Below are 143,059 nucleotides of genomic sequence, written 5' to 3' on the forward strand. Positions count from 1 at the left end.
TTTATAATTTTCTGCATACAAGTCTTATAAGTTTCTTTGTCAGATTTATTCCTGGGTTTTTCACAGTTTTTTGCTATTGTAAATGCTGTTTTTTTTTTCCTTTTTAAAATTATGTTTCCTAAGCTATTTGTTGCTGATGTATAGAAATGCATTTTATATAGACTTTGTAGCCAGCCAAACTTATTTCCACTTATTATCTGTAGATTCTTTTGAGCTTTTATGTAGACAACCATATCTGTGAGTCATGACAGTCTTCTTTATTCCTTTCCAAATCTTGTGCCGTTACTTTCTTGTTATATTGTACTTGCTGGAAACTCCAGTACAGTGTTGAACAGAACAGTAACAGAGGGCCTTTTTTGTCTTGTTCCTGATTTTAAAGGAAATGCTTTTCAAGTTTCCCCATTAAGAATACCTGGTGTAGAACTTTTGTAGATGTTTTTCATCAGGCTAAGGAAGTTCCAATTCTATTTCTAGTTTGCTTGAGTTTTTATCATGAATAGGTGTTGAATTTTGTCAAATGCTTCTTTCTCCATCTTTTCTAATGATAACGTGCTTTTCTCCCTTGAATCTATTAATGTGATTAACAACATTTATAAATTTTCTAGTGCTAAATCACTCTTGACCTGAATAAACCCAACTTGGACACAGACTATTATGTAATTTTTTTATGTATTGGAATGATATATTCCTTGAAAGTTTAGTAGAATTCACCTGTTAAACCATGTGGCTCTGGCATTTTATTTAAAAAATATCTTAAACTAATGCTTCGATTTCTCCATCACAGGAGATGTAGGCTTATACTTCTTCTTGAGCCCCGTCTAGTGGATTCTATATTTTTAGGCATTTGTTTCCAGTTCATCTAAGTCTTCAAATGTATTGATATGAATTGTTCATAGTATTATTTCATCTTTACCTCTGCTGCTCTGGATTTATGCCGTGTTTTACATTCCTAATATTGTTGGTGCCTTCTTTCTTTTTTGCTTGGTTCATCTCATCAGTTTTTATCTATTTTAATAGTCTTTTCAAAGAGCCAACCTGAGCTTTGCTGGCCCTCACTATTGTGTCTTTGTTTGCTATTTCATTGATGTTTATTCTTTATTTTCTCCTTCCTTCTACTTTTCATGCATTTATTGTTCTTTTTCTAACTTCTTAAGTTAGATAGTTGCTTAATTTTCAGCCCTTCTTTTCTTCCAATATAAGTATTTAAAGTTATATTTTTCCCTCTCAATACTCCTAATGTAATGTGTAGTATTTACATTACTGTTCAATTGTTATGCAGGACTTTTACTATCATTTAGTCATAAGAAGTTTTTGGATCCCATTATGACTTCCAAATGTATGGGGTTTTTAAAAAAGTATTTCTTAAATATATATTGATAATTGATTTTTAGTGCGCTTGACAACAATAAAAGACTTGTTTAAATCTTTCCGCATGATGGTAGATTTGTCTGTTTCTCCTTATGTTCTATTATTTTTCACTTTGCATTTTTTGTGTGTGTGTGAGGAAGATTAGCCCTGAGCTAACATCTGATGCCAATCCTCCTCTTTTTTCTGAGGAAGCTTGGCCCTGAGCTAAAATCCGTGCCCATCCTCCTCCACTTTATATGGGACGCCGCCACAGCATGGCTCGACAAGCAGTGCATCGTGCGCGCCCGGGATCCGAGCTGGCGAACCCTGGGCTGCCGCAGCGGAGCGCGAGCACTTAACCACTTGAGCCACGCGGCCAGCCCCACTTTGAATTTTTTAAAACTATTATATTAGGTGTATAAAAGAAAAAAAATCATTAACCAGGAAACACAAAAAAGACTAAGTGAATGATTTTTATCCTAAACACTCTTTTGTTTGATATTATGACAGATTTGGGGGAGTTGATATTTCTCTGGTACATTTTTTTTATCCTTTTATTTTTCAATCTTTCCATGTCAATTTGCTTCCAGTATATTTCTTGTAAACAGGATATAACTGGGTTTTTTAAAATCGAATCTGGCAAACTTTTGACTGGTGAGTTTACTCCACTGACATTTATTGTAATTATTGATATATTGCACTTGATTCTACCATTTTACTTTGTACTTTCTATTTTTCCTGTCCCCCAACTCCATGCTTTTTCTTTCTTTTTCTCTCTCCTGCTGCCACAGGGTGTGAGTTTATTTTTTGTTATTGATCATATTTTTCCTTATTCTAATTGTTTTCCCTTTATAAATTTGGAAATTATTCACTATTTCTATTCTCTTAATGGTTACCCTGGAAATTTTGCCATACCTATTTGATTTAGTAAGACCTAGTGTTAAACGGTATATTAACCTTTTAGTGAAAAATTCTAACACTAATTTCAATGAACTCCCTGACTTATGTGCTATTATATACCCAGTATTTTAGTCCTGTGTTTTTATAATCCCCCAAAACTAAATATAATTATAGCTTTCTATACAAATAATTTTGTTTGGATTTACATACACGTTTGCTGTTTTATCCTTGCCATTCCTTCTTGCATCTCAGACTGTCCTTCTAGGATCATTTTCCTTCAGAAGTCCTTTATTGCAGTTCTCTTGATGTTTTCTTTTTTATCTATAAATATCTTTATTTTATCCTCTTTCTTCAAAGACAGTTTTACTGGGTAAACAATTCTTGTTTAATTTTCTCTCAACAATTTGAAGATATTATTCACGTCTTTTGACTGCTATTGCTGCTTTTAGAAGTTTGTTGTCCTTGTCCCTTTAAAGGTGCTGTTTTTCTCAGCTTGCTTTCAAAGTTGACTTCGGTGTTCATGAGTTTCCCTTTAATATCTCTAGGATAGGTTTTTTTGTTTATCCTGAGGATTCATGTCTTTTGTCACTTCTGAAAAATTTCAGCCATTATCTCTTTAAACGCTGCCTCTCTTCCATTCTCTCTATTCTTTCCTCCAGGGGAATGTAATTAAGACAAATGTCAGACCTGCTCATTTTGTCCTCCAAATCTCCTATCGTCTTTCTTATTTTCCATTCTATTGTCTCTCTTTGCTGCATTCTAGGTAATTTCTTCAGAACTATCTTCCAGTTTGCTAATTTTCTTTCCAGCTGTAGTTAGTCTTCCACTGAGAGGTTTTTTGTTTTCACTTCAACAATTATGTTTTTTCATTTCTAGAATTTCCCTTTGTTTTTTGTTCTTCAAATATGCTTGTTCATTCAAATAATTATTGCTTGCTCTTCTTTGTGAATGATTCTTTTACTTATTTAAACATTTCATGCATAACTGTTCTATACTCCACACCCGACAATTCCAGTATTTGCAGGCCTTGTGCGGGGAGGGGGGGGGGCTAATTCTGTTAACTTGCTGATTTTGCTCTCAGTCAGAATGTTTCACCTGTTCCTAAGCTTCATATGCTTAATGAGCTTACTGCTTGATCTTAATCTGTGGGAATCTTGGGGGACTAAACTGGGCAAACAAACCTTAAAGGAGGATTGCCATTTGTTTCTGACAGTGTCTAGGGGGTGTCACCAACCTGGTATTATTTCAGATCACTGAGAGGTAGAAGTCTCCACCTTGCTGCTGGTCCTCGGCTCAGACAAATGATAGGAGTGCTGCTATCTGCAGTAAGTCTAGTCCCCATCTCCTATCCCCAGGCCCTCCATACCCAACTTCTCAACTTCCTTAGAATTCCTTCAGTCTATCAGCAGGGGGTCAAGCTGAGGCAGACATATTTAGAGTGATCACCCTTCCCTCAACAGAGGACTAGCATGAACCAGTGTACTGGGTCTAGGAGCACACCTCCCACAGCTCTTTACCCCCATGGTCATGAATAAAGAGTCACAGAAACTCATTCATCTCGATCTACTAACAATCATAGCCTTAGCATCACTATCTGCTTTGAATCCACCAGGACCAACTTTCTCATGCCCTTTATCTCTATTTATGTCAGTTACAACAAGAACCACAGGTTCCTAGGTCAACTCTCACACTCTGATCTCCCTAAGGTTCTGTGCATCTCTTAATTCTGCCCCTTCTACCACTCTTCTTCAATTCCTGAACCCTTACACCATGCCCTTAAAATTCATTTGCCCCTTAAAGTTCGGCAAAACTGCTTTAATTTCAACCTTTTTTCTGAATGCTCCCTTTACCTCCTTGCTATAACTGAAATCTGAATCTCTCCTGAAAGCACTGTTTCCCCTGCAGCCTTCTCAAAGGCCAGCTATTTTTCTCTCTCATACCCTCATTACCAGTGGGCTAGAAGTGGGGTAGTCTCCTTGTTCCTCATGCCGCTTTCAGACTTCTCCTCCTTCTCCCTAAAACCTCCAGCTTTGACTTTCATGTCATCAGATTATATCAGCTACTACCTCCCGTTTTGATGTCATCCACTAGCCCCTAGGTTAAAGACCCCATGCCATTTCACAACAATGTTGGCTCCTGGCTCACTACCACTCTCTCCGACACTTCCCATGTCTTAATTACTGGCAACTTCAATACACGGAGGAGATTCTCCCAACACCTTGCTCTCAGTTCCTTGAACTCCTCTCCTCCAGTGATCTCGTTCTCCGCCTCCCTCATCAACTCACTCCCATGGCCACATCTAGATTCTGTCATTATTAGTAACTATAATCCTTCTATAATCTCAATTTCATAAATTCCACTCTCTAATCACCCCTTTCTGTTTTTCCTGCTCACTCCTTCTGGTACCACAAAAACCTATCTGTTCTTCAATCCTACCTCCAAGCCATTGATCTAATCACCGTGATATTTCATTTATTTTCCCACCCAGCCTAAATTTCATAAAAAATCTTTATAACTGTTCCCTTGCATAAACATTTGACTCCTACCCCTTATCTTTCTAATGTATTTCTCAGCAAAACCATAATCTTGGAGAATCCAGCTCTCCCCCAACTCTGCACCTACATAACTTTACATGGCTGAGGAAAAACGCACAACCACGTTGGTTGGTCTCACTTTAAATTCTTTTTTTTTTTTAAAGATTTTATTTATTTATTTTTTCCCCCAAAGCCCCAGCAGATAGTTGTATGTCATAGCTGCACATCCCTCTAGTTGCTGTATGTGGGATGCGGCCTCAGCATGGCCGGAGAAGCGGTGCGTCGGTGCATGCCCAGGATCCGAACCAGGGCCGCCAGCAGCGGAGCGCGTGCACTTAACCGCTAAGCCACCGGGCCGGCCCATCACTTTAAATTCTTGACCACAAATCCTAAGTATGCCCTTAATGCTGCCAGGCAATCACACTAAACGTGTCCAATCCATTCACTCTCCCACTCTCCTAAACCATGACTTCATACCTTTTTCTCAGTTCTCAACCCTTGAACACCTCCTTCCTCATCTGCAATCTCAGGTACATCTTGCCAACAATTGCCTCTCTCTCATAATATCAATATTTCTCTCTAAGGATCATTTCCAACAGTATAAAATCATAACCGACTTCCCTTGCCAGTTACTGCCCCATTTTTCTGTTTCTCTAAGAAGTTGTTTATACTCTGTGGTCAGCAAACATACTCTAATCAGGCTTTTACCCCCATCATGCCACAGACACTGTCCTTGTCAAGATCATGAAAAACTTCCACATTGGTCAGTTCTTACTCCTCATCTTATTTGACCCAACAGCAGAATCTGATGCAAATGATCAGCCTCTCCTCTTGGTACACTTTCACTTAATTTCTAGGACAGCACATTTAGTTCATGCTTATGTGTAACTCAAATAAATGACAGCAATGATATATAATATATATATGATACATCATGCTGACACTAATCAAAAGAAATTGAGAATAGGTGTATTAATTTCAGACAGCAGATTTCAAAGCAAGGAAAGTTATCAAGGATAAAGGGGGGTATTATATGAGGATAAAGGAGTCAGTACTACAAGAATACATAATAATCCTTAATGTATATGCACCTAACAACAAAGTATCAAAATACATCAGGCACAAACTGATAAAAATGCAAAGAGAAATAAGTGAATCCACTATTAAAGTTGGTGACTTTAATCAGCACCCCTCTATCACAAATGGACAATCTAACAAACAGAAAATCAGTAAGTACATAGTTGAACTCAATAACACCATCAATCAACTGAATATAATGGACATCTACAGACTACTTCATCTAACAATAGCAGAATACGCATTCTTCTCAAGTTCACATGGAACACTCACTAAGACAGACCACATTCTCGGCCATAAAACACATCTTAACAAACTTAAAAGGTTAGAACTCATATGATCTCTGCTCTCATATCACAATGGATTAAACCAGAAATCTATAACAAAATGATAGCTAGAAAATACCAAAAATATTTGGAGATTAAACAACACACACAAATAACACATGGGTCCTAGAAGAATTCTCAAGAGAAAATTTTAAATATTTTGAACCAAATGAAAATAAAAATACAACATCAAAATTTGTGGGATGCAGCAGAAGCAGTGCTTAGAGGGAAATTTATAGCATTGAATGCATATATTAAAAAAGAAGATCTAAAATGAACAATCTAAGCTTCCACCTTAGGAAACTAGCAAAAGAAGAACAAGTTAAATCCAAATTAAGCAGAAAAAAAGAAATAATAAAACTAGAGCAGGAATCAATGAAACTGAAAACAGGAAATCAATAGAGAAAATCAACACCACCAAAAGCTAGTTCTTTGAAAAATATCAATAAAATTGATAAACCTCTAGCCAGACTAAGCAAAAAAAAGAGGAGACACAAACTACTAATATCAGAAATGAAAGAAGGGACATCAGTTCAGATGCAACAGACATTAAAAGAATAATAAAGGAATATTATGAACAACTCTATGCCCACAAATTTGATAACCTAGATGAAATGGACCAATTAGTTGAAAGACACAATCTGCCAATTCACACAAGAGGAAACAGACAATCTGAATAGGTGTATATCTGTTAAAGAAATTGAAACATAATTAATAGCCTTCCAAAAGAGAAAGCACCAGGCCCAGACGGGTTCACTGGAGAATTTTAACAAACACTTAAGAAACTGTACCAATTCTCTATAATCACTTCCAGAAAACAGAATCAGAGGGAATATTTCTTAACTCATTCTTTGAAGCCAGCATTAGCCCAATACCAAAACCAGACAAAGACATTACAAGAAAAGAAAACCACAAAGCAGTCTCTCTTATGGACATAGATGCAAACATCCACAAAATATTAGCAAAGGAAACCCAATATTGTATAAAAAGAACTATATACCACAACCAAGTGGGATTTATCCCAGGTATGCAAGGTTGGTTCAATATTCAAAAATCAACTAATGTAATCTATCATATCAACAGGCTAATGAAGAAAAATCACATGATCATATCAATAGATACAGAAAAAGCATTTGACAAAATCCAATATCCATTCATGATTTAAAAAAAAAAAAACCTCTCAGCAAACTAGGACTAGAGCAGAACTTCCTTAACTTAATAAAGAATATCTACTAAAAACCCTAAAGCTAACATCATACTTAATGGTGAGAAACTTGAAGCTTTCCTGCTAAGATCAAGAACAAGGCAAGGATGTCTCCTCTCTCACCACTGCTTTTCAATGTCATACTAGAAGTCCTAGCTAATGCGGTAAGATATGAAAAGGAAATAAAAGGTACACAGATTGGGAAAGAATAAACAAACCTGTCTTTGTTCAATGATGACATAATCATCTATGTAGAAAATCCAAAAGAACTGGCAAAAAAACCTCATGAACTAATAAGTGATTATAACAAGGTTGCAGGATACAAGGTTAATATACAAAGGTCAATTATTTTCCTATACCATCAATGAACAAGTGGAATTTGAAATTAAAAACATATTACCATCAGAGCACAGAGAATTTTTAGGGTAGTGAAAATACTCTGTACCATACTATAATAATAGATACATGTCATTATACATTTGTCCAAACCCACACAATATACACCAAGAGTGAACCCTAAGGTAAACTATAGACTTCGGGCAATTATGATGTGTCAATGTAGGTTTGTTAATTGTAATAAATGTACCACTCTGGTGGAGGATGTTGATAATGGAAGGGGCTATGCATGTGTGAAGCCAGAGGGTATATGGGAAATCTCTGTAGCTTCCTCTAAATTTTGCCGTGAATCTAAAACTCCTCTAAAAGATAGTCTTTAAATTTTTTTTTTTTTGTGAGGAAGACCGGCTCTGAGCTAACATCTATTGCCAATCCTCCTTCCCCCCCGACAAAGCCCCAGTAGATAGTTGTATGTCATGGTTGCACATCCTTCTAGTTGCTGTATGTGGGACTCGGCCTCAGCATGGCCGGAGAAGCAGTGCGTCGGTGCAGGCCGGGGATCCGAACCCGGGCTGCCAGTAGCAGAGCGTGCGCACTTAACCGCTAAGCCACGGGGCCGGCCCCGAGTCTTTAAATATTTAAAAAACACATTATTATTTCCATTAGCACCCCCTAAAAATGAAATACCTAGATATAAGTCTAATAAAACATGTATAAGATCTATATGAGGAAAACTATAAACCTCTGATGAAAGATATCAAAGAAGAACTAAATTAATGGGAAGATATTCTATGTTCCTGGATAGGAAGACTCAATACCTTAAGATGTTAGTTCTTCCCAACTTGATCTATAGATTCAAAGCAATCTCAATCAAAATCCCAGAAAATTATTTTGTGTATATCAACAAACTGATTTTCAAATATACATGGGAGAGGCAAAAGACCCAGAAAAGCCAACTCAATATTGAAGGAGAACAAAGTCCGAAGACTGACACTACCTGACTTCAACACTTACTATAAAGCTACAGTAATCAAGACAGTGTGGTATTGAAAGGACAGACCAGTGGGACAGAATAGAGTCTCAAAAATAGACCCACATAAATATAGTCAACCGATCTTCAACAAAGGAGCAAAGGCAACACAATGGAGAAAAGTTGGTCTTTTTGACAAATGCTGCTGGAACAACAGAACACCCACAAGCAAAAAAAAAATGAATCTAGTCACAGACCTTACATTCTTTATAAAGATGAACTCAAGATGGACCATAGACCTAAATGTAAAGCACAAAACTGTAAAACTCATAGAAGATAACAAATGAGAAAACCTAGATGACCTTGGGTATGGCGATGACTTTTTAAATACAACACTAAAAGCACAAACCATGAAAGAAATAATTGATGTTGGACCTCATTAAAATTAAAAATTCTACTCTGTGGAAGACAATATCAAGAGAATGAGAAGCCACAGAGAGAGAGAAAATATTTGCAAAAGACACATCTGATAAAGGACTGTTAATCAAATTGTACAAAGAACTCTTAAAACTCAACAATAAGAAAATTAATAACCCAATTAAAAAATGGGCAAAAGACCTTAACAGACCTCTCACCCATTTTTAAATGGGTTGTCTTTTTATTCTTATCAGAGTTCTTTATATATTCTGGATACTAGACCCTTATCAAATAAATGATTTGCAAATATTTTCTTGCATTTTGTGGGTTGTCTTTTCACTTTCTTCATACTGTCTTTAATGCACAAGGACACTTTTTCTGGACTTAACTTTGAGGAAGTCTAATTTATTTTTTTTGTTATTTGTGCTTTTGGTGTCCTATTAAGAAACCACTGCTTCATCCAAGGTCATGAAGATTTACACTTCTATTTTATTCTAAGAGTTGTGTAGTTTTAGCTCTTACATTTAGGTCTTTCATCCATTTTGAGTTATTTTTTGTGAATGATGTAAGGGCCAAATTCATTCTTTTGAAGGTGGATATCTCCAGTCATCCCAGCACCATCTGTCAAAAATACTATTCTTTCCACCATTGGTCTAGGCATCCTTGTCAAAAATCAGTTAACCACAGATATGAGTTTATTTCTAGATTCTCAATTCTATTCCATCAATGTGTCTCAGTACTTTTAATAATGCATTATTATTTGCATGCAACTGTGAGCTCCTTGAGGGCAGGGGGTCACATCTTTATTCATTTTCTGTGTGTGTGTGAGATTAGCCCTGAGCTAACATCTGTTGCCAATCCTCCTCTTTTTGCTGAAGAAGATTGGCCCTGGGCCAACATCTGTGCCCATCTTCCTCTACTTTACACGTGGGACACCGCCACAGCATGGCTTGATAAGCAGTACGTAGGTCCGCACCCCAGATCTGAACCTGTGAACGCCGGGCCACCAAAGCAGAGCATGCGAACTTAACCACTAAACCACTACGCCACCGGGCTGGCCCCTAACCCAACATTCAGCAGACCCTCGAAACATGTTCACTGAATAAATGAAATTAATCCTTTAGTTTTGAGGAAAGGAATGGGAATGGAGCCCACAAGAAAGGTGGGCTCCTTTCCTCATGGAGTGCTTGATCATTGGAGGTGGATTTGAAATTCTGGCATCCCTTCATTACTCACAACGGCAATTATTCATCTTAACACTTACTCAACAGCTTCTCATACAGAAATATGGGCACCTCAAAGTTTTCAATTAAGGAAGGAAGATGTATCATGAGCTCAAACAGCAGCAATTAAAAGTCCTAAGTGTTGTCAGAAAACAAACAAAATGCTACTGGAGTAGAGGGAGCAGAAATCACCTTCAACCAGGATACCTATGAGTATCCCAATCACCTACCAAGTCTTCTGGAAGGGTAATTAATACTTTGAATTCACTGCCAAAAGCATTTTTAAAAAAGAGGAGACAGAACTTTGAATTTTACTAATAATACAGTTTGGGGGTTTGATTATCTCTGAAGGGAAAGAGCAGCTATTCTCCTAAAATAAGTTCATAGTGAATTTATTTTAGGGGCTTATTGAATTATTTTAGTTTACTTGACATATAATCCTCAAAAATATAATACAACCCATAAAATTTTTAAAATATAAGCTGAATGATTAACACAGGATTAATTTCAGATGGTACAGAATAGGATTTAGGCACCTGAAACCACGGATCTGAATTATAATTTTAGGCCTTCCTTCCACTTCTCCAGCCAACCCAATTACCTTCATGTTAACTTTGAAGAAAGATAAAATGATTTCAAAGCTTGGATATAAAATTTTTTAAAAAATCTGCTCAGGGGCCGGCCTGGTGGCATAGTGGTTAAGTTCACATGCTCCACTTCGGTGGCCGGGGGATCGTGGGTTTGGATCCCAGGCGTGGACCTACACACTGTTCATCAAGCCATGCTGTGGTGGCGTCCCACATACTAAATAGAGGAAGATGGGCACAGATAGTAGCTCAGGGACAATCTTCCTCAAGCAAAAAGAGGAAGACTGGCAACAGATGTTAGCTCAGGGCCAATCTTACTAAAAAAAAAAAAAATCTGCTAGTAGAAAATACAATATATAAACTTAGATTCTATGAATTATTTCTTGTTCAAAGATCTAATATCAAAAATAGATGAAAAGGAGGTGGAAGACATTGTGGTGTATGAGAAATATGGTCTTTGGAGTCAGACAGACCTGCTTAACAGTTCCTCCACTTAGCAACCACATGTCCCGGGTCTCTGAGTCTTCTTTTTGTGTGTATGCTTGTAAAACGGAGGTATCTCCTTCCTCAGAGTGCTTATAAGGATTTCACAAGATGAAATATACGCCCACAAAGTAGGTAACTCAATAGTTAGTAAAGGAGAATATGGGTATTAAGAAAAATCAGAGTCTCAATATAGACATCGAGTGATTCTCTATAATCAGAAGGACCAGGGTTCTAGGTCAAACAGATCAAAATTAAAATGGTGTCTCTGCCACTGCATGTGTGGTCTTGGCTCTGGTTCCCAGTAAAAAGGGCTACTATATTTCTTTTCCTACTCCAGGGTTATAAAATAGCCCAAGTAGAGAACATGAGGCAGTTTAAGTCAGTCACAAACAGGGCAAATACTTGACTCAATATGACATCTGCTCGGTCTGTGCGCAGAGCTTTGTGGTCAAATGAACCCGGAATTTGGCCACTATCTAGCCAAATCTCCATGTGATTTGGAGAAAATTACATAATCTTTCTCATTCTGGGTTTTCATCCTTCAAATGACTTCTTTTGCCAAAGTCAGCATATTTCAGACTTTTAAGTAGCAAAACTTTATTTTTGTAAAAGGCTAATTTTCTTAGATATTTGTAAAGAAAATAGCCTGCAGATCTCAAGGGTAAGATTCCATATTTCATAATGGGAAGAAATAGATTAACAGTATTTTAAAAACTTTCATAACAGATATTCAATACTTTTATTGTGGAGGAAAAGATTATTAAAATATAACATTCCCAAAAAGCACAACTCTGTAAATGTCAGTTTTGTTCTTATAGGACTCAAAACTTTAATGGCATTCCCATCATATAGTCAGGAAGTAGAAGAAGCCCTCAAGAAAAAAGCAAAAATGCCAAGATATTTTCCAACCACAATTATTTTTAATCTATGAAACAGAATTTCCTTGCAAATTAAGCAGTTTTTACAGCAGTGACATTTATCATTGATGTGATCTGTTTAATATGACTGTAGTCAGAAGGGAAGTTGGGCCCATTATATTTTCAGAATTGAAAAAAGTATCACCATTAAGATAAAGAAGAGAAAGATCTGTATCCATCTTTTTGGGACACATCAGGTGAGAGTGCAGTCTCACAGCTGGAGAATCCATGGATATTGCTGGAGGAATTGGAGATGCTCTCTAGGAAGCGGGTAATCCCTCTTCCCCGAACACTGCTGTTTTGGCCAGAAATTTTCACCCCACATGGATAATCACCTAGGATATTGAAAATACAAGAAAATAAATGTAGCAATTTTATAGTTTTATAATAAAGAGATCCCTCAACTGTCTCTTATCCTCCTGTAGGCATCTCACTAGGCCACAATTAACTGGATCAAGAATAGCAGATTCTCAGAGTAAAAGGCAAATAGGTTCTCAGAGTAAAGGCAAAAAAAAAGGCTGAACAAGAGTATTTCTTTTTTGTTTTTGGCCCTGGAAACCTTAACAGAAGTTCTTCAGGAACCAAATGAAATTGCATGTCACTAGATTTTAAACTTTCCCATCTTCCTAAAGACATCATCACATCAAAACTATAAAACTACAGCTACTAAAAGGATAATAGATTTTACTTTAAATGCCCTAAACAAAAGTCTGAAGAATAAGTTAAACTGTATCAAGGTGACAGAAAAATGTACATATCCAAATTGTTTAAGGTGCTAATGCCAAATAAAACTCCCAATTCAATAAGATCCCTATATCCTAAAGCTAATTTAGAGCATCTGTTTAAGTACCATACCCTGGGACCTTAAGCTTTAAGGCCCTAAACTCTTGGTGCATTCTTATTAAATATAAGATGCTTACCAGTGGGCGTGTTTGATCTTTGTTTCTGATTAGAAGAGTTGAAATGAGAGAATCCTGGACTCTCAACCCTTAGCTTCTATAAGTAACAGACAGAAAAATACCGGGAAAAATGTTTATTTCTTATTATTGGATCATCTACTTCAATGTCAAACTACTCTTTAAAAAATACAAACACCCACTTTTCCAATGTCTGATCAACTTCTGAAGAGTACTACTGTAAAGGGGAGCAGAGGGTAGTCTTTGGAGGGAAATTATAGTCAAGAAAGGGTTTTTATTTTTAAAGATGAGATTATAGCATGTTTGCTGATAAGAATGGTTCAGAACAGAGAGAAAGCCTGATGATGTGGGGGAAAGAGGAGGAAATTATTGAAGCCATGTCCTTGAGTAGGTAAGAGAAGGGGATCTAATATATAAATAGAACTGGTCTTGTATAGGAACACAGACAATTCATTCATGAAAACAGGAGTAAAAGCAGAGTAGACGGTAGATGCAAGCAAATGCAGTGGCAGGAATATGTGGAAAGTCTCTTCTGATTGCTCCTGTTTTCTCACAGACGGAGGAGGCAAGGGCATCAGCTAGAACAAGGGTAAGGGAAGCGGTGATGGAAGTTTAAAGTGAACCAAGGTAAGAACTGTCTAGGCGAGTGGGAGATGAATCAGACTAGAGAAATGGACAATGGCCAGGCAACTCTAAGGGCTCACTCGAAGTTGGTGTCGATAAATATTTAATAAGACCAGTCAGTATGGTAGTTTCTTTTCAGCCTCATTTAGCTTCACAAATCTAGGAAGAGTAGGTGAAGAGTTATATTTAATTAGGGTTAGTGTTTGTCAACCAAGTATGAAGAAGAAAGGAAGGCCATTGGAGTTGACAGTATGGGTGAGTAGAAATGACAGACCAAGGAATCAAGGCTGAGAAGGAAGGAGGTGAAGGCTGGGGGGTGGGGGGTTGAGAAGGAGACACAGGCTGCAGCACTGCATGTGTGTGAATGGTACCCCTGGAATTGTGCGCTGCAGTTGGCCCTGTAGAGGAGTGCGAAACAGTGGAGGCATACATGAATCGTAGGTCCCAGTAGAGATCAAAGAATTGTTGGCACTGAGGTAAGATAGTGGTGGCCAGAGAGCAGGATGCTTGAAATTGAGATTATGGAGGAGGTGCTCCTGGGGTCTAGGATATGACCATGGGAGCGGGTACCTGATGTATGGTGGGAGACAGGATCACTGGAGAAGGGGAAGTCAAGGAACTGAGAAGTCAGGCATGTGGAAGAATTATCCATGCTGAAACTGAAATCAAGCATTCTGACAGGAATATTGTTTGATCTCCCGGCTCAGTGTTGCTCTACGAATGAGGATGATCAACTCAGGGGCCTATTGACTCCAAGAAGCGGTTATGAGGTACTACAGCCTGAATGGCATGAGATTCAAAGCCCAGAGATTTTAGGGAGAAGGCAGGAAGAAGTCTGGAAGCTGCAACATTAAACAAGGAGAACCACCTCAAATCTAGGCCCATGATAAATGAGGAAGAAAAAGATGTCACCATTTGAAAGGGCTAGCAGGGAAGTGGTGTCCTTAGAGGACAGCCAAGTTTTAGTTAGAACCAAGAAGGTAAACTTTTAGACCTTCCCAAGAAGAGGTTAAAAATATTAGAGATTCTGCTGATAACTGAGGTTGAAAAGACCCACAGGAAAGTTTTTCAGGAGTTGAGGAGGGTTGGGAAACAGGACCAGCCAAACAAGACGAGTCTGGGAGACGAGAGAGGATCCAGGCATCCTGAGCTTCCATAGTGACTGACGTAAACAATGAAGAGAGGAATAAGATTAATTCAGGGGGTCTCAACACAGTCGGGGATGATGCAGCTAAGGCAAGGTTTCTCAACCTGGGCATTACTGACATTTCAGGCTGGATAATACTTTGTTGTGGAGACTGTCCTGTGCATTGTAGGATGTTTAGCAGGATCCCTGGCCTCTACCCACTAGATGCCAGTAGTGCCCCCTCCCCTACTCTGACAACGAGAAATGTCTGCAAATAATGCCAAATGCTTCCTGGATGACACAAAATAGGCCCTAGTTGAGAACAGTTGACAATGGGTTAATAGAAACGAAAGAGAAGAGTCTTGCCCAGGGAATATGGAGAGCTCTAGGGTACTTTCTTTTCTATTTTTTAAATTATCATACAGTACAATGGACTTTTTTTGGGTGTACACTTCTACGAGTTTTAACACATGAAAAGATTTGTGAGACCACCACCGCAATGAGGATACAGAGCCGTTCTATCACCTGGAAAACCTCCCTCATGCTATCCCTTTACAGTCACACCCTCCCCTAACCCCTAACCCCTGGAACCACTGATCTGTTTTTCATCATTATCTTTTCAAGAATGTCATGTAAATGGAATCATATAGTATAGAACCTTTGAGACTGCTTCTTTTGCTCAATATAATTAATATCTTTGAGATTTATCCCAATTGTTGTTTGTATCAATAGTTCATTCCATTTTTTGGGTTTCCTTTTCATTGTTTTATAAACTATTTTTAAATAGTAACATTTATTTATTATCTACTGTGTTCCAAGGCAGAGTTCTTGGCACTTTCATATACTGCTGCATTTAATGCTACCACTACTTAATCCCTAATATTGTTCTTGTTTCACAGAAAAGGAATCAGCACAGAAAGTTCAAGTAACGTGCATAAAGTCACAGCCTGTATGTAGCAGAGCCTGAAATGAAACTCAGGAATTCTAACCCTAGAGCCCATCCTCTTAACTGCTCCTCTCTTAGTCGTGAGAGGCCTATTAGTAATAGCAAGGAGGGGAGGAAGGTAGTAGGGGAATTAGATAGCTCTTAATCAAATCCTGAATCAGGTCTTATACATTTTTTGAAGTAGATGTTTTAAATATTTATATTATCTACATTCAGATATTTAATTTTTAGAATAAATGTTTGGATGTGCTTTGTATAAAGATTGCCAATTTTAATTTTCTTAAAACTTTGTTAAATATAGTGGGACAATATACTAGGGAGGAAAAGCATTTTATGCAAGATCCAACTGGATTAGGAACTGTTTATATTCCATGAAGGATTAAAAAAAAATGTTTAAGGAGAGCAAGAGAACCCAAGAAAAGCCTGATCTTTAGCTGTTGTTGGCCAGGACCACGTTGAGTAGGACATAAGAAGAGACCAGCAGCTCCCAGAAGTCAGCTCCTTACCTGGTAACGCCCTGCATCCAAGACAACCATTTTGGGTGTTACCCTATTGCTGGCCTCATAATCCTGGAGTGGCACATGGGCCTCTGTGAGCTGGATTCCAAAGAGAGTGGCCAGAGAGTTACTGATGCAGTACCTTTACAAGAGGAAATAAGAAAAAGCTCATTATCAGAATCTCATCTAATTCATTCTAAAAGCATTCATATTTTAAAGATTTCTAACATAAAGAAAAAGCATGTGAGAAGTACTGTTCTCAATTGGGGGGAAAAAAGGAAATTTAGAGATTGAGAGAAGAAATGGAACAGGTAGCAGTACGTATCATAAAACTGGTCATTACTGGTAATCAATACTCTGACTACCAGATAAACTTTGAGGGTCATTGTAAGGGAATGGGAATGAGGGTCAAGATCACCAGAATTCTCAAATGTTTAAGGCAGGGAGAGGGCAGCACCAGAAATAAGACTACAACTTTAAAAGCATTTATCTAATCTCAGAACCAACTATCACCAGCTGTGTAAAGGGACCACCAGGGCACCCAGAGATTGGAGCCTCCAGGTGCTTTCACTACAAAATGAGAAGAAAAGGGTCTATATTCTTTGAGCACCTTCACAAGGAAGTACTGTCCTTAACGGCAGTAGGGGATTTCACTGTCCTAAGGAGTTGCAGAAGGAAAATCTTCACAAGTGCTTCCAAGGGGGTCACCCAAATGGCTCAGGTGATAACTATACTAGACAAGTAGTGACATCGGCAGAATAATAAAAGTAACATTAAGGAAAAAAAAAAAATTTTTAAAAGAGAATTGTGGAAATAGAGGTGAACAGTGATTCACTCCAACTGCAAGGCAACCGCGAGCAAAATGGCAAAGAATTCAATGCAGAATGCAGCATTGTGAAGAAACTCCTTTCTCCAACTTACGCGATTTTCTTGCAAACAGCTAACGCACAGAAGAGAATATCATTTTCTTCATGCCACTTGCACCTGTACAAAAAAAAAAATCTTTGAATACCCTGATCTAACTGAAGGAGCACTGCTTAAGGGTTTTTATATGCCAGATTTCTAACTTACCTAGTTGAAATCATTCAAGAAAAACTGACACTATTACTCAAAAGTTAAAGTTTCTAATTTAACAAACACAAAATAGATTTTCTTTTTTTTTTGTGAGGAGATCAGCCCTGTGCTAACATGTGCCAATCCTCCTCTTTTTTTGCTGAGGAAGACTGGCCCTGGGCTAACATCCGTGCCCATCGTCCTCCACTTTATATGGGATGCCGCCACAGCATGGCTTGCCAAGCAGTGAGTCAGTGCGCGCCCGGGATCTGAACCGGCAAACCCTGGCCCACTGCAGCAGAGCGCGCACACTTAACCACTTGCGCCACCGGGCTGGCCCCCAAAATAGATTTTTTAAACAGATTTCTTATGTTACTTCCTCCGATGCAACTTCATGATGCTATGCAAACCATACATAACCATACCTTGAAATAAAATGAGTGTTCTGAAGGCACGTTAGTGACTATGGTTAACATGCACTCACTCAACAAACATTTACTGAGTGCATACTATTTACCAAGCATCGTTCTAGGCACCAGGGACGCAGTATTGAATGAAACAGATAGAAACTCTTGTCCACACAAAATTTACTTTCTAGTAGTAAAGACAGATCAAAAAAAGATATGTAGGCATAATACATAGTAAGTTAGATAAGTTCTAAGGAGGAAAAAGAACAAAGAAAAAGATGATATGAAATGTTGGAGAGGGGTGACATTTTAGATAAGGTAGCCAGAAGATGCATCACTGAGAAAATGGTGTTTGAGTGGAGACCAACAAACGTGCTTTCATGACGAGAACCACTATAAACCTGTGAGTATCTTTCCACTGAGGGCTGAGTCCACTGAGACTCAGAACAGCACTACCTGTGTACTACAAAGCTTACCTGAACTCAGCAAGAATTTTCATTTAAAAATTACAAGGGGCCGGCCCCATGACTTAGCAGTTAAGTGCGCACACTCCACTACTGGCAGCCCGGGTTCGGATCCTGGGCGCGCACCGACATACCACTTGTCAGGCCATGCTGAGGCGGCATCCCACATACAGCAACTAGAAGGATGTGCAACTATGACATGTAACTATCTATTGGGGCTTTGGGGAGAAAAAGGAGGACTGGCAATAGATGTTAGCTCAGAGCCGGTCTTCCTCAGCGAAAAGAACACTGGCATGGATGTTAGCTCAGGGCTGATCTTCCTCACACACACACACAAAAATTACAAACATGCTAAACAGTAAGTGTAAAAAGTCAGTTTATCTGCACTGAATATAAGTTAATTTAACTGAATGGAAGACTAAAAATAAGATTAACAACTTCCCACTGCTTTTCCAAAGAGTAATCCAATAAATGATTCATAAAACTCTAACTCTAAAATGAAGCCTTAGGTTAAAACTAAACCTAAGTTCTTACATACACAGAATCCAGTAATTTTTAGTTTCTACGTTTTGCTCCTTGTCCAGAACTTAAACCCCAGGAGTACCTACAGCATATCCACATTTACCACTGTAGATCAGATCTGAAATGACAGCAATTGAAAAACTAACAATATATTTCAGGATTAAAACAAACACACACAAATAACAACAAAACCCTACAAAAATCTGATCCCAGGGAAAAATGCCTCCAAATCTACAGTTAAAATTGTGAAGTGACATTGTTTGATCTGTTTTCACTTATACTTCTTGATCTTGTTCCTCCAAATCATCCCAATTTCTCTAAAAAAAAATGAGGGTATTTTCTAGTAAAGCAAGATTCATTCTAAAAATCTGTCAAAAATCAGAACTGTTATGCACACTTTAAGCTATTAATATTCACTTTGCAGCCTCAAATCTAGCTCCAACTTTAATGTACCTCAAATGTGCTTCTTCTATGAAATGCCACTCAAGTCATAACATTAGGCCACAAATAAGTTGTCTTCTGAGTTCACAACTTACTCCTCAAGTTCCAACACTATCTCACTCACTCAAATGTGTCGCATAAAGGCCTGTATGCTCCTCTTTTCCTCTTTATCTCAAAGATCTCAATCATCTCCTTTCCTCCTATTTCAGGGTTAAGATTCTCTCTTCTCTTCAAGAATAGCCCTGCCTGTATTTGCCTTAGGAACCACCGTCATGTGCCAGCTACATATGCACTATGCTCAGTCAAACTGACTCACTGGTGTTTCTTCAACAGTCTCCATGCTTTCATTCCTCTGAGTCACTGTCCAGGCCATGTTCTCTTGGAGAAGTCCTCCCTTCAACCCAAATCTCTACTCATAGAAATTCTATCCATCTTTCCAGAAGAACCAAATAAAAAATTTATTCCATCAAGTATTTCATTTTAAATCCTTACACTGAAGTGATTTCTCCCTCATCCGATCACAATCTTTTGAAACCCTTTTAAGAGTTATCAGAAATTATCATATATAACTCTAGTGTCTCTACATGCTTTATTGCTCTTATTAGACAGGAGACTCTGAGGGCAAGGATGATCATGTCAGTCTTTCCCATATTTCCCACAGAACCTAGTCTCACGCCTGATGTACAAGAGCTACTCAAATATTTGTTAAATATCAAAAACTCAATAAATTGGACTAAGGCAAGACTACTCTCAAATGACATCAAAATACAAAACTGCATCTGTCAGAATTACCATTGCTGAGACTTCTGATTCAAGACGCATAAATTTACTTCCACTTGTTCCCAAGACCCTGTAACAATGATAGTTAACAAAGAAAACCAGTAGATATCTACAATAAAGGAGAAAAGAGGAAGAGGCCTCCATAAAAGAGAGTTTAACAAATCTGTGGGATACAGAAAGTAAATGAAAAAGTGGTAACTGATGAAGCTAGACAAAGGCAGGCACAGCCTTCAGTACTCACAGAACAGACTGCACAGAGACGGAGAATATCTATCCGAACTCTGGAGAGGCTCTCAACTCGTGGACACATCCCTGGCCAGCGAGCAGAGGTAAGATGCGAGGCTGACTCTGTACAAAGTCAACTTCTCTGACCCGGTGTGAAGAAATAAACTGTTCTTGAAGAACCAGGCATCAAGAACGGAGACTGGTACCCTAAAGCAAAGCCCTCAGTATTCTAGCATTCAGGATTCTGCCTTCAGCTTAACACCTAGCTCCCTTGTCTGCTTTCCCTAAAGTAGAGCATCATTAGTTAACAACCCCCACTGAGCAATACAGAGCACTTACTCAGCTTTGCAGCCTCATTTCTAAATACGAACATAACCAAGGACAATCAGACATTCAAGGAAAGCTTGCAACATGAAAAAGATCAAGACAGGAAGACCACAACTCACAACCCAAAAGAATGTGATAATCCAGGGAACAAAAGCATACTAACACCCCACCAAGTACCCCACTGAGATCTGCGAAACTATCGCATCCTATGATCCTAGTTTTTCTCATGTCCTCACCCCTGACCAACACTGATGATGGCTATGGTGATTTGTGTAACATGATAGCAACTGCAGGCTGAGAGGGACTAAGACGTCAAAAAGTCAGCCTCTGCCCCGTCAAAATGTCAGAGCTCCTCAGGACTCTGTCCTGGATCCTCTTTTTTCGTCCTCTCTCTAGGTGACCTCATCTATATGCTGTAAGATCCATTAGGGCAGAGGACTTCTCTCTCTTCATTCTACCTTCAGTGCCCAGAACAGTGCCTGGCACAAAACGAAATGACTGCTGGCATGAACCAAACCTCTCCACTGAGTTCCAGGCCAGGACGACGAGCTGCTTGCTTACTTCTTCTAGATCTTGCCTCACCAGAGCCTCAACACATCCTAAACTTGCCCCTCTCTCTCTTTCCCATCTACCCTAAGGTATACATCAGAAATCTGAGCATTGTCTTTGTTTTTGTTTTCATTCTCTCTCCCTGTATCCAGGCCATCAGCAAGGTCCACTGATTTTTACCAATCTGAAATCTACTATTCCTCTCTCTCTACTGTCACCACCCTAAGTCCAAGCTGTTTCTTGCCTGGACCAGAGAAATGATCTAATAATTACAGACTCTGTACCTCCTTTCTTTGCCCTCTTCCAATACATCCACAAAAAAACTCAGAAATCAGGGCCGGCCTGGTAGCATAGCAGTTAAGTTCACGCGTCCCGCTTCAGCAGTCCGGGGTTCACCAGTTTGGATCCTGGGCATGGACCTACTCAATGCTCATCAAGCCATGCTGAGACAGCGTCTAGAAGGACCTGCAACTAAGATATACAACTACATACTGGGGCTATGGGGAGGGAAAAGAAAAAAAAGGAAGATTGGCAACAGATGTTAGCTCAGGACCAATCTTCCTCAAAAAAAAAAAAGAAGAAAGAAAACTCAGAAATCTTTTAGCAATCAAATCTAGTTCTGTCAGTTCCCTACTTGATCAAACACCCTTCCCTGTGTTCACGGTCCCTGCCTATTTCCTCAGACTCACCTGTGCATCCTCCTCTTTGCTCACCACTCTCCAGTCACACTGATTGTCTAACAATTTCCAGCAAACACTCACCTTTCCCCTCAAGGTTTCAGCATATCTCAACCCAGGATACTCTTCCTTCCAATTTTTGCATGGTTGTGTCTTTCTCCTGCTTCAGATCTCAGCTTTGATGTCACATTCTCGAAAAAGTCTTCTTGACCATTCTAGAAAGCAGTCTACCTTTCTATACACTCTTCTCTATTAGAGTATCCTGTTGATTCCCTTCTTAGCACTGATCACAAGCTAAAATTATGGTTTTCTTTATTATTTTTCTCTTTCTCGTTCCCACTTACATGTTAGCTTCATGAAGGCAAGGACCACATTAATCTTGTTTACCATTGTACCTTCAGTCTGGTGTCTGGGACAGAGGAGATGCTCAATAAATATTTGCTGATTAAATAAAAGCTGCCTTGTCTTGGTCAGCAGGTCACAGTGAATAAATTCAAGGACAATTATGACAAGCAGCAGTGAGGAGAAAGGGAGATCTATAAACATTCTAAATATTCTAGCCTTCAAAATAACATGATAGTCATTAACAACCTGCTTACATAAGACTCTAATTTAGTTTGTCTAACTCTACTCAATTTCACCAATTTAAAATCTACTTATTTCTTCTAGAGACAACTTTATCAAAAGTTTATTACAAACTTGGAGGTCTTTTACGTAGAAGTTTAAGAGTAGTGTTTGAAGTGAGTCCTATCCGCTTATATTAACTAACAGATTCTAACAATAGTTTCTACTGGCCACTACAACCCAGACTCCCCTGTAAAATACTATATATTGGAATCTTACTACATCATGAAGCTCAGTAAAAGGTAGATACATCCTGTCCAAAGCAGCTGATTATTAAAGTGCTTAAAGTCCTAGGTAACATTTTCATCTTTAACAAATTCTCACAGCACAGGCCTCAAAGAATGTCTTACACCAATGCTACTCTACTCTTGCTGCAGCCTGTACTCACTCTACTGAGCTCAACACTGTATTTCTTCAATTCTAAAACATGCTTTTTTCACACGTTAACTGAAGTTGGAATGCATCTTACAACTGAATGTATTCTACAATTGCTATTGGTCAGTCTAGAAATAGTGGCCACTGCCTGAACATGTACAAACTTGATTACTCTTGATAACCAAATAACTGCAATCCTTTCACATTATAATTAATAAACCACTTAAAGATTATTTGAGAAATTATTTGTTTGTCTCTGAGAACTTTCCACTGACATCACCTGATAAGGTCAAGAAAGAACCAGCATAAAAACTCACAAAGAGAGTGTCTATCAGCGGCTTGGACGAAAATCCCAGAGACAACAGTGCAGTTCTTTTTGAAGAAATGCTGCATCTCCAACACTCCGGATGGCACAGAAGACAATAATGTATAAAAATACAGAAACTGAATACCTCTGAATGTCAAAGTTTTAGAAATACTTCAGCCAATAGTTGAGGTTAAGAGGACATAAATCCAAATATCCTAACACATCACCCATAAACTTTACAGATTAACAAGAACAAACAAAATAAAACATAAAAATCTGTACCGGGGGCCAGCCCTGTGGCTTAGCAGTTAAGTGTGCGCGCTCCACTACCGGCGGCCCAGGTTCGGATACCGGGTGCGCACCGACGCACCGCTTGTCCAGCCATGCTGAGGCAGCGTCCCATATATAACAACTAGAAGGATGTGCAACTATGACATACAGCTATCTCCTGGGGCTTTGGGGAGAAAAAGGGGAAAAAAAAGAGGAGGATTGGCAATAGATGTTAGCTCAGAGCCGGTCTTCCTCAGCAAAAAGAGGAGGATTGGCATGGATGTCAGCTCAGGGCTGATCTTCCCCACACACACAAAAAAATCTGTACCTGCAGCATAACTAAGAACACCACAAAATTCAACCTACAAATAGGAAAAACACACCAACCCTTAATTTCCAATGGAGTCACGTCTCAAGTTCACACTCCAAGCCTCTATATGGCTCTATATGGAGAGTGAAGTCCAGAAAACACTGTGGGGAAGAGAGAGAAGGGAAATGGAGTGCCTTAGATTAAATTACAATCATTCCCAGAAAGAAAAGGCCCATCAACATTCAGTCTTGCCAGATCAGAGTGCGGACTACAGGAGAGGGACTGAGACCCGAGGAAGCAGTCTGGGGCAATGTTTCTGAGCAGCAGAGGGTAAGAGGAAGGAAAAGAGCCCCAGAGAAACTGTGTGGAGGAAAAAAAAAGCCAAAAGGGGGAAATTTAGGATTCTGCAGAACAAAAGAAAACGAAAAAAAAAAAAAAAAGGAAGACCCACAACTACAACCTTTCCACCCTGAAACCATTCAGAGAAACTGTACTTCGCTACACTGACAAAAGAGGGAGCACTTGAACTAAGAATTTCAAACCTCCCCAAAGCAGCAGCCCTGTCCGGGAAACACAATGAACAAACAGCATCTTCATCTACAGAAAGCTACTCCAAGAAAAAAACAGAAAATAAGAATCAAAACACACCAGCAGATAACTCCTCCACCCATCTGCACCCCCAGAAACCATGAAGGAGAAGAAAACTATAACACAACATTACACATTGAATTAAATATCCTCAAACAAGAATTTGAGCGTATGAAAACATGCCCTGAATAAAAAAGTTCAAAATTAAGAACAGAAATAAGAGTTGACAAAACTAAGAAATAAAAATCATATTGGAAAAGAATTAAATTACAAACTGCCCAAGGAAGAACAGATTCAAATGAAAAGTTGACAGGGAAACTATAGAAAACAGAAAACTATCTAAAAGATTAAAGAAAGAAGTAACAAAGGTCAGAGAAAGTGATCAAAATGAAAGAGAGGCAAAAAGACCAAACATACATATACTGGACTCCCTTAAGAAGAAAAATTAGACAATGGAACAGAACATTAAACTACAACCTAAGAAAAATCTCCAGAGATAAGACCTGATTCTGCATACTGAAAGAGCTCACCAAGCAGCTGAGAAAACTGACCTGCAGTAATAAACTCAAAGAAATACCCTAGTAAAGCTACTAGACTTTAAAGATGAAAAAATATTAAGGTCTCCAGGCAAAAAGACCAAGTAACTTAAAAGGCCAAGAGAATTGATCCATCAAACTTCTCAAAAGCAACAGAGAAAGCAATACAACAATGGAGCTGTATTTTCTAGAAACTCAAGGAAATAAAGAGTAAACCGATAGAAAAAGTTTTAAACATGCAAGAACACAGGGACTACTGTTCCCAAGAGCCCCAGATGAATCTACTACATCAAGATTCAGCAAACTTTTTCTGTAAAGGCACCAAATAACACAGCAACCAGCTTGAAACTACAAGAGATGCAATGAGACAGACAGAAACATGGCAGTAACGGATGACTTTAATACACCACTCAGTACGAGACAGACCAAGTAGACAAGACATAAATGAAGAGATAAGACAATTGAAACAACATAATCAATGTAGATCTTACGGATATATATCAAACACTACACCCTGATGATAAACAATACATCCTCTTCTCACATGCCCACAGAACTTTCACAAAAACTGATCATATTTTAAGTTAGCAAAAAATGGAAGAAAACACCAGTAACTCCCATGAAGTAGAAATATTATAGACACTGATCATAATGCAAAGGCACTAGCATTTATAGCATAAACAAAAAAACAGAAAGGCCCTTCCATCTGGACATTTAAAAGCCTTATATTACCTTCTGGGAAAAAGAGAGTTGAAACTACAGGATTTTTAAAAAATGACAAAATACTGTATGCCAATCTGTGTGATGCATTGAAAACAATATTTAGAAGAAAATTTACTCTACTAAACACTTATCAATAAAAAAAAACCAAAAAATTAATTAAATTCTGAACTCTCAAAACTAGAAAAAGAACCACAAAGTACAAAAAAAATAAGATTGGGGCCGGCCCGGTGGCGCAAGCCGTTAAGTGCGCGCGCTCCACTGCGGCGGCCCGGGGTTCGCCGGTTCGGATCCCGGGCAAGCACTGACGCACCACTTGTCAAACCATGCTGTTGCGGCGTCCCATATAAAGTGCAGGAAGATGGGCATGGATGTTAGCCCAGGGCCAGTCTTCCTCAGCAAAAAAAAGAGGAGCATGGGCAGATGTTAGCTCAGGGCTGATCTTCCTCACAAAAAAAAAAACAAAAAAAAATAAGATTAAAGAAATAAATGAGGTAGAGAACAGAAAAATAGCAGCTCTAATAAATTAAAATCCTGCTGTTTTGAAAAAAATTAACAAAATAGACTACCCTCTAACTGGTTTGATTTAGGGGGAAAAAAGGAGAAGCACGAATATACAAGAAATGATGAGATAAATAACCACTGAAATGGAAGAAATTTTAAAAACTATAAGACTACCTACTTTGCAGACTTCTAAACAAATAAATCTGAAAACCTATATAAAAAGTATAACTTCCTAGGGAAGTAGAGATTACCAAAACTGATCCCATCAGAGTTAGAAAGCCTAACCAAATCAACTTCCATAGAAGAAACAGAGAAAGTTATCAAGAAACTGCGCCACAAAAATTCACCAGTTCCAGATACGCACAACCTGTGTGAGAAAAATTTTAAAAAAGACTTGAAAGACCACAGAAATAAATGTGAATAATGGAAAGACACTGCTTGTCTTTGGAGAGAATTCAACATTACAAAGATTTCAGTTCTCCCCAATTTATAAATTTAATGCAATCCAATCACCTTTTTTATGGAGCTAGATTGAAGTGAGTGATACTTCTGAATATACTTTTTTATTCAAATCATGTTAATGTATCACACATTCAAAGGATAATAAAATCAAGGATGAGAAAAAAACAGAAATGGAATACGAACAAGAAAACAGACTTTATATTTCAAATGAGTAATTTAACCACACTGAACTGGTAAATAAAAAGAACCCAAATAACATTTGAACAAAAAGTTTTGACTATACAGCCTCCAACTAAAAAACAACTGAAAACAAATTCTGAACTGCTGCTAACACGTGTCTTTTTTTTTTTAAGAGGCATCACTTAACAACTCTAAAACTACTTTCAATGTATTCTAGGACTGAACAAGAAAAATATTGAACACCAAGGTTTTTCAGAGAAGGAAAATACGAAAATAGAAAAGCAGAAAACTAGAGAAATCTATGGTGTTGCATTGGAATTGCAGGTTCAGTATGAACTCATGGTGAGATAAAGTCAGAAAGAGAGAGAGAGACACACACACACACAGCTAGAGAAACATGAGTATGGAGGGTGTGTATACACACATACATATATTTCCGAGCTCTCTCCACCCAGGGGAACTAGAATCAATGACGTCCTAGTAGGAATGAGCATACCTCGCACCCAGATTCTATCTCCTAAATACTCTCCTTATTTAATGGAACCAGGGCTCCTTGGAGAAACGGCTAATAGAAGGCCGGAGCAGAAAAGTACAAGACGAGCCTGGAACATACAGTGCCAGAAAGCAAAGGAGCACTGAAAGAATGACGAGGCAATGTCAAAAGGACAAAGATACCACTGCTTTGAAGGGACTCCCACTGTCCATAAATGGAACAATCTGAGCATAAAACAAGTTGATAGTAACCGACTATAACCTACTGAATAAAATAGGAATCCATGAGGCCATATTTACATAAATAAATGAAAAAATAAATGAGCTAAGAGGAAAAGCTCTTCCTTAGAATTAGTAGAATGCCAACTAATAAATATAGAAGGAACAATCAGATTAGAAAATCACCATTTCACAATATAATAATAATTGATTCAGGCAAAAATCATTAATGGATGCTAAACTAATAGATTAAAGTTTGAGGAATAGAATATCTACCAAACCTCAAAGTATCTCCCCACAAAATATTAACGATAAGGTGAAAACCAGAAACTTCCCAATGGAGAAATCTGGCACTCTCTTCAGCAATTGATCACAGTTATTGTCATCAGTGAGGGACAAGCTGACATCATATGCCTCCATACATGACACTGAGAAGGCACATCGTTTTTGTGGTATTCCTGCCAAAAACACATAACTTCAACCTCATCATGAGGAAATACAAGCAAACTCAAACTGAGAAACATTCTACATAGTAACTGGACTATACTCTTCAAAAATGTCAAGATCACAATAGTGAAAGACAGACTGAGAACTGTTCCAGATTAAAGGGGCCTAAAGAGACATATTCACTAAATGCAACATGTGACCCTGGGTCGGCCCCTAGACTCGATTTTCTTTTTTTGCTATAAAAGACATTATTGGAACAACTAGTAAAATATGAATATGGCCTTTAGATTACAGTATTGTATCAATGGCAATATCCTGACTTTGATAACTGTCTTGTGGTAATATAAATGTTCTTGTTCTTAGGAGAAACACACTGATTATTTCAGGGTGAAAAGGCATCATGACAGCAACTTACTCTCAAGTGGTTCAGAAAAAGAAACTGTATACATATTTAGAGAGAAAGTTATAAAGAAAATGTATTAAATGTTAACTGGAATCTAAGAGAATGGTATATAGGACGTCTCTGTACTATTCTTACAACTTTTCTGTAAGCCTAAAATTATTTTAAATAAAAAATAATTTTGCCAATTTATTTCACTTATATATTCCTTATATGTAAGTACAAAAATTGTATGTACTAAAACATCTTCCTAAATAAATATAAAACCTTCTTTCACCAGTACAGAAATTCTAAATGATAAAGCACTGTCAGTTCATTTAGCAGTTTTTTTTGGTTTTGTTTTTAGTGGTAGACAAAGTAACAATGTATCTTACAATCAATGGAATCTCATATTCAAGGAAATACGATTCCAAGGTTTCATAGGAAAATTCTGCATAAAGAGGCAAAAACAAATCCTAACATATTTTCTCAGTTCAGAAGTCAAAAGCACTCTATCACAAAATCACTATACATACCTTGTGTTGCTAGAATAATCCCACATGGCCACATCTAGGAGGCTCCGAACCCAGGTCTTAGAGGGCTCCTTGAGAAATTTTTGGTGGTAGATCCCCACCACAAGATCCTCTACAGTGAGAAGTTCTAGATGTTGCCTGATTTCTTCCATTAGTAAACAGAAAAACATAGGCAATTAGTGAATTAGGTACATAAAACATGTATGTCAAAATGGAAACAAACATATTATAATGCACTTGAGCAGTGACCCAGTTTTACTTACCTGATGCCTTCGCCATATGCTTCAAACACCAGTTGACTTTGGCTCTATCATCAGACTGGAGAAGAGAAAAAAAATTTATTTTCTCCTACTTTGAGTTACTTGTAATTAATGCTGTCCTTGCAAACTTGTGGGGGATAGGAGGAGCAGGGGTGGCGGGAAGGGAGAAAATGAAGAGTTTGTGACAACTAAATGAAAACTATAAAAGAGAACAACACATATTAGAAAAGACTAGTGCTATGAATAACCAGTTATATTTATATAGCAATGTTAACATACTTTATGAAAAGCCAGTGAAACTTAGGGTAGGCAAATGAAGAAACCAATGTTCAAAAAAGATTAGGTAATCTGTTCATGGTTACACTGAAAAATACTAAGGTTAAAAACCAATGCTTTGACTCCTAGACTAGAAGAATTTAGATAAAATAAAGAACAAATATAGTCTCTCTGAAGATTTCAAAAAGAAGGTCAAGGGATTGCTTAAAAGACAGTTTTGAATAAAAGGTAATCTTGCTTAGAAGGACAGGTGTACAGACTACAACATCCATTCTTCAGGGTAAAAAGGTACTGAAGATATTTCAAAAGGAGGAACTCAAAAACCATGAGATTACCAAAGTAGAAATACGTTCAGCTTTTTCAGTCTTCAAAAGAAATTTAGAAGAAAAGGCATTATACCTAACCACAGTCAAAACAATTCAAAATGAACATGATTTAACACACACAGCTAATATACAGGCACAAGTTAACTTTCTGTGGGTACCTTTCATGGATCTTTTGGTATCTAAACGGATGTCTTAAAATAAGTTCTTACATTGAAATTACCTTGCAGTAGACAGGTGGCCAGTTCCCTGGGCTTGGATGGATAAATCTATAAAGATTTTGTAACACAATTGCTTGATCACGCCCAGATTCAAAGTTTGAAATAGGAATCTTATGACTAGAATCACCTGAAGGAAATAAAAAAGGGGTAGAAGTTGAAAATCTGACCAAGACAAATATTATGGAGTAGGTGTGGAAGTAGGGGTACAGGAAGAGGGTAGTCAGTAATTTATATTTAAGCACTTGTACTAAGCCTGGTTCTGGTTAGGCACTTTTCATATTTTATCCCACAGTCTTATGAAGTAGCTGATATACACATATTAGAGAAGAGACAATGAGAATCACAGGAGTTAACAGTAACTTAACAGTTGACCAACAGTGGAGTCAGGACTCAAACTCAGGTTTGTAAAGTGACTAAACCTACAGTGTTTTCACCACTCTCATGTTGCCTTTCATGAGTCTGTTTTATTAATAGGCTGAAGAACTTAATAGTAATGCCTGCTTTTTAAAAGACTGTATGATGAAGATTTCCACTTCCACTAAAAATGTTAACTCAGACCAACACTCCCACAAAAATTTAAAATGCTTGAGAATATCAAGAGCACATACAGCAGCAGGGACTTATTAGATCAAGATGCGAGAGAACACAGGGATCCAGAAAGGTGAGCCTAGCTTTGGGGACAGTTTTCCCCTGGAGTCGTTTGCCAATTCCCGAAGAGGAAGCTGAATGGCTGAGAAGTATGCTTTTGACAGCTTTCAGGGCCTGGGTTGCTGGGCTCCCACGTGTCTAGAAAAAGCAGACATAAATCCCTTCTGGAGCAATAAACATCATTATAAGCCTCAAATTACTCAAAATCTTTTTTTGAACACTATATGAATAAGCCGGTAGACAAAGGAGCAACAACGAGAACCAAAACAAAGTTGACACAAAGAGATCCAAAGGTATTCCAGATACTGAAGTTATTGGACACAGATTTTAAATAATCATGCTTATATCTGAGGAGATCAAATTACGAATTTCAGCATAAACTATAAAAAAGGATGCAGGAAGAGTTCAAGTTCTGATCATGACAGATGAAGGAAAGGCTGAACAAATGAACACCTGCTGGACAGCACGGCAGAGCTAAAAGCACAGTGAAGAGAGCCGTGGGCCCAAAATCCTGGAAAGGAAGCAATTCCAGAGAGCTGAACCGAGCAGGCGGGTTCACTGGTCATTTGAGCATTTACCAATTCCGGAAGAGATTTAGAGGCTGAGAAACTAAGCAGTTTTCACCAGACCCAGAGCAAGTAAGAATTAAAAATATTACTCCAGTATTACTTGTGTATATAAAAAACTTGTATTTAAAAAAAATATTCAATTGTTTTCTGGTGTCCATTGTTTATGCTGTGAAATGAATTGTAAATTTTACTGATGATCCTTTGGCAGTAATCTGTCCACCTTCTCCCCTTTTTTAGTCAAGAAGAGTTCAAGTTCTGATCATGACAGATGAAGGAAAGGCTGAACAAATGAACACCTGCTGGACAGCACGGCAGAGCTAAAAGCACAGTGAAGAGAGCCGTGGGCCCAAAATCCTGGAAAGGAAGCAATTCCAGAGAGCTGAACCGAGCAGGCGGGTTCACTGGTCATTTGAGCATTTACCAATTCCGGAAGAGATTTAGAGGCTGAGAAACTAAGCAGTTTTCACCAGACCCAGAGCAAGTAAGAATTAAAAATATTACTCCAGTATTACTTGTGTATATAAAAAACTTGTATTTAAAAAAAATATTCAATTGTTTTCTGGTTTCCATTGTTTATGCTGTGAAATGAATTGTAAATTTTACTGATGATCCTTTGGCAGTAATCTGTCCACCTTCTCCCCTTTTTTAGTCAAGATTAACTAGAAACAGACCTAGTTAACTTCAAACTTCTCATAAGGTTTGAAGCCCAGTTTTACATTATCTCAATCCCTGAAATTGGATTAAGGCAATCCAAGAGGGTTCGTGACTCCCTTTCTGCCAAAAGCAATCATAAATCTTCCTGGGAGAGGAATAACAAGTTTTCATATGTACTGTTCAGCACTCAATTAAAAATTACCAGACACATGAAGAGATCTGATAACCTGACTGAGCATCAAAATAACTAAAATAAACCCCAAAAGAAGATCTCTATAATAGGGTTATCAGACATAAGCCTTTAAAATAATGAGATTTATGTTCAGAGAAATAAAAAATATTGATAATTTCAGCAGAACCATAAAAAAGAACCAAACGTAAACTCAAAAACTGAAAACACATTCCTCTACCTGTTTTAGGATGGCAAAATAACCTTGATAACAAAATTAGATAAGGTTAATCCCAGTCTTGAACATGAATGCACAAATCCTAAAACAAAATATTAGCAAACCAAATTCAGCAATTTATTTAAGAGCTATACAGTGACCACACTGGGCTTGCTTCTGGAATGTAAGGTTGGTTTAACATTTGTAAATCACCATATGAACAAAAGACACAAATCATGTGAGATACAGAGAGAGTATTCATTAAGATGCGCAATTAATATCTCTAGCCAAACTGGGGATAGAAGGAAACTTCGTTTATCTTGATACAGAGTACATATCAAAAACAAGGGAAAAAAAGAAAGAAAACTACAGCAGTCAGCATACTCATTGGTGAAACATTAGAAACTAGACGTCCTAGCCAGCACACTAAGATAAGACACATTTTTACATTTTATTTATTTATTTATTTTGTGAGGAAGATCAGCCCTGAGCTAACATCTGCCAATCCTCCTCTTTCTGCTGAGGAAGACTGGCCCTGGGCTGACATCCGTGCCCATCTTCCTCCACTTTATATGGGACGCTGCCACAGCATGGCCTGACAAGCGATGCGTCAGTGCGCACCCGGGATCTGAACCTGTGAACCCTGGGCCGCCGCAGTGGAGCGTGCACACTTAACCGCTTGCACCGAGCCGGCCCCACATTTTTACGTTTTAAAATAAAAGATACAGGACCGGCCCCGTGGCTTAACGGTTAAGTGCGTGCGCTCGGCTGCCGGCGGCCCGGGTTCGGATCCCGGGTGTGAACCGACGCACCGCTCCTCCAGCCATGCTGAGGCCGCGTCCCACATACAGCAACTAGAAGGATGTGCAGCTATGACAGACAACTATCTACTGGGGCTTTGGGGGAAAAATAAATAAATAAAATCTTTAAAAAAAAAAAAAGATACATAGACTAGAAAGAAAGTCATTTCACAGATATGACTACATATCACATATAATTGCAACAAAAATGATAAGCTATAAATTTAACAAGGTATGAAGATTGTAGAGAAAATTTTAAGACTTTATTGTAAGAGACTGCATATCTAAAACATAAAAGAGTGACCATACATTTACAGAGAGAATCAACAATAGAAGCTGTCAGTTTTCTTCAAAATGATCTAAAGATTTAAAGGTGATTCCAATCTATATCTCAACATGGCTTTTTGTGAAGCATGATCAACTGTTTCTAAATTGTGTATGGGAGAGCAAAGGGTCAAGAATAGCCATGATATTCCAAAAGAACAAAGTCAAAGGAGTTGTCTAATTAAGTAAACATTATCAAAATATTGTGTTTAACAATATGATATGGACACGAAAAACAAAGGAGACCAATAGAACAGAATAAAGACATCAAAAAGACCCATGCATCAACATAAATGTGCTATGATACAGGTGGCACTACATACTGGGGAACAAGTTGATTATTCAATAAATGATGCTGAGACAACTGATTATCCACGTGGGAAAAAAAAGAAACTGAGTCTCCACTTCACACTACACACAAGTCAATTCCAGTGAGATAAGAACTTGGATACGAAAAACAAAACTTTATAATTTTTAGAAGAAAATAAAGACTATCTTCATGGTAGAGGAGAATTCTTAAATAAGACACAAACCTACAAATCATGAGGGAAAAGATTGATGTATTTACTAAGTTAATAAAAATTTCTGTTCATTTAAAGATACCATAATGAGAGTAAAAAGTACACGGCACAAACAAAAAATAGATATCCACACACAGTTAAGAGTCAACAGATATAAAATAAATTTCTACAAACCAATAAAAAAGACAATCCAATAAAAAAGAAGAAAAGACATTGTTGAGTTAAAAAAATACAGATACAGAAATACACACACAATATGTTAATTAAAAGTTCAAAGAAGCAAAATTAAATACATCATTTAAATAAATATGTATGTATTCACAGTAAAACTATTCAAAAATAAAGGAAATGATTAACACAACATCCAGAATAGTGGTTCTCTTATAAAGAGGGAGGGGACGCAATCAGGGAGAGATCCTAGGGCCTTCAGTGATAACGGCAATGTGCTATTTCTTCAGCTGACTGGTGGGTGTGCTGCTGTTCATTAGTATTCTTTATACCTTAAGTGAATGTTACATTCTTTTTTTGTGTATGAAGCTTCATTTAAAAAGCTGATAGACCTTTCATATAGGAGGCTCAAGCAGTTTTTAAGTTTTGCTTGTTTTAAAGCAGAAATTCTCTCAAGAAAATCAATAACCAGTAAACCAGATAGAAGCAGAGCTACTCCGGGTTCAGTGGAGGAGAGTGAGAAGGGGCAAGAGCTTCTACCCCTCCACACTCAAACAGAACCTGAAGCACCTCTTCAGGGGAACACATGGCGGGGGCGGGAGAAATTAATGGACTCCATATTAAAATCTCTTCCAACTTTGAAATTCTTTGATTCTAAGCTGCTAAACCCATGTCCTTGAAGCATTCACTGGATTTCACCTACATATACTTCATAAAAGGCCAGACAGCACAGGAGCATTTGAAAGATCTACACGCACATTCCTTAGCCACTTCTCAAACTGATGAAGTCCACATGTAAATGTGCTTCAGGCTGTTACTGTATGAAACATGGTCTTTCCCTAAGCATCAAGCTGGATTACACCAGCACAGGCATTTTTAGTCACTACGTCGACATCGGTCACTCTAACACAGTCATTTATCTTATTTAACTGGCACATTTCCCAGGGTTATCAAATTAGCAATTTGAGACATGCTTAAATTGGTCAGCTCCAAAGGTCTTGTTTCCTGAATGAAAAACACTGTGTTCAGTTTTAATTAGTTTGAATAATAAATTAAGAAAACATTCCTAGACTCTTGAATGGGTTTTAGAATCACACTTTCTGTTAAACTGGTTAATTTGAAAAGCTTGTAAAAATAAGCCTTTAAAAAATATTTTTTAAAAAAATTATCAGAACTAAAATAACAAGCCAGTGGCACTCTCACAAATAAGCATCTGGCACATAGTAGGATATACATAGTCATGTCCTTTGGTTGCAAAATACATTAAAATAAAAACCTGTTTTCCTCATCTAAAAAATTACTTCAGAGCTGTTTGACACTATCATTCTATTATTTTTGAAGCATCAACTTTTCTTAATTTTGAATGGACATCCCTGTAAATGGCCCTAAACCTAGATAATCTGATACCTCTAAAAGACTTACCTAAGTAACTGGCCAGTAAAAGCAGCTGATCTTGAGGCCAAAGGATATATGCAGAAAATAAAATCCCACTTCTCATAAAGGAAAAGAGATATTATGCTACAAGTCTATACAAGTTTAAAGTTTTTAAGGATCACATACACCATCTACCACTTCTATGAAGATTCTCCAACAATAACTTAAGGTGATTCTTACCCCAACTTATGTTTTATGTGTCTGTTTAAAGCAGTAAGTCTTAACCAGGTACAGGTACACACACAGTCAATGCCTATATTATACCCCATTCCTTAATACTTACTTGCAGTCTGACAATGAAACCGAAATCCTCGTGGAATTTCACCTATAACACAAAATAAATTATTTTGTTGAGAGAAGCAGAAATCTGGAAGCTCTCTGGCTGTGCTATAGTAATATTTAATAAGATGGCCAAGTCATAACATAGTTAGGTAGGTAATTGTCATGGCCATGTGAAAATATAAAAGATTCAACTTTCATAGTGGTTTTTAATTTTAAACCAAAGGTATGATGACAATCAAAGAATTTTGGTATATTGTCTAAGCCACTTTAAAAAGCTATTCCTGGGGCCAGCCCGGTGGCATAGTGGTTAAGTTGGCATGCTCTGCTTCGGTGGCCTGGGGTTTGCAGGTTCAGATCCTAGGCACAGACCTACACACTGCTCATCAAGCCATGCTGTGGCAGCGTCCCACATACAAAATAGAGGAAGACGGGCATGGATGTTAGCTCAGGGACATCTTCCTCACCAAAATAAAAAAGTTATTCCTTACAGAGAAAGAAGTACTAGGTAAAGAAAACTTGGGCTAAAGGAGTCTTAGGGCTCCATGAATGGGCCCCACTGGTTCATGAGGCCCTTGATACAGCAAGATATGTATATATTCTTCAGAGGGAAAAAAAGTCTCCAAATTCTGTGTTTTTAATGTTTTACAACCACACAAAAAACTAGTTATTTGACTTGTCCTAAGCAGCAATTCACAACTGTGAGAAGAATGATTTGTTTTTCTGTCACCTAAAAATAAGGAAAAGGGCTGGTTTGTCCTACTGAATTTTAAAGCAACAGACCAAACTGAAGATGAAGTTCTCCTTTCCCCAACCTCTTCTCCCTTACTTTTCTCCCTATATATTTCTCCTGCTTGCCTTTAAAGGTATAGTGTTCCCTTAACTACTATCTATCCTTTTGGGAACTAAACTGAATCCTACATCTTTATAACTAATTCCTTTTGATGGGGTGGAATGCTGGCAGAAGAGATATTGAGAACATCTGAGAGCCTAATAAGTATTAAGTTATTTCCATATCTTCTCATGTATTCCTTAGAGCAGCCCTCCAGTAGGCATTATCCCCACTTTACAGACCAGCTAATAGGTTCAGAAAGGTTAAGCACAGTTGGCCCTCTGTATCCGGAGATTTCGCATCCATGGATTCAATGATGTATTGAAATTCCACAGATACGGAGGGCTGACTGTATTTACTGTACTACGCCATTTTATATAAGAGACTTGACCATCCTCAAATTTTGGTTTCTGGGGGAGGGGGGCCTAGAACCAATCTCTTGCAGATACCAAGGGACAACTGTATTTTGCTCAAGGTTACAAAGCAACAGCAGGTTAAAAACTAGTGACTGCTGAGGTGAAGGGTGGGATACAGAAAGAAAAGAGCAAAGATATAAAACGCTTTTAGAAAATTCCAAGATGTAAGGCTGCAGGTAAGCAAATAGCAGGCTACCCATTTTTCAGGCAATCTATTCACCCAACTCTAATGCTTGAGGTTAAAAGCCAAAAATCTTGTGTCAACACCTAATTCTTAACAGTTTTTCAACTAATTATTATGAAGTCTTGTTATAAGAACTCAGCTGTGTATCATCTTTTAAGAAAACAGATACTATTATCTAATAAAGTCAACATAAAAAACATACTTTTAAATAAAAATCTAGCATCTACTCTCTCTGGCTACTTACCAGGATTTATAAAACTGTGGAAATCTGCCATAATACCTTCTTGGAGAGAATATTTAACACAGCCTATTTCACAAGGGAGAAAGCGCTGTTCACAATGAGGAGGTAGCTCGCCATGGCTAAAAATGTTCAAAAAATAAAAAATGCCTCCAAGGAGAGCTAAAAAAAAAAAAAAATCAAAAGACAAAACGAACAGATGAGTGTCTCAAAATTTACCCCTTCTACAAAACAAAAGTTTTAGAACAATTTTCCTTGTGTTCTATATTCCTAAATGGGCTGGAAAAGAGAAAACTAATCAGGTGTACCAGATAAACAAATCAAAATTTTGATAATTATACTTATGAAGGATTAAAGTACAGTAGTAAACCACTCTTTGCATGAAGCCACAAAATCATTCAAACTTACAGCCAGCTCTACATAATTGAGCTATTCATAAGCCTTGAATCTCAGGAATGACTTAAAAAAAGCTGTAACCCATATTCAACAAATATAAAGGTTTGAGAAATAAGCCAGGCGGAATCAGTGTAGAAAAACTCTGATATAAACTATGGACAATTTAATTCCCTCTTTGCTTACTTTTTACTAATATACACAAGACCACCTATAATTTCTCTAAAGGAAGAAAGAAATGTGAGACTGTGAAAAGGGTCCATGTATGAGGACCGGCCACATTTAAGACTGTTAAAAATTTATTAATCTTAAACAAAGTCAGAACCCAATTAATAAAAACGGTCATAAGGAATAACAAGGACTCTTATTAGGTATGTTCTTTTCTAGGCTAGTTCAGTAATTCATCTTTAGCTTTATAACTTAAATGTATTTAAGTGTCTTGCTATAAACACTTACATCTAAAAAGTATATTTAAAAACATATGAAGTGGTAGAAATTGAGACCAGATCTTTGTAAAATAACTCTCCAGTGTTATTTCAATAAATGTAAACTACCTGATCTTTTACAACTTTAGCACCATCATATTTGAACACTTGTAGTCAATTACTTTGAAATGCAGGATCAAAAAAAACACATATTCACTCATCAATATATCATTGTGTTTTGAGCACCCAAATTTACCTAAATAAAACATTTCAGGATTACTCTACCTTGGTCACTCTTTAGAGACAAACTTGACATATCTGGGGGTGAAACATTCTGGTTTGGTACAAGCATGTCTGGCCTCCTCAGTGGGGTGGAAACAGGTTTCTAAAGAGGAAGAGAATGATTGACCACATACTTAAACTCTTGCTGGGCACTGTATACCAGATACTATACTTAAATTAGCAAAATAACTGCAAAACAGCCCACAGATTATTACCTAGCCAACGAATCCAACGAGTAGAGAGACATATTTGCCAATGACACCAACACCACAAGGCAGACAATAGCAAAATCTATAAATACTCTGAATCAAAAGGTGAGTGGTAAATAACCAATTCAACTATTGCTGACTCCAAATCTCAATGAAGTATATATACAACATGGCTTACATTTTGAAGACAAATGTCTTATAAGAAATTGTAGTAAGAAAAAAAAAAATCAAGGCTCACAAGTACAAGTACAAATTCAGCTGATTAGAGCTTCTCCTCAAACATAAATCCACAAAATAAAAATCTCCCAAATCTAAAGCAAGCAAAGCTCTCTCGAATTTCAATCTCATGTGGCCAGTTTAAGATGAGAATGGAATTTTACTATAGGAGAATGATAGAACACAGAAGGAAGGGAAAACCTCCACTTACGCTGCGTTTTCTTGATACAAGTCAGCAAGAAAACAAATTTTATTCAGTACTTTAACATTCTATTTACACAGAAATTTACCCCAATAAACTTTACCCAATAAACTTTATCCAACTCTTACCTGTAAAGCATATAACATTCACCAACATCTGCAAGTCTTGTTATTCCAATATTTTAAACATAGCAGCTAGCTTGGTTCCAGGTATCATTTAAAAAGACCGAACGGGCCAAACTAACGTTGAATATCCGAAAAAAGGGTTTTTTAATCATAAAGGAGTTGAGAAGGACCCTTAGAGGTCATCTGATACCCTGAACACCAATGCCCCCACTGCTAATCATGGTTTATTGACTGCAGGTTTTCTAATAGGGACTTCCCTGGCCTTTCACCAACAAGCGATACCAATGGGTCCCCTAGTTATGGAGCCTGCTGATTTTTTAACAGGTGTTCTGACGCCAGGCAGAAAATGAACAACTTCTTTTGCACTAACCCAAATCACCCAGGAGTCCCCCCTCAACACTCCCCACTCACTCATCCAGCATTTGCCAAACATGCCCACGTGCGAGGGGGGGTGCTGCTCCTCTCTGGCTAACTTTACCTGCTTCTCAGGCCTAGAGTCCTTTCCCTGGGCGGCCCTCCATTCTCGCGCCATTTCTGCGTATTTCTCCTTTTCTTCCTCCCTCAGGAGCTAGGAGAGCCGAAAGGGGGAGACAAGAGAAGCAGCAGCAGTGAGGACGGAGCGCCCTGGCCCCGGAGGTAGACGCCTGGACACTCCAGGACGGCAGCTGGGGAGGCGGTTTGCGCCGGGCCGGCCACAAGGGCTTCCCTCTCCCTCAAGCAGGGGCCAAGGGGTCACCGGCCGCCTGGTGGCTTCGTTCGCTCCCGCCTCGCCCTCCCACTTGCCCAACTGCCCAGCCCCTCACCCACCCCCTCCAGCCTACCGCCCAATCAGCAGAGCAGTAGGGAATGGCATCGGCCACGCGAGCCACGGGCAGGCCTCGGCCCCGGAGTTCGGGGATCTTCTCCTGCACGAAGAAATAGTAGGCATTACGGCTAGCCTTGCGGTTCGGCATGGCAAGCGTGCTCAGACGTCGACGCAGGCCCGGCACTGCACCACCCGCCGGCGCCCTCGCCGGGCTCCCGCCCTTAGTAACAGAAGCCGCGCCTGCGCGCGCGCGGGCCCACAGCTCTCAGCCAATCAGGGCGCAGCGCGCAGCTGCATTGGCCCCGCTAGGAGACAGCCCGAGAGCGGAAGATTCCGCTGGTGCGGCAGTGGGCGCGGGGTGGAGGGGAGCGCCTTCGCAGGTGCGAAGCATTGTGATTGGCTGGGATGAGGGGTGTTGTCACGTGGAAGGCTTGGAGCAATTTCGGTACATTATTGCGTAGTATGCGTCAAAGTAGGTAGAAAGAGGATCAGTGAGTGCTTCAAGTTCTTCCATGTTTTACTACTGTAAGGGGCGTACTGTGTGCCAAGCACTGTGAAAGGCATTGGGTGGGAACCCAGTGAGGAACACAACAAGATCTTTTCCCTCAAGAAGTTTACAATCTGGTAGGGGAGAAGATGACAAAAATAAGTGAATCAACCCAGAGGGTTTTGTTTTGTTTTTCTCCATTTTTAAGTAACATTAATTATTGTTGAAAAGAATATGGTTTTTAAAAATGCAGCTTTTAATAAGTGTTAGGAAGGAAACACATACAGTCAGAGGCTGAGATTTAAAATAATGTCCCTGAATAAAGTTTTATAAATTTCCGTATTAAGGTCTGGTTCATTTTTTGTTAGTTGTATTCTTAGACTATATTTGGAACTATTAGGAAAACTTTCTTTTTTCCTTTATATTTTTTAATTGATTACTCCTGGTGTGTATTGATTTAATGTTAATCTTGTGTATTTAGTCACCCTGCTGAACTCTTAAATTGGTTCAAATAGTGACAGTTGATTCTCTTGGATTTTCTAGTTATACATGCTTCCCAGAGAAATTCCCTTCTGTGTTCAGTTTATTAAGTATGTATATAAATGTTATATACATATGTTTTAAAATCAAGAGAGAGATAAAAAATTAAATGCTTTTTGTGTATCTTTTCACATGACCATATGGTTTTTGTTTTTGTTTTTTGTGAGGAAGATTAGCCCTGAGCTAACATCCATGCTAATCCTCTTTTTGCTGAGGAAGACCGGCTCTGAGCTAACATCTATTGCCAATTCTCCTCCTTTTTTTCCCCAAAGCCCCAGTAGATAGTTGTATGTCATAGTTGCACATCCTTCTAGTTGCTGTATGTGGGACGCAGCCTCAGCATGGCCGGAGAAGCGGTGCGGTGGTGTGTGCCCTGGATCCGAACCCGGGCCACCAGTAGCGGAGAGCGCGCACTTAACCACTAAGACGTGGGGCAGGACCCTGGCCATATGGTTTTATCCTTTAATTTGTTAATAAATGATATTGTTAGATCTTTCTAATGTTGAAGGATTGTACCATTCCTAGTATAACCTCTTCTTGATCATGAGCCATTGCTTATTTTTTTAAGCATTTTTAATATAGAATTTTTGCTTCCTTGATTGGAGAGATATTGAATTATGGATATTTTTGTGATATCCTTATAAAATGTTGGTATCAGTGTTGTGATAGCCTCATAAAAATGAATTGCCATCTTTTTCTCTGTTCACATTGAACAATAAGTGGGAATTATCTGTTCCTTGATAGTTTGGTAGAACTTACTAGTAAAACTTTTTGCTCCTAGTATTATCTGTGGAGAAGAGGGAGGACCTTTTGTCACCGACTAGGTGCCTCGAGAAACTCAAAGGTAGGTTTGGAAGCAATCAACTGTTTTTCCAAGTTGTTTCTTTTCCTTTTGTATGTTAAGGAGATATAACCACCAGATATCCTGAAACTGACCAAGCCTCACCACAAGAGCTATGCCCATGACCTTTGCCTTATTTTTAACGCAAAGATCTCTCCAGGAGGAGCTTAGGCCTCATTATGTGGAAGCATGTTTTCCAACTGAGCCTGTGCAAGGGAATACTCGCCTCTTCCTTTTGAATATTCATTCCCCAACCAAAATAAAAGTTCTTGCTTCCCTTTGTTCTCAGATGCCATAACTCTGGAAATGATTCCTCATGGCCTCCTATTTGCTGCAAATACACTTTATTTTGTAAGACAACTTCCACTTGTGTAGAGTCTTATTTAACTCACCAGGAGGTGAGCCCACTTGGTTCGATAACACTTTGATTACCATTTCAATATTTTGTATGGTTATTAGTCTTTTCAGCTTTCCCAGTTTTCCTTCAGCCAATTTTGGTAATTTATATCTTTTTAGAAAATTGTCTATTTAATTTAGGTTTTCAAATATATTGGTATAAAATGTTGGTGAGGATGTGAAGCAACTAGAACTTTCATACATTATTGGTGGGACAATTGCATGACGGTTTCTTATAAAGTTAAATGTGTGCTTACCATAGGAGCTAGAAATTCCACTCATTTAGGAGAAATGAAAATATATATCCACACAAAGACTTGTATATGGATTTTCATAGGAGCTCTACTTAGAAGAAGCCAACCCAGACAACCCAAATGTTCATGAACTGAAGAACGGATAAACAAATTGTGGTATATTCATAGTAGACTGCTACTGAAGAATGAAATGGAATGAACTATTGATATTCAACACGGATGAATTTCAAGACAATTTTTTTAGTTGGAAAAAGGCATACATAAAAGAGTGTGTACTATATGATTCAATTTATACAGAACCTGAGAAAAGGCAAAACTATAGTTATGGAAATCAGATCAGCATTTACCCGGGGCCAAGAGGTAGGAGGAGGAGATTGACTGAGAACTGACACAGGGAACTTTCTGAATTGGCAGAAATATTCTATACCTTGATTGTAGCGGTAGTTACAAGTGGTATATAGTTGTCAAAACTCCTCAAATTATAAACTTAAAATGTGTGCATTGGGGCCGGCCCAGTGGCGCAAGCGGTTAAGTGCATGAGCTCCACGGCGGCGGCCCGGGGTTCACCAGTTCGGATCCTGGGCGCGCACCGACACACCGCTTGTCGAGCCATGCTGTGGCAGCATCCCATATAAAGTGGAGGAAGATGGGCACGGACCTTAGCTCAGGGCCAGTCTTCCTCAGAAAAAAAGAGGAGGATTGGCATCAGATGTTAGCTCGGGGCTGATCTTCCTCTCACAAACACACACACACAAAAAAGTGTGCATTTTATTGTGTGTAAATTATACCTCAATAAAGGTGATTTAAAAAACAAAAATTTATTGGCATAAAAATAATTATAATATTTGCTTGTAATTTAAAAAATATATTCTAATATTGTCTCCTCTTTTTGTTCCAATGTTATTTATACCTCCTGTCTTTTTTTCCCCTTAATACTTGCCAAAGTTCATTTTACTGATCTTTTAAAAAAAAAACAGATTTTGGCTTATTGATGAACTTGACAGTTTTCCTTTTCCTTTCTGCTTTAAGTTTATGAATTCCCTCTTTCTACTTACTTCAGGCTATTTTGTGGTTCATTTTCTAGTTTCTTGAATAAAAAGCTTCATTCAATTATTTTCAATTTCTGTTTACTATCTTATTTTTCCTTTTTCTGCTTTAGTTGGACTGATCAGTTTTTTTTGCTCTATTTTCTCTTCTGCTAGTTTCAAGTTATATATTCTACTTTGCTTCATTCAGTGGCTACCTATAAATTTTTAAGATATGTTTTAAAACATATTTATATAACAATTTATACATTAATCAGTATTTATACTCACTCTTGCCAAATAGAAGAAGCTTAAAAAATTATTGCTTCCCCCTTCTTAGTCTCCCAATCCATTCCTCCACCATCCCGCTTCCATTTTCCATGGTGATATCATTTAGGATTTTAGTTCCAGACTGCTTTTTTATAACAATGTTGAGACATGATTGAAGTACAATAAATTGAATATATCTAAAGCATACAATTTGATGAGCTGTAACATGTGTACTACAGCTGTGAAACCATCACCACCATCAAGATAATGAACATATCCACTCCCAAAAGTTTCCTCACCACCCCCTCAGGCTGCCTGAAGTTATCCACAGTTCACTGATGCTCTGCTCATTTTCTCCTTTGGCCTTTTTATTGTTTTTTATTTTTTTCCCCCAAAAGCCCCAGTAGATAGTTGTATGTCATAGCTGCACATCCTTCTAGTTGCTGCATGTGGGACGCAGCCTCAGCATGGCCGGACAAGCGGTGCATCGGTGCGCACCTGGGATCCGAACCCGGGCCGCCAGCAGCGGAGTGCGTGCACCTAACCGCTAAGCCACGGGCTGGCCCACTCCTTTGGCCTTTTTAAACTGTGTTTCATTTTGCAGTTTCTATTTCTATTTCTTCATGTTTCCTACTCCTTTCTTCCAAATGTCTAATCTGCTATTAATCCCATCCAGTGTATTTTTTGTATCAGATCATTTAGTTTTTATCTCTAGAATTTGATTTGAATCTTTTTAATATCTTCCATAGTTCTACTTAACATGATCTATCTTTCCTCTACCTTCTTTAACATGGAATGTGGTTATAATAGGAATATAGTTATAATAATATTAAATGTCCTTGTCTACTTATTCCATCATCTATGTCATTTCTGGGTCTGTTTCTACTGATTGATTTTTCTCCTTATTATGGGTTGTATTGTCCTACTTCTTTGCAAGCCTGGTAATATTTCATTGGATTACAGTCATAAGTTTTATCCTGTTGAATGCACCATATTTTTACATTCTTACAAATATTCTTGTACTTTGTTCTGGGACAGAGTTATGTTGCTTGGAAACAGTCTGAGTCTAGTTTCTTCTCCTTTTGAGGCTTGCTTTTATGCTTTGTTATTTGGAATCAGAGCAACCTTTAGGACTAATTTTCTCCTCTGCTGATATAAGACCCTTCTGAGTACCCTGCCTGACAACCCACAAATTTGGAGGTTTTTCCACTTTGGCTGGTGAAGACACAACTATATTTAGCCCTGTGTAAATTTCAGGGGTTGTTCCTTCTAATCCTTTCAGGTTGTTCTCTCCCTGGTGCTGTGTAGTTTCCTCCCACACAGCACTGATCAGTATTCTGTCGGAGCTTCAGTGGAGATCCTCAGCACATTTCCAGAGCTCTTTCCTTGTGCTTCTCTCTCTTTTCTGGTACTCTGCCCTGCGAACTTAGCCACCATGGCCTACCTAGACCCCCAACTGCATCTCCTCAACCCAGGGAGACCACGGGGCTCTGCCTAGGTTACCCCTCTTGATGCTGCCTTCTGCGTACTCTCTCCAGGCAGCAACCTGCAGCAATCACAGGCCTTGCCTTGTTTGTTTCTGTTGTTTCAGGGATTTCACCTCGCTCTCTGATGTCCAGTGTCTAAACACATTGTTTCATATATTTTGACTAGTTTTTAGTTGTTTGAGGCTGCTGGATAAATTCATTCCCTGTAACTCCATTTTGGCCAAGATTGCTTTATCTTATTTTAACATTTTAAAACAGTATTTAGATTTAACTGCTAAATTTTTAGATAGGTGATCAGGGCAAACCTTTCCAAGAAGGTGCCATTTAAAATGAGAAAGGATAGCAAAGGAAAGGAGCTAGTCATGTGAAGAATTGAAAGAGGAGCATTCCAGACAGAGTGAACAGCATACGTAGAGGCCTCAGATGATCAAGAGCTTGGCGTAGCCTCAGTACAGAGGGAAGACTGGTTGTAGTGTATCCAGTCAGGTGGAGAATGGTACATGCTGAAAGTGGAGTGAGCAGCAGCGATTTGGACACAGCCAGTGTCAGGGGTTCAAGTACTACTGTAAGTATGTGGGTGGTCATTTAAGGGTTTTCAAAAACATGTTATGATATGGTTTACAGTTTAAGAAGATCAGTCTTGATGCTCTTTGGAGAATAGGTTCAAAGCAGCAAGAATGGGCCTGGGGAGGTGAGTTAGGAGGCCCATTCAGGAGTTTCTGTGAGAGATGATGATGACATAGAACACAGAAGCAGCAGCAGACATTGAAAAGAGAGGATGGCTTCAAGTTGTACTTTGTGGAAAGACAGAACTAGCTCATGGATTGGATGTAGAAGTGAGAGAAAGGGAGGAATCCTAGGGTTTTGATTTGAGTAACCCAGTGGCAAGTGGAGTCTTTTTCTAAAATAAAAAGGACGGGAGGGAGGATAATACTAGTGCCAAAGAGAGCCCAACACTCCCCATAATTTCTATTACCTGCTCCTCACATAAGTAGAACAGTTTTTCCCTCTTTCCCACCAGATTTATCTTCCTATTCAGAAATTCTAGAGGGTGGCAGGTTTTGGTTGGGGTGTGCATGGCACGGGGACCAAGAATTCAGTTATGGATTGCTAATTTGAAATGCCTATTATACATTCAGGTGGAGATGTCAATTAGACAATTGGCCGTCTAAGTCTGGAGTTCTGGGCTAGAGATGAAATTTGGAAGTAAGCCGCGTAAAGATGGTATTTAAATTCATAGAAATGGATGAGATCACCTAGGGTGAGAGTGAAGAGAGAAAGAAGGATGAAGGATGGAGTCTTGAGGAACACCAGCATTCAGAAGTCAGTTAGAAAAGGGAAACCCAGTGAAGGTGACGTAGAAGGAATGTCAGCAGAAGCACGGAGAAAACCAGGGGAACCAGAGGAAACCAGAGAAGTGTTTCCAAGAGGAAGTGCTTCATTCATTCAACAAATATTTATTAAGAATCCACCAAGTACCAGGCTCTACTTTAGGCACAATAATAAGTTCAACAGAACAAAACTTATAGTGAGGAAGGTAGGCAGTAAAGAAATAAATAATTATATATATCATAAGATGTCTGAAAAACTTATTGGACAATAAAACCAATGAAGAAAAATAATGCAGGATAAGGGCATAGGGAGTGATGTAGGGGGCAATTTTAGGGTGGTCAGAAAAGGCCCTATACGAGGAAATGAAATTTAAGCAAACACTGGAAGTGAGGCAGAGAATCAAGATGTCAGGCAAAGAGCATTCCAGACACAGGGGATGGCAAGTGCAAAGACTCCAAGGTAGGCACTTGATGGGCATGTTTGAGGAACAGCAGAGCAAGTCTGGCTGCAGCGAAGTGAGCGAGGGGGAAAGTAGAGAGGGTATTGGAGAGGGAGCTAGGGCCAAAGCATATGAGGCTTACAAGGCCACCATAAGGACTTTGAATTTCATTCTAAATGGGTGAGAAGCCTTTGGAGATTTGGATGACTTCTTTTTTTTTTTTACATGAAGTATGAGGTGTGATTTTCAGCTGAGTGAGTGTTATGAAAACCACCCAAGAAGACACAGCATTTTAGGTAAATGTTTTCCTAATGCTAGTTTTTCCCTGATGCTGGTTTAAGTTAAGGCCCTGATATTGTTCAGAGTGCATCCTCCAACCTGTGCTAATAATAATAGTAATAATAGCCAGCATTCTAAAAGCTACTCTGTCAGCCTCTCTGCTAAACACTGCACAACAGTTGTCTCATCTCTTCTGTTCACAACAACCCTGTAAAATAGATTCTATGATCATCCTCATTTTGCAGAATGGGAAATTGAGGCTTCGAGTGGTAAAGCGACTTCCCTAGGCCACACAGCCCATGAGGGCTATGACCTCTATGAGATCCATGCTTCTTTAACACTCTTATTCCAAACTGTCCATTATAGATGCTTAAGAATGTTTATTACATGATGTTTTGCCAAACCAAAAAGGAGGATTTCCAAGTTCCCCATCATCTCTAGATATTGCCTGAATGCACAACCACATTCTTGAGTAACTTAACCTGAAGTCTGGTTGATTCCTCCTGCTTGCTCAGTCTATACACATGCAACCTCTTGTCAGGTCATGGGGATTCCACCCCTTGTGTCTCCCTGCGGTGTCTCTCTTACTTGTTGTTTGCTTCCCATTCCTGCTGCCCTATAGCCTAGTTTTGGTGCTTGTTCCTTCTTGGGCTCTGGTAATGAGCTCTCACATGGAAGAGGCCTCTGCTTGTTGCCTCTCTTCCCACCAATTCCCATCCTACACCCTGTGACCAGAACAACTTGGCTGAAACACAGGTCCGATCTTGTTCTTATGCTTAGAAATCCTTATGGGTGGTCCATTGCCTGTGGAATTAAGTTTAGACCTGGTAGCCTGGTTCCCCTTGCGGAAACCTCTGCCTACCTTTCCAGCCTTATTGCTGACTCTGCCCTTTGTGAAGCTGTCCTCCAGGCAGCAGGCCCCTCTCTCACCTCTCCCTGCTGCTTGTGCATCTGCACTACCTCCTGCTCCATCTCTGCTTTTAGAAATTCTGCCCAGATCATGTTTGAGACTTAGCTCAGGGGTCACCTTTTCATGAAGAGATGTCTGATCAGCACTCCTGATGGGTAGTTCACTCCTCTCCCTTTGTTCCCCCCATACCTGTTACATGTCCTAACATAGGCCTGTCACACTGTCACATGTAAAGACCAGACATCTGTCTCTCCCCCACCCCAATACACACACATAGCTACACCTCAGCTGTAAGCTCTGTGACACGAGGGCTGTGACTGATTTATCTTTGAATTCCTATTGATTTGGAGTTTCTCGACAGCATAGTGTCTAGAGTACGGTAGGTGCTCACTAAATGCAAGTAGAATAAATGAATGAATTCAGGGAAGAGAGAAGAAGACAAGATGAGGAAAAGGGAAGGATACCCTGGAACAGTTTGTAATTAATTAGACAAATACATATTGATCATCTCTATGTGGAAGGCACCACTCAGAATTGGGGCAGAGGTACAGAATGAACACGTCTATGAGAGAGCCTCACCCCGCAACTCCGACACAAAGGTCAAGGCTGCTGCTGTTCTTGAACACTGGCTTTCAAGAGCCCACGAAGGACCTTCTCTCGTTTGAGCAGCTTCCTTTCCTGATGCTCAGTGTTCTGCCTTCTTCCAGCTCCCTTCCCTGCCCATTTTCTGGGTGAGGTCAGCGATGACATACTTGTTCTGGCTCACTTCCCTCCCTTAGGTGCCATCTTTGACCTCTGCCAGAGGAGAAGGCCTCAAGGAGAAGGGTTGGGGCTGAGAAGCAATCTTCTGGCTTAATCACAAAGACCTAGTGCCTAAGGCCATGATAAAATACAAGAAGCCAGGCCCCTTTCATCTTTCCCCCTTTGGGCTGAAGGATGCTGCTTTACTACTGGAATCTGCTCTGCAGCTCGTTTTGGGGGCTGCCAATGCGGTTCTGGTCTCCAAAGGATGCTAACACTGAAACGAAAACAGAAACAAAAGCAAAAACCAGCGACAGGACTGCCAAAAGGGAAGCAGCCTTACTCCATCTCTGGCTCTGTAACTCACAAAGAAATTATAGGTTGAACTATCAGTCAGTAAGGGCTCCCAGGGCTTCAACTGCTCAGAATTAAGTTGATTAACTGCTCACGATTGAGACAGAATGAGAGCAAGTGTACATTTGGGGGCTTCATATCTGGCTAAAAATACAGGCCTGACAAAACACCTGTCACCCCTTCTTTGTGCCTCTCTCCTTCCTCCAGGGATGTCCCAGAGACTGAGTAAACTGTGGCACAGCTGCAGCTTTTGTCCAGCAACTTTTCCTACTTTGTAGAAATATTGGAACATATAGAAAATTATAAAGAAGAAAATATAAATAAATGACAAGCCTACCCAGAGACAACCATTGTTACTCTTTTGTTGTTTCCATTGTCTCTTTTAAATGCATTTTCTATATTTGAGACCATGTTCTAAATATAATTTTATGCTCTTCTATAATTTTCTTCTCTTTTTTCTGCACGTTATCTTTGGATGGACCTCTGCGGGGAAAGCATTATTATAGAGGTAGCTCAGGTAGAGGCCGCCTACTGGTGGCGGGGTCTGGCCTCAGGATGAGGCAGGCAGACGGGCACCTAACTCAGCCACCTGCACCCCCGCAGTTTGATCTGAAGCCTGAGACAGCAGGCTCTTGGGTTAAATCTGCTTCAAGCCCATGGAATTTTCAGCACATTCTGCCAATCTTTTACTTGTTATATACTTACCACTGTTCTTGGCAGTACAGCTTTTTTTATTTTTTGGCATCATGCACTTTACATTTGCATTTTCTTTCTTTAAAGCATTTTCTTAATGAAACAATTTATTCCTCAATATGAAAGAGCTTCCAGATTGAAAATGTTTCCAGTTTCCAGTATAGGGTGCCTAGAGTCTCCAGTATTTTTTTTTTTCTTTTTTAGTTTCTTGCTTTAATTTAGCTTTTTAAACGTAATTCATCGAAGGTGATTTTGAAGATATGGGGGATGGAGAAGATAAACCTAAAAGGTAGCACAAGGGAAGGAAAGATGAACAAAACTTAGATAAGAACCACAGTATCTACTTTAAAGACACACCTCATAGATTCCTCCTGGAAGTCAAGATCAGAGAGGAGAAGAATTGTGATGTTGTCTGTGTGCTGTAAAAAGACCTGTTAAGCAAGATTCATGTGCATGCATGCCTGTGTGCCCGTGATGAAATCATGTTTTAAAGAGGATTCAGCTGCATTACATTTATAACCATGGGGTTGCTACCAGCTACCAGCATGTCTCCTTGTGGGCTTCACTTCTCTTTTCTCCATGTCCTAATTCTGTTCTAAAGCGTGCAGCTTCAACACAGCAGCCTGTTAGTCTGCACCCTGGCCCCATCGCACACAATTCCAGCTGTGGCTCCCTGGGAATCCTGCTCTGGTCCCTCACAGGCCTATGTTCTGACACGTTTGTCTCCGGCTGCAGCAGAGAGTTTGAAGTGTTGAGGATCAAGACCCTGCCTTGGCTGTGAAGAATGAATCTCTCCATGGGGGTCCTGTCCTATTTGGCCAGAATAAATGGACAACTGGAGCTTAACTGGATCTGAATGTGAGGCTCATTCGCCAACACCAACTCACCAGTTTCCCAGGATAACAAACAAGTGATTAGGTAGTGCTTCTTAAACATTAGTGTACTTCAGAAACACTTGAGAAAGGCAGTTAAAATGCAGATTTCCATGCCCCACCCAGAGTTTCTGACCTCATAGTTTTTAGTAGAGCTTGGGAATCTGCATTTTAGTCAAACACTTTAATGTGATTCTGATACTGGAGGTTCAAAAACCACACTTTGAAGAGCACCAGGATTCTGGTGTCCTACCCTGCTACTACCCTCAATGCAGCAAAACAATACATTGTTCCGCCCTCCTTCTACCTCCATCCCTTAGGCTGCCTGTGTTGAATCATTAGGTGTAGCCTTAAAGTTCCTTTTAACCCTCCATCATCTTGCTAATAACAGGCACACTGAGGAGGGGCACACACTGTGATTTAGTCCAGTTTAGCATCTCCTTAGGGATGGCCCGGGGCCCCACCCACTCAGGAAGATGTAGGCTGGACCAACCATACCTCTCTAACTAGAAGACAGACATGCAGGGTGCTATACAGAAAACAAATTCCCAGGATGGTGGACAAGACCCCTGCGTCCTATGATTCACTCTGGCATAAGCTCTTCCCCAAGTGCCCTGACTCCTTGTTGACATACACACAGGCACATACTCTGAGCACACATTTGAAGCTCACTTCTGTGGACATTCACTTTCAAGTCCCCATGTACATCTGGGTTCCCTTCCCTCAGTCCATCTCCCATTTCCAATTTCTCAGCTCTTATGTTCAAGTTTTGCATAAAATACCATTGTTATGTATGTCTAGATAGTCAAACTCTTTTGTGCACTGTATGCCCATGCCCGTGTGTGCGTGCGTGCGCACACACACACGCACACATACAGGGTAAATGGCAGAGCAAAATACATCATCATATCAACTCTCTGGTCTAGATGCCCCTTTTATGGTGTAAAGGACATAGGCCTTGGAGTCAAAAGACCTCAGTTCAAATCCTACCTCTGCCACTTACTAGCTACCTGATCTTAGAGAAGTTAATTAAATTGTCTGGGCCTGAGTTTCCTCATTAGGATTAAATAAGACAGCTTATAAAACATCTAGGACTGTGCCTAGAACCTAATAGGAAACCCACAAATGTTAGGTACCTCCTTTATTTTTATTTTATTTCTTCGTATATGAAAGGAAATAGTCCTCCAAATTTCTCTCACACAGCGAGTGTATTAGTCAGGGTTCTTAAATGCAAGCATCAGAAATCATCTCTGGCCAAAATAAGCAAAGAGGGAATTTATGAGAGGATATTGGGTGGCTCACAGAATCCCCAGGGCAGGAAGGCTGAAGAGCCAGATACAGAAAATGGGCTGGAACCCAGGCGGCTACGCAACCCCAGCCATGGCCAAAATCACACCTCAGGGCAGGGTGCCTGACCTTGGCCACTGCTGCCCCCGAACACTGGATGCCGCTGCCCCTTGGTGGCAAGATGGATTCTCCACCATCTCTGCTTCTTGCCTCAATTGCTCCAGATTCAAAAAGCTCTGAGTGAGAGACCTGGGCCTGTAGTCCAGCTGTGGTGGTCAAGGAGGCGGCTCTACACTATTTGGCTTCCATAGTTGGAATCCCTCAAAAATAAGAAAGGAACTCAGATGTCAGGCAGCCATAAAAGACCACTCACTGTCCAGAGCCTATTCTTGCCATATCTGATGTTTGCGTCTCACTCCCGTTTCACAGTACATCCATTCCTAAGCGTGTGGAGTCCTTGTCTCCGGGAACTCTCCTCAACCTCAAAACCACGGTTTTCAGAGGCAATTGGATACCTTTCTGCCTTGTCTCCTTTCTTTCCTCTGCCCAGAATTCCCCCTGCCCTGTCCCCTTTCCACCACCAATCCCAGAACAGCCCAAATCTAGCCCATTCTGCAAATGCCTATTGAGATGTTACCTCTTCTTTATTGGGGGGCTGCCCCCCACTAAATCGCTCCTTCCTGTATGTTCCGAGGGCACCTTCTCTATGTCTCCATTACTGAATTCGCCTCGTTTTACCACGGATGTGTGTTCTGTGTTTAATGGTCTGATCTTCCTCCCTCTCCTGGACCCAAGATGAGGCTCCTTAAGGGCAGGAAGTCTGTCTTATTCATCTTTGTAGCCTTGGTTCTTCGCACCTAGTAGATGCTTACTATACGTTTGTTAAACAAAGCATACGTTTCTCAGTTGTCTCTCAACACACATTTAGACTCCTTTCCTACACACAGGAGACAGATCTGTTTAAAAAATGTAAATAATCCATGTGAACGTGCCCTGCAAACTGTAAAGTGCTGGAGAAACACACTTGATCTTGGCCAAAAGGCCGAGAAGCGATGTGTCGGACAAATGTAAGCCGTTATAATGCTTATTTCATTCTAGTTTTACACATTTTCTATTAAAGAACTGTATGCCCTTATTCTACCTCATAACGTTTTAACAGGACAAAGTTAGGACGCGGGATTCCCGCCTACCTTTTCCAATGCTGCGGCGCCTCTCGGCTCCTTGCACTGTCAGCAAGGGGCCAGACGGAGGGGCGGGGGTACAGCAAAGCAAACACCCTTGCCTAGAGGACTTGCTCAGAAGTTGTGCCGAGTCCCCGCAGGTGCCCACTCTCCGCGCTCCGTCCCTCCCTCCCAGCTCGGGTTGGCTGTAGGCACAGGCATACGTCAACTCCCCCCCCTCCGTCCCCAGCCCCCGGTCTGGCTCGGGTTCCCGAACGCCGGCTTCCCAGGGAGCAGCCCCGCTGACCGCTCCGGGCTCCGCGCCCCCTCTCCGGGGTGCACTTTGTCAGTCGGGCTGACCTCCGGCCGCAGGCGCCCGCACGTGACCCAGAAACTTTGGCGGCGGCGGGGCGGGAGGCGGCGGCCGAGCTCCCCCGCGCGGCGGGCTCTGCAGCGGGAGGCGCTCGCCCCGCACCGCGCTGCCTGGGCGTGCGGGGCGCCGGGGCGGCGGGGAAGGCGCCCGGGGACGCTGGGTGTCCGTTCACGCCCGCGGCCGCAGCGCCGCCGCCTCTGCACTGGGTTACATAGACGCTTCCGTTTCTGCCATTCCCCACTTTGCTCACTCCTTCATCTGGATGGGAAGTTGGGGAAAATGGACAGGGTCGTGCTGGCGTGGATTGCTTTTTTCTGGCTAACAGGTAAGAGTCATTTTCTACGGAGACGAATAACTTTATATATATTCCGGTAGTGGTAGTTCTCACCCCACCCCACCCCCACCCCCACCCCCACCCCCACCCCCATTTCCCCCTGGTTGTATTTAAAGCCGCTTTAGCAGGCTGGTGGGAAGTGGGGGAGGGGGCAGTGTGTGTGTGTGTGTGTGTGTGAATGATGGGGGAGGCGGGGGAGAAGCCCGATTACAAGTGAGACGGATCAAAATGCAGGTGTTTGACTCACTCGAGATATTAGGTTGTTCTTCCGAATGTGCGTTCCCCCTTCCATACAACGGTTCTTCCTCGGTCTTATCCTGAGTTTGTAATGCTGTGAGTCCTGGGAAAAACCTAGCTAGAAAAAATGAAAGCTCCGAGGAGACTGATTAAGAGAATAGTTTTCTGGAGGTGGGGGGTGGAGGAGTGTCTCCTCAATTCCTTCCCTAGAGAAGCTGAGAGACCCAGGGACGTTCTCTTTGTGGCTCCCGTTCAGGGCAGCTCAGGGCAGCGGGGATGAGGAAGGAGATGGGGATGGAGGCTTAACTGGTTGTGGAGTTTAGGGCCCTGCTCTCGCTCATTTGGTTCCATTTGGGGAGTGGTCCCATAGTGAGAAAAGAAAAGCCTGCCTCCCCCTAATAATCAGGTTTCCCTCCCTCCAATAAAGAGAATTTGCAGAGATATTAAGAAGGTAGGGCTTCTCCCCAGCATTAGAGTCACCTCCTCTAGCTGGGTCCTCCGTATTTCGCCTCTCTTTTTGTGAACTTTCTCCCTACTCTCCTGGGGTCTGGAAAGGCTCTGGTTCCTAACACATTGTCCCACAAGATGCTACTGCATGGTTGAGGGACAGATGGCCAGGCAGGGTGGCCAGTCCTGAGAGGTTCACAAAGTAGCCATGCTTGGGGGTGGGGGGTGTCAGTTAGGAAGGTTTGGGTAGCTGGGACTGTGTCTGAGGCAATGATTCTAAGCAAGGTGGAGTCAGGTGGAGACAGAGTGATGGAAGAAAGGAACAAGGGATCTGAAAGGTTGTGAGGGCAGGATGCGGGCAGTGAAGCGCAGGAGAGAAAACAGAAAATAGCACCAAAAAATGAAGTTTTGTCCCCTGTGGGGACCAACCAGAAGATTTGGAAAAATCAAATCAGTAGAAAAAGAGGAGCAAGTTTAAAATATCTAAGGCAAGTCATTGAAAGAGAATAAAATACATTTAAGAAGAAGAGCAAAAACCCTATTTCCCTTAGCTTCAGAATAAGATTATTGATTGCCTCAGTTTTTTTCCTCTTCCAAATGCAGGGCCCCAACACTGGCTCTTGCCTTCTGCTGGTTTAGGTTTGGGGGGCCACCCTCAGCAGAGCTGGCCACTTTTCTTGGCTGCTCTGAGTTCATCCCTCCCACATTATTCAAATATGAATCATCTAATTTCAGGGTTTGGCTGATCTATGCCTCCCCACTCCCTGGCCTCCCAGTGCCTTCCACTGCCACCCTCACTGATTCTGAACGTCCTTAATTTGCCTCTTCTTTTCAGTTATCATATTCGAGGGGAGCTTAGGCCTTGAGCCTGTATCACCACCTCCCTGAAGTCAGCCAGGCATCTGGGCAGGGGTCCCTGAGTCAGAGGTGCCCTTCCAGCACCCTGGTCTGTGTCCAAGAAAAGCGCTCTGGGGATTTGCAGGGAGTGGAGCAGAAGGGGAAGAGATAGCCCTTGCTCTATATGGCTAACAGCCATGTGAAATGGAATCATATCACTGGAAAGGGACCACAGGCCATCTCATTCAGCCCTCTCAGTTTGCAGAAATGGAGACCCAGAGAGGCGATATGCACACAGCAAATCTGTGATGGAGCAGGGACTAGAACCCAGTTCTCCCAAACCCCAGGCCAGTCCTGTTGGCACTCTCCTAAGCTGCTCCTCTAGGTTTTTTGTTGTAGGGGTGTTTGTTTTGAGGGGAGGTGCTGCTTTGTCTCTGCCTTCTTCCATCTGTACCTGGAGTGGCTGCCCCTGCCTGGGAGCAGGCAACAGGTCCGTTATCAGGGACATCTCAGCTGCCGGAGGGCTGGGGCTTCTGTGCTCTGCAAGTGAGGCTGGCTCGAGATCCCAGTGATCACCCATTGGCTCCCCTGACCCCAGCTTCTGCTTCCCCCTCATCCCATCAAGGCTGGCAGTTGTGCCGCTGGACAAGCTGCCTCTCAGCCTCAGCAAAGTAGAGGAGCTAACAATGGCGGCTGGGGAGGGGACAGGAGGAGAGAGGAGCAGTCAAGGATGAGATGGAGTCAGACTCGTCGTTCACAGAGAAACATGAGAGGAAAGGTAAGAAATTTTAGTCCAGCCCAATCAATGAATTCTCTCTCTTGAGGGGGTGGCAGAAAGGGAGGGAGGAAGGAAAGGACAGATTCAAAATGAGTCAGAGAGCCAGGAAAAAACACATTCATTCTCCCCCTCCCTCCCTTTCTCTCCTCTCCCTCTCTTTTTCTCTTTCTCCCCTCCCATCCCTCCTCCCCGCGTTTCTCTCTTTTAATGCAAGCTGAGCAATGTCTAATCAACACTTCCGCTTTTTTCCTCAGGCTCTAGCAGCTCCTTCTTTGTCTTTCATGGCTAAAATTCTGTATTTCTTTCTGCTATATATTTAGCCTCATGATTTCTTATTGTCATTGTGATGCTGCTTCCTGTAATAGATTGTTTTTGTTGTTGTTGTTATGAACAAAACAAAATGCTCACCAGCTGCTATTTTAGCAACAGGTGCCATCTAGCAATAAGACTTGAAGGAGGGTTCACTCTGCCTTTGTTCCTGAATATGGATGGCGTTTCATCCTTTCCTGGCAGCAGAGGCTGTGGGAAACGCTGGAGCTGTGTTGACACTTGGGGAACACACTCTGGGAGCAGGTGATGTGTTTTCCCGGAGACTCTTTTGGGTCTCTCTGTGATGAGGATCGCTTGCTCTGTTAGCATTTCTTTTGGCACTCTTTTGGTATTATTCGTTCATTTAGTCATCCATTCTACAAGTATGTATTAAATTCCTGTGGTTTCTAAGTATTATGATAGGTGCTGAGAATAAAGAGACAGAAGACATAGTCCTTGCCCTCAGAGAGTTGTCAGTCTAGTCAGTGACTCAAATGAGTCTTTAGGTAATTTTGATATGGAGGTGAAAGGTCCTGTGAGGAGAGCCGTGAGAGCCGCATGGGTGCTGGGAGAGCATGGAGGAGGCATACCCAACCCCAGCCCGCAGTGGGGTGGAGCAGCTCTGAAACGAACTCCCAGCATTGGTAACGGCTGAGCGAAGACATTTATTCATGCGTGGTCAGTAGCTGAGTTACTGCCGTGTCCAGGCATTGTGCTGGGGCTAATAGGATGAATAAGACATAGCCCCTGCCTTCAAGGAGCTAACAGTCTGGTGGCGGAGACTGATGGAACTGTGAGCACACAGTTATAGAGTAGCCTGTGCAAAAGCAGTAATGGAGCTCTGCACTAAGTGTTGTGGGGTGCCTCAAAGCGACTCCTAACCCAGCCTGCAGCAGGAAGGGAGGTATCCAGGAATGGGTGTTACCTAGTCTGGTTTGCATTCAGGTAGATGCCTGCTGACTGTGTGAAGATAGGCTTGGGTATGGAGAGTTAAAGTGTTATTAGCCCTGATGAAGGAAGACTTGCTTTTGGAGATTGCTGACATCTCAACTTCCATCATCTTCTTTCCTGTCCTGCGTACCTTTCAACTTCTCTCCCTCCTCTGTTCTGCTTTCCTCCCTGGAAGAGACCTTATTCATCCCAGAGCATCCTCTTTCAACATTTTGTCACAGTTCTCCCCACACCCCACCATTCACCAGCCTGCATGCTTCTCTCGGACTAGGAGAGGGGGATTGATTGAGTATCCCCCTCACTCTTTAGATTTTAGACTCACATGATTCTGCTGGTTGACTAGTTTATACAGACTTTGGTATTAGTACTAGTAGTCTTAATGCAGTACTATGCTAGTACTATGCTAGTAGTCTTAGTGCAAGTACTTAGTGCTTAGTACAATGTTAGTAGTATTCGTATCAGGACTTGGTTAGTGGAAGGAACCTGAACTGGGAGTTGAGGATTGGGTTCTAGTCTCATCTGCTCCACAAATTAACTGTATAACCATGGGATCTTGGCCTTATAATCTGTTGAATGAGATGACTTCTATGGTCGCTTTCATGTCTTAAGAGTCTATGCTTCTGAACTTTTCTCCATTTAATTTTGATGAGTTGGAAATCAACTAAAAAACTAAAAAGTGACGTTCTTTCTTTTATAATTCATTCAGTGAAGAGCCGTCAGGGACCCCCAGTTTTCTTCAACATTTCCCTGACCATTAATAATCGGAATGAAAAACACCAGCTGGGAAGGGAGAGCTCTTGTTAAGATTTTCAGAGGAACAAACACCAATGCTTGGTGGACAGGGCGGGGTCCACTCTGAACGATTAAGTGTGGTCATACTGAGGATTGGTAAAGCAAGGTTAGCACTTTTGACCAGGTGGATGAATCCTACTCCAGCCAATGTGGCCCTAGAGTGGCCCTTCCAGTCTCAACTTTTTGTTCCAGGACCCACTCATCTCTTCACTCCTTCCAAACATTTTAGCTTTTATGCCTCCTTTTCCCCAATCAGGAATGTAAAGAAAGGTGTGATGTGGTTGTTTTTCCTACTTATTTACATGCTCTAATGCTTTTCTGTGTATTAAATGGCTTTTATATACATTATCCCTTTTAATCCTTCTAAGTAAGTACGGCTGATATTACCTACCTCTACTCAAGAAGACTAAGGCTCAGAGGGAATAAGTGACTTGTCCAAGTCCAGGTATCTCATTGATTAAAAGAATAAGAAATAGTGTCACTGACTTAATATGACTTGGTTGTTTCAAGTACCTGAATCCAAGAGAAAAACATTCTTTTCTGGTTAAGGTGGGTCAAACTAGAACTCCTGATTTAAGTGAACATACATGGTGTCTATTATGGGGCATTGGGTACTGAGGCTCAGAGTTCGTACAACTCAGGGAAATATTGCAGGGGAAAGTAAGAAAGAATAGCATTTAGTATTTTAATTAAATCCTCAGATCTACAGGAAAGGAGTGAATGAGGAGTGCTCCTGCGAGGCACAGGAGAGCAGAGGACATGATCCAGTGACAGCAGATACTGCTGGCATGTCAGAGCCCATCTGGGACTAGGGACTGGTGCTGTGCACCCAAGAGCTGCACAGGATGTAGCTGTGGCATATGTATGCTTAAAATCTTGGTCTTCAAGACAGATTTTGACTCTCTGAAAATGAAAGAACACATTTTGGATGACTAGAGTTCTTTATAGGCCAAGAAACAAGGAAGAACTCAGAAGAACATGCTGCTTCCCCTGTTCTCCTGCAGCACCTGGAGCCCTGCAGGAAGTGGCGCTCTGAATTAGGAGTAAAACCCTCATATTTAGCAGGGATCGTGCATCATCACTCTTCCCATGCCCTTGGCTCATTGGGAGGCAGACTCAGAGGCAGTAGGGGGAGAGGGATTGGGCTCAAACTGACCTAGATTTGAATACTAGCTTAATATTTTGCCTTATTTTCTTTGGCTTTAAAATGGGAAGCTAACGTACCTTATAGAGTTGTTGTAATAATTTAAATTAAATTATATAAAACTCCTAGCACAATGTGTGGCACATAGTAGGCCCTCAATACTTATTCTGAACCCCCAAATAGGTATATTAGTCAGCATCTTGATGCAGCAACAAGTAACCCCGAAATCTCAGTAGCTCACAATAGCTAACATTTAGTTTTTGCTCATATTACATGAGAGCTGCAGTTAGCTGTGGTTCACCTGTGAATTGGCTCCAATTGGTGGACTTGGCTAGGTTCCAAATGTCTTCTTGTTCTAAGACCCAGGGTGAAGGAGCAGCATGCTGTTTCTATGGTGGAGGCCTCAAGGGGGGTTGGGGTAGGGTGCAGAGCCAAAACACACAAATGCCTTTTAAGCTTCTGCTCAGACAAGTCTTATGGCACATGTGTTCACATTCCATTGGCCAAAGCAAGTCACCTGGCCAAGTTCATGGTCTATGGAATGGTTGGTGTACTCTGCCTATAGGGAACAATGCAAGAGTGGGGAGGGAAAGATGACTGGAACAGATAATGCAATCTATCAACTGGGTTAAATCACTCAACAAATGGGTCAACTACCTACTACGTAGCAGAGTCTTTAAAAGCCTGAGGGGCAGAGCTTGTTATTAGTAGTGGAGAAAGATGACTAAACAGGAAATTCTCAGGCAATGTGATGTGATTATCTGGGGTACTATGACTGCAGTAAGAGCAAGAAGAAGCTTCTAGAGGAAGTGATAGCTGAGTAAGTCCAGAAGCATAAGTAGGAGTTACTGGAAGAAGAGTGGGATGGAGGAAGGGAAATTTACAAGCATGTGCAAAAGCTGAGAATCAAGGGAGGACATGATGTTTTCTGAAACTTACAAATATTTTAGTATGGTTGGAGAATTTAGTGCTGCAGGAGGAATGGAAGAGCCCTGTACTTCTGAAGTGGCTAGAGATTCTTTAAAAGGGTTAGGGCAAGGGAGTGTCACGATTAGATGTGCATTTTAGAAATATCATTTGGACTTCAGTGTGGAGAGTGGATTAGATGTGGGCAAACTTGCAGCAGAAACCAACTAGGAGACTTTGCAGACAGAGAGGCAAGACATGGTGAGATCCTGAACTCATATGGTGCAGTGGGGAGGAGAGAAGTGAACGGTGACCAAAGGTGGAGGAAGTAGTATGTCTCGGCTGGATGTGGAGGTTGAAGAGGAAGGAGTGTCAAAGATGCCTCCAGGTTTCTGGCTTGGGATTGCTGGGGATGCCATTTGTGGACATGAACTAATATAGCAGGAGAAAACGATAGGCGATAACGGTTCAGTTTTTTGCATTGTATTAGTTAACATATAGTCTAAGCTACTATAACAAAGAGACCCTAAAATATAGTAACTCACACAAAATTTCTTTCCCTTTCCTGTAACAGTCCAGATCTAGTGGGGGTGAGTCTACCATTCCCAACATGTGGCTCGCAAGACAGCTCCAGTGATAGGCATTTCTCAGCCAGTAGGAGCAAGAAAAGCAGAAGGCTAGGGAAACAGCTTGTCTGTAGAGCGGTGACCCAGAAACTGCACACATTGCTTCTTCTCACATACCTTTGTCCTGAGTCTAGTCCTGTGAACACAATTAGCTGCAAAAGAGGCTAGGAAATGTAGTACGTGGCTGATTTGGCTGGCCAGATTAAAATTTAGGAAGTTCTATTACTGAATGAAGAGGACAGTTAGCATCTCTGTCTACAGAATGATGAGTTTGAGGTGCTTGTGTAACATCCAGATGGAGAATGGAGTTGTATATCGTGTCTGGAGCTCGGGTGAGAGATCTAGACTGGAAATACAGATAAGTTGATAAAGGTTGATGAGAGCGTTCTTACAGGAGTTTTCTCTGTCCAAATGGCTGGTCCATCCTAGAAGTCTGACCCACCTGAATGAATCAGGACAGTATCCAAAGTACCTCTGCTCAGCAGGGTAGAGAATGACCTCTTTTGGTACTGCTTTGGTCCTACCGGAACAGCATGTAAGCCAGCTAGACCTTACCCATGATCTCATTTCAGATCTCTGGAAGATGAAGCAAACCAGACAGAAAGGAGATATGTTTTTGGCTTTTATCTGCACAGTGGTGGCAGGGTATAGGAAAGCATGGCTCAGTTGGACACACAGAACATATGCTTAACGAATGGCAAGCTCTGTGTGCACAAGTACCAGAGTTATTGGCAGCAAATAATAACTAGGCCATGAGCAAAGCCCTCCTGGGCAAGGGCAGCACTGGCATTTACCATGGTCCCATGGAAAGGGGGGAGATATTGCTGCCTTTGGAACTCTTGGGGAGAAAACATGCAAGAATGTGATGGGGACTCAATGGGAAAGCTGGAGAACCAGGCTCAGAAAATACGCAAACACCAAGGGAATGTCTACTGTTCTTGATAAAGTCTTTTTATTTTATTTTTTAACCCAAGTGTATGAGGAAGATGAATGGTTTCTATTTCTGGGGGAAAAAAAAGATTCAAGCTGTATTTTATTTTTCTTTAAACGTTGAGCCCATAGATCAACATTTCCCAAAATGCTTTGCTCCCATCCTGACTATGCTACTAAGGGATGGACAAGCTTTCTTTCCTCGTCTGGACTATGAACCAAACCTAGAGGAGGTGCTTGGACACTCCTTATTCACTCCTACACTTAGAAAACCTGCTCATCAATGGTCCCTAAAACTACCTCTTAGGAAATTGGGACAACATATTAAAAATGTGAAGACAAAAGATGAATTTCTTTTGTGTGTGTGTGAGGAAGATCAGCCCTGAGCTAACATCTGATGCCAATCCTCCTCCTTTTTTTGCTGAGGAAGATTGGCTCTGAGCTAACATCCGTGCCCATCTTCCTCTACTTTGTATGGGATGCTGCCACAGCATGGCTTAACAAGTAGTGCATCAGTGCACGTCGGGGATCCGAACATGCAGACCCTCGTGCCGTGGAAGCTGAGCCCGCACACTTAACCGCTGCGCCACTGGGCCGGCTCCAAAAGATGAATTTCTTAAGGAAGATCTAACTTGAAGGCAGGAAAAGGAAGATTTGTCGTACTGAATGAAGGAAAACCTTGGGAGTCTGAAAGCCAGGATATGCTGGTGAATGGGCAATTCTGAGGTCACTTCCCGCTTCTGGGACTTCAAGAGTTAAGGGATGGGCGAGCTTTATACAAAATTTCTAAAGATGCCTGTCTCTAGCAATGATCATTTTCCATGACCTTTAGCAGCAATCTTTGTTTCTCTAAAATGGGGCTGTGCTTATAAATCTGCCTCTCAAAGATGCTGGCAGGAATAGCTTACAACTAGTGGAGAAAAGGAACTTGCTTTGAAAAAAACGCAAGTGCTAAAATAAGAACAGCATCGCTATAGATACTGTCTTGTTATTCTTGCAAGAACACTGCTCGTCATGCCTAGAATCCTTTTCTTTACATGAGATTTGGGGCAGGACCTTATCTTGCCACATGCAGGGAAGCATTGTCTGCACTTGGAGCTGATTGTCCCTGATCTAGGGACTAGGTAACCCTGGTGACTAGCTGAGATGAGGCTGCAGCTCTGAGCTGTCACTCATCACTCTGCTTTTAGGCAGCTTTCCTAGTTATTGGCCAGAATCCATTCTCTGCACTGGGGACCACCTGTTAAGAAAGGCCCTTCAGACTCCTTCATTTGTTCATTCATTCATTGATTCATTCCACATTTTGTGAGCTTCAGCTATGTTCTATGGCTTGGCTGTATACTGGGGATACAAAGTCAAGCAAATCCTGGTCCTTGCCCTCTAACCCTAGAGTTAGAAACCAAGTTTCTAGTGAATTTCTCAAGATCAGGAAAGTGTTTTAACATAATGTTTTAAAATATATTTTTGATTGACTCTGAATTATATAGTTAAGGGCAGTTTTCCTGTGGATCAAGGGCACAATAAAAACTGAAAGAATGGTCTGATGGTCTAAGAAGGGTGACTTTCTCCTCTGCAAATGCAGAAAACCATCTGTAATCTTCAATATGCCATCCAGTGCTTATTTCAGTCAGGAATCCTAATTTTACACATGTGTTCTATACAGGATGACCCCTCACCTTGTTGCACTTCTTTTCTGTCTTCTGCTGTCCTCCCTAAGCTCTCTCGCCAGTTTTCTGGAATACTTGCTTTAGTTTGTAGGATGAAACACAGATTCTTTCTAAACCTCTGTGAATGTCTTTATAAGAGCTTCCAAATGGTGTCACCATTGTCTGGACTCAGAGTCCCAGCCTTCCCATTGTGCCAGCATGTGCTTGCTCATGTGTGTGCACGATCCACACTCAGTGCTCCTCTCTGTCTGGCTCCCAGAAACTCCTTCGGTTACATGCCCTGATGTTTCCCCAGGTGGAGGGAACAACATATTTGTAACCAAAGAATGGAAAATATTTTAGTATGTCTGGAGCCTGCTTGGGGCTAAATCATGGAGAAGGCCTGATATGCCATCTCAAGACATTTGGGTTTTATCCTGGAAGAATGGGGAATCATTGGCGGCCTTAAAGCAGGGGACAGACATGAATGTATATGTCTTTTAAAAAAGAATACTCTAGATAGAAAAAGTGTGGAGAGTGTGTTGGGCTAGAAGTAGGGAGACCCCTGAGGAGGCTATTACAAAACTGAGAAGGTAATGAAGACCTGTGTAGAGTGATAATAAGAGCTTTGCAGCCAGTCAGCTTGGGTTCAAACCTAACTGTCACTTGCTAACCCTGAGATGTTAGGCAAGATACATATATTCTCTGAGAATCAGTTTCTTCATCTATAAAATGGGTGTAATAATAATACATACTTTATAGGATTTTTTGAGAGAATTGATTAAGATACTACATGAACACAATTTCTTAACACAATTTCTGATGCATAGTAAGCATTTCATAACTATTACCTAATAGGAGGAATAGAAACCTAATTTAAAGTAGAGACAGTGGGAATAGAGAAGGGTCAAATTTGAGAGACTTAGTGACCAACCGAATGTGTCAGGGACAGAGAGGAAATCACCAAAGCTGTGATTTCTGTGTGAGGCAATAGGATAGGGGTATACTGACAAAAGAGCCAGGGAGAAAGAAAGGACTGGTTTATAAACAAGAGCTGAGGTGGGAAAAGAGGAGATGACGAATGAGGCTTAGACAGGTTTAATTTGAAGTACCTGGTAAACATGCAGATGAAGCTTAAGGGAGTTGAGGGTCTGAGACATTACTGGTAGTTGGAACCATGGGAGTGAAAAGATTTCTTAGATGGAATGCACAGATGAACACTACAAAGAGGCTGAAAAATTTTAATTTATTTACTTGGCATTCAAAGTTATTCTTATTAGACTGTATAGACTCCAGCATAAGAAGTACTAGGTTTTTGAAATCTGACAAGTGAAATAGGAAAAAAAAAAAAGCCTGTAAGAGGTTAGGACCCAGGCTCAGGACACTAACCTAGCCCCAGGGCAGATCTCTTGGGAATGGGAGACAAAGGAGGGTGTTCCCAGGCCAGATCTCACTGTCCACGGTCCCGCCAATCTTAATTAATCCTTGCCCCAATTAGCTGTCTCAGAGGGGCCTGTTATGGGGGGAGGAGTGGGGGTCCCATGAGAGGTATTTTTCCAAGTTGGGTGGGTAGCAGCATCAGTTTCAAATTTGGATCAGTCACATGTGAGGGGTCCAGGAGACAATACAAATTCTCAGGAGAAGGGGCTGGTATTGGTGCCCAGACAAGCAGGCTGGAGCTCAGAGCAAGGCTGCAGTCCTAGTGGGGCAAACGGATTTCACATCAGGTGGAAACACTAAGTATAAGATAAACGTAAGTTAAGGGAAAGAGATGCTGCTCTGTGGGCGTAGGGAACCCAAGCCCTCACCTGGAATCCAGGGTTAGGGCCAGAGAGCATTCTAGACCCCACCCTCCAGTAGGATTGGGGTTCCTAATAAGCTTGGCCAGTGTAGGCTCAGAGTTGGGTGGCATTCATCCTACGGTTTGAAGCTTATAGAGCGAAAGCAGGGATTGGCATTTTCAGCTTTCTGACTCTTCACTCTTGTCATCCTCCAAGATCCAACTAACTGACGTTTCCTTGGAATTCCTAGTCCCGTCCTCTCCAGCTGTCCAGATCTCTCCTTAGCTTAGAGTCCCAGGGTTTCCATTATACCTGCACAGGTACGAATACGTATGCGTGTGCGCGCACACACGGGGTTACCCTCTGTTTCTGACTTCCAGGAGGTACATATGTGGTTGTGCAGTGCTGAGGACACGGAGGCGCTGTCACTGTGGAACTCCTAATTACTTCTAGCATTCCTGTGCAGTTTCTGTCCATTCTGTCCTAGACACTCAGTGTCTCACACCTCGATATCTGTGCTCACCTAGCTTTAGGTTCATAGTTTCACAGAAGTCAATGGACTGTTCTTGACAGCAGCAGCAACAACTGCATTTATTGAGTGCTTACTATATACCACTTTATCCTAAGTGCTTAGGATAAAATCTCATTTAACCCTCAAACAACTCCATAAGGTAGTTACTATTACTATTCTGGTTTTATCAGTGAGGAAACGAAAACTCATAAGAGTTGAGTAATTTGTCTTGGGTCATGCAGCTAGGAAGTGGTAGAGCTTGGATTCTAGTTTAGGACTTACTCCAAAATCCATGCCTTTAACTATCATGCTATAAAAAAGGCAGATGTCTCTGAGAATGTGTTCTTTATTCTTTGGTGCATGAGTTTCTGTGTACGTCATAGAAGAAGCTGAGAACTGACTAACTTCTATTAATAATTAAGGGAGTCCAATGGCTTGGTCAAGTGGCTAATCTCGTTAACAGAGAACGGAGCTGGGAAGGAGGTTATTCTTAGTAATCATCTAATGAACAAAACCCCAGACTTAACTCTCTCAAAAAACAAGACAAAACCTTCTATAACATTTTTGTGTAGCACCTGCTTCCTTTGCTGGTTTTATATATCCTGGAAAGGCTAGGAAATGTGATTTCTCAAGTGGAGCCTGAATATGTAGCAGAGAAGAGAGGTGGTGTGGTCAAGAACACGGCCTTGTACTGAGAACAGTGCCTGTGGTTGGTTATCCAGCCTCAATCACTGCTAACTGAAGTCACTTCACCTCTCTGTCCCATTTTTGTTACCTGGAAAATTGGGATGTGAATGAGGATTCAAAGAAGAATTACGAGGTTAAAAAATAATGCAATAGAATTTAAGGAGAAACTGTAAAGAAATTTCTTCTCCTAATCCAGCTGTGGGAGTCAGGGAGCACGGAATGCGCCACATCAACATATGGGGGTAGTAAAGGGATGCAGTGGAGCGTGGGAACTGAGGCGCTTCAGTGAGCTTCCAGATGGGAATTATTTGCCCCTCAGTCGGGCTATCTACATAATCTAGCTGTAATCAAACCTATTGGTGGTGGATGGTCATCAAGATTAAGGAGCCTCAAAATGGGAAGTGAGGGAAAAGGCGGGAAAGGTGAGAGCGGGTTAGTATTTGAGATCTACCCTCTACGGGTCACAGTCACAGTGCTCTGCTCTGGAGTCCACGCTCTGCAGATGATGAAGGAGATAACGTTTGTTAACAACCCTGTGAGCAAGGATGATAAGGCTCACTTTACAGGTGAGGATTGCTTAAGAGGCTTCATTAAGGCCTCACCATTAGTATATGGCCAAATGAGAATCAAAGCCCTATCTATTTGATGCCAATACTTTTTTATTATGCCATGCTATCTATGACACATTTAACTACTTTTCTCTGCAAAGTCCTAGAAATTCCATATTGCTAGTCATTCATTTGCTCATCCATTCCTTCATTTATTCCATAGGTAGCTGTTGAGTGCTTGGTAGGTTCAAAACACTTTAAGATTTCTAAATCTCAAATAATCTGTTGCATTCATGTCCCAATTCCACAGAATGCAGAAACCTTTTTCTCCATACAGGAATTAGAACCTACTTTTTCATAGTGCTTTCACTGAAGAGAGGCACTGGTCTGGAAATCAGAAGACATGAGTACAAATATGGTATCTTGCCCTTGTCAAGGGTGCTTCTACCAAGAAACATTCATGAATAAGTGTATGTTCGAGTCATAGAGTGAGTGTGCTTTGCAGGATATCATTGTGAACATCAGCAGTAATAAAGAACAGGAGGCACCCCATGGCAACTAGTCTTTGCCTGCATGTCTCAAGTCCACCCTGTAATTCTGGGTGAAACTCTCTGCCTCAAGCTACCTAAAGCTGACTTGGCAGGCTCTCGAGGGATTCAATTCAGAACCTCTTTATTGTGTCTTTCTATTCATATTCCTTTTTCTGCCTCTCATCATAATTCTATTTCCACTTCTAACCTCAGATCAAGCTAGAAACTCTTGACTCTCCCATTCAACTGAGGCAGTTATGTTCTCTTTGCTTGGAATTTCGAGATCTTACCATTGAGTTCATAGAGGCCATTTGCCTCTCAAACACTCCCCTGGTCTTTCATTCACTGAAATTTCCCTCTCTTTCTCAGACACCACACCTCAGGTTGGACTTTTTCACCACTTAAAACTTCTCATCTGCTTTCTAGCCCTTTTTTTTTTTTATTTTTTTATTACCCTTCAAAGCGTTTGAACTTAGTCTACTTCTTTTGATCTGAAATTCTCCATTTCTCTCAAAGGCGTCTTTCCCCCTTCATCTCTGTCCCCTTTGCTTGGTCACTAGCTGGAAGGGAAGTCACTTCCTGCTGCAGTCATACTTCCTGGCTTCATTGTCCTTATTTATCAAATATTTATTGAGTAACTATGGGCTTCACAAGCCAGGACAGCAAGATAAGACACATTCCATACATGAGAAGTCTGATGGAGGTGACAGGCATGAAAAAAAATATTTGCAAAATTATTATAATAAACGTCTAGAGGAGAATGCTGGGGATACTGATGGCACAAAGGAGGAAGTGACGGATGGATTGATTGGTCAGAGAAGGCTTTACAAGAAACCTTTGAACTGGGTTTTGAAAGATGGAAAAGAGTTTCCAGGGGAAAGAAATGAGGAAAAAGCATTCCAAAAACAAAGGACATCATGCGCCAAGATGTAGAGGTGTGAACTAGCGTGTCCCAATTGGGGAAACTGTTAGTTGCTTGGTATTCTTGGAGGTTGGTGCTCAAATAGAGGTTCTGCAAGAAGTGAGGCTGAGGAGGTAAGAGGAAATGGATGATGGAGCGCCTTAAATACCTTGCCAAGAACTTTGGGTTTTATCCTGAAGGCCGTGGAGGATGAGTGAAGGGCTTTAAGAAAGAGAGCCATAACAGTTAGATTTGGAAAGATCACCTGAGCAAGGAGAATGTAGTACATGTGGGCAACTGCAGGCAGGGAGACCAGACAAGAGATGACTGTAATATTATGTGCAAGAAATGAAGAGGGCAGAAACAAAAGCCATGGTAGTGGGGTTAGAGGGGAGGGAAGAAATATTAAAGATGTTAAGAGATCAGGTTGACATGACTTAGTGACTAGTTGGATATTGGGAGTGAGGGCAGGTTTCTGGACAAGGTAACCAGATGCCATTAATTGTGGTAGAGAAGAGGAGGAACAGGTTAGGGAGATGAGGCAGAAAGGCATGACTGCATGGTGTGAAGTGAGGTCCGGGATCGGGTACCATTTGGACATGTTCATTCTGTTTTGCAGCTGTGGCTGAAGGCCTTCAGGTCACAGTGCCCGACAAGAAGAAGGTGGCCATGCTCTTCCAGCCCGCTGTGCTTCGCTGCCACTTCTCCACGTCCTCCCATCAGCCTGCAGTCGTGCAGTGGAAGTTCAAGTCCTACTGCCAGGATCGCATGGGAGAATCCTTGGGCATGTCCTCTCCCCGGGCACAGTCTCTCAGCAAAAGAAACCTGGAATGGGATCCCTACTTGGATTGTTTAGACAGCAGGAGGACTGTTCGAGTGGTAGCTTCAAAACAGGGCTCAACCGTCAACCTGGGAGATTTCTACAGGGGCAGGGAGATCACGATTGTTCATGGTAATAATGCCTCTGTTTTGAATCTAGGGAATGGGAGGGAGGTTAGTTCTCTTCCTCCCAGACACAAGGGGATGCCAGCCTCTCACTCTTTCAACCGCACAGGACTTTGATTTTATGGGAGATGGGAACATCAAGAAACCTAGCAAATTGCTTTAATGGAATGGTGAGGGAAGGAAGGGTGAAGGGAGTAATATCTAGAGAAGACACAGAGATGAGCTTTGGAAATAGTCTTTTCTGAGTCTGACCTCAAGTCTTGGGAGCTTATTATCAGAACTGAATTGAAATGGGTTCTAGTGAAAGAACTTTTTCAGTCAAACACCCTATACCTTGACATGAGCCTTTACGGCCCTTTCTCCAACTCAGAGAGCAGACTTCCCTCAGAAGTTCCTCTGCTGGGACAAGGGTTATGTGCACACAAGTTACAAAGCCAGTGGATGCCACATGGTTTTGCGTCATTTCCACCCTTTCTCTGGCTCCCTAAAGCTGTGGACAAGAAAAGGTCCTACGAGTCTGATATGACCTATTTGATTATTTGAATTTTGAAGAACTCCTGTGAAGTCAGCCCATTTCCAGGAGTCCAGAGTAATTCTGGAATATACCTGGCTCTCAGGGGCCTCTGCAGGCCTGGCTGAAGGCAGCTTTCTGTTCCTGAAAGTGGACTGGTGCTAGACCAGTTTCTGGCGGTGCTCTAATTCTCTCGCCTTAGGGATGCTAGTTTTTGTTATTGTTTTGTTGGAGTTTTTTTGTTGTTGCTTATTTGTTTGTTATAAATAAAACAAACATCTTGTCAGCCACCATCCAAGTAAAGAAACAGAACACACTGCAGACACACCAGAAGGGCCCCCCCACCACATTGTTCAGTGTTTTCCTTTCGAGACAGAGCTTTAGGACTGGCTCCTTCTTTTCTTGATAACAGATGCAGATCTTCAAATTGGGAAACTCATGTGGGGAGACAGCGGACTCTACTACTGTATTGTCACTACCCCTGATGACCTGGAGGGCAAAAACGAGGACTCGGTGGAACTGCTGGTGCTGGGTAAGTGAAAAACCCTGTTTCACCTGAGACCACCGGCAGTGTTGTCTCTTCTCCCTGCTGCATGTATCGGCAGTTGCACACACAGTCATTATCTTTTGCGCACACACGGGTTTTAGAATATGCTCTTTATAAGCAGTAGTTGTATTTATTATATCTTGTTTCTGGGAGGCTATGGCCCCCTTTTTAGCATTGTCCTGAATGTTTCTTCTGCTTTCTAAGGGTTTTTTTTTTTTTTTTTTTTTTTGTGAGGCGATCAGCCTTGAGCTAACATCCGCCAATCCTCCTCTTTTTTTTGCTGAGGAAGACGGCCCTGGGCTAACATCGGTGCCCATCTTCCTCCACTTTATATGGGACGCCGCCACAGCATGGCTTACCAAGCAGTGCGTCGGTGCGCGCCCGGGATCCGAACCAGCGAACCCCGGGCCGCCGCAGTGGAGCGCGCGCACTTAACCGCTTGCGCCACCGGGCCGGCCCCTCTAAGGGTTTTTTTTTAACTGCCTTCCATTTGCATCTTTAATCCTGATGTCTCTCTGCTCTTATTCTTTACTTATCTTGTTATAGTCACGTGTCACTTAACGATGGGTGTATGTTCAAGAAATGCATCGTTAGGCGATTTTGTTGTTCTGTGATCATCATAAAGTGTACTTACACAAACCTAGATAGAATAGCCTACTACACACCTAGGCTGTTTGGTACTAATCTTATGGGACCACTGTTGTATATGTCAAATGTAGTTATGCAGTGCATGACTGTATATGCTAATTGTTGAAGAAAATGCCAGAGGCCTTTGAAGCAGAGTAAAGACTGCTAAGAGATAAGAATTCACTGGTGTGCCAGGATCTCCTACGACATCAGGAATCTTTCCCCAGTCAAGTACCTCCACTTAGGACAATCATAGGGAAAGATGGCTGTGAACTGGAGAGTTTAATAATAAAAGGTGCCCAATGAAAAGAGCTGTTGGGGAGGTGTGCTTGTGTTTAATTGGAAGGCAAATTTCTTGAAGCCCAGAAGCGTCTGAGTTATTCTCAAAGCAAATGTATCTAATCCTTATTAATACTAATTTCTTCATAAATGAAAACTCATTATTTTTGTCTACTTTTGCTCTTTTGTGGCTTGGAGGAATGTCAGTGGGAGATGACCTCCTTGTATGAAACTGAAAATTGAACACTCATTTCATGCTCTATAAATGTTGGTTGAACAAAAAAATTAGAATAAAACATACATAAATTAAGAAAAGAAACTTTATTAATTGTAGGAGGAAAGGTAAATACTTGAAGCCATTTTTCAAAAGAAATGACATTTTTTGTAGCTTTTAATAAACCAGATGATAACAATTTGGGGGAATATTTAAAGGTGTTTTCTTTTAAAGGCAAATGAGGTTGAAGGTTAATTTTTACCCTATGTGGGAAACTCAGTGCCCAGAGAGAAAGTGGAATTTGCTATTTGGGATTTTTAGTTTTACTTTATCATGATTGTGTGACTTTGACAAATCAACTGTTCTGCTGCCCTAATTTTACAGTTTACAAAATGGATTAATGTAATAATTATTTATTAATAATTAACCCTTTAATCAGTAATGATTAACTCTTATTCGAGGGTTAACTTAATTCAAATACATATTCCTTGGGTCCAATACATAAAGCATAACTGCTGTGACTTGTAAAAGGATGGGAAATATGACAGATATTAAAAAGGAAAGAAAAAAGTAAAAGGCTTATATTGACAATGTAAAAGAAGACAGGGAAATCCGATTTGGGATCTGCTGTGACTCTGTAAATCAGAGGGAATGAAAGGATAAATGTCTGCCTAATCACATAACACTAACGGCCAAGTTTGAAGGAACAAGTGGCTCATTGAGCCTGCAATTAGCTAATTGTGAACACAGTTGTTTGGCCAGTGCAGCCATTTGCAGAGAAGTAATTGCCTGTGCAGGAAAAGGAGGCCAGGTAAAAACCACTTTAAATAATTTGGTCCCAGTTCTGCACATGTGGGAAAATGAATAGAGGGAAAGCCTTGTCATCTGAGGATGTGCTGAAGTGTGTGAAGGGTGCTCCTCTGGATCAAAACATACAAAGTAACCTGGGCGGAGATGCTGTCCTGAGGACACAAAGAGGTTGGTGGAAGGAAGGCTCAGATGAAAAGGGTCACCAAAGATGGGAGAAAAGATGAAGAACAGAAATCAGTGTTACTCTAAAAGGAAAAGGGAGGCTGCAGATCAGCTCATCACAGTAGAAGCAGCATATCTATGAGATAAACAGATACATGCTACGCTTCTTGGGGAGGAGAAACACATAATTCTGTGTTTCACATTAACTGGAAATGTTCAAAGCATGAAATTTGCCATGCAAACTTTTTAGGGCAACGCTAGTTGTGTTGGTTATTTAAAGGGTTAGTTTCAAAGAATTTTCTGGGTGCATAAAGTACTGTACTTACTTTCCAAATGCAAAATTCTGAGTCGTCTTTGTCTTGACACCCTTCATAGAATTTTTGAAAATACTGTCACAGTTTTAAAAATTCTAATTATGCAGTTGTTCTATCTTGCAGGCCTATTTGTTAGGTATTCTTTTCATGTGAGACCAGGAGAGCGATCTGATTTCTGAGGTCAACCTCAAGGAGATGAAGACCTCAGTGGGGAGATAACTGGGTCCACAGTTTGCTAATTACAACCTCCATGAACCACTGGTTCAGTCATTGACTTTTGTGTGAGGAACGGTGGAGGAACTGGGAGGATTTGGTCCAGTCAAAGGGGACTTGGAAAAGGGAGCATGGGAAGTGTCTGCAGATATCTGAAGTGGAGCTGTACAGGAGAGGGATTGGAAACTTACTCTGTCTGCTTGGCTAGGTAAAACTAGAACCAGGAGTGGAAGTGACAAGTGGGGGGAGACCCTCTCAATATAAAGAAAGAACTGTTGGGGCCGGCCCAGTGGCGCAAGCAGTTAAGTGCACACGCTCTGCTGCGGCGGCCCAGGGTTTGCCGGTTCGGATCCCGGGCACACCGACGCACCGCTTGGCAAGCCATGCTGTGGCGGCGTTCCATATAAAGTGGAGGAAGATGGGCACGGATGTTAGCCCAGGGCCAGTCTTCCTCACCAAAAAAAAAGAGGAGGATTGGCAGATGTTAGCACAGGCCTGATCTTCCTCACCAAAAAAAAAAAAACAAAAACAAAACTGTTAACAATTGGAAACATCTAAAGATCTAAAGATGGAATAAGTGTTTTCTGGAGTAGTTATTTCTATGTCCTTAAGAGGGTGGAAAATTTCTTATGAGTTATTATATCAGGCATGTATGTATAGGAAAAGGTGTTTAACTAAGTTACTTTTGAGCTGTACTTCAATTCTAAAATTCTTGGATTAAAAAGTAGATGAACATAAGTGATGTGACTACCCTGATAAATGAGAAAATGACCTCCTAGGAATTCAGTGACAGAGATAAAGGGGTTACAGGTTGGTTATAAAAACATACAGAATGGGGCTGGCCCTGTGGCTTAGCAGTTAGGTGCGCACGCTCTGCTACTGGCAGCCCGGGTTCAGATCCCGGGCGCACACCGACGCACTGCTTCTCTGGCAATGCTGAGGCCACATCCCACATACAGCAACTAGAATGATATGCAGCTATGACATACAACTATCTACTGGGGCTTTGGGGGAAAAATAAATAAATAAAAATTCAGAAAAAAACAAAAAACAAAAAACATACAGAGTGATGCCCATGCACAAGGAAGCCAGAGGGAATAAACTGTGGTCTTTTGTAGTAGGTCAGAGTTACAAGGAGTAATCCCACAGGAATGAGAAGAAACTATTTATTTATTGAGGTAAAATTGGTATATAATATTATATAAGTTTCAGGTGTACAACATTATAATTTGATATTTATATACACTACAACGTGATCACCGTCTAGTTACCATCTGTCACCATACATTTGGCCCCCTTTACCTGTTTCACCTACCCTGCAGCTCCCTTCCCCTCTGGTAACCACCAATCTGTTTTCTGTATCTGTGAGTTTTTGTTTGTTTTGTATTGTTTGTTCGTTTGTTTTGTTTTTCAGATTTCACATATAAGTGAAATCATATGGTATTTGTCTTCCTCGGTCTGACTTATTTCACTTAGCACAATACCCTCAAGGTCCATCCATGTTGTTGCAAATGGCAAGATTTTCCTCTTTTTTAGAGCTGAATAATATTCCATTGTGTATATATACCACATCTTATTTATCCATTCATCAATTGATGGACACTTAGGTTGCTTCCATATCTTGACTACTGTAAATAATGATGCTCTGAACATAGGGGTGCATAAGTCTTTTTGAATTAGTGTTTTTATTCTTCAGATAAACATCCAGAAGCGGAATAGCTGAATCGTATGGTAGTCCTATTTTTAATTTCTTGAGGAATCTCCATACTGTTTTTCATGGTGGCTTCCAATTTACATTCCCACCAACAGTGTATGAGGGTTCTTTTTTCTCTACATCCTCTCCAACATTTATTATTTCTTGTCTTTTTGATGATAGCCATTTTAACAGGTGTGAGGTGATATCTCATTGTGGTTTTGATTTACATTTCCCTGATAATTAGTGATGTCGAACATCTTTTCATGTGTCTATTGGCTGTCTGTATGTCTTCTTTGGAAAAATATCTATTCGGATCCTCTGCCCATTTTTTTGTTTTTGTGAGGAAGATTAGCCCTGAGCTAACATCTGATGCCAATCCTCCTCTTTTTGCTGTGGAAGATTGGCCCTGGGCTAACATCTGTGCCCATCTTCCTCTACTTTATATGGGACACCGCCACAGCATGGCTTGACAAGTGGTGCACCAGTCTGTGCCCGGGATCCGAACCTGCAAACCCTGGGCCACCGAAGCAGAATGCACGAACTTAACCGCTATGCCACAGGGTCAGTCTGCCTTTGCCCATTTTTTTTCGGGTTTTCTTTTGTTGTTGAGTTGTATGAGTTCTTTATATATTTTGAGTATTAACCCCTTATCAAATGTATGATTTGCAAATATCTTCTCCCAAGAATGAGAAAAACTATTGATGGTGGCTTGAAGGAGTTGAAACTTTAGCTTTTCTTGGAGATGATCACAAAATGAAGAACAGAAAACTGGTTGGAATTTCAGATGAGCAATTAGTAAGGAAAGATGAGTTAAAGGGATAAATTAGAGGCAAAATTAAGAGGAATTTAGTTTTCTCTTCATACTCACAAAGGTGAAGATGGAAAAGCAGATAGAGCAAGACTGTGGTGTCTTATACGTCAGACTAAGAAGTTTGGACTTCATCCCGAAGACATTGGGGAGCCAGTGAAGAAACCTTAACAAAGGAATGAAGCTAGATCTCAGGATCGGAACAGTAATTAGCAGCAGGGTAGACAGTGCATAGGAGAGGCGTGCTGGAACAGAGGGATCAGTGTTGGGGTTGCTGCAGCAGGATGGGTGAAAGGGTATAAGATTCTGAACCAGCGCAGTGAATTGAGAAGACACGACATAGAAACATTTCCGAGATGGAAGTGATGGATCTTGGTGACTGAGAAATGAGAGAGAGATGAGTCAAAAGGACACCATGATTTCTAGCTAGCTGGGTAGCCAACTGTTCCATCAACTGAGAGAGAACACAAGTTGGAAAGCAAGTTTAGGAGGCAGGAGAATGAGTTTGGTTCTTGCCAGGTTGAATATGAGAGGCCTGTGGGACACCAAGGTGGAGATATCTTGCTGACAATTAGAAATGTAGGTCTGGAACTCAGTGGAGAAGCGAGGATTAGAGATAATAGATTAGCGAATTATGAGTGATACTCAGAACGATGAAAGAATAGATGAGTCACTCAGAAGATTATATAAAGTGAAAAGGGCCAAGGACAGAACCTTTGGGTCTTCTATTCTAGTTTTACTTCATGGAGTGGTAACGTTGGTGCTGTGTTGTACTTGTTTTGATTTCCCCCACAACACTGGAAGCTTCTCAGTAGCACTGGACCATGAGCTCTTCAGAGCCAAGGACCAGTTCTCATTTGTCTTTATATCTGCAATGCCTGGCAGAGTGTCTAGAATAAAGAAGCTTGAGTGAATGTTTTTTAAGTGATAAATGGGCAGAATCTATAATTAATACTAGCTTTGTGCCTCTTAAATGTTAGTCAGTGCCAAGTATATATTTGTTAATTGACTTATAATTGACACTTATAAAGTGTGAATACAGTAAACGTCTAGTCTCAAGTGAATAACATGGTTTAATCTCTTTGGTCATAATTCTTTATCTCGGTATTTACATTATTACTAGTGATAGATTCATCAGGGAATATGGTTGACAGCAACAGAAGGAGATTCTGGCTAACTTAAGCAGGAAAGGAATTTGTTGGAAGGATTTCAAAATCGAAAGCTGGAAAATCAGTCTCTAAAAAGAATAGTATATTAGGGTAACATTTGTTAGCTTCTGTAAAAACAACCCCCAAATCTCAGTGACTTACCCCAATAGAAGTTTATTACTTCATCTTGTCATAGTCAGATGTGGGTGAAGAGGCTCACCTGGGTAACTCCCTTCTAAGTGGTGGTGGAGGGGGGTCTAGGCTTCTCCATTGGTTGGCTCTGCTATATTGGAGACCTTTGCTCCCAGCTGCACAGAAAGAGAGAGTGAGGAAGGCCATGTGGGACTTTTTAGGGGCCAGGTCTGGCAGTGACATGGGTCATTTCGGCTGTTATTTTGTATGTACCCAGGAAGAAAGTAAAAATGTTTTGATGACCACAACACAGTCCCTGCCCTGTCAGAGGTGCTCCAGGGTCTTTGTAGCAAGAATTAACAGATAATGTCTTTAGGGCTCATAGCAAGAAAAAAATCAACTCAGCTGTTTTTTCTGATCTTGCATTTTCCCACTCAATAGTCAGTCTTGATAGAGAGAGTCCAACTGGCCCAGTTTGGACAGGTGTCCACTGCTTAGCTTTGGGAGATCAGGGGCTCTTGGTGGCTAGTACATCAAGATATGGAGAAGAGTTAATTCCCCACAGTAAATTAGGGCACTGTCACAAAAAAAGGAAAAATGAATGTGAGATGCCCAAAAAAGCAATAAATGTCCACCAAAGTGATGACATTACTATATCTACTACTAATATTAATGTACACTAATAACAATTTGTAGTTCAAAAAATTTTCTTATAATATAACCTTGTAAGGTTGGAGAGCAGGCATTATTTTCCTCGTTTTCCAAATGAAGAAATTAATGTTCAGGTTTTATAACTATTATCTCAGTGAAAAAAAACAGTTTCAATGATCAAACCCAACCGTTTTGATTCCTAGCCTCATTTTCCACAATACCACATGACCTGTCTATATTAAGAGGCTATAGAATGCTCCCCTGCATAAGCCATGATTAAAAAAATGTGGTTGCCTATTGAGGCCGTGGGTAATAATTTGTACTTGTCCCAGATTTGCTTTGGTATTTCACTTTATTTCTTAGTTAAACTGCCTGTAGCCATTGACCTAGGCCCTCACTTCAAAGGCATAGTTATTCTTGTCTAGATTGTATCCTCCCCATGGAGCATGACCCATCCCGTCTTTCCCCATACATCTGAGCCATCTACACATTGCTACGGATGCTTCTTTCAGAGGTTTCAGAAATAACTGAAGAAATATGTGATTCACAGAAATGGGAGGGCAACCACTGATTCAACATTAAACACAAAAACTCTACTGAACATCCTTTAATCTCTTTTTGATGATTCAGAAGGTAAAGTCATTCTGAAGGTGGAAATGCACAGTGTTTTGGGTGCTTTGAGATGACAGTGCCAAGTAACTTAGAAATATTTAGACAGACATTTGGGATCATAGGGCCATAGCAGCAGACAGTCACAGAAGGGGGGAGTGTCCAGGAATCTGCCACCCTGAGGTTAGACATCGGTCTAAGATCAGTGGCAAGGACAGGCTGTTTATAACTGGAACCATCCCACTGTTTGAATTATTTATTTATTTATTTATTTCCCCCAAAGCCCCAGTAGATAGTTGTAAGTCATAGTTGCACATCCTTCTAGTTGCTGCATGTGGGACGCGGCCTCAGTATGGCTGGAGAAGCGGTGCGTCGGAGCACGCCCGGGATCTGAACCCAGGCCGCCAGCAGCGGAGCGTGTGCACTTAACCGCTAAGCCACGGGGCCGGCCCCATGCCACTGTTTGGATAGGAATAAAGCTCCCTTGGGCAGCTCCAGCTAGCAGGAAAAGGACTTCACCATTCAGGAAGGCCCAAGCAGGGAAGTTATTTAAAATCTAAAAGCAGCTTGCCTTGTTCTTACGTCCTTCTATGCACAATATGAGGGCCTGACCCCTTCTTTCTGATATCCCACGTGATAGCTTGTTTTTCAAGGGCCTTGAAGTAGAAAAAGGAGGGAGGACTCCAGTGGAAATATGGCTGAATGAACAGTCCTGCCTCTGGACTGCGAATAGAATAAGAGGATGTGAGCCAAGTTGTGTTTAGATTAAAACTAAGGAAGACTTTGCTAATGGTAAATAACAAGTTTCAGAAATTATGGTTGGTTGAGGGAAATTACAGAAACTCCTTCTCTGATGAGTTTTCAACATGGAACAGGTTCTCTTGTCTAGGATATTAGGATAAACAAGATCACTTTCATAGTCCTTTCTATGATTTGACTTTATTTAAAAGATCCACAGATTGCAGAATTAATTCTCTGTATTGGGTGATGCCTCAAATACTGCTGTCTTGTTTTGTTTTAACATTGTTTCTGTTTTAGAAAAAGTGATACATGTTTATTGTAAAAATTTCAAGCAAAACAGAAAAGTACAAAAGAAGAAAATATCTCCAAAAATCTCACCGTCCAGAGCTAACTGTTGTATTCCTCAGAACTCTTGATTGCAAGGGATAGGCTCTTAGACTGGCTTAGGGGAACTTTTGGCTTAGGTAACCAATAAGTCCAGGGGTATTCCTAGCTTCCAGCATGGCCGAGTCCCAGCGTTCAGCTTATGTTTTAAAGAGTCTCTTCTTCTCTGTGTTAGCTTCATTCTCAGGCAGCCCCTCTCCCCTCTTTGGGCAAAGATGGCCCCCCAGCAGGTCCAGGCTTCCATGGTCTTCAACACCTTCCATCTCAGAAAGATAAAGTGCCTTTTTTCATAGTTTCAGGAAAAGTCCTGTTGTTGGAGGTGGGCTGTGCATTGGGAAAGGAACGTAGTGTCCCACCAGCCCCAACTGAACCATGTGAATTGAAGGGAAAAGGGAAACGGTGTAGCTTCCTAAAGGGCAATTGGGTAGTTGTTTCCAAATGAAGAAGACGAGAATGACAGGCAGGCAGAAACAAACACTGTTAATATTTTGTGGAATTCATCAGTTTCTGCTTCTTGATAGGCCAAATGCAATGCTATTCCAGGAGGCCAGAAATAGATTTGCTCCCAGCAGGTCCTTGTGAGTAGGCGCTAAGTTGGGATTGATTCTTCCCTATGAAGGTAATGCCACGAACTACCTTTGTTTTCCTGTCATGTTTTTGTTCTTCCTTCTATCTCCTCCTGAGACTTATCCAGAAGTACAGCATACATTACCTAGACAAAGGATGGAGGAATAGGCGTACATGAATTTTTTTTTTAATCAAATTATTCACAATACTGTTCCTGGAATTGTTCTTCTGGTCTAAACTAAACCTTTCTGCCCTTTAGTATTAAAAAGCCATTAAGAACATAATAAGAAATCAAGGATTTCTTGGGAGGGGACATCTCAGAACTTGCGATTGACTTCAGGGATTTTTGATGGGAATGTGTTTCTAAGGCTGTGCAGAAATGCTCTAGCACTCACTCCGCGTCAATGCTGCCTCAGTGTGAACCCCGTCGTGCCCCGCCCCACCCCCCCAGGCCATTAGTTCTGGCTGTTTAGAAAGGCTACTTGTTGTCAAGGCTGTCCCTCCCCCTTCTCTTCCTCTTTGCCAGCCCCAGCCTCGTGCTGCTAACCAAGGAGATTTGCCGATTAAAAGGGCTTCAACTCCAGAGTTCCCATGGCAACAGCCTCCTTGGAGGTCTTTGTTGCCTGCTAAAACTTTGATGTCTGAGAGTGGCTGCTGCTGTTTCTCTTGAAGATTTACAAACAGAAGAAGAGGGAAAAAGAATTGGGGGAGAAGAAAAAAAGTTTACTCCTGCAGAAGGGAGAGAAGGAATTAATTACAGAGCCACACTCTAGCCATAAATCTGGGGTTACTCCTTTGGAACATATTCTGATTTGGGCTGTACCCACATTTTCACTTCAGATTATACTTCAGATATCTTGGCCCCACATGAAAGACTTCAAGTGGAGTTGATTCTTCTAGGAGGGTGGAACCATCCTTTCTACCTTCAGTAGACACCTGTGCCTTCAGATTTCCAGAAGAGCTGAGATAACCGCACGGGCTCCCATGAAAGGAGAGACATAAAACTAATGAGGAGTGAGCTTTTCAGGCCTCAGCCTCACTGCCTTTTCTCCAGCCCTCTCTCCTAGTCCTGACCTGCTCTGCCCTGAGCTTTCCTAGATGCCTCTGTGGATCTTGGTTTTGAGAAGAACCAGAAAAGTGTGTTGAAGGGATGAAGGAAGAGCCAGAAAAGCTAGCCAGGCATCCGCTAGAATCTGATTCTGGTTAATGACTGTCAGAGTGGAGTGGGGGTGTGGTTGCTCCAAAGATTGGGATCATACCTTTTACTCTTTGCAAGAAGCCTCCTATGGCCTTCAGACCTCTCTACTGCATAACTGCAACCTTGCTCTTTGATAGGCACCTGGAATGGAGTCACTTTTGCTTCAAGTATGGTTTATATTTAAATTATGATTTAAATTTAGTCTTTTTTGCATACTGTGTCCCTAGCACAGTGAGGATACACAATAAATAAATGATAGTGTCTTGTGTCTATAAAAATTACTGTCTTTTTGTAAAGATAAATATTGTATTTCTGAAGCAATTAGAGAACAATACAAGAAAAGATTAAAACTGTATTTGATATTAAATTTCTAGGCTACTGATTCTCAAGAGGGGGCTATTTTGCCCCCCAGGAGATATTTGGCAATGTCTGGAAACATTTTTGGTTGTCATAACTTGTGGAGTCCTATGGCACCTAGTGGGCAGAGGCCAGGGAGGCTGCTAAACATCCTACCATGCACAGGACAGCCCTCCTTCATCCAACAGAGAATTATCTGGCCCCAAATGTCAATAGTGCCAAGGTCAATCTGGATACTGGATAAGGTCCACTGTGAAGAGCATGGGCTGTGGGGTCAGACATCCCTTGACTCATATAACCTTGGACAAGTCAATGTTAATGAGCCTCGTTTTCCTGTGTCCTGGGACTCCTGTTAGAGAGCCTATTTTTCTTTAGCCCGTTCCATAGGCAGAGGCTTTAATGAGCCATGTGCGAATTTGGTGATCCTATTACTAATAGAGTCACGTTTTCTCAGTGACACCTGTACAGTGTGTGCCTTGCTGGTGATGACCCTAATCAGCCCTGTGGGAATCTTCCTGCTAGTGGAGTTCAGGACATTGTGTCCCAGCATGCTATCTTTGGTTGCTGTTGGAAGCCCATTTCTCAGTGGATGGCCTTTAGTTACTTACAGGGTGTTTACTACCTAACCTAACTACAAGGATTAGGTCACACAGGCCATTGGATGAAGTCTGGAGGGGTTTGGGGAACACCTAAGACTTGGATTAGGAAGTGGATGGGCCTGGAAAGACTTTAGGTAGGGCGATTTTATAATTTCTTGTCCAAACTAGGATACTCTTGAGAGTGAAAAAGAGGAGGCTTTTAATAATTTGTCAAGACAGCAGGCATAAACTGGAACTGTCCAGGCAAACTAGTCTGCTGGTCACCGCATCTTTAGATGTGACCACCTTGAAGGTCCTCCTTTTGATTGAAGAAAATAGAAGATCCAGAAGGGCTGGGGGCAAATTAGTGTCAGCTCACCTTCACCTGCTGAACCCTTGCTGCTAGCTGGCATTTTATTCGTGGGGACCGAGGGATGTGCACATCTCCATTCATTTACTAGAACCAAGCAAAGGGGCCCAGCAAAGACATGGTGGTTTGCCATAACAGTTGTTCAACTGAAAAACTGGGGCTAAGATTTCTCAAGAATAAAGGACGTCTGTTTAGGCTCTTCACCGCCCTGGGTTGTTAGGAGAATAATGGAGGTCTTGAAGGCGCTGTTTGCCCTTCTCTAATCCCCAGCCGCTCAGTCCAGTGACTGCTGTCCCTTCCCTCCCCCTGCTCCCTCGCAGCCTTTATCCCGCCTCACTATTTTTGCTTCACTTGTTGCTCATCACTGTGGGAGGAAACTCGGCCTTCAATTAGTGCGCATTCCTGAAGCCAGCGGTTGCCGTGGTTACCGGGCGGGAGCTGGAGCAGCTGGGTCAGCCCGCCAGCTTCACTGTAGTCAGTGGACCAGGGCGGAGGCAACAATGCGAAGCCGGGCGCGGGAGGGAGGGGACCTAGCCCGCAGAGGGGAGGCACTGGGGCCCGCGGGGTAGTGGGTGTCACCGAGAAATCGGCTCAGCCCTGGAAAGAAAGAATGGCAGCCCCTGAAAGCCGGTCAGGAGACAGTCATTCCATTTTTTTCTCCAAAGCCAGCTGCAGCTATTCAAGTGTGCAGGTTTGCGTTCACACGGGGGCAGTGCCTCCGACTTTGCTCTGAGAAATCCTCCATGGTCGAAGGCCCTCACACTGAGAGGGGGCTGGGCACGAAGGAAAGGGCAGGGAACTCTGACAATCCAAGACCTACCAAGCTGTGTGCCCCTCGGTGTCCGCCTCACACCACCAGGGCTTTTTCGGTTAAGGAAAGTAGCCATTCTTGATATCTTTGTATCTAAGGTGCCGCTGCCAGTCTGATGGATGGAGCACCGTGAGCTCAGGAAATCACAGTGGGCATCAAGTAACTCAATTTCCTCCTTCCATTAAATCCCACCCTCCTCCACTTCATGTTGGAGTCAAATCTAGCTGTCTTCTGCATTTCATCTCAGGCCAAGTTGGGTATGTTATATTCCTAATAATACTTTGCATCTGTTCACCTTCTGGGGTAGGGAGTTGGATCACTATAGCACTTAGCAAAGCAGAGTACTTTGCAATCATTTTTATTATTGTTTATTAGTTTGTAGCAGCATGGTGAATGCCTTTTAATTAGCTCATACTGTGTTATGATGTATTCAGTAATCATTTTCTGGGCGCGACTTTAAAAGGTGCTGAAATTTTTAACCATCTCAACAATTCCTTCATCCAAAAATTATACTTTAATTGTATAAGTAGAGTAATAATGTCACAACCAAAATTTCAGAGTTGCTCACTGCAAACACCAGGAGGCTAGAAAGCAGTTGCTGCACATTTCTAAATTAAGCAAAGCTTGAGGGTGGGGGTGAGATATTGGGGAAAAAAACTGGAATGGGGGTGAGTAGACCCAGGTTCTACTCCTGGTTTGGTTATTAGTCAGCTGTGTGACTTTGGGTAAAATTCTTAACCTCTCTGAGCCTCAGATTTCTGAAAACGTGGAGTGGGTTATGGATTAGGTGACCTCTGAGAGGTGACCTTTCTAGCTATAAAATCTGATTCTAGAATTCTATGTGAATAGAAGAAGTCAGTACCTTTGGCCAAGCTTATAATCACTGCCAAAAAGCCCGAAGCATTTATTAACAGTTAATTGTGGATAGTCTAATACTAGTCATTTTGTGGAGAGAATTCACTGTCAGAATTATTCACTATAATTTAAAGTGAACTAAAAGGTAAAAGATACACACACACAAAATACACACGTGAAATGCTTAAATATATAGTTTATAAATATATATAAAAGAAAGGGAGGCTATATCCACATTTGTGATGGATAATCATAAACTATATTTATTGAGTGCATGGTTGCCATGGGAATATAGAATAAGAACAGTGATGTGTGTGCCCTGGGGAAATTCCCAATCTATTTGGGATTCCAAATAGCCATAGAAACAACTTTACACTTAAGAGGGCCAGAGAAAGGCATCTGCTCTCCTCAAAGACTTAGGAGAGAAACATTCTGGAGGGTTAGGAGCTGAGAGAACAGGGGGCGGCTACAGTAGTCCCTGATAAATGGATCTAGGGCATCTTAGGAAAGCTTGGAAGTGGGTTGAAGCCCAGATGTGTATTAAACAGAAGGGAGACGAAGGGAACCACAAGGAGCTTGGGAAGAAAAGTATTCTAGATCGTCCTGAACGAAGGTTCATTTGTATAGCATATTGGCAAACCCAAGGAGGGCTCCAAGTTAATAAGTTCAAAGAAATGAATGGAGGTTAACTGTGCTGTCAGCAGTGGTGACATCATAAGGATGAAGGAAGTATTATTTCCCCTCCTTTCATACATTCCAATCATTAAATAATGTATCTGTGTCATCAAGTAATTGAGTAGCAGATCTAGGATCTGAAAACAAGTTTGTCCTAAATCCAGAACTTCTGTACCTTCCATTGCACTTTAAAGGCTTGGGCTAATAATCAGAACTTGGATTTAAATTTTAAGAGTAGAGATAAAAACAATTTTTTTGCCTAAAATTTGTATGCATATTGTATCTCTCTGTAATGGCTGCCTTAAAAATACCCTAGCCTGGTAGTTTACAACTTGTGGGCTGTGGGGTGGGGTGGTGCTTTAATCCCCCTAGACGGCAAGATGGCATTTGGGATGTTCCAATGACTAGAGGATGCTCCTGGCATTGAGCCCTGAGTCCAGGGGTGCTAACCATTCTCCAGTACATAGAATAGTGCTGAATGAATGAACAGTTCCTTCATATTCTTATTAAGAGCCTATTTCCATCTCGAATGAATAAAAAGCACTCTCATGACAGTGAATCAAAAGTCCAGCCAGAAGCCCAGCATACCAAACAATGGGGATTTGCTGCTGGAAACACTTCAAGGTAGTGATGGGTGAGGTGCCTCCTCATGCTGGGCTGCAGGAGATGCCAAGCATAGAGCACAGTCCCTGCCCTGGAGGGGTCTCCATCCTGCTAGTGGAGCTCACGTAAAGGAATCACTGCAGCTGAGAGAGAAGTGCCCTAATGAAGGTGTGTGCGGTGGTCCTCGGAAGCATGGAGAAGGAGCAGCATCCTTACAGGGCTCTGGGGGAACAGTCGCCTAGGCTGTGTGTGGTAAGGATTTCAACAAAGCAGGAGATTAAGAAGTGGATTAGCTGGTTATCTTAGTAAAGAAGGTAAGTAAACCTGCCTTGAGGGGCCTGGCCTACCAAGAAAAGAGTATCAGAACCTTGTGGAAATGTCACTAGGATGAGGTTTGCAGTGAAATGTGCAAAGATGATCTGTGAGTGGAAGAGAAGTGGGAAACCAGGCAAGGGCTGTGTCTCTGGGGAAAGGCCTCATGACTGGGTGGAACCTGATGTCAGAAATGCAGAAAGGCTGATGAAAACATTGGCTTTGGCAGGAACAAAGTCCTTTGACCTCAGTAAGGTCTTGTGACACAGAAGCAGATAACTAAAACTGAGTTCTCTACTCACACTGGTGGACAGGCTATGTGGGCTAGACTGTCTTGTTCCTCTCTGTGTTTCCACCTGGCACAGTACACATTTCCTTGTTGACTGATTGAATGAATGAATAATGAATGAATGAACTGGAGCCATTCCAGAAGTGAGCTGGTTCTCAGGAGTATGCACAGAGTTCAGTTGGGGATAACGTCAAGGTGTCAGTGGCAGAAAACAGCTGAAACTGGGAATCCTCTAGGTAAGGTATGTAAGTTGTTTTATTCACAATGCATGTTTCTGCCTGATCATTCAAGCCAAAGTATGTGAATGCTTTTGGCTGTGAAGTGTGTGAGGGTATGGTATGAAACTGGCAGTGTGTGTGCATGTACCAACTATTAGCATGCCTGATTTGTTTGGTCTATTCATGTGGAAATTTCTTAAAAGTAATGGATTCTGCAAGGTTTGGGGAAAACTGTTTGAGTGCTTACATGAAAACGGTATTTTCTACTGATAGTTTGAGCTGTGGTTTGAAAAGAGAAAATGTGGCCTTCTATTTGCGGGATCTGTTTTCCATCCTTTTCTCAAACACTAAAGTGACTTGTAATTGCCTCTCTTAAACTGAATCGTGGAAGAATGACAGTGATTCACAAGTGTGGCTAAAGTGCTGCCGAAATCTGGAATGTATTTACTGCAATTGTTTAGACTCTCTAAGATCAGACCTGCAGTGGATGTGACAGAATAGAATAGGAAGAAAAAATGGAGCATTTCTAGCTGGCAACAGCATTTTTTAGGAATTGTTAGGCAAGAAGCTGGAAACAAAATGACTTTCAGAAATATTAGGATTCCAGCATAAATCCACTTTTTAAAATGCTTTTAGCTCCAATAAAATATAAGTCATAGTGTAAAAGCCACAGAGCTTTGCAGTCTCTCTACTGTTGACATGGTATAGTGGTATTGTCCGCTACCCCAAAACTCCTACTGTGTTCTGAATTCTGAAGACATTTAATTTCACCCACTTTACTGCAGAAGTCTGTCACCATGCTGCCCTGGGGCTAACACTACACAGGTGCATTAAGGGAAGCCTTCACCTTCTTCTGAAGCATCAGCTATTGGCTGTTGCTTCAGGGAGAATGAGAAGCTTGATGTATGTCTTTCTGTTGGAGTGACAAGCTATGTGAATCTCCTGTCCATATTTTTGATACCACCCTATCCTTATTTTAATTTTTTCAATTACAAATGTAAAAAGAAAAAATCTAAAAAATGAAAGCCCCTTCATTGTTCTTCCATGATGCCCATTCCAGCTCCCCAGAAAGAAGAGCTAAGAATTTAGTGTGTAATACTATTGCCGTCAGATTTTAATTTGATCATAGATCCCTAGAGCTTATGTTAACTAACATTCTGTAGAGGCAATGTCAGAACACCATCAATGTAACCTAAACAGCCTGTGGGGGAATCCAGCTTTTGTGTTTTATCTGCTCATAAATATATCTGTGTCTATATACCCCTCAGTGGTTGCAAGCATGTGATCTCCGGGCTGTGTACAGCCCTGAAACATATTTTGTATGGCTTGTCCAGTGCTTTTTAAAAATCTGTGAATCAGTTGCCAACATTCGAAAATCAGGATATTGTAGGTAAAAATATGGGGTCTGGCTAATCTTGAAAAATAGGAGGACCTATAGCCCTGAAGACACATTCCTGTAGGGTAGCAATTGGCTAGAGGTGAGCAGTAGCAGCCCCTAGAGACCCATGACCCGCCGTGTGCCACACCCCTGCTGCTCCCTGTTGTATTACATTTGGCCAGCTGCACGTCTTTGCATTGCCTGCTGGTTCCTATAAACATAGAGTTGAGTTTGCAACTCTCATCACTGAGTAGCAGATTTGAGAACTAAAAATGTTATAGATAGGGTGACCATATAATTAAGTGTCCAAACTAGGACACTTTGAAAGTAAAAAAGGGTGCTATTAATAATTATACCAGGACAACAGGCATAAACCAGGACTGTCCCAGACAAACCAAGATATATGGTCCCCCTGTCTACAGACCACTTCATTCAACCACTTCATTTGACTAATGAGAAAATTGAGACCTAGAAAGACAAGGTAATTTGCCTGTAGTAGTCACCAGGTAAACTAATGGCAAAGCTGCCCTAAGTACCCTGACTCCCAGCCACAGCCTTCTCCAATATGATGTGCTCTATAGAACACATATGAGCATCATATCCTCTGTGAATGTATGGATTTTGATAGTTAATAATTATCACATAGCTCATTTCCTGTGAGAGTGTACAAATTTGTAGCTTATATCATCAATAACATTTCTATTATGAGTGTAATTAATGCCTTGGGCTATAGCACACCCAGAGATGTTCAAAACATTGATAAGATTGAGAACTAGAGAGTAAATTCAAGAAAATCTTCAGGTACAATAAGAGATATACTTAGAAGTGATAATTGTCCAGATTAAAAAAAAAACACCATTAAGTAAGTATCCAATAACTGGCTTGCTAAAAATACTGTATATTGACTTCTTTATCATTGGCTGTTGGCTAGTAATTAATATTAATTACATCTTCAAGAGATGTGAAAGATCCCAAATTCCCAAATCCTTGATTAGCTGTCTATTGCCTTGTTGAGTTTCCAAGAGATATTTGTACAGAGAACACTCCAGATGAGATCAATGCATGCTCTTAATCACTTGCTCAGACTTGGCTGCAAATCCCTGTCTGGCCTCCCATCCTAGGGAACTGGACTAGACCACATGTGAGTCTCAGAGGCTAGAACCTAGAGAGGCTAAAGCCGTAGCCTTTCGTGAAAGCTTAAGCCAAAGGCCAGCCTCAGAAGTCTCCTTCAGGATGCCTTTTTCCAATGCCCCACTGGGCTCCCACTTGTCGTTCCAAGAGACCTCACAAGCAGCAGACCATTCTTATATGTCAGCTGCACAAGATGGAAGACAGAAAGAAGGAAACCCTTCTTGCCAAAACCTAAAACAGAGCTAGCCTACGTCACCCACTCCATGCTTCCTTTCCCTTAATGCACGCTGGTCCCAGTTGACTTTTCAAATGTGGGACCATTACCCACAGGAGACATGAGCAGGACACCGGCTTTGTGTAGTTGAGGAGAACTAAGAAGAGATGAAGTGAGCCAAGATCCCTTTACTGACTCCCTAACACCTTGCCCTTGCTACAGCATCCTCCCCTCATGTCCTGGAGGAGCTCCTTTTTCTTTGACCTTTGTCAGAGCTTCTTTTCTGTGGGGTGGCTTGATGGAGGAGAGGACCATCTAACCATGACCTATAGACTCAAAATATAAACCACACACATGGGTAACTTTTTCTCTAATGCAGCTCTACAAACTTCAACAGGAAAAGTTGTTTTCTAAATGAGCCACATCCATCCATATGCATGAAACAGACCCCTAGTTTTGTGCTATCCAAGAGCGACATGTGGCTACTGAGCCTTTGACGTGTTAACATTTTGGCTACTTCGGTATAAGTAAAACATATTAATTTAATTTAATTTTTTTTACTCTTTTAATGTGATTACTAGAAAAGCTAAAATTACCCATCACTCACATTATATTTCTATTGGACAGAGCTCTTCTAGAGGCGTAGGTCATGCACATAAATGAAGTAAGTTCAGTTGCATGCTTAGGTACCACAGTGACCTTTTGCCATCACAAGTCTGAAAGGAGAGTGGTTTGCTAGTTGTTTCCTAGTGCAGCTTGTTTATTAGCAAGGCTTCAGTGTAGGAGAGTTATCTGGGACAGGGGCAGAAGTCATATTAGAGCCTGTACATTTACCTTGATAGGAGAACATGGTGAAAGCATTCAGCACTTCTTTCTGTAAATCAGACTAGTTTTTAAAAGGACTAACCTCCTCCCCCACATCTTCCAGTGTCTTGTTTCCTGCACAGCTCTTTGCCTTCCAGAGCCCTGTGGGGTACCTGTTCTGACACCAGCTCTTAAGCTTCTATTCCATATCACACAGAAGGTACTTGGGTCTATACAGTGCCAGCTGTAGGTGCCATATGGAAAAGCCAGACCATATACATATGTACAGAGTGTTTCTGAAGCCAGAAGGAGTATAGAAGAGAGTGTAACTCATCTAGCTTTATCTTTCCTTGCCTTTGAAAATTTTAATCATTGAAATATCTTTAGGCTATAAATAGAATCACATAGTGAGATAATTCTGAGTTAAAACCAAATATGTACTTTTGTTTTTATATGGACATAGGACTGTATACGGATGTATGAAAATGTAGATTGAACATTTGGATACAGACAGGTTTGACTTTCCAATAAAATGTGTGGAGAAGGATGTATAAATGAATGGAGATAGTGTATGTCAGTCTGCTCAAGCAGGGTTTTTCATATTTGGAGCAGAGATTTCCTCCTCCTATAAATAGTTGGAGAGAAAGTTCTGTTTCTGCTTCCATCTAGTTTAGGTGCAGAGTTCACTTAGATGGCTGCCAAAGATTGATGGAGAAGGTCATTCTCTTGACTGAGCCCAGCCTCAGTGTTGTGCTTCTCCTACCACAAACAGCATGGGTCAGTGACCAAGCCCACGTAGGGATGATGCCACCTGCAGCCAGGCTTCAGCTGTATTTTCCTTTGGAGTAACCTCTTTCCTTCTTCTTTTCCTTCCACCTCTTCTAGGCAGGACAGGGCTGCTTGCTGATCTCTTGCCCAGTTTTGCTGTGGAGATTATGCCAGGTATTCAGTCATTTAACTCTTTATTTACTTAATTTTCTGTCACTCCATCTGTCTTGCTTCTGCATTAGTCACTAATTGCTCCTTTAATTTATTTGCACATTTGTCTATATACGTCTGTGGTCTTTTCCAGGATGAACTAGGCCCATTAGAAGAGACTTTAAATTGTATTTCTTCTGCTACTAGGCCCTAAAAGAATAATGCTAATTAACAATAGGCTGAGATGGGGACCCAGTCCTTCAGTGTCAGGCATGCAGTCTCTTTGGCAGTCTCTATGCCCATCTCAGTATCTCAGCTACACCCAGATATCTATAAGTATCCTTAAAAGAGTCATTATTCATCTGCATTCCATATTCCCTAAGTTATGTGTCTACCCATTCGTTAGTTTATAACTATGTTATTCTGAATTGCCTTTTATAACTATCTCAAAACATTTTTCAAACTTTATGAAAGCTATGGCACACCTCCTCCCTTGAAAAGTACACATACAGACCTACAAGCAATGTAGGTCTGTACAACTTCAGGGGCTTCTTGGACCCCCTAAGTCCCTGGAGTCCTTGGACCATATGTCAGGGACACCTGCCCCAAATGCACACCTGTCTTTTTATGTAGCTTCAGTGGAACACACCAGCCTAGACAAGCCAACATCAGTTTGATGCAGCACTATAGTCCATAATGGAAGGAGGCTCAGAGAGAAACAAGAATGAACTATGGGAGAGGACATATCCCAACTCAGGGAGTAGGAAAGGGTATGATTCAGTCTTGCTTTGGAGGGTTTCTGCCAAAGCGTTAAGAGCTGCTTAATAGTTGAGAGCAACAGAGTGATACAAAATATTCCTGGCCGTTGATTTTGACTTGATTCAAGTTTTAGGAAACATCCAAAGTCTTCACAGTTGAGCTTCACTGATTATTCTTCCATGAATCCTCCTCGTACTTTCCCATTAGCTGGCCAATCCAAATATAGACATTGTTCTTACGGATGTTGATCCCAAGGACACAAATAGATATCTCTTTGTGATCCCCTTATCCAGAGTTCTGTCAATTTGTACACATTTGTTCATCACAAAAAAAAAAAAAAAAAGTTACATTGCATTGCTTCAAACTAGATGTTATATCCCCCAGTCCCAAGAAACAGTTACTGTTTTTCATATCTGGTCCTGGATGCCTCAATTTTCCTCCCTTTTAACTGCAAGAATCCTTTCATGGATAACATTCTTTGTTTCTCCAAGGTAACCTGGCAGTCTTTTACCCTTGACTGCCTGAGCCAAGTTGTAGCCACCAAGCCACACAGCTCATGTAATCATCAGAGCTCGGATCTACCTCAGGCTACACTATGTTATTATATTATTGTTAAGGCCCAGGTGAAAGCCCTCAGCTGTCTATTGTCCTCAGCAACATTCCGGCCGGGCACAAGGCCTCATTTCCTCACTAAAGAGAGGGTGACCTGGTTAATTTGAATGTCTTTCAGATGGATGAGCGAGGAGGGACATTCTGGAAATTTCCCTCTGAGGAAATTATGTTCTAAACAAAGGTCAAATAATTTTACCATTTTTACAAAACCCTTTATAAATCAAAAATGTCATATTCTCAAGCTCTAACTGAATGCCTGTTTAATTGAAGGAATATTTAATAACCAAAAGTCAGGAAAAACAATGTGTACTTGAAGTTCATTGTAAAGGGATTTGGGGTAGATGGCTTTCAATCAAAATGAATCACTTTAATCTTTTGGCTTTTAAAGGAAATCATGGCTCACTCCAGTGTGTCCCAGTCCTCCTGTGGGAAGTTGGGTCCTATAGCCAAGTCCCAAAAGACAAGTCACTTGAGGGCCACAGTCATTTTTATCTAAGCCAAATGGAATTTATTTCTTTTCTCTTCATTTTTTGGATAGGCAGATGAACTAGAATTTGTGTTCAGCCTCTGGCAGAGCTGTGAAAATAGTAGAAGTTAACAAACAGCCAGATATACACGTGTCTGTCTTGCCAGTCATCAAAGCCCTAAGCCACTTTAGCCCATGGCTGTGCTGGCTATCTAGCATGGTCAGCCTGAGCGTGATCAAACCACACCATCCTCGAGGGGTGGTCGAGGACAGCGTCTTCTCTCTCTGAGCCTATGTCTCTAGTTTTCTCCAGCCATGGTTTGTTGTACAATTATAAGCAAAAGGTTTTGATGTCAGCCCTGATGCTGAGTACAGGAAAGGTGTTACAGGGGCGAGCAGCAGGGAAAGCAGATGAATACATAATGGAACTGGACCACCTAAATATGTTCTAATTTAGACCATGTAGCCATAGAGAACTTTTTTTACAGGACTTACACTTTTTTATAGATAAGAATAATTTGACTACAAAAGATATGTATTCTCAGAACCCAGCACTTCAGAGTTCAGCAAGCAAGATTCCCCCCTCCCCAGCCAGGAGTCTTTCTGCTCTTGTCACATACTTGTTCTGACACTACAATCAGTATGGTAAACCCTTTCCCCAGGAGGGGGCCCTGAAACTCCTCCATTGCTTTGTGCTGGTCATTCTGTGTGCTCACTATGACCCAGGTAACCTTCTTCCCTCTTACCCACGGCCCAGCCTGGGAGGGTCTCCACTTCTCACTCTCCGAGTTCCTCCTGAGTTTGGGGACTCTGTGCCCTGTTATGAGATGCTTTCTTCCCCAGGTCCCTCCCACTCACTCCTCTCACAGGGAGACACCAATGAGAGTGTGCCTGTCCTGATGCTGGGCCGACTCGAGTGTGGGTTTCTCTGTGCGTCCTTCCAGAGTGGGTGTTTGTTGGCCTGGTGATCCTGGGAGTCTTCCTCTTCTTCGTCCTGGTGGGGATCTGCTGGTGCCAGTGCTGCCCTCATAGCTGCTGTTGCTACATCCGCTGCCCATGTTGCCCAGATTCCTGCTGCTGCCCTCAGGCCTGTGAGTAAAGTGACCAACTGGGGAGACATGCCGTGATAAAAAGATATGTCATCTTTCCATCGGACAGCTGTGTGCCCTGAGTCCCTTCTCCACCTCCTTTCCTTCCACCCAAAAAGTGGGTCATTCCAGACTGTCTCCTCTGCTGGGAGCCCCTGGCTTCCAGAGATGACCATTCTTCTTTGCCTTCTCACCTACATGCACCTCTCCATGCTTTTTATCCACACCTCTCACCCCTGCATTGGAATTTTCATTGACACCATTGATGAATAGAAAGGCAGGTTCAGGATGGTGAGGTTGTGGGGTAAGGCTTTTGCCCTCTCCCTGGGCATTCAAATTAGAGGAAACCTTCTCTGGTTATGCCTCTCACAGGCAGAGAACTCCTCTTTTTACAAGCAGAGTGTGCAAACAGCAGCCTTTGGGTACCATCCAGCCACAGATGAGTTTTATTTACTCCCATGACAAAATGATCCACAAAGGAACTAGTTCTCATTTGGGGATTCACAATTTTAACTTACTGGCCAAACCCATGTAGGCATTAAGTTTGGAACCTCTGCCATAAACCAAACACATCTTGAAGGAGAGAGACACATGTGTCTTGAGTATCCTTAGGAATAAAGCAGTTTCCAGGAGGAGTCAGGTTATTTGCTCTGCTTTTGAGATCACAGAGCAGGACCATGTGCAAGCCCCTTGCTTGCTTTGCCTCTCTAGAAGATGTTCAGGATCCTCCTGGAAGCAGCCCTGGGCAGCCCTGCTGCTGGGCCTCCTCCAGAGGGGCTGAGGCAGCCCACAGACAGTGTGGCGAAGAGTGGGCCACTGATGTCACTGGGGAGGCTGCTGTGACAGCTCCCAGTACCGCTTACTCAGTTGCCAGGTACTAAACACTGTAATTCCTTATGTCACTGCCTTTTGGCAGAGCTGGAGGAGTCTGGGAGGGTGGTTCTGATGAATCAATTCAGGCCTAGGAGAACACACACACATACACACGCACAGCATAGACATGCACACACAGGCTCACATCCAGGAGCTCCCTTAAGCACATCCTCAGGGATTTTGGTGTGAGGGTTGCGGAGGGTGGGACGATATAATCTCTCTTGCTCTTCATCTCCCTCCACAGTGTATGAAGCAGGGAAAGCAGCAAAGGCTGGGTACCCTCCCTCTGTTTCCGGTGTCCCTGGCCCTTACTCCATCCCCTCTGTCCCCCTGGGAGGAGCCCCTTCATCTGGCATGCTGATGGACAAGCCGCATCCACCTCCCCTGGCACCAAGTGACTCCACTGGAGGAAGCCACAGTGGTAAATGTAGTTCCAGACCGCCCTGCCCCGTGCTTCTCTCTGGCTTCCACTCTGGTTCCTTGCTGAGAAGCACCCTCAGCTCAGTGATGCTTCTTTGGAAAATGATTATCTCCATTACGGAAACGGGATCCTTCCAGCTGTATCAGATATCTTCTGGTGCATGTCAGGCTTTCTAAGGGTTGCAGGACATAGCTGCCCCCTGCTTTCTTTCCAGGCTCCTCAACTAAAATGATAAGAAAAAGAGGCAAGGTATGCCTTGAATTTTGATCATTCAGTTAGTAAATAGTTATCTCATCCCTACCTAGTGCTCAGGACTGTGACAGGCACTGTGAGGAACACCAGGAAGTGTAGGACCTCGTTTGTCCCACACACAGTATGGCCACACAGGGAGAGGGAATGGACCTTTATTCAGACAATTGGATGCTACAGAGTAGTATGGGGAGTTCAAAGGAGAAAGAGCTGGAGTGATTACAGAGTCTTCAGGGAAGAGGTGAGATGTGAGCTGGAGGAATGAGAAGGATTAGGAAAGCAGAGAAGGGGTGCTGCACCCCCACAGGAATGCCAGCATGGTGGAAGCACAGAGCTGGTAGAACACTGTGTGTGTTTGATGGCATCCAACTCATCTGTCTGACTGGAAAAAAGTGGAAGGATGTGGTGGAGCCAGATTAGGGAGGGCTTTGAAACCCCTCCAGAAGAGTGGGGGCTTGGTGCCATAGCCAGTGAGGCCACTGCAGGCAGATTCCTGAGTGGACACGTGACACACTGACAAGGCGAGCGGTAAGTGGGACAGAGTGGAGTCAGAGCCCACGAGCTGAGATGTGACTGAAGTGGTTCAGGTGGGACACATGAACATCTGGATTATGATGGAGACAATGGGAGCTGAAATCAGGGGGTGAATCTGAGAGATACTCTGAAAGAGGAGGCAGTGAGACTTCAGGGCATGAAGGAAAAGGAGGCTTCAAGATAACCCCAAGTTGTCTAGTGGAGCATATCACAGGCAGAAATGAAATGACTGACAAGGAGAGCTTATCTGGATGGAGATTAGCCCCATTTGGGGCCTCAAGAATCTGTGGTTATTGACAGGGGTAGAGGAGTGGAGGGCCTTAAAATGTCGCTTTGGAGGCATCTGAACCGGATTATAGAGCAGTAAAGGTTAGAATTGTGTGTGTAGTAGATTTAGGAGGTGATTTTTTTAATCCCTAGAAGTGGACAGCCACTAGGGTTGGTAAAAAGACATTGCTACCCTGGAGGCATCTAGACTGCCTTCAGTGGGCAGCAGGAAGGGTATCTGTCCCACTTAATGAGCTGTCAACACCAGACCGGGGATGGAGTAGAGATCCTCAGTGAGTAATTGGTCTTTGTGTTTTTTCTCTCCCTGGAACTATTAGTAGAATTCTGACGTCTGAAACTAGGAATGAGTCACAGGCTGAGGAGTAAAAGTTAATGATCAAGGACACACTAGGAATTAGAGAGAGAAAGACAATATAGTCCATCTTCCCAAAGGATGGAGGGGGCAAAGGGACATTAATGAAACTTGTCTTAACTCTATTTGCAGCTTCCCCTTTCTTTGTCTTCCTTCTCCTTCCTTCCCACCAGAACCCTTTCCCCCTTACTTTATATTTAATGGATTCTCATAATAAAATGATTCTTATTCAGAGAATGGCACATACTTTTTCTCTCCTGTTTTCAGCTTTTTCCCACTTCCTGCTTGTTGCAGTTCAATCATTTTGGCCCCATCCTGCCATGCTAACCAACTGCAATTAACAGTGGCATGAAAAATAGGAAAATTGATTATTTCACACAGCAAGAAATCCAAGGTAAGGGGCTCTGGAGCTGGTTAACTGAACAGTCCAGGTGGCATCACTGAAGGACCTGGTTGTTCCCATCTTTTGTTTTGTCCTCGTGAGTGCATCCTCTGTCCTCCTGGGCTGGCTCTCCTCATGATCCGTGATGACTGCCATAGTTCCAGGTATTAAATGCATTCAGAGATAGAAGAAGATGTGCTTCTTCCTTGTGCTGCTTTTCTCAAAAGTGAGGAAAACTTTTCCAGAAGCCCCTCCCCCTTCCAGCAGACTTCTCCTTGCCTTTTATTGGTAAGAATTGTGTCCCATGCCCATTCCTAAACCACATTGGCTTGGACTAATCAAGACTCATCTCTTAGGCCAAAACACCTATTGACCTTGGAAATGAACATCAGGGTTTTGTTAGCAAGGATAAAGGGGAAGATGCACAACCAATGTTGGCCATTGCTGGTCTGACCCATGTTATCATCATCTGGCTCGTTGAGTCAGGACAGAGTTCATGATCCCCATCAGGCACATTTCTGTACTCACGGTCCCATGGCCAGAATTACTGATGGCGTTTGGCTATTTCTCCTTTAAGAAAGGTGGCTTAAGCCAACATTCAATGTAGATTATTCTTTAAAGAATGTTAGAAATGTTAAGAAATGCTGATTGATGAAGATGTAAATTTAGTCTATTTTATATTTATATGCTACTTCAATTTTAGGGTAATCATCTAGCAACAGTAATTTTTCAGATTGCATTTGTACATAATACTCTTGAACACTCTGTGTAAAGAGGCATCTTTGATGAGCTATGTACAGTATAGCCAGTTGGTTACTGAATGGGAGAGAGATAGGAGACACCCTGATTCCTTTTCCCATTCTTCATAGCAGCCACTGAGACCTCTGTTATAATAAAAGAAGACTGTCTCTCCTGTCCTACCCCCACTTCAGCTTTGTCAAGGTTCTCTCTTTATTGAATAGCCACACTCCACCCCATTCCCACCTCACATTCCCCAGCCTTTCTTTCTTTAGTGACTCCTTCCTATCAGCATTTAAAACATGCTCAAATCTCTCCTATTGAAATACAACAATTTGCAAAAAACCTTGTAGTCCTCTGATATTACTTCCCTATATCCCTTTTCTCCTCTTCACAGCCAAATTCCTTGAAAGAGTTTTCCATTTCCTCTGCTCTCATCAACTCAACTAACTTCTGTCTTGCTATTGCTTTCACCACTCCAAAAGCCAGCTCCTGCCAAGATCGCCTTATTGCTAAGTCTAATGGATACTTCGCAGTCCTTACCTCCCTTGACTTCTCAAAAGCATTTGCCGCCCAACTCACTCATCTTGCTTTGCCTTCCTCAAAACGGTACTTTGTAATTTTTCCTACCTATTTTGCTGTGTGCTGGCTGCTCTTTCTCTGCACACCCCCCAGATGGTGGTGTTCCTGTTTTGTCTGAGGTCCTCTCCCTAGGAGATCTTATCTACTCCCATGGCTTCAGTCATCATCTATATGCGGATGACTCCCAGTCTTTATCTCCAACCTTTCTTCTGCTCCTCAGTCCCATATATCCAACTGCCTTCTGGACATCTCCCCCTGGATGTCTTGCAGGCATTTCAAACTCAGCCTCTGAAATTGAATTAATCTTCTGTTTCTCGACTTTAAACCAGCTCCTGCATTTCTTATTTCAGTGGGTGGCACCATTGTCCACCTAGCAGCCCAAACCAGAAGCAGGGACTTCATCCTCATCTCTTTCTTTCCCTCACTTCCCTCATCTAATTGGTCACCAAGTCCTTCAGATGGTACCTCAAAACAACCTTGAATTGGTTTACTTTCCTCTATCTCTACTGCAACTATCCTAGTCCTTGCTGCCATCATCTCCCCTCTTGATTAATGCAATTATCTCCTACCTGGGCTTCTATATCTATTCTTCCCTTGCTCTAATCCATTTTATTTTCACATCTATCTGGCCTCCACTCATCCTTCTTGCAATAGAATTAAGTAGGCAAGTAGAGTTTTGAAATGTCATTTTCAAAACTAATAAGGATGTGTCTATATATATGCCTACTGTATGTATACAGAGATTATGTAAATTTTAAGCATCACTTCTCCCACAACTGAGCTGCTGTCACCCTGGGGGTGGAATCTGGCAGCTGTTCCATCATCCATAAACAGCCTTACTTAGCTCATTAAGATAGGACAGGAAAAACAAGGCTATATCCATGGGTACCTGCCTTAGAGACTTCTTTTGCAAGTTTTATAAGTTGGATTTGGCTGTAAAGAGGAAATTAGTTGAAAAATAGTTGAGCCTTAATTGGGTCAAAAGTAGCCACTCAAATCCTTTAACAATAAGAATTTTTGAAATTATAATTTGGCATCAAAATCAATATCCCAATATTTCCTCTCCAGCAAAGCCAAAGTTGGCAAGGCTAATAAATTACAGTAGCTGAAGTATGAAGAGCCATACCAACCAAAGGCCTTGGACCAAAGTGAACTGGAAAAGAGAAATAAATCATCCAGCGACCCTAAACTGAAACATCACCAGGCAAAAAATCATTTTCCAAAAAATGCTGGACTTTGACCAACAGTCTAGGACATTTCTTATTAAAATATCACCACACATTAGAGAGTTCTCTGATCTTCAGACAAATTACAGATAAAAATCAACCTGACACTATTTTATTTGTTTTCAAATCAAGAAAAATTTAATGAATGCCTCCTTCTCTCAAGGAGTCTATGGTCTAGCAGAGTGATTGCTGGGGGCTTATGCACAGAGATAAAATGAGCAAAAAAAATACAAAGGAGGATATAAAACTGTTCTCTCATACAAGCTCAGAGAAGGAAAAGTCTCATCTGCTTGGAGGGACCAAGAAGGGTTTTCTGGTGTTTTATATGCTCCTGACAATATGTGACACAGGACCAGATTCTGCCAGGATGAGAGAATTAGTTACAGTGTGCTGCACAATAGAACCTACAGCTTTGATTTTAAAAAACCCAACACCTTTTAAGGGAGAATTGCCTAGCTCTTCAGCTACTGAAGCCAAATGGATGATGCCTCTGAACTCTAAATATCAATGCTTTGCCTTCCGTCCTTTTTGACAAATTGGATTTAGATTTCCGAAGTCATGAGCTGGTGTGACCAGGACATGAAAGCTGCAAGTATCTAGTGCGGTGGAGTCCCTTTATAATGCCAGGACTGAAAGGAGAAACTGCCATCTTCACCCGAGGCTATCAGTAGCTACTGTAACTTTTCAGGGACCTGAGAACCTCTGCATTCATCATCAAATCTGTCTCATAACAAGGAGTGTAATTTGTTATAAAGACAGAGAAGACAGGGGCTGGTCCGGTGGCGTAGTGCTTAAGTTTGTGTGTTCTGCTTCAGTGGCCCAGGGTTCGAGGTTCAGATCCTGGGCGCATACCTACTCACCGCTCATCAAGCCATGCTGAGGCAGCGTCCCACACAGAAGAACTACAAGGCCCTACAACTAGGATATACAACTATGTACTGGGGCTTTGGGGAGAAAAAGGAAAAAGAGGAAGATTGGCAACAGATGTTAGCGCAGGGCCAATCTTCCTCAAAAAAAAATATATATATAAATAAAGACAGAGAAAACAATCTAAGCCCCAGTCCAGGTTGAAGTTAATGGAGAGGTTTCTAGCTGTTGCTCAGGGTAGCAGCCACCTCTTATTGCATACATTGTTCCTACAGCAACAGCCCCCCCCATCTCAGTATTACTGCATGTCTGCCACCACAGTGCTTCACACAGTAAGAACACCTAGATGAAGCCACAGCTGCAGGTACAGCAGGCCCCTTCCCTAAAGCCTATAAACATGGTAGTTTTCTTTACTTAAGAAATAATCATCAATAATAATAACAACAAAACTTACCTAAAGTTTGCTGCTCCCTCAAACTACCATTCAGGCCTTCCCCTTCCTGGTCAAAATTCTCCAACAAACCAACCACATGGCCTCTTCTGCCTTATTTTGTAATCCCTTGTAATATAGTTGCTATTCCTGATTTCTGTTCATTCATTCATTCATTCATATAAACTCACATATTTGGAATGTCTACAATGTGCCAGGCTCTCTGCTAGGTGCTGGCGATGCAGAGATTAACAGAATTGGTCCTTGTCCTCAGCAAGTTCACGGTCTAGAGAGAGAAACTCTACTGAAAATACTCCTTCTAAAGAAATCATTAACCTCACCCCCATCCCCAGGCTGGCATGAATTCAGCTCAAACATTTATTAAATGCCTACTATGTTTAAAGCACTATCTTGAGCTTTACAGCAATCCAGAATGATAAGAATTCTTTTCCCTCAAGAATCTTTGGGAAGATTAGACATTTCTACAAATAATTTGAAACAAACTAGAATATATTAAGGGCCATAGTGAAAGTTCAAAGTAAATAATCTATAAGTTAGGAGTGAGAGAGAGGAGAGAGAACTTTTTTGGCTATGAGAATCACAGAAAGCCCTTTGGATGAGGTGACACTTGAGCTGCCCCTAATAATTACAAAGCACTCAAAGTGCTCCATTGATTGGGTCTTTGTTATCTTCTCTTTTTGTTTCTTTTTTATTGTTTATATATTTGTCTTCTCCTCTTCATGAGGTTATTTAAAGGGTAGGAAGTATCAGTTGCATTTCATAGACATGAAAACTGAGCCCTAGATAGGTCACCATTTATTGGAGTCCCTCAGTACACCAGTGGCCTGCCTGCAAGTGCCTGGTTCCCCCTTCCCAGCCCAGTGTTTCATCCATCAGACATAACTGCCTCAGAACAGACATAGCAGTTCCGTGGGATAATTGCATTTTAATTGAACTGTCTGTACTACTCTAAACGCCTCTGCAGAGATGGAAGAGTGTGTAGCTTGATAAATAAAATCATTTCTGCTAATAATTCCTTCTGCATAAAGATTATGGATCTAACCTCCAGGAGAGGTGCCACTGAAAAGTGTATACTGAGATTCTCTAATTTTTTTAAGGAACTCCACAATTTGAGATGACTGTGGACTTCCCAGCATGTTCTCATATAGAAAATCAGTGCACCTGCAAATGGGTGTGTGGGCGTCTTCTGAGTCTCAAGTGCAGGGCTGCTATTAGAGTGCTGTGGAATAGTACATCTTAATCTTCCATGTACATGCTCGTGGGGGGGCTTTGTCCACAGCTAGGGAAACACGACCAGAGAGCAGAAAGCAGGATTTTCTCCAGAAGCACAGGCAATCGTGTGGTTTCCTTATGGGATTCGCCCTACTGTGGGAATAGAGAATGTTGGCGTTGGGTCACTTGCGTCCATCCCATTGTACAATCCTGATGGGCTGAAGATAGGACCGTGCTCAGATGACACCACCATGGCACTCCTAGGAGCATTTCCTCCTCTGGGCTCTTCTTTCCTGTCTTCCTCTTCTCTCTCTCCGTACTACCTCTGCTCCCAGACTTCCGAGAGGCAAGATGCCCAGTATGGTTAGGCCTGAATCAGATGACAAGGCTCCAGTCCCAGTGCTGCTGCTTATTCCTGAGCAAGTTATGAAACCTCTCTGAGCCAGAGTTTTCTCAACCATAAAATGTGGCTAATTCCTTAGGTGGTTGTGAGGAACAAATGTCCATAGAAAGCATTTAGCACAGTACCTAACAAATTTTCAGTGCACAGTAAGTGTTGTCTATTACCATTAGTGTTCTGTCCCCATCCCATTCATTCCCTTCTCTCTCCCTTTTTTTCTCTTTCTCATAACTGTGAAGATTAGACCTGCCTGTGTCTGATCATCCTTGGGGCTGGTATTGGACTAGAATGATACTTGAGTGACACGGGGCTTAAACAGCCTTTGTCCCTGACAATGTGAGTGATGGGAAGGTAGGAGATGGTATTATCTCTCATGCTTTAATTTTGTTTTTTATTAAGCCCTGAAAATAACACCTGCTTATAACCACAGAGCAGCAGGTTGAATTAATCATGTCTAAAATATGATATTCCCTTTCCTAAAAGGAAAATGCTAAAGAAATAAAATGGAACCATAATTAGTAATCCACGTATTTTTCATTTTATTTTGTACTAATGCGTATATAGCCTATAATCTAATATTAGCCCTTACGCACCATCCAGTTATGGAATTTTTGCACCATCTCCCAGGCAACTAGAGGCTTTCAGGCCACCTTTGTCAAGGTCCCTGATATATGAGTATCTGTTTTAAAGTTATATGTGCTCCCACCAAGTGAAAGTGTGATCCTCAGACTGTAGAGTGGTCTGTGTCCTCAGTCTAGAAAGTGGTCTTTTTTTAGTATGAGTATACTCCCCAAGCTTTGAGAGGATGAGGTTTAAGTGGAGCTAGAGAAGGTCAGGAGATAGGAGGTAGAGGTTAACAAATGACTAAAAATATACTGTAATAGAATTTTGTCGTTGACCTGCTGGTCCTCCATTCTAATGGCACCATCTGATAAAGGGGATCTTGGGTATGGTTCCATATGTATAAACGTAGATTGCTATTTCTGGGTGACTTCAAAAAGAGTTGTTATAAGTGGCAGCCATGTTTTCTACTTGGTAAAATAAATGGAGGCCTCCTTCTCCTGATTTTTTCAGCTCACCGTCTCATCCTTTTCTCAACAGTTCGCAAAGGTTACCGGATCCAAGCTGACAAAGAGAGAGACTCCATGAAGGTCCTGTACTATGTCGAGAAGGAGCTGGCTCAGTTTGATCCAGCCCGAAGGATGAGAGGCAGATGTGAGCATCTGTTAGTTTTGTGTGATCTCTGCATCATGCAGGACTCCATAGCTAAAGGGGATTTGGGAGTCACCAAACGTGGGCAGCCCTGAGCTTTCAGGGTCAGAGCTAGCAGGGGTACTGGTGACACCATCCTGAAGAAAGTAGCTCTGAGTACTCAGAGGGAAGAACAAGGGGCTTCTGGTGTGAAGAATAGAGCAATCATCTGCCATCTTGGTTTACATTGTGTCTCTCCGCAGGGCAGTCAGTATTGTTGGGCCTGTGCAATCCTGAGGTTGGAAATGTTCTATTAAAACAGTCTTTCCCTGATACTCCCTTTAAAATATACACAAAATAATGCCTTAAGATGTGGAAGCTTGAGTATGTTTTTCCCAACATGATAGGCCCTAGCACTGAACAACAACAGTCCAGCTCCCGACTTGCTGCATGGAGACCTCAGTGAGAGTGAAAGAACAAGTCTGCCAAGTGAGTCTCGTGAAATAGAGGCCTACATTCCTCTGAGATGCCCAGCAGCAGAGATTGAGCATCAAGCAAAGAGGCTGCCCTTCTTGTCAAAAGAACTTTTTAATTACTGAGTCTGTAGGTGACAGGGTCCCAACCCTTAACTCACCCACAGCCCCTGGAGACTTTGCAGCTGACATAGCTGATTCTTTGGGGTGAATTCCAAATTATTATCTATCGTGAGAGGCAGCACAGGGCAGGTCTGACATGGATGGGATAAGTATCAGAGAGTGCTGGCAGGCATGGTAGTGAGGTCACTACGTTTCTCTCTTTGAACCCTCCTCGCCTTGGAACCAAGAAGAGACTTGATGGAATTGTTGGGTAAACAGTCCCAGACTAGAGGAGCTTTATTCAGATTAAGGACAACATATTCCTCCCAGTTTGCAATTCTAAATTCATCCTGTCTGAGTTGCATCCATTGCTGCATCCTCCCACCGCACTGACTATAAAAAGACCATCTCCAGACTGGAATGTCAGGAATGCAGATGTCACTGCACGTGACAAGCTGGTTGTAACAGTGTTGTCAGGGACCCCTATAAGGGGATGGAGACAGAGTCAGCGATCAGGGAGAAGGAGGCTGTGGAGGGAATCTTCGACACTCACAGCTCAGAGAAAAAGTTAAAAACTGAGGTTAAATTTAAGGATGAATCCTGGTTTAGGTGGTGTCTCCTGTCTACCTGGGTTAAAATGGCCTCCAGGCACTGGCTGGTCATAAGGTAATGGAATCATAGAGTCCAAGGGGACTTTAGAGGTGGCCTGGGTCAACCTTTGCAGTGTAGAGATCAGGAAACAGAAGCTCAGAGGGTTGAAGTGAAAAATCAGGACTAGAACCGAGCTCTTCTGATTCCCATCCTGTGCTCTTTACATAAGAAACTTTTGAGCAAACTGGATGGCTCCATGGGTGCAGCAGAGACCACAGCCTTCTAGCTCTTAGGACTTTAGGATATTGGACCTGGAAGAGACTGAGGTTGCTGAATCCACCTCTCTCATTTTATAGAGGAGGAAAGGGAGGCAGGGAGGGAAAGTAACCAGTGTCAGTACTCAGTGCCAGTGCCAGAACTGGATCCCAGATCTCCTGGAACCTGCAGGTTGATATTACAATAATGGCACAGAGATGAGTAGGAATATAGTGCACTTTACTTTGGGAGGTTCTATTCCTGAAGAGCAAAGTAAACCCTGGGGTGGATCATGGAAGTGGGACAGTCTTGAAGATCTCATCATAAAGTGGATCTCATGGTTTCAGGTTGCGGCAAGGGAGTAATAGATTTTCTGAGAATTGGGAGTTTCAGGGTCAGGCCATGAATTTGCTAGCCAGTATGATCCTGATTTGTCTTGCCCCTTAGAAGTAGGGGGTTGCTCTTGGGATGTTTTTAGTCTGGAATCCCAGGGTAGGGATCAGCAAATTACAGCTCACGAGGCACATATGTTCCACCTCCAGTTTTTGTTAAGTAACTTTTCTTGGAATACAGCCATGCCAATTCACTTATGTATCATCTATGACTCCTTTCATACTACAATAGCAGAGTTGAATAATTCTGACAGTACGGCTTACAAAGCCTAAAATGTTTACTATCTGGCGCTTTACAGAAAAAGTTTGCTCGTCCTGTCCTAGAGTTACATTATTAGGTGTCTGTGAAGTGGGGGATGTTGATGTTGATGTTCAATGGGGCAGAAATTTTAGAGCAGCATACAACCTGGACCATCCATCATATGAATGGTGAAACAGAGATAGCCCTCACTATCTGGAGAAATGAAAAATGTCCATTACTCCCTGAAGTTTAAGGAAAGTTCTGAGCCAATAATATGATTTTTCAGTGTTCATACTTGGTGGATTTTAAAGTTCTGTATGGTTCCTAGGAGATTGGAATTCAGTGGGATCATGAGAAAAGGAAGGGTCTAGATTTTATTAATCAGTAGTATCTGAGTTATTTTCCTTTAAAATAGGCACTAACTAGTCCATTCTCCTTAGAAGGAAGAAAAGGTTTAAAAATTAGATTATAATTCAAAACCAACTGATTGCACAACCAAACTGAATGACATTCCTGGTCAGCCCTGTGTCCCAGTAAAAGAGGATGAGGAGGCTATGTTTATGCTGGGGGGGTGGGGGAGGAGGCCTGCCCTCCCCTTAGTGGGTGGGAACCAGAAAAACTCTTCTGCTCCTCCCAGGACTGTGGGGATGGGGAGGAGAAGCAGCAGAGGGGAACCTGAGCCCCAGACTTGTGCTCTGACATCCTATCTTGGCTTACCTTTTGCTCAATAGCCAGGCCTTACACCTTGTAAATGTTGAGTCTGAAAATATTTTGAAGTTCTAACCAAAGGATTTTAAAAAACAAATGGATTCAGTTACATTACAAATAGATTCACTAGATTTGTTGTTTAAGTAAAATGCAATTCAATCCATTTCAAAGTTCTATAAATAAATAGTGGGATTATTTTCTTTCCAGATTGTGATTCTGGTCCTTGTTCACAAGTGCTTTTGCAAGGAGCTACTTAGGCCACCTTAGGAAATGAGAAAGCTGTGACCAGCGTCCCCTTACATTTTTGGGCTGGGGCAGGAGTACAGGTGGAGGCCCACAGGCCATAACATAAGTGCAGCCCACCCCTTTCTTCCCACACCTCCAAACAGCTGCCCTGGCCACGCATGGCCACATACACCTGGAATACTCTGGGGAAGGAAAGAGGTCTATGCAGGCCCTGGAAATAGACCTGGTGCCATTTGGGGAGGATATTCCAGGTTCCTGGATAAGCATCCAGAAGTGGGGCTGATGGATACTAGGTGTGCAGTCCCCTTGGCCTTGTGGACTCCTTGCTCCGTGGAGAGGGGCACAGCTGAAGGGGGCTGGAATGGGGTGCCTCTAACACATGGAGTGGAACTGGCTCTGAAGGCCCCATCTTGGGACTCTGCCAACAGTAGAGAATATGCAGTGATCTGTGGCTTTTCTCTCTTTTGGCCCCTTTTGGCTCAACATGGGATCATCATGGCTCATCACAGAATTATACAAGAAGAAGAAAAACATTTGAACAAGGATGATGATGTACTAGGAGGAGACCAGCTGCAGAGAGCCCAGGTTCTGGGAAGCCTGCCTTAGGTAGAACAATAACAATTATTTTCCTGTTCTAAGAACAGAGCATTGTAGGAAGCCTCCCTCTCTGTAGGCAAGTGGGTTTCTAGGTAGAGCCAGTTCCTGCTGAGCTAAGAACGCAAATACCACAACTTCAGGTCTCCAACTCACCCTGGACAGCATTGAGGTCACTGGGTGGGGGTTTCCCAGAGCCTCTGGTCTCAGCCCTTAACAGAGTTTCCGTTCTATCTAACATGTAGAAAGCTCTGTCATGCCTGGTTTTGTCCCTGCAGATAACAACACCATCTCAGAACTCAGCTCCCTGCATGAGGACGACAGCAATTTCTGCCAGTCTTACCATCAGATGCGAAGCAAGCAGTTCCCTGTGTCCGGGGACTTGGAAAGCAATCCTGACTACTGGCCAGGTGTCATGGGAGGCAGCAGTGGGGCAAGCCGGGGGCCCTCAGCCATGGAGTATAACAAAGAGGATCACGAGAGCTTCAGGCACAGGTGAAGATGGCTGTGGAAGGGCAGCTCTGGTGCTGGGCGTGAGGGGGCAGGAGCCGGAAAGCAGCGGGGATCTGAAGCTGCTATTACCCTATAGCATCTCCGTCTCCCATTCGAGGTTATCCTGCCACATCTCTCTTTTGATGGCTATTGACCATCCCCTTCCCACAATTATTAAGTAAGGCTCCACTGGTGACACCATGTGTAGAAGTAATCATTCAAGGCCCTCTGAAATGGATCCTCTAGACCCTTTAAATGAACCTTCTTAACATCTTCCTGCCCTTCTCATGTATTTTATCCTATAGCCTCTAAAAATTCCCACCCATCATCTCCATCATTTTTGATCATTTGTTATGTGAAAGGTAAAATGCCAAACATGTTATACTGTTTTATGTGTTACTGCATTTGATTCTCATAACTCTAAAAGGGAGGTACGATTAATGTCCCCATTTTAAGTTGGGGAAACTAAAACTTACAGATGCTAAGGAACTTACCCAGGGTCACATGGCCAATGAATGTGGGAGGCCAAGATGTGCGTTCAGTTTTGTGTAGCTTCTTCCCACTGAAAAGCACCTTCACCACTCACCTGTCTTTTCCTGGAAGAATAGTAGACATTGCCTTTCTCTCAAACTTACCAACTGCAGGGGTCCCTCTGGCCTGCCCCGCCAAGAAGAAACTTGGCCCTCAGCTCCGAGGGAGGAGAAGGCCTCACTGTATATCACCAATTACAGGGGCTCCTTAGGCCACAACTGTGTGTATTTATTGCAAGCCACACCACCCACGCTGGCTCTGAGGCGGTGAGGAGTGAGACATGTGGGTGTCCACCACAGGTCACACAATAATGATCAGAGGGAGGCCCCTGGTGTGTTTCAGCACCATATAGATCACCAAGTATTTTTCTCCACACACATCCATTTTGATCCCTAACACAAACTCATGAGATTGCCTTCACTTTACTGTTTGCGATTCTGAGGCGTGAGAGCTGCCCAAGATCATTCACAGGCAAGGAGCGAAGCTGTGGCTCGGAGCGAGGCCCCAGAACACGATGGGTGCTCTTACAGCCCCCTCAGGCTCCCTGCCTGGCACGCGGCAGAGGTTCGGTACCTGCGCATTGCCCGGCGGACTGACCCGTGTCTCCTGTGCCCGCAGCCAGCAGCGCTCCAAATCCGAGATGCTGGCCCGGAAGAACTTCGCCGCCGGCGTGCCGGCCGTCTCCATGGACGAGCTGGCGGCCTTCGCCGACTCCTACGGCCAGCGGACCCGCCGGGCCGAGGGCAACAGCCACGAGGCCCGGGGCGGGGGCCGCTTCGAGCGCTCGGAGGCGCGGGCGCCCGGGGGCTTCTACCAGGACGGCTCGCTGGAGGAGTACTACGGGCCGCGGAGCCGCAGCCGCGAGCCGCTGACCGACGCGGAGCGCGCCTGGGGCTACAGCCCCCCGCGCCGGCGGCCGCCCGAGGACGCGCCCCTGCCGCGCCTGGTGAGCCGCACGCCGGGCGCGGCGCCCAAGTACGACCACGCGTACCGCAGCGGCGCGCTGGAGCGCCAGGCGCGGCCTGAGGGCGCCAGCCGCGGCGGCAGCCTGGAGACGCCGTCCAAGCGGAGCGCGCAGCTCGGCCCGCGCAGCGCCTCCTACTACGCCTGGTCGCCCACCGCCACCTACGAGGCGGGCGCGCCGCGGGCCGACGAGGAGGACGCGCCCGACGACGCGCTGCCGCCCTACAGCGAGCGCGAGCTGAGCCGGGGCCCGTCCTACCGCAGCCGCGAGCTGCCCTACCACGGCAACTCGGAGAAGAGGAGGCAGGAGCCCGCCAAGAAAACCGTGAGGCCGCGCCTGGCGCTCCTCCTTCCCGGGGCTGAGCGGGGAGCCGGCAGGCAGGGTGCTGCCCAGGGCTGGCGGGGGCTGGGGAGGCAGTGAGCAAGGAGGGCCTACCCCGCAGATGCCCGGTGGGGCCGGGCGGAGGGAGCCGGGGCACCCTGCTTTGGGGAACGCGGAAGTTAGGCTATTTTTTTTTCCCCACCTCGCTCTGTCCAGGACTAGGTGAAGTAAATAAGCATGGGGTCCTGGAGAGTTGGAAAAAGGCAGAAGTAGCAGGTGTGTAGATGTGGAGTATTAGATCATTGATGACCAGCTTTAAGATGCATTTAGCATCAGGGATTCTAGGTGTCATCACCACCACAGGCCTTTAGGTGGTCTTCCGAGGTCTGTGTGCAGAATGTTCTGTGCATGCTCCTATGTGCATTCCTTCCCATCCTCCACCCCCTTTGGGGTGAGGGGTTGTAACTTGCATCCAATTCCCAAAAGAGTCCACATCCCAGAGAGGGTTAGCAGCCACTGCTGTTTATGAAGGACAGCTCGCATCGTCTTTCCTCCTTTGACATTTTATTGAGTGGAAACTGTGTACTGTGCCCTGTATATGTGAAGGAAATCTTTTGGTCCCTGCCCAGTTAAGTGTCTCTTTTGTAAGTGGCCATATATAGACTTTATTGCTTTCTGTCTAAATGCTAAGAGCAGCCCATCCCATCCCTCAGCCCTGAAATGTGAGCCCTGGACCTCAGAGAAACCTTGGGGGACAGTCACAGATGTCCACTGTGTGTTGTCCGCTGTGGTGGCCCCCTGTGCTCTGGAGGCCATTCTCCAAGTGCTTCTGCTCCCGCCTCAATTACCCTGCCTCTCCTGCCATTTTATTTTTCATGATTCCAAGCTGGACATTTTCTTTATCATGTAGTGTGGGGAGAGAACATGAACAGAAAAAGGTTTTGACATGATTATTAAGCCTTCCAAAACAATTAAATGTCTTTTGTTGTTCTTTAAATAGAAAAATGAGATTACTGAACTACGTGAGCTGGGAAGGAACTTTCAGCTGATGTCAGGTTTATGGTGCACCATCCACACCAGCTGTTGTGGAGCTGTGAATGTTGTAGTTATTCCTAAAGGGGTGGGAAGTTATTCTGTGGCCATGAAACTAAGTTCTCTCAGATATAGGTTGGCTTCAGCACCAATTGAGGCTTAGGAACAGTAATCACAAGCCTAATGAAGTGTCCTAAAAATCAGGGTGTGCCAGGCTCTGAACAGGTTGTGGGCTCTGCCCAGGGACCCATCTGTTGTGTTGTGTTTCTTTAACCATCGTGTGGTTTAACGTTGGGCTCTTTCTCCTCTTTCCCAGAGTGATTTTCCAACCAGGATGTCCCTTGTGGTCTGATATTTGTTTTGAAGACGTCTCTCTGGATGACTAGAAATCAGAAGCAGACTACAGGGACAAGACACAAATCCACGAGCCAGCAGGCCTGGGACTTTCTCTGGCCACCATCTTGGGAGATCTGCCAGTCTTTGCTTTGGTAAGGGATGAGGGGCAGCCTTTAAGGGAGGCTGATTCCAAACCTCAGTGCCCATCTAACTAGTTTGAGAAACTTATCAAGAAAACAGCTACATGTGAGAACATTGCCACACATGGAATTTCTCACCCACAGAGTTCATCCTGCCCAGTCTCCTTCCCTAGCTGAACCAGGATTCCTTTTCCAATTCTTAAAGGGAGTTAGCTCTGGACTGCTAATCTCCAGAAGATGCCTATGCCTACAGTATGCTTTTCTGTACCTCCCATGCTGTGCTTAGGGATAGAAGAATTTATTACTACTATTAGCAGAAGGCCTTCTACTGACAACAGAAGATAACATCAGGCAAAATATACTTTTTATCCCCATCACCTCCCAGTCACTAGTCAATGACTGTTGTTACACTAAAATCAGAAGGCCTTTGGTGAACTCAGTGACAGTGACCTGCTGAACAATCACAGAAATGACTTCAATTTGCTGTTCTGATTGACAGTTCTTGAATGGCTGGAACAAAACAAAAGAGAGTATACCTTTTTGAAAAGCCAAGTGGTGTTTCTTTTTCCATTCTGAGAACATAAACTGCTTTTTCTCTTTCTGCTGTACACGGTGATGTCTGAGTCTTGGAGACTAAGGGCTCTCCTCGTCCTCCCCCTCCTGGGCTTTCCACAGCTTGGTGCCACACACAGAGCCCCCCCTCCCCCTGCACTCTGATTAGGTTGTCATCAGGTGCCTTTTGATAAATGCTTAAAATACACATGAAAGAAAAGAGAGAGAAAAAGAGGAGAAAGCAGTAATGCAGAAGACTGAAATAGAGAATGAAAAAGAATTTAAGAGGAAAAGAATATATGGTCTCATTGTATTTCGAATGTGGCCCGTTTTCCCCACAAACTCCACCTGATCTTCTCTGGTTTTGAACTTCATTTACCATGACTTGTTTCTGCCCTCCCAGCCCTGCCATTTCAGGACACCGGAGATGTGGAGCATGCATCTCTTGGCCTCACCAGGCTGCCACTCTAGATGCTTTTGAGAGATGAGAGGTATTGCTTCCTCAGGAAGGAGCACTTCCTATTCGCACTCTTGCCTAAATGATAGATTTTGCCTAAATCCCAAAACTAGATCTCTCTGGATTTTGTAATTTGTATAGATTGCAAAAAACGGCCACAAACTCTTCCCTTCTCATCAAGAGGTACGGTCTGTTTCTCCACCCTTGAACTTGGGATTGGTGGTGTGATTTGATTTGGCCAGTGGCCCAATAACAAATGTGACACAAGCAGAGACTTGAAAAATTCTTGTGTATGGGGCTTGTCCTCTGTTGCTGCTCTTGGGAATCTTGCAGTCACTACCAGGTGAACGAGCCTGGGCTGTCCTGCTGCATGATGAGAGAAAAGGGCCTAGTCACCCCTGTCGCCCTATCTGACAGCCTGTCAACTCTCAGCTGATGCAAACATAGAAGCGAGCCCATCCAAGACCAACAGAAGAACTGCCTAGCTGAGCCCAGCCCAAATTGCTGATTCCAACTCAAGGTGTGAAAAGTTGGTATACTCCTTAAATGTTCATTTCTCTTCAAGGAAAAACTGACTTTTTCTTCTTCTCTGAATGTTCAGCTCTGAATCTCTGACTCCATTACCTTAGGTCTCTCACAGTCACCACTTTGTCAAAGCTTTTCACCCCACACTTTGGTCAAATCACTGGAGGACAAGGATGTTTGGCCTCGCTAACCCCCCACTCCCAGTAGTGGTCCGTTCTCTGTCTATATATCCATGGACAACCTCTGAAGAAGGTTTCTTCTTCAGCATCTCCTTGGTCTTCTCCAGAGCCACCTGATTGGAGCTAGGCCCTGTTCTCAGAGTATCATTCCACTGGTATCCGTTTACTTTATGGCATTCTAGAACAGTCCTACGTGTGCAATGAAATAAGAGGCTGGGTGAGGGTCAGAGGGATGAGTTGATATCATTGCCTGGAGGAGAACTGACCGACCCGAGGACTTCACAGTGGCTTTGGCCTGTCCGAGAGGAACCCGAGGACAGTTCAGCCCAGTGCTGGCACTTCCAAGGGCTGGAAGACACAAGCCATAACCCTGGTGCTGAGTTTTAGACTTGCTGGTGTCCCTGGCTTCTGAAAGCCTAGGTCTATTCTGCCTGTTTGGGCCCCAATTCAGATGGAAAAGAGGATTAAAACATCATTTCTTAGTCACCAGCTTTGGGTTTCAACTTGCTCAGGCAATTTTGGAGAATATTGGGTAGCTGCAGTAGCTATTATCTCTTTATACTGAGCACTGTGTCTGGCTTCTCACCACCAAAGAGCCCCATAGCACCAGCTGCAGAGGCCACAAACATTGCTTTTATTAGCCGGGGGCATGTATGATTTTGGTGAAGGTTGAGGGGAGCAATGGGAAAGAATTATTAAAATTGGAAACCTGCAATTCTAAAGACAACGAAACTACAGACAGACGGTAAAAAACGCAAAGAAAATAACAGGCTACTGAAATAACCTGGGGAGATGGGACCAAGTTGTCCTCCGTGGGGCTGCATAAATCACTCAGACTTCCAGAGAGAGAAAGCAGTTGTTTCTGGGGAGGTGGACAGGAGATAAGGCTGGACAAGTACAGGCAAAGCTGTCCATCCTCAGCACCTCAGCTCTTCTCTTCACGACCTTTTCTTTCTTCTCCCCTGAATAGTGTACCCTGCGTAGGAAGTGCTTGTACATGTCAGCTTCCTTCCTAGGTTTTATTGGGGTACAAAATAAGTCTCGTGTAACACATGGTCTCTGTCCATGGGACCCTGCAATTCAATTGGGGAAATAAGACATGCCCAGGAAAGAATTAGGAGATTTTATGCATATAATATGAAATATTGCTATGGATAAATTAAAAAAACCCAGAGAATTGAAGTTTTTTTTATTTAAATGGGTATATTTTGATATTTGTGTTGTGTGTGTTTGTCCATCCATCCTATTTAAAGATGTGCTCAGTAATCTGAAAAGCCAATATTAAAAAATCTGAACTGAAAGAGGTGAGTTAGGATGAGGAGGGGTGGGAGGCAGAGGGCCCAGTGGGATGATGCATGAGCTGCTGTGTTTGTGAGTCACAGCTGAGTCAGGGACGTGTTGGGTGAGGGGGTGTGGACGCAGGTGGCAGGAGGGGTCCCCTGGTAGATGAACTGCTTCTCTAGGCCATGCATTGACTCATTAGGAAGCTGGGGACACTTGCCATGGACCTGGTGGTTTGTGTCAGCTGTTCCGCCCCAGTGTGCTCCCAGGAGAGCTCTACGTCAGCCTCTCCAGGGGCTCAGTTCTGCAGCCGTAAGTGTGGCTGCCCTCCTCACTAACACAGGAAAAGTCTGGCGGAGATGATGGGCCCCTCATCTCCCTTCTCGTGAGCCTCACTCTGCACCTGGCACAGGACCGTGCAAACCAGGGGTGGGAAGCGGCTGCCACTCTGGCCCAAGGCACTCTTTGCTAAAAACACCAAGCCACATCTGTAAATATTTCTAAATGGGCTGAAAGACTTCATACAGGTAATCTGATTAGACCTTAGGCAGCCTTGGAGAGAGACTGCAGTCACAGATATTGTTGTAATCCACTCCCCCCACCTCCTTTATAGATGGAGAAATGAACTATCGCTGCCATTAGTGAAGTCACAGACCTAATTAGGTCATTACTCCAAGCCTACACATCTTTTCTGCTGGATTGATGTTTCCCCAAATTGCCTAACTGTGTGAATTACTTGATTGCTGTGAAAAATGTATTGTTGGGCCCTGCCTTGGGGATGGATTGGGTGGGTGTGGAGCTAGGATTTGTACTTTTGACATGTATTTCAGGAGATTCCTGTGATCAGATGCATTTGGGAAATGCTGTACTAGGTCATACCCGTGGTGTACCCCAAACAATTGGTCCTGAGGCTTCCTTGGGCTTTGAAATTTTTTCTTCAAATGTCCTGGTGAGGTTCCTCTTACTCCCTTGGGGCTGGCAGGGATGAAGCACCCAGCAGTCTGGCTGTGATGTTGGTGACTGGCTCACCAGGGCCCAGGGGCAGGAGAACTGTGTGAGAAAGGAGAGCTAGGAGCACTCCCCAGGAGCCTGTTCTAGATGTTTCCAATCCTGGATTAGTGATCTGTTGTGACAATCTCAGATCTGACAACAAGAATTACAGGTAATTTTCTCATTCCCTTGATGCCATTCTGAGCAAAACTTAGATCATGAATAGAAAGAAAAGAGACGGTTGGGGAAATGGCAAAAATAAATCACTTTTTGAAGCATTCAAATTATCAGTTTGGCTGGTCAACAGCCACTTCCACCTCAAGACCCAAAGTGGGGTGGGCAAGAATAATAAAGTCTACATTATGTATTCTTCCAACGTCAGATTTAAATGCTGTCAGAATCTTACAGGAGTTTGAAACTGGTTTATAGGATGTAGAGATCCAAATTCACCAAAATAGGGGCCCAGGGTCTTAAAGTCCTAGCAGAAAAAAGTGCCTAGTTTTTTTTCTGCCGGGATCCTACATCCTAGTCGCCTGGGCAGCTGATCAGTGAAGCTCGAAGCACGGGGCTTTAACATCTGAGTGGAGTGAGGGTAACGTGGAGCAGCTTTAAGCAGCAGCCTGAGCTTCAGCACTGCCCGAGGGTGATGCGAAGGTCAATACTGCTCATACTTGTATTATTTTATGGTGTATTACTGTTTACAGACCACTTTCACATGCATGATCTCATTTGATCCTCACAACAACCCCTGTGATAGAGGCAGAGTGGATGTTGTGGCCCCATCAAACAGAATGTAAAACTGAGGTTGAAAAGATTTGCCTATAGTCAAATGACTTTGAAAATTATAGAGCCAGGCCTTCTGACTGTCTGTCTAGGGTTCTTTCCAATCCCTACAATACCTGAGGGATTGGAATCTGGCTGATTCTCCTCACAGCCAAACGTCTGGTGAGAAGAGTCCTGGCCTCGAAGCTCACTCATATGTCATGGGTGCAGTGAGGCTGTGAAGACAGACACTGTAGCTGCTCCATCCAACCAAGCACCTGTCCTCAAATGCAGCTCCAGGAGGGCATCAGCTGTGCTCAAGGAGAGTTGCACTTTCATGAGCCGTGCTGTGAGGGGAGAAGGCTTTGATAAAAATGTGCTTCTGATGTTAGAGTCCTTCCTGAAGAGGAATTTCTGAGCCACACTGCAAATTCATCTGGACTCAGAATTCCAAGGTTTGGGGTGACCTGCTCAGGAGTGAACTATCTGGCATCTTCACTGCATTTGGGGATTTTAGGTAGAACTAGAGGGGCCAGATGTAGAGGGAGATGATGCAGCAGTTTATTTCAAAGCTTTCTAAGAGTTTCTTGGTGGGGCTAGACACAGGTCAATGTGTTCTGACGCATTTCTTCTGGGAAGGCTAAAAGAAACACAGCTTCTCTCTTATCTTGGCTTTAAGGAAAAGCCACTTTATTAGCAAAGGTATTAGACACAATTCCCCGTGAGAATCTTCCTTGTGGAAATGAAGAAGGGAATAGAAGGAACAATGGGACAAAGAGGGGTCAGAAATCTGCTTCCTGACAGTCACCTGCCCAGTTGTTTTTGTGCCTTGTCTGTGGCATCAAAACTGAAATGTTTGTATCACTGTTGCCCATGATTTTTTTCAGTGTCAAACATACAAAGTGAATTTGGTTGTAATGTTTTAAACTAAATAAAACATTTTCACCTACATTTGCTGTCAAGAACTCTTAATTAACACAGCTATGTTTAATCATGATCTGACCCTAAATGACGTCAGCAGAAAAAAATACAATATATAATTGCCTCCAATTGTTTTACATACTGTAATAGAGGAATAAATACTGTGGGACTATAGGGCAGGCAAGTACTGACAGATCTTAATGTATGTTTTACAGATTTTCATAAGCTATGGCCTGGATGAATTCTATTGCCACTCTCGCTGCTCTCCACAGACTTCCTAACATTCGAGAGGAGATGAGTAGGAAAGAGGGTTGGACGATGTGGTATCCAGCTCATTTTCAAGAAGGCACAAGCATTTGCTGCTAGAAATGGCACTTGGGGAAGGGAGGAAGGAAGCTGTTCGTGGGAGGACATTTTAAGTTCCGAAGAGATTTGAAAAACTCCATGGCATCATAATTAAGAGAAGGCAACTTAAATCCTTTGTTAGCAAAAGAAGTGATAAATACCTCAGGGAACAATTAATCTTCTCCTATTGGCCAGGCCCTCTCAAGGGAGTTCCAGATTTTAGGATCCTGGTTGAATGGAAAAATCTGTCCTTGCTTGAAGCGTCTGGACTCAGTTCTCTTCTTTTAGTAGTTAACCTAAAAATGTTCACGTCTCAGCTTAAAGATCGACTCTAAAACAGTTTAACTCTGATGACTGAGGTCCTCTGAACTTTCTATTTTGTCCATTGTTTTAATTTCATCTTGCTTTTTCAGCTTTATAAAATATTGCGTTTGATTTATAAAGTGTTTGTTTAGGATCACCTACTTGTTTTTTCTACACATCTTTTCTTCCTGCATTTCAGATCTTTTTTGAAATCTTTTCCCTTCTTTCTAAAGGAAGTTTTTTTCAGTGATGGTCTTTGGGAGGATACTCTATCAGTTTTGGTTTCCCTAAAACAAAGTCTTTACCTCATTCTTGTTCTTGAAGGATCTTTTCACTGAGTGTACAGTTTTAGATTAAGAGTTGTTTTCTCTTAGCATACTGAAGATATTACTCCACTCTCTTCTGGCTTTTATTGTTGCCTTTGAGAAGTTAATTTTAATTATCTAATTATCCTTCCTTTGTAAGTAATCTGTCTTGTCTCTTTGGCTGTTTTTAAGATTTTCTTTTTGTCTCTAGTGTTCTTTGGTTTAATTAACATGTGACCAGGTGTGCATTTCTTTTAACTTATTCAGGTTGGGATTTGTTGTGCTTCCTGAATCTGTGGATTGGATTTCCCATCAGTGGTGGAAAACTCTCAACTATTAACATATCAAATATTTCTTCTCCTCTTTAAACTCTCTTTTGAGAATTCCAATTAAATGTATGTTAGACCTTTTCATTCTTTCTTACATATTGCCTAATCTATCGTTTGTGTTTTTCATCTCTGTCTTTCTGTGCTGTGTTTTGGGTAATTTCTTCAAGTTTATCTTTCAGTTCACTACTTTTCTCTTCAGTTGGCTCTAATCTCCTTCCTTTGAATTTTAATTTTAATTAATATTTTTTCATTTCTAAAAGTTCAATTTAGTTCTTTTTCAAATCTGCATGGTCATTGTTGATAGTGTCTTGCTCCTTACTCTTGTAAAAATTCCCTCTTATTTCTTTGAATATATTGAATGTACTAATTTTATATTTTATACCCAGTAATTCCAATATCTGCAGTCTTTGTGGGTCTAATTTTGAAGTTTGTTAATTCTACTCTCACTCATGGTTTCTTGTTTCCTTATATGTTTTATAGTTTTTGATTATGAACTCAGGTTTGGTAGAATGCCATATTACATTGGTGCCAGTCAAGAAAGACGTTTCTTGCTCCTTACCTGTCCTCCTCCTCTCCATAATAACTCCACATACACATAGCAACTCTGGAGGGTCCAAGAGGAATGAGTGATTGAGTGAAGAAGGAACGGAAGTGCTAAGTGGGAAAAATTTAGAAGATACACGCATTTCTCTCTAAAAGTAGACCCACAGGATGGATTAGAATTATGCAATTATGGGTAAAAATGAATTATTTTATGTTTGCACCCTACTGATTCCCATTTGTTCAATGTAAAAGTCATATTTTTATATACATTCAAGAAATAAAAAAGGCTGATTTCAGGTTCTAAAAAATCTTGGCAGAGACATCCTAATAATACTCATCACACCATTTAGGTGAAAGTTATATTTTCTGCTGAATTGGTTTTAAGCTTTTCCTGAATGCTTATCAGGTGGCCTGAGATGACTCACCAAATATGGCAGGACGTGTCACTCAGAGAAGGGGAGCGAGTTAGCCTGACGCGCCATCTAGTGGCACACACCCAAGGGTACGCCTCTGATGCTAACTTTCCAGGACTCAAGGTATTGGATAGAGGTGTGCCTCACATTGTTGAAGAGATGTATTCTTAAAAAGCTGTATAAATTCTCTTTTGACAAATCAAATTAAGCACATTAGAAGTTCTTTATTTAGAAGTGTATGTGTTTTTATTTGGAAGTGTATGTTTTGCAACTTTAGACTTTGCCATATTATGTTTTGAGAGCAGAGTTCTGTGGGAAGCACGTGGCGAAAACCTCATGTTTTTCCTGCTTGGGACCAAATGGGAATGAGGCACATGCCTCCCTTGATTTAAAGCTATTTTAAAGTGTGCTTTTTAGCACCACTGAGATACAAATACTTTCTGAGGTCAGGTCACACTCCGACGCTACAGAATTATAGTGAAGCCAGTTTCTCATTAACAAGCAAAGATTATGTCATTGAACTGTGCAACCAAAGGATCTGAATAGTTCATTCCCTGGCCTTTGGCTGTAAAAAGATGAATCAGTCTCTCTCTCTATCTCATTCTCGCTCTCACTGTCTCTAAAAAACAAGCAGAGAAGACTCCATAGTCTCATATTAAAACACTTCTTTTTTTTAACACTTTTTTTTTAAACAATCTTTGCTCTTAGATGTTTTCTTCTTTTTTTTTGTAAGGAAGATCAGCCCTGAGCTAACACGCATGCCCATCCTCCTCTTTTTTTTTTTTGCTGAAGAAGACCGCCTCTGAGCTCACATCTATTGCCAATCCTCCTTTTTTCCCCCCCATTTTTCTCCCCAAAGCCCCAGTAGATAGCTGTATGTCATAGCTGCACATCCTTCTAGTTGCTGTATGTGGGACGCCGCCTCAGCATGGCCGGACAAACGGTGCGTGCCCGGGATCGGAACCCCGGCCGCCAGCAGCGGAGCGCGCGCACTTAACTGCTAAGCCACGGGGCCAGCCCCTCAGATGTTTTTTTATATTTTGTTTACATGTCTTGTGCAGCAGCCTGGCACTAATGTATTCTTCCTGGCTCATTTTGTTTTTTCCTGAGATGTTTTGTCTCCAGTAAAGCAAAGCCAGAGTGATATATATGCCAACTTCTGTTTAGCACTGTTTTTATAAAAGCCCTTTGTTTAACTGAATGGAATTCATTTATAATGGGCATCCTACCATCCACCCTCCCCCACAGCCTCTCAACGTTGCTGCTATGGTCTAGGCAACTGGCTTTTCTCATTCCTTCATGCCAGGGAGACAGCCACTGAAGTTCCAGCTAAAGCTTCTTACCTTTTGCAGCGGTATTAGTAAAAAATCTTTGGGTTTCAGATGACAGAAAGCCAGCTCCGACTAGCTAAAGAAAAAAAAAAAAAAGAAGCGATGAGATAATTTATTAGAAAGATCCTGGGATAGCTCACGGAATGGAAGAGGAGCTGTATGAACTGAGGGAAAATCTGGGTCTTGATGTAGTCAGATTCTCTCAGTCCATCACTCACATCTACTTGTATTTTTACATCTATATTTTTTCCATTGAGGATAGACCTTCTCTACAAGGTAGGAATATAGCCACTAGCAGTCCAAGAATCACAGTTGTCCAGCTCATATGACCAGACAGGCGAAGGGCCTTACTCATGTGAATGATCCTGGGGAAAGGCTGTGATTGACCCATATTGAGTCACATGCCCATCTTTGAGCTAATCATCATGGCCAGAGAGATGGCAAGTCCATTTCTGACCAGGAAGATGAGATTCTGTGACAGACTGGATAGTGGGATAGGAACATTTCTGCAAAGGAGAGAGGGAGATGTTATTAATAGAGGCGGGAAAATGATGCTGGAAAGACAAAACACCATAATAACAACAGGTGTCCACCACTGCATCCCACAAGAGTCTTCTCCTATAGTCATACCCCTATCCGGGGCATAAGTGAGGCTGCTTTTGCTGCAATTCAGTGAAAAATTCCACCAGAGCCTTCCTTATACCAGTGTATCTCCTTGGTTACACTCACTCATTCTGAATCCAGAAATCCATCTGTGTCACCACCTTAGTTAGGACTTTTCATCTCTTTCCTGGATTATTCAAATACTCTGCTCTCTTCTCTCCCACCTCCAGTATTGTTCCCTAATAATTCACCTTCTACTTTGTTGCCAGAAGTTCTAGATAGTTTCAACAAAAATACTTGATGTTGGGCAAGGTGCCTTTTCCATTCCTCTCTAAGTTCTGTAGAACTGGGGACTTTTGGCTTTTCTATCCACCGTCTTCGTTCTTTCCTGTACAAGCAGGAGAGGAGAACTAACTGGATACAGTTGGTAAGAGTCTGAAGTGTATCGTGCCACCTTTCACAGTGTGAAGGGGAGTGCTCACGTACCGTACACTCTCTCTTCTGGTCCCACATCCTCTTTCGTGTCCTGTTGTCAGGGATGGCCGGTATCTTTGTGCTTCCTTCTCTCATGGGAGGGCGCCCTTGGGTAGAGCTGTCCCATGCATCATGGCTTCATACTAAAGCTGCATTCTCTCGCATGGTTACTGGAAACCCTGCATTTTGGGAGTTGTCTCTCAGAGCCCTCATTTGACTTGTAGTCTTTATGTGTACGTGTATGCAGCATTGGTCATAGGAAAAGAGGACTGTGCCACCCCTAATGTTTGACAGGATGTTTGTTGATCAAAAAATATTTGGACATGCTCTGGAAAGTTATTGATATATGTATCTATATATATAATTTCTACATTGTATTATGTAACTTTTTAAATACGTTTTCAAAAAATTGATTAATTGCTTCCAAGCAACCAATATGTCACACTCATCTGACCATAGACTTATATTTTCATTCCATTCCAGCATTTGACACAGGAATTCAAACAAAATATTGATTTCAGAATTTTCAGATTCTTCAGGGGAAAAATCCATTTATTAAGAGATGTTACCTCAAGAGAAGTGAATACCAGGCCCAAGGTGCTCCCCATGAGAACTCGGAGTGCTCATTTTCCCATAATTCTTGAGATTTAAATAACTCTATCATATGAAGGTGGATTTTCATAATGATCCAAACTCGAGTCACTCAGCACAGGCCATGGGGAATTTTCAGAAGGAAACCTCTTCTCCAAGCATATGAGGGCTTTTGTGTCCACTTTCAGTACTTCAGAGGGAAAAGTCTTCAAGAACTGGCAAACAGCTCTTTATCACGGCAAATGTGTCTCTCATTCCAAGAAATTTATTGACACATTTTTTTTCTCTCAAGGAAATTTGAAACTAAATGAAATGTTTTAAATTCTTGACCTAAGGAAATGAGCATTTTTTTTAAGCTGCCAAATGCTCTTCATAGTATGGAGAGTATAGACTCTCACTGTAAGAATTGTGAGGGATAAAAGGAAGCCACTTAACTCTGGCTTGTGGTAGAAGGTGGCCTGGCATTAGGCAGCGCTGACCCACACTGAGGACGGGGCCCTGGGGCACTGGGCTGTGTGCCATGAACTGATGGGTGCCTGGGCCCCTGGATCCAGGCAAAAAAAAATGTAGCAGCACATAGTTCATCCAGGAGGGCAAGCCTGAATGCTCACACACAAGCCATATCACACCTTGATAAGGACCCTCAGTGATGAAATTCCAGATATGCAAATGTTTCCTAAGCAGAAAACTCAAATAACAAATAGTTCAGTTGAAATTAAGATACCTGGCAAGACTAAAGTCTGACTTTGTCACTCCCTGCTTAAAAATTCCCCGGTTCTCCGTAGTCTTCTTGACACCGAGTCAAGTGCCTTAGAACATAGGATTTCTGTGATCGGACCCCCTCCTGCTACTGCAGCTTCATCGCCAGTTTCTACTTCTCTTCTTTTCTACTTCTTTCCTCTGTTCTCATACGCAGAACCATTTGTAGCACTTGAGCATACTGTTTTGTTTTCCATCTCTGGGTCTTTGTTTCAGACTGCCTTCTTCCCCTTCTTTGGGCACTTTCTCACACACATTTTAAGATTCAGTTCGGGTGTCACATCCTCTAAGAAGCCCTGCTCCCACCAGGCTGAGCTAAGAGCCCCAGTTCCATGCTTCCACAGCAGTGTTCATCCTGTTGCTGCATTCAACACGTTAATTTAAAACAATCTCTTTTTGTGTCTGTCCATCTACTGGAATGGAAGTTCTTTGAAAGTATTCTTTTTTTGTATCCTTCAAATCACTATGGTGCATGGCACACAATAGGTTCTCCAATGTTAGCATAACTAAACCAAATCAAGATCATTTTATGATATTCTGAAAGCTCTGATCTCAGGAGGGCTGGAGAGCAGTCACTCCTGTGTGGGTTGAATATGCCCCAAAACCTTTATCACATCTTAGCCAGTGCACGTGATCTCGGTCACTTCAAGGCTTTCCTTCTAGCCATATGCTAAAGCAGAGGTTAGAAAACTTTTGAAAAGGACTTGCCAAGAAGCTGGTCCCTTTCATGGTGACATATAAGCCTAGAGGGGTTTGGAGGGCAGGAGATGGGGATTGTTTTCACTTATAAGCCACAAGCAAGATGCCAAAAATTTTGAAGGTAGAAACACCTGAGGCCTCACACTGGCTGCCAACCTCAGCTTCTCACTCTATCTGAGGATTTATATCCATAGACGTTCTTGATGATGCTGTGGTTGAGACAGGAAGGAGGCAATCAGTTGATAGGCTACAAGCTGTTTGTATGTGTTTTCATCAGCACCTAGACTAGGAATTACTATTCCCAAGCTCAAGAGGACCACACAAGAGTGTAAGCCATACACGATAGAGTATAAGAATACAAGATAGAGACATCAGGATTGGACAGCTCAGAGGGGGGCGCCTGGAAGACCCTATCCAGGTGGTAGGGAGGATGAAGCACTGAGCTACTGGAGAAATCTACCCTGTCTCTGGTAGTCCCTGTGTCTGCTCCCTTTCTCTCCACCATATCTGATCCTCAACTTCTTTTAATCTAAAAAGCAACACATCAGTGTGACAGGCAGAAAATATCAATGTTAGGAGTACTCCTCAACCTCTTTCTCTTTCAGTGTCCATCAAATTCTGACCAGCCAGCTCAGCATCTGCAATTTTGTAGTATAAACCAAAGTAATGAGTGAGGGAAGAACCCAGAGGATCCAGGTTGGGCTTGATTGATTCACGTGGAATGAGCAGAGTGTGGGAGAGAAGAAAGTAAAAGATAATGGGCAAGATGAGCTAGGAGAGTTTGGAGAGTTCAACAAACATAGATTTGGGGTATAACCATCATTTACATGAGATCTTCAGGGACATATGAAAAGAAGATTTTAAGGATTTTTTTTTGTTGTTATGAATGCAATCCTCTTTGGCAATTGTTGAGAAACTTTAGCATCTGCCATGATGTGGCCATGGGTTAAACCAGTTATAACAGCAATTAAAAACTCTCCCTTCTTAGCAAGGCCTCCATCTTGTCATCTAGCACAAACGGATTTTTTTGGTGTCCTCTTTGAGGAGCTGTCTCCATGCTTGGCATGAAAACCAGGGGGAAGAAAGGCCAAGATACTCTATTGTGTACAGTGAATGGGGGGTGGGTGGGCTGGGGCTTTGGAGATGGGCTCCAGAGAAGATCCAGAGATGTTCCCATGTTGCAGAGACTCTCCCTGACTCCTCTCATCTGGCCCTGGCTGTCCCAGAATACCACCTTCCATTTCAAAAGAATTTTAGATTGTTCCATGGCATGTTTATGCACATTGTTATCTGATCCTTGTAACAACTCTGTGAGGAAAGCAGAACAGGCATTTTTTCCCTCTATTTTACAGATGGGAAAATTGAGACCACAAAGAGGGAAATGACTTTCTCGAGGTGATTAAAAAGAAGACAACAGTGCCACTGGAGCTAGCAGCCAGATCTCCTGCGGCCTAGTTCCTTATGCCTCACAGCGTTGAATTCTCGCTTTGTAAACAAGTGTAGAGCGTGTGGGAGCTCATACTAAAGAGGGAGGTGCAGGTGCAGTGAAAAGGAAGCACAAGTCAAATAAGCTGGGAACTTCGAACGTCCATTAACATAGTGCAGGAGGCTGACTGCCAACTCGCAGGGGATGCTGGGAAGGACCTGCAGATCCCCTAGGGTGGACAAGTCCAGAAGCAAATCCCAAGAGAGAGCTATACACTGGGGCAATGGGCCAAATCTAACAAAATAAAGTTAGGAGGGATAAACGCAAAGTCTTAAATTTTGATCTGAAAGATATTTGCACAGGGATGAGATGGGGAGATATTTTTGAGGATCCTTTTATCCCTTTATTCAATTTATTTTAAAAAAGTGTTTCTTGGGCATCTACCACATCTATGGTATATTCTTGATATTGAAGTTAACCTCAGTTAACAAGACTAATAACGTCCCTACTCTCATGGAGCTCAGATTCCATCCAGTGAGGGAGACAGCCAACACACCAATAAACGAATGATTTCATACAATTATCAGTGTTATGAAGAAAATAAAGCAGAGTTATGGACATTGACTAGTAAAGGGTAAGATACTATTAGAAGGGTGGTCAAAGAAGGCCTCTCTGAGGAGGAGACATTTCAAGATGTTACCTGAAGGATAAGAAGGAACCCAATTGTGAGGATCACTGGGCTGTGCTCCAGGCAGAAGGAGAGCATGTGCAAAGGGTCTGAGATAGGAATGATTTCAGAATGTTTGAGGAGCAGAAAGGAAGCCACTGTGGCTCAGATCAGTGAACCAAGAAGGAGGTAAGAGATGATGTTGGGGGCCCTGCAGGGGCCAGGTCATTTAGGCCTTGAAGGCCACAACAAATAGTGGCACGCTGCTAGCCATCCTCCCCAAATTGATTCTCTGTTTCTTCCTTAGTAAAAGACTTTCATCCGAACATCCAACTAGATACTACGTTTCCCAGCTTTGTTTGTTGTGAGGTGTGGCCATGCCACCAAAGTTATTGCCAATGGAATATGAGCAGAGGAGATGTGTGCAACACTCACCTTGCTTGATTGGAGGGAAAATGTTTGTCTTTAACTTCCCCTCTTCTCCCTTCCTTTGAGTGACAACCATGCAAATAAAGACCATATGCTAGCCTAAGGCAGGGTCGAACACAAAGATGGAAGGAAACTGGGTCTCCGAATGACCCCAGGGAGCAGAATTGTCCTGCCAGCCTGGACTGTTATGTGAAAGAGAAATAAACTTCTATCTTATTTAAGTCACTGTATTTTGAGATCTTTATTATAGTGATATAGTCTTTCTGTAACTGAATCAATGAGATATTTGGATTTTTTTCTAAATAAGAAACCATTAGAAAGTTTCAAACAGATGAATAACATGACCTATGTTTTCAAAAGATCATTCTGACTTCTGCACGGATAACAGATTATACGGAGGCCAGAGTGGGAGGAGGAAACACAAAAGTGTATTGCAGATTTTATGTGAGAGACAATGGAATATGATGGTGGCCTTGGAGATAGAGGTTTGGGATGGATTATGAATTATTTTGGAGGGTAGAGGACGTAGGCTTGCTGATTTATTAAATTTTAGAGATGGTACAGGAAAAGGAAAAACAAACCTGATTCCTACATCTCTGACGTGAATGACTGACAAGATAGTGATGGGATTTCCTGAGATGGACATGATCGAAGTACAGGGTGGGATGGGATGCTTTGACTGCAAAAAAACAGAAATCTTAACACAAACTGGCAAAAAACAATAAGCAAATTTATTAGACTACAAGATGTAGAACAATCCACAATGGCTGGTTGTTTCAGTGGCTTAAATATGTTACCAACAGCCTCTTTCTAGCTCTACTCTTTGCCATGCAAGTTTAAGCTTCATCCTAAAGCTAATTCCCTTTGTGGTCAGCAGCTGGGGCAATGCGTTTCTTTGCTCACACCCAACAGGAAAGAGAGAGAAGCCATCCTTCTAAGCGTACGATGCAAGTCCTTCCTGCCAGCCTGAACTTGCTGGCTGAGGTCTGCCGTGTCCTGACTGGCTGAAATGAATAAGGACAGACTTGGCGTCACTGTCCTTTGAGTCATGACTGAGGCCTGGAGGATAGTTGATGACACCCAGGAAAAATCAAGTTCTGTTGGGAAGGACAAGAGGAAGGATTGATTAAGGGTTTACGTTTATGTGTTTTAGCTCTTTGCTTCTTTCTCCCAATCGGCGAAGTGGGAGAGAGATATGTGCAGCCTTGGCAGACAGAGGAGGAGAGAGTTTTGCATCTATCAGAGGAAAGAAAACTAGAGCCAAAGGCTCCCTGGCTCCACGAGGGAAGGCCCTTCTAACATCAAAGGGACCCACAGGGCAAACTGCTGCATGGATGATGGGATGTGAGTATCGGTGACTTTATTTTGGTGACACAAATGCACTGAGACTGATGAGTCCAAGCAGCCCTGTGGGGGAGCTGGGCAGAGGCAGCAAAATAAAACTCTCATTGGCGCTGCTTTCTGTGTCCTAGAAACCCAGTCTTTTGGTCTGGAGAATGACCACAAAGGATTCTAAAACTGTCTCTCTTTTGTAAGTCAGCCCTGTGACATTTTCAGAAACCAGGCCTTGAATATGAAAAAGAGATTGGGACTGTGCCAAGGAGGCCAAAAGGAGCCTTGGTCCCGGATGAGGGAGGTAAGAGGACAGAACCAGCAAGGATGATGTTATGGTATCAAAAGCTGCACCTGCCCTCCAGGGAGACAGATTCTGCGTGGGCTGCTTTCTTGCTTATCATTCTATGAATAAGAAACGTCCAAAAGCTGCTCACAGTTGGCCATGGAGAGGAGCTGTTAGGAGAAGGTCTTAGGTAACCTTTGTGACCCCGGAGCACCCAATGATGGTCAGATTGACGTGGGTTGGGGCCATTTATTTTCCCCCAAGAGGAAGGGAGCAAGGGTTATTCCCAGTCATGGGTGCTGCTACCAAGAACCTAACAGACTGAGGAGACATGAAACATTTGGGCACTACCCAGTTAGTTTGCATCGGACACGCAGAGTCTGAACCCTCTTTAGCCCCAGACTGTACCCCCATGCCATCAACTCCAATTGCTAAGGATGGAAGGTGGCCAAAGAAACCAGGCAAAGCTATGAAGCCATCACTCTGCTTTGAACTGCTTTGAGCATGCTCCATCTATCATTTTCTATTTCTTCAGGAAATATTTGGTATATTGAATTCTAAAAATCGGAGTTAACTGTTAATACAAAGGTAAAACAAAGAAGGTAGGAAAATAGAAAACAAGCAATTTTTACATTTAATCTTAGAAATAAACTGGGAGTATTAACAAAGAGTAACAGTAACCTAGCATTACCCATACCACCCCAAAACAAAAGGCCTGCCCGTCACCTATTTTTCCTACCTGCGGAAGGAGGCCTTTCCTACCTGGCGGCCTCATCAATCCTGGTGAGTTACCCTGAGTCCAAGGAGTCATCATAGGCTTCTCTCACTCCAGCACAGGGGTGAAATCTCTGGTCCCCAGAGTCAGACCTTATGGGTTCAAATACTATCTTTGGCACTTTCCAGCTCTGTGAATTTAGGCAAGTTATGTAGTCTTTCTGAGCCTTGGTTTCCCCATAATTTTGAATGAGGATAAGGACATTATCTGCTTCATAGAGTAGCACAGGCCGCGACACACAGTAAGAATGAAATAAATGTTAGAGAATGTTATGATTAGCCAATCACTTACTGAGTCCTGTTGATTTTACCTTCTAAATATCTTACATTTATCCTCCATGGCCATCTTAAAGTACATGCAATGAGATGAAAGGTTTTATTTGTGGTGGGCAGGCTGCTTGTTGTGAGAGGGGAAATCAGAGAGGGAAATACACTCACCAGGGAAGGGGCAGACATGGACAGCTCAGGCTGTTTGAAGGGGGTCATGGGTGAGGCAGGACTGGGGTGGAGGGTGTGAAAGGACAGCAAGAGAGAAGAGAAGCTGAGAGGCTGGCACAAGCATGGAACTTTGTCAAGAGAGATGTCTAAAGAGAATTTTTAGGAATTTTTCTTTGTGATACTCCATTTAAACAACTGTATTGTAACTTCAAGAAAACCTACAGTGAAGATCTACATTATTGTTCAAGTCATTTGGAGCGAGATTTGGATTTCTTTTAAACATGACACAGTTCAAAGACGGTCTTTAATTGACCTAGTTTTGCTTGGACCGCACACAGCGCCGGGACCGGAACGGAACACGGTGCTCTGAGAGTGTCCTCACCAGTACAGGGCAGCCTAGGACCACCGTCTTCCCTGAGCCAGAGACCAGACTTCTGCCAGCACAGTCTAAGACCACGTGGACTTCTGTGGCAGTCACGTTACACTACTGACATACTGTCAACTAAAATCCTTCAAGCTTTTTCACATATGCTGTTAATTTTGTCCTCTATAATTCATTTTTCACATTGAAGCTTCAAGAAAATCTATTCCAGTCTCCCCGGTCTCCTTTCAGCTTCCTGAACTACCTTACTCTTGGCTCCTGTTCATTTTTAATATCTCAGCTTAAATGTCCCTTCCTTAGAGAAGACTTCCTGGTCAGCCTATCTGGTACCTCTGTCCATCACCCTATTACTTAGGTGGCGTGTAATGCTATCTAATTAGTCTGCGCATTCATTTGTTACTTCTTTATTGCCTTTCTTGTCCAGTAGGAGAGAATATAAGCCCCATGAGGACAGGAATCTTATTTTGTTTGTTTATCACTGTATTCCTACACCTTGCTGGGAATTGTGTCCTGGTCAAATATTTGCTGAATTAATTAATGTAAAATTGGTGAACCATAAAGACGATGTTACTTAAAAAACAAAACAAAGAAAAACCACTGGCGAATGTTTCCTTTAATTGTCTTATTCTGCCTCGGGATACAGCACTCGAGTAAAAGACTCATAGAGTCAGAAAATATTAGCCCTATAGTGAATAGAGATCTCATTTTATAGATAAGAAACCTGAGGCTTGGGGGTCCTGTTCAGAGCCACACCACATGTTAGGGTCTGAGGTGGATTGAATGGTGGCTCCCTCTCAAAATATGTCTGTGTTGTAACCCCCAGAACCTGTGAATGCGACCTTATTTGGAAAAAGAATCTTTGAAGACATAATGAAGTTAAGGATCTCAAGATGAGATCATCCTGGATTATCTGGGTGGGCCCTAAATCCAATGACAAATGTCCTTATAATAGACAGAAGAGGAGAAGACACAAAGAAATAGAGGAGGCCACCTGAAGATGGAGGCAGAGATTGGAGTTATGCGGCCAAAAGTCAAAGATTACCTAGAACAACCAGAAATGGAAGAGTCAAGAAAGAGTTCTTCCCTAGAGCCCTCAGAGTGAGCCTGGCCCTGCAGACAGATTGATTTCCAACTTCTGGCCTCCAGAACCGTGAGAGAATAAATTTCTGTTGTTTTAAGCCTTTAAACTTGTGGCAATGTGTTAGTGCAGGCACAGGAAATTAATACAGGGGCACAGCAAGGAACTCCAACCCATACTTCGTAACCAGTGCACTTTCCATGAGCTCCCAGTTCCCCAGGGTGACTAGAATAATTACAATGTGATCAAGTTCCAAGTAACAAACCAAACCATTACCACCCAAGTCTAAAGGCACTTACCTCAAAAGAAGGTACACATCTCAATCCCAGGCAAAACCCCAAGAGCTGAAAGCCAGAGGGAAAGTCTGAATTCTGAATCCAGGGAAAGTTGCTTTCTTAAGCTACCGAGAGAGGGGGCACACTGGGCTCTAAAACAGTCCTAACGTTGAGGTAGTGATGGCTGCTGCTCATGGACCGCATTTCTGCCCCAACCTCCATTCCAACAAGTTGGAGCACCAAGAAACTGAGCTCACTTTGCTCAAGGCCACCCCCAACACACACCCCACCTTTGTACAACTCTGCTGAGCAGAGGTCCCTCTTTCAAGATTCTTCTCCATATCTAAGATGGCAGAATGTACTTGAGCCAGAAGTGGACTCTTCTTTATATCAGCTCATTAAAATGCTCACCACCACATTAAGAGTCTTTACCAAGCAGTCAGTGTTTACAACAGGACTGAAATCTAATTTCCCTTGCATAATAATAGCATTTCACAAAACTCCACGTGAAATTCTCTGAGCAGTGCTTCTCAAGCTTTATTGTGCATTTGAATAACCTCGGTATCTTGTTAAAAATGCAAATTCTAATTCAGTAGGTCTTGGTGGGGCCTGAGATTCTGCATTTCTAACAGGCTCCCAGGTGATGTTGATGCTGCCAGGTTTTGAATGGTCCAAAGCAGCAAGGGAATAGGGCCAATTCTTACATTGTCCTTCAACCCAAATGGCTGTCTTTGGAACTCCTACAGATCTGTTTGCATTCTGCTTTCATGGAGCTTGTCTCAGAATAATTCATCCTCTTTCCCTAGACCGCTTGTCCATATTCACAGAAGTGCCAGAGCAAGGGGAAAGGGGGTTGTGTAGGAAAGGGGGTTGTGTAGGGAAAAGCTAGTGTGCGTGTGTGTGTGTGTGTGTGTGTGTATAAAGGATATGAAAAATGCTAAAAAAAAAAAAAAAAACTAAACTAAATGTTTTATGTCAATTTAAAAGCTAAAAAAGAAGAAATATTTGATTTGATTTTCTGAAAACCAGTTTCTTCTATGGACAAATTCTTGAGACAGCAAAAAGGCCCAGGGCTCATCATGAATATACTAACCCGTCAGCTTATAAAATGGATTTATATTAGGTAACCTCCTCAATTACAATTTACACATAATCACACGATCAAAAGAACTTGGTTAGAATGTAAGTGTTTGAATTCCCTCAGACTATAAACTCCTTGAGGGTAGCAACCATGTCTTTTCATCTTTTTAACCTTAACACTAACACACACTAGGTGCTCAAATATTTGTTGTGAAAAAAATGAATGTCTTTGGCATTTAAAAAGAGGAACTATCCCATCATGTTATATTATGTATGAGCAATAAGACAAACTTAACCTGCAAAGGTTAAGTGCCCTCTCCATCCAGAAGAAGAGGTGGAAAGGACAAGAGTCACGTAGACAGATTAGCAGATGAAAATCGGGGAGAGAGGAAGATGATCTGCACACAGGTTGTGGGGGATGGGGGTGGTACTTAGAACCACCTGGTTATCCAGCCTCTCCAGATCATTGGCTCAACGTGGTCCAGGAGGACAGTTCTGGGCGCCACTTCAGGCCAGAGTGTGAAGAGCATGAAGAGGAAGGACTAACTTTTGGGTGGAGTTTCAGTAGAAAAGGCAAAGGCACAGACAGATCTGAGGAGTGGGAGGGAAGTGGATAGGAGGAGCAGGGGCTTTAGAGGACACTAAGGCAAAGAGATTCCTATTTGTTGAAATAGGAATCCCGCACATGGAGCACTCCTAAATCTTTGTCTCCAGCCCAGACTCTCTCCTGGACTCCAACTGTGCAGCTTCCTAGACATCTTAACCCTGAAGATGATAGACTCCTCACAACTTACAAGCATAACACCAAATCCATCTTCTCCTGCTCTGACTCAGACCTGCATCTCCTATTGGGTTCCTTATATTTTTAATCTAGAACCTGTAGAATCATCCTTGAGTTATTCTCTTTCACCCTGCAATGCAATCCCGACACTAGCTAGACAGAGTTAGGCCAAATTTTACAGGTTAAGGGAACATTCCCTTATAAGACTGCCCTCACTTCCAATGCCAGCCACAAGCTTGGGAGGTGCCAGGCCACCCGCACTTCTCATCAACTGGCCACAAATTTGGCGGTTTCCCATGATCGCTTCAGGTTTGATAATTCATAATTCGATAGAATGATTCACAGAACTCAGGAAAGTGCTGTACTTCTGATTACAGTTTATTATAAAGGATACAAATCAGGACCAACCCAAAGAAGAGACCATAGAACAAGGCCTGGGAGGGTCCCAAATATGAAGTTTTCATGTCTTCAGGATGCATCACCCTCCCTGCACATCAATGTGTTTCAGGAAGCTCGCTCAAGCCTTAAAGTCCGGAATTTTTATTAGAGTTTCATTGTATAGGCATGATTGCTTGAATCATTGGCTATGTGATTGAACTCAATCTCCAGCCCCTGCTCCCCTCCCCAGAGCTGGGAGGTCCAGCTGATATCACTTGGCTCAAAGCCCCCCAATCTTCTAATCACATCCTGAAACTATCTAAGGGCCCACCATGAGTCACCTCATTAGCATAAACTCAAGTCTGGTGCAAGAGGCCCACAATGAATAACAAAGACACTCCTTTCACTTGGAAAACTCCAAGGGTTCAGAAGTTACCTCCCAGGAACCAAGGACAACAGCCAAATTCTTTATTGTACAATACACCCCCACAGCCAATCCATCACCTAGGGGTGCCAATTTCTCCTCCTAAATATCTTTTCAATGCAGCTCCTCCATTCCATCCCTACTACCTCTTTGAGGTCCTTACTGGCTCTTGTGTGACTGTAGCAATAGCCTCCTAACTGGTCACCTCACTTCTAGGTGCACTCCCCCACCACGCCATCCTTCACTCTGCTATCACAGTTATAATTATAAAACCCCAACCTGATCACATTCTTTTCCTGCACAGAAACTCTCAATGGCTCTCAAGTGCCTATAGCAGCACTGTCCAAGGGAAATATAACATGAGCTGAACATGTAATTTACAATTTTAAAATTGTAAAACCTTTAAAAACTTCTAGTAGCCTTATTTAAAAAAAGTGAAAAGAAATAGGTGAAATTAATTTTAATAATATATTTAACCCAACATATCTAAAATATTATCATTTCAACATGTAATCTATCTCTATTTATTTGTCTATCTACCTACCTACCTATCTTAGACTACTTCCATTTTTAAATTTACATGAATAAAACTAAATAAAAAATTCTGCCCCTCAGTTGCACTAGCCACATTTCATGTCCTCAAGAGCCATATGTGGCTATCGGCTATCCTACTGGACAGCACAGGCCTACTGTACAAGGTCAACTTCCTGCCCAGGACGTACAAGTCCCTCACGTGCTGCCTCCTGCCTCCCTTTCGTCCCGCCTCCTCCCCCCTTCTCTCCTGCCCCCAGCACATGCACTTTTTCCTCTGGCCACACCAAACCACTTGCCTCCCCCAAATGGACCACACTCTTTCCCACTTCCACACCTTTGCACATGCTGACCGGTCTGCCTTAAAAGCTTTGTCTCTTCCCTGTGCCAGGAAAAGTCACATATATTGTGACACTTTTGTCTCCTCTCTGAAGACTTCTCAGACTCTCCAGGAGTCTGCTCACCTCTGAGCTTCCATGGTGCTTTAAAGGCTCTATCAGAGCAAACCATATTTTCTGCATCAATGATTGCAACACATGATTTGACACATCAACTGACAACTAGGCAGACCATTTGAAAATCAAGGATAAATGGTTTTTGTGATTACAGTTCTTATCCTGTTACATTGAATTTGTGTTTGTACGTGCCTGAGTGGTGAGTTCATCAAGGACACAGACTGCTCCTCTTCGCCTTTGTATCCCCAGTTCCAGTTCAGTGCCCAGTGACTGTGAGCTCCTTCCCCACTCATTAGATTAAACAGGACTGGTCTCTTCCTCTGGATACAGCAAATACTCCTGGGAGAAGAGATTTATAGACCAGTTACATACACCATTCTTCTTCCCCTTAACCTTCACTCCATTTTGCTTTACCAAAGCACTTTTAGAACATTTGTTCCTATTCAAGGTGTACATAATTGATAATTGATGACAATGAAAATTGTTACCAGTTGTACAGGGGTTTGCATTTTGACAGAGTTCAGACTCAAACTAAGAAGATAAATCATAAGGGCAGAGGGAGAGGTATCTTCCAATTAGAGGGAAGAAATTGGCCGAGCAGGAAAATTTTCTGGAGTCTCTGAAAGCATACCTCATATAGGTATTGCTGGGCACAAGATTAAGTCATTTCAAAAATACACCATAGTACAGCCACTTTTGAAGTTTGGCCGTTTCTTACAAAACTAAACCTAGTCTTTCCATAGATTCCAGCAATTGTACTCCTCAGTATTTACCTAAAGGAGTTGAAAACTTATGTGCACATAAAAATATGCACATGGATGTTTGTAGCAGCTTTATTCATAATTGCCAAAACTTAGAAGTAACCAAGATATCCTTCAGTAGGTGAAGGGATAAATAAATTGTGGCACATCCAGACAATGGAATATTATTCAATGCTAAAAAGAAATGAGCTATCAAGTCATGAAAAGACATGGAGGAACCTGAAATGCATATTACTCAGTGAAAGAAGCCCATCTAAACAGGCTACATACTGTATGATTCTAAATATATGACATTCTGGAGAAGGCAATACTATGGAGACAGTAAAAAGATCAGCAGTTGCCAGGGGTTAAGAGGTAGGGAGGGGTGAATAGGCAGAGCAGAGATGATTTTTAAGGCAGTGAAACTATTCTGCATGATACTATAATGATGAATACATGTTATTATGCATTTGTCCAAACCCACAGAATGTACACCAAGAGTGAACTCTAATGTAAACTATGGACTTTGGGTGATAATGACATGTCAATGTAGGTTCTTGGATTGTAACAAATGTACTGTCTAATGCAGGATGTTAACAGTGGGGGAAATTATGTATGTATGGGGACAAGGGGTGTATGGAACTCTCTGTACATTCTGCTCAATTTTGCTGTGAACCTACAATTGCTCTAAAAAATAAAGTCTATTTTTAAAAAACAAACACTGTAGAATGAGGAAAATTCTGTCCATGAGCTTCTGTGGTTCTTGAAGAAAAAGCAGCCTTCTGCACTCTTCAAGGCTCAGCAGCCTCCCCGAATCCCAAGTTGGGTGAGGTGGGTACTGGAAATTAGTATATTGCCTAAACAGCGCAGTTAACAATGGTTAAATTTATCATGCGGATTTATGTCCTCACCTTCCACTCTGATAAGTTTCTAGGTAAGGCCATCCCCCCCTTCTTCCTGGCACAGGGAAGAAGATACCTTTACAAATGGAGATTTCCTTTACAAATGTAAATGTCTCTTACAAAGGGTAACCAGAAATAAGAATAGGCTCAGCAAGGACCCTCCCAGGTACCCAGAGATGTCTATGGTGATGGCCTGTTCTAGGGGCAGGCCTCCCATCCCAAACTCTTTTGGTCAATTAGTGGGGGTGGCGGTCAAAGTGTCTTTCAGGTAGAGACATATTTTGAGGCGGCCAATTCCGATCCCCCACAGTTACTAGCTGCTTAATCATCAATGGCTAACAGTTTGCTGGTTTCATTCTCACTGGTAACACCATTTCCTCTCCTTGTCCCTTTCACCCTAGGAGTGGTAATGACTTCCCACTACTGGCTAGACTCAGAGACCCTGTTATAAGGGATTGAGTTATTGGATATCCTTCTAGTCCAAAAAAATGCCATGGGAATGAAATTTGTATTCCTGGAAAATAACTGGCAAGAAGTAAAAGTTAGCTTAGACAGAGTTGATAAGGATGCAAGCCAGGCAGCAAGGTCAAGAATGAACTTTATGTTTTTCTCTAAAGAACCATCTTATATTTCGTTCATTTTTTTCCAAGTCTTTTCCCAGAGTTCATTATTATAGTTTAGTGTGAGAATAAGAAGTTACAATCAGTTTAATTAAGGACTCTCCTGAAGTTAAAGTCATCTCCAAAAGGATATTTAGGTCAAGTGTATCAGAATCATCTGGAATATTCTTTAAAAGTACTGTGCTGGCGCCTTCTCCTTGATCTACTAGCTTAGATTCCCCCAGATGGGTTCTAGGTATTTTTACACCCAGCTCTCAACACACAAGAGATTAATTTGTGAACATTTGGAGTACTGCAGTCTTGGTTCTCCAAGAAACATACCCTGAAACAAGAATTTGAGGACAGGCAGTTTGTTGGAGAAATGGTCCTAGGAAACACTGGGAGGGGAGTAGGAAGTGAGACAGGGAGAGGAAGGAAGTCAATAAAGAATGAATTGTCAGGGCACTTACTGCTTCCTGCCACGGGCACTCAATCCTCATGGGGGATTCTGGGAGACTGGGCAGGAATGCCTGCATCATCCCAGTTGAGATGCGAAGAATCTGGAATTTTACCCCTCAACTCCCCTCCCACCTTTGGTGGAGCTGCTTCCAGGGCATTAACTTTCCAGCACTTCCTGCTTGTCCATCTTGCTGGGCTGAAGTCCTCAGGTAGAGTGGTGGATGCTCATAGAAAGCCAGGTTTGGCTTGTAGAGGTGAATGTTAAGGAGATACAGGTGGGGCATTGAATAGCATCTGCTAAAGAAATTAATATCATTAAAGAAAAAGACAAAACCAAAAATACAGACATCCGTTCCAGTAATTTGACAGACTAAGCCAGATTGTATATATATCCAAAAGGAGTCTTCCTTCTTCTCTGTCTTTGCCATGGCTGAATGGTGGGCAGAGTGTAATTCTCCCACCCTATTGACTTTGGGTTGGCTGTGTGACTTGTGTTTGTCCAGAGGCCTTAACTGACTTGCACGGTTTGGCTTGACCTCTTGTGTTTCTGTCATCTACATTTTTACCTAGAATTCCACTGTGGGGGACTGACCCTACAGAAATACACACGTACACAAATAAATTATGCAAATGGCCATTGTAGAATGGATTGTAAAGGCAAAAAAATTGGAAGGAACCTGATAGAAGAATGGGTAAATAAGTTATAGCATATTTTTACTGTGAAATTTTATGCAGTATGTCTTTACATGGAAAGATGTGAATGATATATAAACTAGGAAAAGCAAATTGCAGAACTATATATAATCTCATTATTGTAACACAAAAAATTATAATTGTGCATATGCAAAGATGCATATTTGCATCTTTTTAATATACATATAAAAAAACCCTGAAAGTAAAAAGTATCTCTAGGCATTGCCATTGGGGGAAGGAGAGAAAAATGCTGACGATTTTTTAAATGCCATACATGAAACATATAAGATAAAAATTTTAATGAGTAAAAGATACAAAACGAAAGTGAAAGCTTCTTTCCTTTTCTTCACACCAGCTCCCATCCCAGGAAACTGATAGCAGTTCCCTGTAATTCATTCCAGAAGAATGTTTTAATGCAAACATTCACATCATATATGCACCTATTTATTGGTTCTTGTAAAAATGTTATACATTGTACTGTTTGCTAATTGTTCTTCTGACTTTTGTTTTTTAACAGGAAAGAGTTCTGTACTTTTTTATTTATTTTTTTTGTGAGGAAGATCAGCCCTGAGCTAACATCCATGCTAATCCTCCTCTTTTTGCTGAGGAAGACCGGCTCTGAGCTAACATCTATTGCCAATCCTCCTCCTTTTGTTTTTTTTTCCCCCAAAGCCCCAGTAGATAGTTGTATGGCATAGTTGCACATCCTTCTAGTTGCTGTATGTGGGACGCCGCCTCAGCATGGCCGGAGAAGCAGTGCGTCAGTGCACGCCCAGGATCCGACCCCGGGCCGCCAGAAGTGGAGCTCCAGCACTTAACCGCTAAGCCACGGGGCTGGCCCAGTTCTTTGGACTCTTGAGGACACAGAACTACCTTATTCTTTTCACAGAGGCATTCTTATTCCATCATATGGATTCACTGTAATTTAGTTAACTTGGCCCCTACTTTTGAATACAGGATGGTTCCAGTCTTTTGCTGCTGCAAAACAATATAGCAATAAACATTCTTGTACATACATTTTGCTAAACATTTGCAACTATATGTTTTGGGTAAATTTACGGCAGAGGGATTACCAGTGAAAGGATATGGGCATTTTTAATTCTGATAGACATTATCAAATTATCCTCCAGAAAGAATGCACCAATGTACGTTTCCACCAATGATTTATCAATGTGCTCATTTTCCCCTCAGGCTTGCGGTGCCTGGTGTCAGTAAACATCTATATTTGTCAGATTGGTGAAAAAAGTCTTACCTCTTCATTCATTGTAGTTTTGGTTATTTGCAATTATTTAATTATGAGTGAGGTTGTACATCTTCTCATTTGTTTTCTGGCCAGTTGTGTGCCTTTTTCTGCAAACATTAGTTTCTTTGGACCTTTTTCCTGCTGGGTTAGTCATCTTTTTCATACTGACTTGTATAAACTCTTTGATAATTAAGGAAGTTTAACTTTTTACCATTTGATTTGCAAATACATTTTTCCAATTTGTCATTAGTCTTTTGACTTTGTTTACGGCATTTTCTCTCATACAGTTTTTTGAAATGTTTATATGGTACAACATATTAATTTTGTTTCTTAATTTTCTTCTGGATCTTGTTCTTACTTAAAATGGCTTTACTTACCACAGATTATAAATTCTTCTAGAACTTTGATAGCTTTTTATGTTTAAATCATTGATCCAGCTAGAATTTGGTGACGAGAGGAACGTTTACTTTAACTTTGCAGGTATCGATATTGTTTGAGTTTTCTAAAATGAGCATGTGTTTGATTTGGTAATTTAAAAATTCCAGCATAGGAAAAATGAAGATAAAGCATAATAACCCACAGGACAAAGCCAGGAGACAGAAAGATCAGGTAAGAGCTATTTTAATAGTCTTTGTCACACATGTTCATTCAATACACTGACCACCCATTATCTGTCAGGCCCAGTGTTAGGTCCTGAAGACATAATAAGGGCCTGGATTGAAGATTTGGCAATGGTAATAGGAAGGAGGAGAAGGATTGATGGAAGTGTTTTAGCTCATAGGATGATCACCATGGCAACAGGAGCCTGAATCATCACTATGGAGACACAGTGCTTGAAATTATGACTAGAAGGATAGCGTGACTCTGTTGGTGAGGATTTTGAAAAACATAAACATGTATGTTACAGATGTTTCAGAACAACACTGTTTCTTGCTCAGTTAATGTTTTTGCCTCGCTTTTTCCGAATGTTCTGTTTCAGGGAGGAGGCTAGACACAAAATAGTTCAAAGACAACACAGATTAAGACAAGCACAAGCTTTATTTGGTCATTGCTATTCATGAATGACCAGCCAGCAAGGAGCCTTTCATTCAAAGAAGTTACTATTCAATATGACATGCATCACACGTGAAGTATCCCGGCGTCCTAGACCTCTGAACCCCAGGCTGCTTGGTTGGTAGGAAAGACTGCTCATACATTTTCCCCCGTGAAGCAACCGTAAAGACTTCTGTCCAACACTTCAGGTCAAAGAGAAACTTACATATGGTTGGGAGTGGGGCTTGGTTTTAATGTGAAATTCGATCAGGGCTTGAGCTATATTCTTGAGCTATTTAATTATAGCCAATATGTGGTAGGTTTCACCTGCTCATCAGTACAGGCGAGGTCAAATTTATCGTAATGTCTGAATAATAAGGCCTCTTTGCCTGTCCTGTCCGCCCGTTCACACAGAACCTCCACCCTAACTCTCAGAGGCCCTGGGGCCCTGGGCAGTCCTGAGGGCTGAGGGCTGAGGGCTTCAGACACGTTCTAAGTCAGTCTGCGACACCACTGTATTTCTGCCGCTACCTGGCTCCGGACGCTGCTCATTGCTCTGCCTCTGGTCACTGCTCATGCTACTGCTGACCCCTTCCTGCAGAGCCCAGCCACCACATCAGCCTAAATGAGGTTACTGCTCCTCTTTAACCAGTCCACCCTTACACTCTTCCCTGACTCCCACAGCAGAGCTCAAACTAGGTTTGCACTTTGGCTGTGAATTTTCTTAAAGCTCAAGGATAACCAAAGGGGCACTTGCAGCTGGCTACTAGATGAGACTGCTGCTGGGGCCAAGGCCCAGGCTCAACCTCCTCCAAGTGACAGAGGCAGTTTGCCTCCATCTTCGAATACCCTCAACACGTCCGTATTCCTTTTTATAAAGTGATCGTATAAAATCGATTTCTGATGTGAGCTGTAGCCGACATCTTAAAACTTGCCTTCTTTAATTCAGTCAGATCAACATTCAGGCTCTTCAGGAATGTTTGGGGTTCCCAGCTCATAGGCCACTGCCCTGGCTGGTGCTGTAGGTGCCCTGTAGTTTGAATCACCTGTTGGGGTTTAGGGGGAAAACTATGAGAAATGGCTGCACATTGGAATCAACTATGGGGCTTTGAGAAATACCGATACCTGGGTTCCATTCCCCAGACATTCTGATTTAATGTCTGGAGTGTGGCCTGGGCATGGAGTTATTTAAAATCTCCCCAGGTGATTCTAACACGCAAGTTGAGAAACCGCTTTTATCAAAGTTATAATGGGGCAAATTAAACAGAAATTATTCTCCATTAAAGCAAGCAAAGTCCAGTAATCTTTGGCCATATCACGTTCCAGAAACGGAGAGTAGAAACACCTCATGTCTTCCATAGGCCCCCCTGGGCTCCCCACAGCAACCAGCTGGAAGTGATCCCACTGTCCTGGCCTGGGTGGTTCCTAGGTATCCCCTACATGACATGGAAACCACCGGAATAGACTTGACATTAGAGTAATTTGTGTGGACATATTAAGTGACTGGTAAGTGTTTATTAACATTATTATCTGATCAGAAGATGGCTCTGCTGGGCATTAGAACACACCCAGTGTCTTCCTTCCATTGGCACACAGCAGAAAAGGCTGAGGTCCTTGTTATTGGCATTCTACAAAAACCTGCCACCCCCACCTCCCAGCAATACAATAGGTACTGTGGGGTGAGAGGCCACTCAGTAGTCCATCATAGCTAGAAAAGAAGTGACCTCCAGTTACTGTCCATTTGGTATTAGACAGGCATCCTCAGGTTAAAGTCACTGGCACGGAAGCAGCCAAATTTCATGAACCTGGTTTACATGGGCTATAACCCTCTTCACACACAAATTTAAAGTCATAGGCTCCCAACAGATCATAATGATGCAGAAGTAGCAAAAGGCACAGTTCTGCTATTTTTTATTTGTTTGTTTTTTTGAAGTCCCAAGGCTCAAGAACTCTACTCGGCAACACTAAGAGCAGAGCCAACTGGATCAGACTCCACCATACAGCTACAATCGCACAAGGTCCATTTCCAACAACACATTAAAATGGCAGTGGTCCTGCTTCCACGTGCAAGACGCCTGGGTGGGACCTGCCTCACATTCCCGAACTTGGGTCAACCATTCAGATATTATTTTCTACGTCTGTACTCTTCAATACACTTGGTAACTGGGGGAAGCAATAAACCCAGGCATCAGAAATTTGCGCTAAAAAAAAGAAAAAAAGAAAAAGATTATTCTTTCTAAATCTCCCAACCTAGCTGATGTGCACCTGATGAGAGGCCAGTGTAATCTGCAGAGGGATCTCTCCTAAGATGGACACACAGCATGCATGAGCTCCACCCCCACAGTGCACAGGACTCATGGGGTTGTATGGAGTTGTGGTATATTGCATAATGCACACGGTTGAAAGGATGGCATCAGCTACACTGGTTGGAGGGCATCAAGGAGTTTTCACACTTTCTCAGCTTGTCTCAGATGAAATCTTTGAGAAGAGGTGGGCTGAAGCACCTGTGATAGAGTGAGCGACAGAACATGGTAGCTAGTGATGAGCTCTGGAGTCAAGTCCAGATTTACCAGTTACTAGCTGTGTAACTGTGGGCAAGTTTCTCATCCCTCTATCACTTAGTTTATCTGCCTGTAAAATGAGAGTGATAAGAATAGCACCTACCTCATAGGGTTGTGGTGAGGATTAAATAAAGCATTACAAAAACACATGCCGCACAATGCTTGGCAGACAGTGCTCAGTGGAGTTGACTGTTATCGTTATGGTTATTATAGCAAAAGAGATAAGTATACAGACTTGGTGTCGGTCAGATCTGGGTTTCAGTGTTAACTCTGCCCCTTACTGTGTAACCTAGGGCATTTCACTTACCTGAGCCTCAGTTTCCTCACCTACAGCATGGCGTGAGACAGTTCATACCTCGCTGGGTTATGGTTTGGACTAAGGGAGATAATGTGGTAGCTCCAGCTGGCTCCTGGCAGGCAGGCAGGCAGGCAGGCAGGCAGGCAGGCAGGCAGGCAATCAATGATAGCTATCATTACTGACTAGGGCCTGATGAGAAAGATCTCACAATGGACTTTCTGCTCTCTCTCCTTCTGGGCCCAAGCTCTCAGGGTTGGGTAAGCTCTGCTGGCCCCTGCCTGCACCACCCCACTGCTCTAAGGCCCCTTAGGGCCTCAGCTCCCAGACTGTTCCCAAATGTGGCAATTCATCAATTTCTTCCTATAGGTGACAACCTCATCTGGAATCTGGCAATGATTTTGAGCCCATCGCTGCCAGGGACCTTATGGTGGCCTAACGCCAGTCACTGTCGACCACTTAAGCCTGAACACTCCAGCGGGCATTGCCCTCCAACATTCTTGGAGGGTCTGAGAACGCCCACTTTTGGACTGCCAAGGTGTGTGAGTCCCAAGGCTAGGCCTTCTCAGGGCCTCCTCCTAATCCGTAGCAGGAATGCGCACGGGTTAG

General features: G+C 42.2%; 2 protein-coding genes across 8 annotated transcripts; one reads left to right on the plus strand and one right to left on the minus strand.

The window, feature by feature from the left end:
- Window positions 1-12,175: 12,175 nt before the first annotated feature.
- Window positions 12,176-40,238, minus strand: MAEL (maelstrom spermatogenic transposon silencer). 4 transcript variants are annotated; one of them, XM_058540162.1, is made up of 12 exons: window positions 40,032-40,237; window positions 39,689-39,778; window positions 38,462-38,561; window positions 37,365-37,520; window positions 35,693-35,734; window positions 29,908-30,032; window positions 29,089-29,143; window positions 28,829-28,970; window positions 17,356-17,418; window positions 16,444-16,576; window positions 13,245-13,320; window positions 12,176-12,659 (listed from the first exon to the last, which is right to left on the minus strand). In XM_058540162.1, the coding sequence occupies exons 1-12, from the start codon at window positions 40,161-40,163 to the stop codon at window positions 12,472-12,474; spliced, it is 1,302 nt and encodes a 433-aa protein (XP_058396145.1). In that variant the 5' UTR covers window positions 40,164-40,237; the 3' UTR covers window positions 12,176-12,471. The 4 variants fall into 4 exon arrangements, with proteins under 4 accessions (XP_058396145.1, XP_058396147.1, XP_058396146.1 ...); XM_058540164.1 differs by lacking the exons at window positions 39,689-39,778; window positions 40,032-40,237 and adding an exon at window positions 39,214-39,634 and having other exon boundaries at window positions 12,177-12,659; XM_058540163.1 differs by lacking the exon at window positions 37,365-37,520 and having other exon boundaries at window positions 12,178-12,659; window positions 40,032-40,236.
- Window positions 40,239-53,859: 13,621 nt separating this feature from the next.
- ILDR2 (immunoglobulin like domain containing receptor 2) lies at window positions 53,860-116,516 on the plus strand. 4 transcript variants are annotated; one of them, XM_058540157.1, is made up of 10 exons: window positions 53,860-54,080; window positions 69,270-69,602; window positions 70,519-70,638; window positions 90,687-90,743; window positions 93,501-93,647; window positions 94,762-94,938; window positions 103,321-103,434; window positions 107,291-107,507; window positions 108,654-109,323; window positions 110,669-116,516. In XM_058540157.1, exons 1-10 carry the CDS (start codon window positions 54,035-54,037, stop codon window positions 110,702-110,704), a joined length of 1,917 nt encoding a protein of 638 aa, XP_058396140.1. In that variant the 5' UTR covers window positions 53,860-54,034; the 3' UTR covers window positions 110,705-116,516. The 4 variants fall into 4 exon arrangements, with proteins under 4 accessions (XP_058396140.1, XP_058396138.1, XP_058396137.1 ...); XM_058540155.1 differs by lacking the exon at window positions 94,762-94,938 and having other exon boundaries at window positions 53,924-54,080; XM_058540154.1 differs by lacking the exon at window positions 90,687-90,743 and having other exon boundaries at window positions 53,924-54,080.
- The last annotated feature ends 26,543 nt before the right edge of the window (window positions 116,517-143,059 follow it).

This window comes from Diceros bicornis, chromosome 4 (genome assembly GCF_020826845.1).
Source record: "Diceros bicornis minor isolate mBicDic1 chromosome 4, mDicBic1.mat.cur, whole genome shotgun sequence".
NCBI classification, from domain to species: domain Eukaryota; kingdom Metazoa; phylum Chordata; class Mammalia; order Perissodactyla; family Rhinocerotidae; genus Diceros; species Diceros bicornis.

Coding starts and splice junctions, on each gene's coding strand:
- MAEL (XM_058540162.1), bottom strand. CDS start 40,163: ATGCCGAACCGCAAGGCTAGCCGTAATGCCTACTATTTCTTCGTGCAG. Junction 17,419..28,828: donor GATTATTCTAGCAACACAAG/GTATGTATAGTG, acceptor TTTTTTGTACAG/GTGCAAGTGGCATGAAGAAA. Junction 12,660..13,244: donor AAGATCAAACACGCCCACTG/GTAAGCATCTTA, acceptor TCAATATCCTAG/GTGATTATCCATGTGGGGTG.
- ILDR2 (XM_058540157.1), top strand. CDS start 54,035: ATGGACAGGGTCGTGCTGGCGTGGATTGCTTTTTTCTGGCTAACAG. Junction 70,639..90,686: donor GGTGGAACTGCTGGTGCTGG/GTAAGTGAAAAA, acceptor CACCTCTTCTAG/GCAGGACAGGGCTGCTTGCT. Junction 109,324..110,668: donor AGGAGCCCGCCAAGAAAACC/GTGAGGCCGCGC, acceptor CCTCTTTCCCAG/AGTGATTTTCCAACCAGGAT.